We start from the raw sequence: 121,896 nt of genomic DNA, 5'->3' as shown, positions 1-121,896 counted from the left end.
GAAGTGCTACGACGACTGGGTCATATGAATGTTTGCTAAGTTTTGTAAAAATATATATGAGTGAAAAGTGAAAACAGTCAGAAGGTAGGCTAGTAGTCTTGGACTTACAGCATGATGTTTGGTGATAGGTTAGCAACATTCTAAAAGGATTTGGACAGAAACATTAAATTTATCTTGCTCTCGTTCAAAGAGGAGAAAAAGGAGGTGCAGTGAAATTTAGCCCGTCCAATGATGAGAGGAATTGCTGAACAACCTGGCAATACTGGCTTAGGTTGCAAGGCCCACAGCTACCAATTAGAATCATGCTGTAACTGAACCAACTGAATAACTTAGTCAGGAGTACTCTTATTGTCGATACTCTGGCAAAGACCAAGTTATGTTGAATATTTGTGCGTGCAGCCCTTTTTATTCTTTTAAGGCTGCCGGATAAGTAGTTAAAAATACCTGCCTCCGCTTGACCAACTCTCAATCTTATTGACGATTGGTCAGTTTTGCAAAATTTCATTGGCCAACTATTCTGGTACATTTAAAAATATGGAAAATCATGTAATTCTAACACTAATTTTAAAACAACAGTACTTACCACTTCCTCTGCCGATTAAACAATCTTTCAACTCAATTTTGATGCTTAACTTGGCTTTTTGACACCTAAAAGTGTTCAGCAATCGTAACTCTAAAGCGCTAAAATTTGCATATCACCCACCGTATCTCTTTATTGACATTCCAGAATCTGATTGTTGCATAACTGCTTCTCATACTTTTCAATTTTTCATTAAAAAAAAACTTGACTAACTTTTTTGTTCTGGAAAAGGCCTGTAATGGTTCTGCAAGATCCTTTCTCGGACAGTGTAGTTCAACTTCTCATGAAGACTACAGCAGAAACGGTGATCAAAACCTTTGGTCTAGCAATTCTTCCTTTTATACTATTGTGTTAACCTACAACTGCTCACAGAACTTCACCCGCTTTTGTGCTTCTGACAAGAACAGTCATATTCTTGTATGCTTCATTTACCCGGTGCATGTTTGATGAGAACTACCACTCTAGAGTCTAGACGCACATCTCGCTGCCCCCTGAGTGGCGTGGCAGCCCAATATTCTCCTCACGTATTGAAAGCATAATTTCCGACTCCCGTGAAGTTTTGCTAATCCACTAGGGTTTTCTCTGGTTACTTGGCCCACACTGCTCTTTTGTAAAAAAAAGTGGAAAAGGCTCATTGAGTCCCCTCCTCAGCTTCTTTTTAGAGCCACTCTCTGATGACAAGAGCGTTTTATGTTTAGTTTAATAGTGATAGTTATGACTGTGAAAATTTGGTTTCTGTGTAGACCTGCGAGTTGTTTATTACTATTCTCTTGGATGTAGCAAAGGTTATAATCCTCCTTTGATGTCTCTAAGCTCCGTTGTAGCAGTTTTATCCCCACTTAAATCTGTTAGATTGCTTTTTATGATGCCATATAAATCGGAGTCCTACCACTGCTTAATTGTACTAATTATTAAAGCTACATTTATCAACTTTTGCATTAGTAACAATTTTGCTAGTGTTTATCGGGCTTCTATTAAACTAGATCAATACCAAAGGTGGAATCGTTACCGTGGTTTCTATTCGCAGTATGCCTCTCTGTTTGGCATTTACCCATATGAGCTAGGTAGAATTAAATTAGCTTCAAACAGTTTCTTTTCCATATCTGGCTTTTATGAGACATAAAAATTATTAATCTGCATTTACTCAACCCATTCTCTTTAGCTTTCCTGCATTTTTCAAACCATTAGTTCTGAGTTGTACACATGTCTCTAATGAATATCGTGTTTTTTGGATACAATTTCTTAAAATGTAACATCACTGAATATACATTGTTTTTGAAGCATCTATTAATACTAGGCATGAAACAAAATTACTAGTTTTTGACATAATTGTGAGCTTCATATAAAGGAAAAGTTTTTCAATTATAGCATGGATATGATTGAGCTGCCTTCTTGATTATTCAACGTAGAATAAGCTATCGAAGCCCTAGTACATAAGTTCACTACATTTCTAATACTCATTGCGTTACCGATGATATGCCATTCATGTGAATGTTACTGTTAACAAAAATGCCTACAAGTTCAGCAATGAAACTGAAAATTGTATTAAATTTTGATAGCAAATTATTGGCTAGAAAACGAGGTGCATATTTATTGCAGGCATGATGCTGGTCAGACGTGCCAGTGCGTTATGTGGCCATCAAATGGGTAGTTACCCGAGGGCACTTTGTACAAAAACAGCTATCACAGAACAATCTGAAAAAGAATCAGTAGATTTCAAGATATTGCAAGAATCTGGTGAGTATTCACCATGTATATACAAACTATTAACTAGGTATATACATCTATTAACTAGGTATATACAACTATTAACCAGGTATATGCAACTATTAACTAGGTAGATACAACTATTAACTATGTATATGCAAATATTAACTAGGTATATACAACTATTAACCAGATATATACAGCTATTAACCAGGTGTATGCATATATTAACTACCGATAGGTATATGCATGCAACTATTAACTAGGTACATGTATATACAACTATTAACTAGGTATATACAACTATATATATATATATATATATATATATATATATATATATATATATATATATACATGTAAATACCGGTATATTTAATGATCAAAGTTCTTGTTGGGCCATGGTGAGATGAAACAATCTGTTAACACTATGTTGTTCAGCAGTTCTTTAGGTAGAATCACTAAATTTCAGATCATTTTTAGCATCAGCATTTGTCTAACTGGCTAAAAATAACTATGTTCTTGACCATCCATTTGATGATGTATAAAAATTGCACGCATTGTTCAGAATGTGCTAGGGTGAGTTCCTAAACGCCTCAACCGGTCGTGATCTAGTTTTCTTGTAACGATCATTTGCTAGCAGTAGGCTACCTATATGCAGATTATTTCAGTGGTGCGTTCATGTAGGCACTGATGATGTTCTGTGAAACTAGAGCTAGATTCAACCTTAAATGACAAACTCTGCCCACACATCGCTAGGTTGTGTGGCTAGAGTTTGTGGGTTACAAACACATTGAAAGAGGGATATTATTCAAAATGATCAGAGGAGATAACTTCAACGATGGTTCAGCTTTGTTCAGTTTTATTATTGAGAAATTCAACTAGTTTTTGAACCACCATTTTACATGTTGTGTTTGAACGTTGTTAATTCATTGGTCAGCTCCCCTAAACAATAGCGCACAATTCTTTTTAAATTTCATAACATGACTGTTAGAAAACGTCGTTTTTCAGCCATGACCAAATATACATGTACATTTGAGCCAATTATAAAAAAACTTATGCTTTGAATGAACTGAAATTTGGTGAGACTCCCTTTAATACATTGTGTTAATAGATTGTTTTACCTGAACATGGCCCAACAGGACAATTATTCAACTAAGATGTATGTCCAATATTCAAGAGAACAGATTGTTGATGGAACATGTTTTCTTTTGTTGCTGTACTCTTTCCTTTTTGGTAGCCTGTTTATTACTCGTAATATAATATTGTCTGCAATCAGCTATTAGTTGGTGGACTCAGCTGTTATAAACAATTGTTTAAACTTTCAAATCTTTCATGGGAGTTGTTCACCTTTGCATTGACAATGCAACTAACCACTGTAGCCAGTGAAATGTTTTCACCTTTGATAACATGCGTTGCAATTGTTTCTCATTATTTAGTTTTTTGTGTAAGGTAAAACTGTCAAGATGTGTCTTGTTTATTCACACGTATATTTTGTTTTAATGTGAATTTCACAGAACTCCTGATTTAGTACAGTTAGTTTCTGGGTTGCATATGTCAAGGTGCTCATTTGTATCATACTTGCATGGATGAATGATCAGTCAAAGAGACAGTTGCGAAAAACCCAGACATAAAAGCTGCGATGGACCAGTCTAAAGCCGATGAAGTCAGTGTAAAAGCTGCTGCTGCTACAGAGAAGAATGTGACCGTGAACGACGGTGCCGTTAAGGCAATGGGTGCAGACGCCGGGGCCGTTGGCACTGCTGCAGGTGGTAACCCTTTTCTACGTTTAGGAAAGGTGACTCATTTATCTGAGCTGGATAAACTACAGCTGTCTAAGGATAACATGATAGTTGACACTTACTCTCTTATCAGAGTCTTCATTGACAAAGGTAGATGAATAGCGTCTTAATCTTTCTAGTTTTCTTGTGTGGCTTTACCTTAGCATAGTCAGTTGCAGTTTAGGGATGTTGAAATCAACAAGTGAATTATTCTTTCAGGTTTTACATTGGAACAAGCAGAAACTATAACCTATACGTATGTTCAGTTGACAAATGATGCCTTGAAGGCACAGCGAGCCCAGTGCGCTGACAAGGCTGCTCTGGTAGGTGCAATCACCAGTGCGCTGACAAGGCTGCTCTGGTAGGTGCAATCACCAGTGCGCTGACAAGGCTGCTCTGGTAGGTGCATTCACCAGTGCGCTGACAAGGCTGCTCTGGTAGGTGCATTCACCAGTGCGCTGACAAGGCTGCTCTGGTAGGTGCAACCACCAGTGCGCTGACAAGGCTGCTCTGGTAGGTGCATTCACCAGTGCGCTGACAAGGCTGTTCTGGTAGGTGCAATCTCCAGTGCGCTGACAAGGCTGTTCTGGTAGGTGCAATCACCAGTGTGCTGACAAGGCTGCTCTGGTAGGTGCAATCACCAGTGCGCTGACAAGGCTGCTCTGGTAGGTGCATTCACCAGTGCGCTGACAAGGCTGCTCTGGTAGGTGCAATCACCAGTGCGCTGACAAGGCTGCTCTGGTAGGTGCAATCACCAGTGCGCTGACAAGGCTGCTCTGGTAGGTGCATTCACCAGTGTGCTGACAAGGCTGCTCTGGTAGGTGCAATCACCAGTGCGCTGACAAGGCTGCTCTGGTAGGTGCATTCACCAGTGTGCTGACAAGGCTGCTCTGGTAGGTGCAATCACCAGTGCGCTGACAAGGCTGCTCTGGTAGGTGCAATCGTATTCTGAAAGATGAACTTACACAAAATTTATTATATTTTATAAGTATCGATATTTTTTTATCATTGCGTCTGATGTTTGACGTGATCTGACTGCGAGGGTGTTTTAAGATTAAAATCGACGAAACCTGATTGTAAATTGACAAAACACTCAGATTCAAGTGAGAGTGTAATTATGATGTTTATAGTTACACTTCAGCAAAGAGGCTGACAGCATCGAGACACATAATGCTGCAAATTGATATTAATAATCAAAGAGCCAGACAGCCGCTCAACTATTGTCATCACTTCGGCACCTATTTTTCTTATGAGCTTTTTAACCACCATCAAGTTTTGATGATTTTAGTCTTCAGACTTCCTGGCAGTCAGATCATCTCAAACATCAAAAACAATCGCAAATGATAGAAAAATATTAATGCTTTCTGATAGAATCTTGTTCTAGTTCATCTTTAACATTGCTTTCAATTTTTTAGCGTTTCGGTCGGGTCGGCTCATCAGCCAATCTGATCACAGCTTGCAAATGTTGACACTCTAAATCTCCCAAATCAGTCTCTAGATGAGAGGGTTAACGGCTAAGCTTACCTCAATATAATATTCTCATGTTTTGAAATAGTATATATTTTACCTCGAGTGTGTTTATTATTTTGCTTTAGTATCAGGTACCTGGCGTGATAGGCTAGAGTAAGGCATTCATACAAGTGTACAACTGCTCACAGCACTAGTGTAATTAACTTAATTACCGACAGGAACTTATGAGAGAACAAACCATGACACAGATTCAGGCTCTCCGTAAAGACATGACGATATTAGAAAAAAGTGAACTCGCAGCTGTTAGAAATGACAATGAAAAGCTTAAGCTAGAATTTGCTCTTCATCAGTCAACGGTAAGGTCCGAGCTAAATGTTAGCTATCCCATTTGTCACACTTCTCAAGCATTGTCTGTTAAACCAGCATCGGGTGGTTGACCTTGTGATGAGCAATCAGCGAACAAGCCTTATATTTATGTCTAGAATCCTTTGGGGAAAAATTTTAACCTGAGATCATTGGCTCCCTTTTCAGCCTGTTATTTAATGGTAAATGCTTTAGCAACAACTTATCAGATTATTGAAATTGCAGTATTTATAGTATATTGACATAGAGACTTTGTAGCACCTGTTCTGAATGCATGTAATTGTTCATTGATGTGATTCTTGGCTGTTTACGTAGCCTTCGTAAAGACCTTCATACTAATTCACGATGAGATGGCTACTGCCACCTGTCACACATGTTGTTTGTTGTCCTGTCTATTGTATAGCATGTTGGCATACACTGAATATATATTGCAATTATGACTTACCAGGTCAACCTAGCCTGTCTTAACAAACTGTTGTTTTTGCGGAGCTGTCCCCTGTTGAGCGGGGCGAGCAAAACATATAGCTTGTCACAAGACGCACTGCACCTGATGCATCAGCTGCACTGAAAGGGAGTTGTTCTCTTCCGTCTATATGGCTTGGCTGCGATGTTATGGCGGTCGCTCCATTGGTAATCGACGTAGAAAAAGATAAGATAAAAACGTTTATTCAGAGACCAATCTCTGCGGTAAACTTTAGTAGAACTTAAGAATAAAATAAATTAAAAATAAAATCAATAAGAACAAATAAAACTGATTGATACAAAAATAGAAATAAAACTGACTGAGTGCACAAATAACAACATGTTTAGTTGCTGTTGTTGCCTGAGTTCTTAAGTTCTACTAAAGTTTACCGCAGAGACTGGTCTCTGGTTAAACGTGTATGTCTTATTTTTTTCTACATTAATTTTTGCGCGAAATCCGTTGATTACCAATGGAGCGACCGACATATCATCGCAGCCAAGCCGCATAGATTGAAAAGAACAACTCCCTTTCAGTGCAGCTGATGCATCCGGTGCAGTGGGTCTTGTGACAAGCTGTTGTTTTGCTCGCCCCGCTCAACAGGGGACAACTCCGCAAAAACAACAGTTTGTCAAGACAGGCTAAGGTCAAACTAACGAGCCATTATAAACTAAACTAGTATGACTGGTTGTCTTTATGTTAAGTTTACTGCCTAATCATTCCTGTTGGTCAATCATAGTCTCTGTTAGGTTAGACAACAGCGATTTGTTCCGTGTGCACCCAAACCATTTGTGATGAGTGGCTGCTACATATAGTTACCATCATTTTCATGGTTTATTTGTTACGTTGGTGTAATGTTACTAAACAATTGTTGCAATTGTTGACTAAACTCAATATCATCTGCAGATCACGGAAGCTCTCACTAAAGTAAAAAACAACCTGACACTAGACATAAACTGTGAGAGAAGTCAAGCCAAAGATGATAACACGCAGGTAGAAAAAAGCATTGCCAACCTCACCACAAAGATGACTGCCGAGCTAGGCAACCTGCAAACAACATTTGAACGTTATAAGAATGACATCTATAAAACTATAGCTGGAACAACATTCACTATAGCTATAACAGCTGTTGGTATCTTATATAGGTACTACAGGTAGGCTCCGCATTTATGAGGGCAATTGTTCCCTCAGTGGATTAGCAACTAATATCTATATAGTAGATAATTTATATAAAGTTCAACGTATTTCAGGTGCAAACCTGTTATGGTAAATCTATACAGTAATTTATTTCATTTGAAAAACTGTAAATCTACAAATGGAGGCACCATTTTATAAGTGATATAAGAATGATATAAATATTGTGATACTATGCTAGTCAATGATACAAACTGCTTTTGTTCATTTTTATGGAGATAAGAATGCTTGTATAGACCTGATGTGAGACTGGTTATAGTATAAAACAGCCACAAAAGTGAAAAAGTACTAAACATTCAAGATGATGAGGCTAAATGAAGTCATTTACATCTACTAATGTCTAAAACTTGCATATTAAAATATATATGTGTGCTAGAGCTTCTCGCTACTGGTATGTAGGCTGTCGTGAGTAATAGTTGCTATTAGCCTGTGAATCATAGGGATTGTTGTATGGGGGTCTGACAGGGGCACCCTGCCCACTATACATAGTCCTCGGGTTAGAATATGCATTACTACCTCTAACCATACCCTGTGGGCCATAATCTACTGTTTTATAGTTGCTTGGGGCTGTGCTAGGACCACCATATGCGCTTGGATAGTTCGGTGCAGGAGCTCTGGCACGGCCAGCAAAGCTGTTCTGTCCAATAGGTGGCTGCCTTTCTGCAGGCTGGGCAGGCTTGTTTGAGTCATAGTAGTTATACATTTGTTGGTTGGTTTGACGATTCATAGCTCCTGCATTGTAACTACCAGCGGGCGCTGGCCGATGGCCTGCATTGCTATTATTTGGATAAGATGCTGTACTGGGTTGGTATGTGACAGGTTTACTGTTGCTATATTGATTAGAGCTGGCAGGTGGTTGCTGATAGGAGGAAGAGGAACTAGTGGGTTCGTTGTACGGGGCAGGTTTACTTGAAACAGTGCTATTGTACGGACGCGTATGAGAAGTCTGTTGTGTAGAGTTTGCATAAGTATTAGCTTGTAGTGGGTAGGAATTTTGTTGTGATGGTGTATAGGGATTGGATGGTGGCCTCACCGGCTGAGTTCTATTGGTTGACTGTGTATTGTCTCTACCGACAGGGTAACCTCTCGATTGCGGTGTGGTCTCTGCGTAGCGATTAGAAACTGAAGTAGGAGGATTGTACCTCTCATCTTGATAACTAGGTCGAGACTCAGGCCCCTTAGTCAGGCCTGTGCCTCGACCCATACCACTCCTGTTACTGTCAGCTCTGTTGAGCTCAGGCCTCCCATAGCTAGCGCTATACTTGGTATCCATTTGAGCATCCGGTCGGCTGGCTACTCCATACCTACATGTCATACAAGGACTAGTTGTAGCAACAAAGTCACAAACCCATGCGCCATGATGATAAGAGGTTTTAGGAATTCAGCACTTACTGTCAGGAAGACCAAAGAGGTTAGAGCTTGGTGTAGGCTCAAGCAAATGCAAGGTGGTTATATAGGCCTGTGACAGTTATAGCCTTTAAAAGTCTGGGATCAGCAGGCAACATGTCAACCGAAGGAGTATTTGGAAAAGGAATGAAGGAGTTTATGCTGTAATACGAACCTCTCTTTGCTGTAGTTTTGATTTGGTTCATAGCCAGCGGGTTGAGCGGCTGTGGGAGGGGCTGCAGGTCCTGCATTCCTTATTGCAGGGCTACTTAATCCAGAACCTTGAGGACTTGGAATTCCTTGCTCTACAGACATGCAATGTGTAGACGTGCAATGTTTGGGGGTGCTTGCGGTGCAATGATCAGCTATTGAGCGTGAAATGCTATGAGAAAAGTTTTCAACAGATAACATGATAAATGACACAACATTAACATTGGTACATACCAGACACTATGTTAGGGAGTTGTCCTGTCCTTCTAATCAAAAGCTTGACCTTTGACCCTCCACTCTGTATTAAATTTATAGCATCAGCATGACTCATGCCATTCGTTTGCTGATCGTTTATCTCCAATATCTCGTCTCCCACCTTCAAAAGGACAGGTAAATGTTTAAATATACCATGGCAAACATTATGCTACTGCCACCTCACTAGGGGTGTGTGGGGGAAACGGGAGCATAAACCCAAACAGAAGGGTGAAAGAAGGGGTAATAAGGGAACAAGAGAAAAGAGATCAAGGTGAGCCTCATCACCGGTATGAGGCTTTGTCAGTGCGAAGAGAATGATCAGTAGAATAATCATTGGAACGGTGAGGAGCGAGAGGAAAATATGAGACCTATGTGCAAGGTCTTTTTGTTTGCCTTACTGTTTGCCGGAAGGCAAACAAAAACGCGGCAAAATACCACTGATAAGATGAAAGGTGCAAAAAAGGAGGGAGAAAAAAATAGAGAAGGAACAGGGTGGCGGGATGAAAGTGAGAAAGAGAAAACATCACATGACTAATGACTCATCATAAATAATTCTTACTAGAAGACGCTGGTCCATGTACGCAGCTCCCTCCTCAGCTATGCGCAATACATAAAGAGGCATGTTGTTGAACTCTTTGCCTCCTCTTATAGAAAATCCAAAACCTCTCGAGCTTCTGAAGAGCTCGATGCTGAGTATAGACCCAGGAGCTGGTTGCGTAGCCTGTGAATCAGTGCAAACACACTTATTAAAATTCTGAGCCAAATATGGGTAACGCAAAGAGGAACTTGTAGTTAGGTCTTGCCGATCACATGGAGATTTATTCTATTGACCGAGGCTAATATTGACTAACACAGCTGGTATAATGACTACCAATGAGTTCTCACCTGATAGTCTGTTTTTTGAGTTTACAGTTAGAATATTCACAGACCTGCGAGTTTGAGGCTGAAGAGCTCAATGAGTTGTTGTTCGGCAGCCTGGCAGGAGTAGGGAGTGGAGTGCGCACTCCAAGTTTTGATGGATCATAGCCTGGTTTGGGTGGCTCGTAGGTTGATACTGGAGTTTCATAATTTTGACGAGGTGAGATGTCATAGTTTGGCCTCTGCTGCTGACCTCTCCATGATGGCTGCTGGCTGGATCCTGGTGCGTAGGTAGAGTGGGTGTACTCATCATACGAAGGAGGTGGTATGATGGAGTTTGAGAGTTGTCTGCTCTCCGAACTTGATCCAAATGGCTAAAGTGATGGTAATACAAAGTGGTAATACAATTGGCAATGTAACCATTATCAAAATAGCTTGTCATACATTATCAGCAAGTTCAGTTAGAGAACTATATGTCGTGTATATATGATGGGTCACAATAAGGGGTGGGCCATCAAATAGTTATAGCTAATAGTAGATCTCAACAGAGAGGCCAAGCAAATTATCAAGTATTAATTATTGAAAATTGAATTAATTTGGTATTCCTATGTCAAAGAATGCTAAAAAAGACGACAAACATGCAAAAGCTAGAGAATTAGCAGATTAAAAGCCACAATGTGTATTACACAAGATTTGTACGGCTATGAATTGACTTACGAAATACCTATTGTTAGATGCTACTCAATGAGACAAGGTCTGGCAATGGCATACTTTTCTGGATCACCAACTAGCTAGCCACTTTTCTCCACAAGCTTAGCTTACACATAACAACGAATGTCGATGAAGCATAACACGGGTTGGCCTCAAAATGATAATCCAAATGTTTCTATTACAATCCATTTGTAAGCCGCGATGGATAGTGATTTAACTGTACAAAATGTACTAGGTATCATATGGTCCTAGCAAAACAGGCGGCAAATGTTGCTGTTATATCTCTACAAAATGATCATCTCCTAGCAACTGAGCCCTCATTTTGTAGCTGAGGATGTCAAGATTGCTAAGGCTAAAAAAGCTTTCATTGATGAGACTCTTTCCGTGCTGTATACCCAAATCTGTTAATTGTGCAATAGTTGCCACTGCACTGTTGCAATGACCCTATCATGTGCATAACTTACTACCGCTATTATGGCTGTGTAACTGTTCACTAATCCATTTTATAATGGTACCGAATACATGAATTAGAAAATAGACTGCTTACCTGTCTACAAAATGGGACGATACACCGTTTACCAGTTTTGAAAATAAGAAAAGGGAATATGTTAGTTTTAGTTATAATCGTTTTATAAAGACGAAAAGCAGTTAAAAGATTATATACACGCATTTGTTTAAGGTAAATCACAGTGAATCTATCTTCTATTTATGCGCTTCCTTAGCCAGCAACTGCTATCTTCGCAACAAACAATAGCATTAGATCTATACTTTGCATATTCAAATCAACTGTTTGGGACCTGTAACGTTGTGAAAACATCTCCACTCACAGTTCCACCGGGCTGAACCAGCTTCTAAATTGTTTATTATAGACTTTTATTGAGCTTTGATTAAATTATAGTTGATAAATCTTCAGTTGACATTTACATTTTTAGCTAGGAATGTTCCTTTTCAAAGGTACAGCAATTTTCAGATGATTGCCAACATAAGTTGCATAATAACATAGCTTAATACATAATGACACTTCAATAAAAAGATTAAGTATAGGGGTGTGAAAGGCCAACTCTCAAGTTTGATGTTGCAAAAAGCTTTTGAGCCCTACCACTATTGCATAGATGCAGAATTGAGAGTTAATAGGGGTCGTCCTACCTGTGTGAGGTTTCCAGTTGACCTGCTGCTTTGTATAGGAGGCCCTCCGTTGTACCGGTCAGCGGTACTAAGCGCTGTATGCGAGTTCATGTTGCGTACAAGAGTTTCATTATCAGCCATCATTGGCAGAGCAGCTGGCTGTGCTGTTGCACTTGTCATCGACCCCTGCAATACCATACAAAAGTATCAATGAAGAAGCTACATTACAATTAATATAAACTCACCGCTTGTGTCATCTGTAGAGATTTGTTTGATCAGAACAGTTGCAACTTAAGCCAACCAATGCAACCGCAGAGATATCCAATAAACTAAACCCAAAACTTTGTGTTTGGACACCCGATATTATTGAGTCAAAAAATGACAGATTTACAAAAGAGGTGCAGAAGAAACAACTGGTGCCAAAGTGCCCAATAGGAGATGACCATATTTGACAGGCGGTTGTTGAATGTGCTTTATTAAAGACAGCCAGATAGCAGCCTCAGGGCCATTAGCCATCTATAGTTTATCAACCTTTCCATTTATTGTGTGAGTTCTGGTTGGTGTGCAGACAGCTGAGGTCAACCGCGGTGGCTGAGAGCTGAGCTATGTTGAACATGCAGCAGACAGCATGCGGTGCATCCACCCAAATGTCTATGGTAAAACATTCACACAAGAAGCCAGACAGCGCAGACGTTACATCATAAAGTAGTTTCTTATCCAGAGAATTTTTGATAATTGTATCGACGGAGAAAATAAATTGTCTATTAAGCTGGTAGAGAAACTACTTGACAGCAATAATGGGCATAGATCATATATCGACGAAATCTCAAGCGTTTGGTATTTCCATAGAGCGTGGTATTTCCATAGAGCGGAGCAGCAGTCAATAGTGAGCAATCAGAACCAATCAACTGCAGAATAACATCATACTGTGGGGAGCATGACAAGGCCTCCAATTTGAGCTAGAGGATCTGCAGCAGCATGAAATTGGTTGCTTCACACATAAATGAGACGAGCAAAGAAAGTCTACCACGGACACTGAACGACACAAGGGTACAAATGACCATACTTAGGAGAGAGCCAGTGTACCAATTGACATAAACAGAAGACAAATACTTCATACGAATGAAAAGAAAAGATCGAATCATTGAATACTTACACGGAGTGGATCATTACGATTGAATAGCGATGAACAGTGAAGCAACTCCTAGGAAGGAACAGAGGAATATGCAATTAACTCCATGAGATAAAAACTTTATGCAATTAACTCCATGAGATAAGAACTTACAACTACTACTAACCTACTACTGTTCAGTGGTAACAGCTAGTAGACTAGAATCATTGAGTGCTAGCAGGTTGAGGATTATAAGATTCATTCTTATCAGCTAAGAGTATAGAGCTGAGCGATTTGAGAAAGAGAGAGAGGACACAACGCTACCTGTCGGTGTTAGCTAGTCTGAAAAACGTGTTACGTCTAACGCTCAACGGGTAACTGTACAAAGCTTACAAGTAGCTAAATAAACAGCAGCCATCTGTAAGAAAAAAACTATTTTATGCATGGGGTGAATTCAGACTGTCGTATACCTTACAGTTCTCAGGTTACACATAAACAAATACAGTAGATAGAGCAGACGATTACTTACATTTGGTCTCTGATCCACTGAAGGGCTTGGTGGCGCCACCACCAACTTTACAGAATAGCCTGAATCTTTTATGAGATTGACAATGTCTTCATGCAGCATTCTTGAGATGTCCACATCATTTACAGCCACTATTCTATCACCAACCCGCAGCATTCCACACTTTTCTGCTGGACTTCCCTCTATGATCCTTCCTGTACACCAGACAACAAGTATGTGTTACACAACCTCTCAAGAACACACATAAACAAAACATATATACCAATTACCCAACTTCTGGAGCACAACTATGAGAATATACCAGTTACTCAACCTCTGGAGCACAACCATGAGAATATACCAGTTGAACAACTTCTCCAGCGTACTCATTTTCATACAATGGTGTATACTAGTTACTCAAACTTTATAGGTGTTGATGGGATAATAGCCCTGCAGATACATAGCATGTCCTTACACAAAACATACTTTTTTTACAAAAATGCCTAAATTGTTTTCAGGGAAAAGCAGCTTACAGTAAACATTTGTGAAGGTTGCATTTTGCGTAAGGAGTTTAGCCAAAACTGCAGCATATCTATTATCAAGAGACATGCCGCAAAGCAAGGTTTTAGTTGATACCATGCTTATTCAGCTAATAAATTTGGTGAAAATTTGATGAAAACCTAGCGGTAAATTTTAAAGCCAACCAAGCATCCAGCTCTACGGCTGTGGTTGTAGTGTAATTAAGAATTTCGGGTTTGCCACAAGAGCAGACAATTGGATACCTTCCAAACACGAGCCATCACCAAGGATGGAGGTCAAGACTTTAAGAAACCAATAGTCTCAGTACATTGTGATAAATAGACAAAAAATCTATCAGCAAAGAAACGTTCAGAGCATAATCAGCTGAACACGTGCACACACACGCGCGCGTGCGCACACACACAGTTGCTACAAAGACCTTACCAACTAAATCAACTAAGAAACTATTTTGAAATAATGCAGCTAACATTGCAAATGAATTGAGGGCAAATAGGGAAGAGTCTCTAGAAGAAGAGAATAGCTCAGGAGACGAGAAAGAATAGTCAAGGTCTATTTACTAGCAAACAGTATCAAACCTGAAGCTTGAACTGAGGCTACAAGCGATACTCACAGTAGCATCTAGCTAGAGGCGGTGCCAAAGAAGGCAAAAGTGTTGTAAGCTCAATTCTGTGTGGTTAGTTCAACGCAAAAAGCTTCACACTCATTGGTTGATACGTACCGATGCAGAACTCACCTACAACGGCTCCCACTCGATTTAATGAAGAAACGATAATGAAACCGAAGCCTTCGCTTTCTCTTCTGGTTACAATGACATCATATGGTTGCTGTTGTTCTGTCTGGTTATATGCGGATGGTACCTTTTTTGGGCTCGTGTCTACAGTGCACAGCAGACAGCCTACACTAAGACATACATGAAATAGACCATTTTTAGATGTCATGTCAGATTGTTTGTTGCTGTACAAATTCAACAACCAGAAACCGACAATCAAATAAACAAACACAAACCAGCTAACATGATACAAACATGAAACCAGCTATCACTTCTCATGATAAGCAACTGGTCCTTAGACTGCTTTAAATATTATTCTCTAGGATATATTAGCAAACACTCCACAACCAAGTGCTTTTTAAGACAAGTGTTCTTAGCACGAGAGTAATAAATACCATACAAAATATGATGCAATGTAAAAATATTCAACAGAAAACTCTTGAATGACATTTCTTGCTGCATTATTTGAACAAACAAATTGCTTGATATGATGGGTGCTGAGCATCTATTTAATTCAACTTTTTTGACTTTTACTAATTAATGATATAATTTAAATAAAGAGTTTCTGAGTCATTGCGTTTAAAGGTAAAACTTGCTAAGTAGTAATAATTTGTTAAACCTAATTAGTAATCAGGCTATAATTGGTTAAGCACCCAATTATAGCCTGACATAGAGTTAAAGCATTCAATAACTCCAATTATAAACCCTAGTACACTTGTTAGTTCTGTACACTTGTTAGTTCTGTACACTTGTTAGTTCTGTACACTTGTTAGTTCTGTACACTTGTTAGTTCTGTACACTTGCTAGTTCTGTACACTTGCTAGTTCTGTACACTTGCTAGTTCTGTACACTTGCTAGTTCTGTACACTTGTTAGTTCTGTACACTTGTTAGTTCTGTACACTTGCTAGTTCTGTACACTTGCTAGTTCTGTACACTTGCTAGTTCTGTACACTTGCTAGTTCTGTACACTTGCTAGTTCTGTACACTTGCTAGTTCTGTACACTTGCTAGTTCTGTACACTTGCTAGTTCTGTACACTTGCTAGTTCTGTACACTTGCTAGTTCTGTACACTTGCTAGTTCTGTACACTTGCTAGTTCTGTACACTTGTTAGTTCTGTACACTTGCTAGTTCTGTACACTTGTTAGTTCTGTACACTTGCTAGTTCTGTACACTTGTTAGTTCTGTACACTTGCTAGTTCTGTACACATGCTAGTTCTGTACACTTGTTAGTTCTGTACACTTGTTAGTTCTGTACACTTGCTAGTTCTATACAATGTGAGAGATCGTCATGAGTAATCAGCACGCCCATAATATTCCCATGATGTGGTAAGGCAATGAGTGGTAGCACACTTGCTTTTGAATCTGATGCCCTAATTTTGATTCCCGTGTGAAGTTGTCTTCTTTCCTAATGCTTTTAGCATGGCTTCAGACAGACGGACACTGTTCTTATTATAATTGAAACTTATTGCATAAATCAAACCACAAGATTACATTAAATAGTAGACTCAAATGAGCAGACTAGATAAATCCATAAAGTCACCACTCTTCATTTTAACAAATGTGGATTGTTGCCAGAAATATGAGAAAGTCCAAGATGGTTGCATGTAACGAACAAGGAATCGGTACTGAGTCCTGGCTCGCGTTGGAATAGATATTCCTGGTTTATGTTGGAATAGATATTCCTGGTTTATGCTGGAATAGATATTCCTGGTTTATGTTGGAATAGATATTCCTGGCTCATGTTGAAATAGCCCTTCCAGTTATTGTGACTTGCGAATAAATGAAGCAAATTGCAAACAAATCACAAGTTTGACTCTTGAACATTTAGACATGTTCTGACAATTCTGGAAGGACAGGGGTAGACATGAACCCTCCTCTGTCTGCTCTGGTTCACTAGCGCAGCTACTAATTATAATTCTGTTATTAATTGCTTTGATATTAATATGGCCGCTAATGCAATGAACCCTAAGAAAAAGGAAATTATGAATAATAGGAGAACATGTTGGGAGTTTTACATTTACAGAGTGAATCATGCTAATAATATGAGAGCAACAAGAATTTATGGGTGCATTCCACATATTTCTCTTCTCTACCCTACATTCCTATGCATCAAAATGAAAGCTTAGCTACACAACATCGTCTGTCTGTTAATACCTTAGTCTACAGTCATATGTTAGCAGCACCAACCGTTAGGTAATACCTGATTCAAGATACTAATATAGAATACTATATGTGACTAAACTAGGTTGTTGTCAACGAACATAACCTAACTGATACTAAGCATCTGAGAGTTTGCCTGGGATATCAACTCAGACCATTATTAGGCCAGAGCAATTGAAGCTTTATTTTTTTTTAGGTGTCACGTAGTAACGTAACAAACACTTGTGAATGCAAAGTAATTACTACTAATTCTTTACCCGTAACAATGTATTAATAAATTATACTACGTTAACCACAAACACCTAAGGACTAGAGTAGAGCGGTGGACACAAAGTAATTGCCTACTATTTCACACTGTTTCATACGGTGATACAGCTCAATCCTCCTATGACTACTGCCGAACCATAACATCTCACTACCATAGTTGACCGCTGATCAGCATACAACTTCAAAGGAGACTACTTACCCTGTACAAGCACCCGCCGCCTGATGCCAAGGTTCACATGACCAGCGCTAGAGGCCTGACCCATCAGTGCCACCACGTTGTGATGTAGTTCGCCAAACGTCGACCTACCATCCACTCTTATAATCTCATCACCAGTTTTAAGCCTTCGATCCTGATCAGCCACACCCCCGGGTACGATGTAGCCAATAGCAACCTGCGACCAACAGAAACCTGACATGACCAAAGAGCTTGGTGTGAGAGCGAGCCGTGAGCTGTTGCATACTTTAAAATGATAACTTATCTTAATACAATTGTAAGCAAATCAAAGTACATTAAATAAAAACGTAAGCAAATATATTTCATACAATACAAATGACACCATTTAATTTTCTACAAGTCACCCTACTTCTTGAGAGAACCTAAAAGGTCCGCCTAAAAGTCTAGAAACGGTCTAATTAGATTTGGCCTCATTGCCCGCTGGCTAAATGAGCCTTTGAAGACAAACTATTCCATCTTTCAGGTCTTTGTGTGAATAAATATGCCATGAAATAATATCCAAGTTGTGGAGAAACAATGATAAATGTAGCTTCTCCATTTGATAAAGGTATCTGTCATTGACCGACTCAATCTAAAGCCATTGATGCAAGAATGTCAAACGGATTAGATAACATAGTATTCAGAGTTAGTAATAAGTCTGCGAGTCACCCGTGTGCAGTAATAAGCAGATGAAGACCCCTTTGCCATCCACATCACTGTAACTAACGTATACTAAATTGACTTACTTGCAGGTAAGATATCCAACAGGTGTAATGAATCTAATGATACAGATTGTTTACAATAGCTGGTAGCAATTGTTGGTAGAATGTTGGTAACTAACGGTGTGTTTAGAACAAGACAAAAAGAAACCGTTTGCCAACGTGAGGTTGGTAAGTCATGCACTGCTGGTTTTGGCTGTGCTAATGTCTTACCAAAGAACTTAGCCAAAATGTCTAAAGTTAAACGCTGCGGGTGGGGGGTGGCTACTCCCCAACCCATATTACCACTCCGTGTCTAACTTAATCGTTGCCGTAACAACACGAGAATGATGGTATTGGTATGAATCATCGGTAGGCAAAGTGTGCCTTGAACCACACAGTACATTTTCAAATCGCAATGTCAGCGCAGGATATTGAGCTAGCGAGGTGAATAATTTAATCTCTATTAATAAGTAGGTGCAGAGATTCCTCATGGCTTCCGCATCATAACCTCTCATCGCAAAGAGAGGAGATCACGAGGAAATTATAAAAAGAGTGCAATAGAGGAAAATACTTCATGCTCAGAGGAATAAAACATTACAGGTGTTGTAAGGGCATATCAGAGGGCAAACGTGACAAAATATCGAGAAGTTATTTAACATGGAAATTCGGGTAGGCGATAGGTATTCGTTTAGACCTATGTGTGTCCATAAGCTTCGAGTTAGCATTTACACACCGCTTTCAAGGGTATGGGACTGACATGAGGCAATCAATCACTCTATTGATGACCCAGAAACAAATCAGATAAACCATTTTTTGGCGAACCACTGCTAGCCCTCGATTACCATAGCCTACAAACATTAAACTATTTATAATTTCTTTCAATACTGGAATTTGAATGTTTCATAGAACCCCTAAATAAAAAGCTTTAGGAAAAAATTAAAAATAGCCCATTTTTTATCAATTGCAAACATAGCTACCTGGGTGTCTTCTTCAGGCCCCCCTACGATACGAAATCCAAAGCCCTGCTCTCCCCGCCGCAAGAATACATCCAGTGTCTGCCACTGCTCCTTCCAACCGGGAGGTGTTGCTGGATACTGGCTGCCAGGTATGGGGGTGGAATTCTCAAATGAAGTCACGCCTGGAGGAATGGAAGGCGGATGGTTGAGGTTGTTTTGTGAAGGCCTTCCACTGCGTGATCTGTGATCACCTGGGTTGGGAGTCTTTGAACGAAATCTACAATAACAAGCCACATGCTGATGTGTGGATGCATCAGCATTTATGCCCCTTCTCGCTCATCATAGCCCAGTGTTTCTAAGGGCCAGACTACTTGGACTGCAGTTGAAACACTGCTTTTTCCGTAGGAGCTGTAAACAACTATAATAGTGACCAACATCAGATGCATATAAAAAGCTAATATTCAACTGTACACCCTTTCCACCCTGTCTATGATAGATTATACTCAAGGACTAAAGGTATTAGTGACACCAGACTGAAGCAGAAAGACAACATTAACAGTTGACTGGCAGAGAGAAATCTGCTACAATGCCTCTAATAAAACTATCTGTTGTTTGAAAAATCACACATAATTATGAACTTGTTTAAAATGCTTATACCTGATAAAGTGTATAGACTTTAGTTCAAAAGTGTGGAATCACTATGTAACTAACAATAGTACAGTCTCAATGACATTCACAGGTAGGAATACACTCATCATTACTACTAGTCACAGCAACTAGTATAAAAATAAACCACCAGGTTAATTCTTTACCTACAACTAATTAAAATGTAAAACTATTTTAACCATATTTACAGCATCCATATGAAAGAAATTAGAAACACCTTGTTTTTTGTTAGGCCTGCTGTTCAGAGCAATAAGAAATGTACAACAATAATCACGAGGCAGTAGCTAAGGCATACACTATCTGCAATAGACTCCAAACTGACTATCAAAGCTTTAGTACGTTCTTTTTACTGGTAGCGCTTTAGACTTTCAGTGACCTCAAGTCCTGTTTTACACTTGATCACTCGATTGTAAAGAATCTACAACTATTTTCTGCTTATAAATGTAGAGTAAGATTGTTACATTTCACAATCTGGTCTCCAGATAATATACAATGTTAATAAATGATTAGAGCTGATGCTTGGATGTTATCCCTTAAAAACAATATGGTAAATTTAATACTCAAAAGGGTAAGTGGTAGTTTAGTGAAATAATTATGGAACATTGCCATAAACTATTCCAGTCCTTATTAATCTGCTGTAATGTAACGTATGATTATAAAGATATCTTTAAGGACTTGAGAACTCCAGCAATGATTTGAGCCAATCAACAAACAAGGAAAGTGAATAATAACACACAAAAAGTAGTCTATCACAAGTGGTGTAAGTAATACAGGGACCTTTGAACTAGTCTTGTTCTTACAAAGACCGCCAAATTGGGGCCGCACTAGGAGTGCGCCATCCGATACGAGTTTGTTTCAGAAGCGGTTCACGAGCGAGCTACTAGCTGGATCCCCTCGAGCAGGGGCTCCTTGAGTGGGCTGACTCATGGGAGAAAAGAAGAATGGAACATCTTGCTCTCTTTAGTTTATAAGAAAGTTTTCACCAACGGTGGAAATGAGAATGACATTTAATTGCCTATAGAAATCGGTATGAAGTGTAATAACCAGCAACATGCTTGTGATGTAAATAGTTTTATTACTAAATGGATGGACATCTCTTGTCATTCACGCCGGGTGTCATATGTAAGATTTGACTAATTTGCGAATCACCTGAGATTTATTGTTTGGGACGAACACAAGTGCTTCTTATAACAATGATAGATATACATGTCCATGTACTTAGCATCAGTACAGTCCAAGAACTGCTGGCTCTATAGCAGCAAGTAGGATATGAATAACTGGTAGCAATCGCTGCTGTATCCACACTTTGATGCAAAGGATGCTCCTGATTGGCACCGACCAATGAGAAGTTTTGCGATGGGCACTTTAACACTTGACTTTGGTGATATTCATGGACTACTACCAACGGTACCAAAGGACTTTTACTACCAACTACTGCTACCAAAACTACTACCAATACTACTAACAATACTGCTACCAACTACTACTACCAATACAACTACCAATACTACTACCAATACTACTACCAATACTACTACCAATAATGCTACCAATCGTATCCAGCTTGCATTCAAAACCACAACATGGTGATTTCTACAGTGGCAAGTCACATAAACTTAATGTCATTTTCTAATTTGGAGTTGAAAATACAAACAACGGTCTACTGCAAAACAGTTTTGTATAATCAACCCTTTGGCTGGGTTAAAGCCCCGCAAAAACACCCGCGAATCGTGTAATTTATTTTTGAAAATTCAATAAAATCGGTATTTTATGAACATGCATAGCTCAAACTGAAATCTGTTTCTATTAAAAATTCTTTTGTACATAAACATTCATTTACATATGTACTACTAAAAAAAAGCTACAACTATGTACAGTTGGCCCTGTATGAAATGCTTGAAAGCATTCCTTTCGATAGAGTCCAACATTACATCGTAGCCCTGCGAGCTACCATAACAATCACTTCTCTCTGTATACTCAAAAGTCCTAAGAGTTTACATCACTTCTATCATCTAAATTATTGTTTATACTGATCAGACGAAAAATCACTAGCAATCGCAGGATCAAGTAAATTTTTATTTTACCGTTTTACATGTCGAGCCGATATTGACTGGTTTTTCCAATCTCTACTTTTTTCCAAGGAAGTGCGCTTTCTTTAGCTTTTAGCCCATGGCAACGCCGCTCAGATAATCGTTTCATATTGTAATTTATCGACTAATATCTTGTTGATGATATTTACATTTTACTAGTGTTCATATCCTTTGTTTAATGCTCCTAGATGACAGCTTTATAAACATCTACTGAAAGCGACATAAAATTCATTTCCCCACGCAACTGATAAACGACATTTTTGTCGTTTCCCCAGCCAAAGGGTTAACATACATTGTACACCTAAATTGCTTCCATAAAATCCGGTCAAATCTGTCGTTACAATTAACTGAATCGCCCAATATGCTCTTGACAATTATTTGTTTTCAGTACAGCAATTGTATAAAAGTAAAAAAATTTAGGCTATATATGATCTTCTCTAACTACGCAAAAATAGGACCGCAAGTATTTTTTTAAACAAATAACAACCCTCGTCGGATGAATGAGAGTGAGCAGCGGCCGATGAGAGGCTCACCTGTCATCAGTCGAACGATCGGGCGGAGACCGCATGTGCTCGGGTCCAGGAGTCCTTGACCTTCTCTCGTGAGGATGAGAACTTGTGCTGTGTGATCTGCTGTTGTGTTCAACCCTCTGTGACACTGCCATCATATCAAACCTTTGCTCGGGTGTCAGGTTACTGTCCATCCTGCCAAAAAGGCACCGTGTAGAAGCAGGTGGATATGACAGCAGTTCCATATCTAAATATCTCTAACTAAACATCTCAGAGTTTCTCTAAGTCAACATAAAGTGATATTTTCACTTGACCTAATAACCCTTTTCACTTGACCTAACAACCCTTTTCACTTGACCTAATAACCTATGTATAATGAATTCATGCATTAATAAAAATGATATGCAGGTTTCTTGCAAAACTTAGGTTAAATAAAATATTTACCATGCTCAAAAATCACTTTTATGAAGGGGTGCATTTACCCACAGACTTGAAATAATGTGTTAAAAGAGATGCTCTGCGTTACAATAAACCAGCATTAGCTGATCATAAAGAAGGGGCATTCTGGAATTCAATGAAGACAGTACCTGTATTTGCTAGGAATATCATAAAAACTCTCCTTCTGAGGCTGATAATATGGGTTATATTGATTCATGACTGGATGCTGTCCCATCAACTGTTTGTTGGGCAGCATGGCTGGACTAGATGTGGTCGTGGTTCCGACTGGCCCATTACTGGTAGGAGATTTAACTTTTGGCTCAGACTGATATAAAAGACAACGGTGCATTACAAGCGTACAACTTACTATAGCCTAAGTATCTAGGTACAATGATTCATTGCAAGGAATATCACACTAGTCAAGATGCAATATAGGAAGCAATGCAGTGACCCCAGAAGCCTTCTACTTCAAGTGCTATGACTCACCCTCGAGGGAGCTAACAATGGAAGTTAATATTGATACTTCTCACTGATCAAGAATGTTCCACTGAACAGCTGGTGGGTCCATAACTAACTCGCTGTTTTTCATAACTAACTCGCTGTCTTCCATAACTAACTTGCTGTCTTCCATAACTAACTCGCTGTCTTCCATAACTAACTCGCTGTCTTCCATAACTAACTCGCTGTCTTCCAATTTCATATGCAGTTTGATGTGAGACAACAGGGTCTGCCCTGGCAGTCTGAGACAGTTGCTTCAAGCTGATGCTCGGCCCAGAATCGATTTGTGGTAAAGGATAGCTTACCTGATTGTTATTGATGACATTGTTGAATTTTCTCATCTGGCTGGGCAGAGTAATGCCGCTTGAAGTTTCAGTCAGCGATACACGGGAGGCTTCGCGTGATGTTTCAGAGCTATCTTTTACACTGGCATCAGAATTTAGTCTCATCTTACTAGGTAAGGGTGGAGGAGTGTGTTGTCCCTCACTGTCATCATCTTCTCGGTTGGCTGAAGCAATAAAATAACCATGGATAAGATCGTAACCCGGACAACAGAAAGGCGTATTTAAACCATTTCTCTAAATACAAAAGAATTTAAAGCTGCCCTACAAATGCCATGCTGTCGTGGAGGCAAAGCAATAATCGCTATGACGATGAAATCAGGAGTAAATTCGCTAGAAGCTCACCGAGAGAGGAGCTAGAGTGGAGATTGGAACGAGATAGCTGTGCAGCAGAACCATTTACACTCCACTTGATCATTCCTGCAATGAGATAAGGAAAAATAAAGAGTTGGTTATATAGCTTCTCAACATGGTCAGACGCACACACAGCACACTGCTAGAGAAAGCAAGATGGCTTTCACTGTACAGGATAAAATGGTAGTTTTGCCAATTAATCATAATACATGCTTTAAAGCGCAATCAGACAAAAGTTACTGCTATCCATTACCAAATGTGTATAGCATTTACAAAAAGAACTGTCCTATCAAAGACTCGTGAACTATCAGACTGTAACCATCTACCCATAACACAAAAGCTAAGCAAGCGAAATATACTATACCCATCCTCTGTCAAAGCCAAAGCTCACCCGAATGATATCACCTATAATACTCTAGAGACAGGAAACTATCTGGTTGGGTTTACCACCAATCGACTCGACTCTATTCAGCCATAATTAGGGTCAATTCAGATATTGTTTGGCTCGGCTTTGTTGAGGGCAGCAGGCTAAACGTTAATAATAGGATATAGCAATTATCCCCGCGTCTTATCACATCCTCTTGACACCAGAGTGCACCCTTTGGCTTGCCGACACAACACAAGTATTACGTCTGCTCTCACAATTAGTATGGAACTATTAACATAATAAAGATATTTCTTATGTATATAAAAAGTTTTAGAAACACCATTTTACTCAAAGAGTAGTTATGCGAGATTACAGCAAAGTCACTTGCAGGAAACAAGACTATACGCTTATATAATACAGGCTGTGGATGACAATGTCACCCCTGCATGTCTGCGTTTCCAGTACTATTGCATACAAATACACTTTATATGTAATCTGGATAAAACAATTTTCATACAGCACTTGTCAAAATAGAATATCATAACAACTGATTGTCAGAAGAATTATCCACAGGAATTATCGACCGCAGGAACATGGTGCATGGTTGTGCATGTGAGGGCATGCTTGGGTCTAGCTACTGATTGATATCACCTCTGAATGTCAATGCTGAGACAGATGGAAAGCAACCCAGGCATGAGAATGAAGCCAAGCTAAGAAACACTGTCTTATAGATTTCTTAACTGGCTTTAATTGCATCATAAGATTAGCTTATCCCCAAATATTTTGTTCAGATGCTTTAGGAAAATGAAATGACCTTCCTTGCTATTTGGCATGTTAGAATACCAAGAGCTTTAAGCTAAGCATCCATGAATCATGCGTTGAATATGGGTATGGAGCTTATCAAACACCTGAGCTTAATGACAGCAAGATGCTGACGTTCTGTAATACTCCGTAATACCGAAGAGCTCAAGATAGCGCGAGGTTGCCGTGTCTTTGTTTGATCAACATGGATTTCTACATGAAGTTCAATAACTGTCACATATAGCGAGTGACTAGGTGGTGGAAAAGAGGTGGCATGGGCCGTTTTACCTGGACACTTGCCATAGTTGAAAAACTGCAAATTTACAATGCTTGTTTCAGTGTAATCGTTTTAACATGAATGATTAAAACATTAAATCTACACAGCCACCTATGCATTACCAGACATAAAGCTTACGAGTCTACTAGTGGTGTTTACAAAGAGAATTAGCAAAAGATACTGTAAACAAACCGCGCAACTCTGACTCCCTTTACCCATAGAGAGACCAGTGAAATTCTACCAGCAGTGGGCAGTACCTGCGAGCACAGAAGCCGGCTAGTATTGAAGCAAGACCACCAGGATGCATGCAATGTCTGGCAAAGAAAGCGATGAAGGTAAAACATGGACTGGGGAGAAGGCAAGATATGCAGGAATAAAATAGCATGCGCAGACAGCCGAGCACATAGAACAAGGCAGCAAATAATCCAAGTGACAAGTAATCATCCGAAGACAAGCAAACATGCCAGACAATGATGAACAGGAGCAGGTGCCCAACCACCATAAGGGTGGGTGTCACCCAGCGTACTCTGTCTGCTACCTGGCTTGCTGCTAGTCGCTGTTGGACGAACAATAACATGAGACAGCTCGCGATTGTCGGAACTGACAGCGGCATCGCTATCAGCGCCTGCAATAAACTTCATGCGACGCTGCTCATTCTCAAACTCTGGGGTACTGAATGGACTGGGGCCTGTAACACAATGAGGCACATTCTCAGAGACTGTAAACTTGATACCATCAAAAAGTAAACTACCAACAAGACACGAAGTGACATATCAAATACAAGACAGCTAATCCAAGCATGAAACACATTGAGAAGGTAATAAGGAACTCTGTGCTTGCTAGAAGTAGTATGCTCATTACTTATACTCCGAGGTGAATAATGTACCAACCAGACTTCAACACAACTCACTCTTACGATTAATTATACATAGAAGAGTGCAAGACAATCCAAAAAACAAAGCGAATAGTGAAAACAAACAGCTTGACAGCTAAAGCTATAACAGGACAGTTTGAACTATATGACAGCTAGAGCTATAACATGACAGCTAGAACTATATGACAGCTAGAACTATACGACAGCTAGAACTATATGACAGCTAGAGCTACAAGGCAGCTAGAGTTAAAACATGACAGCCAGAGCTACTGCACTGGAACATTTTGCAGACCAGTTAATTCTCAATAGCGTGGCTAGCTTCCATTTAATTTCTGAGTATTGTGGTGTTGTCTTATATTGCACTCAATGACGCATGCCACTTGAGCGACAAGAATGAATTCCTTAAGACCTGCCCCAACAAGGATTAACTTCAGGACACCTCAACGCATGCAATAACAAACCATCTAGTCAAGTCTACTCAATAGATACCGAATGAGACAAGCAACTTTAAGTGTGCCAAGTTGAAATGACCAGAAAATGTTAAGTTTTAGAAATTATTCAATTGATCAGCCGACAGTCCTGAACTAGCCTCTGAGTTCTGGTAAAATCCTTAATGAGAGGCTCAAAGCAACAGCGATACAATCAACAACTATTACTTCAACTACACACAACTATTCAACTCGTAATACCAGTTCTCCGTTCAACACCTGACAATCAACACCTAGGACGTGAGTAGAAGCTCTCTAGTTACAAACCTCAATTCTTTGGCTGCGTCTTTTTGTCACCCTACTCATGCTGCGTGTTCCAGTAGCCAAGCACGAAAATGGCGTAAAGCACGCTCATACTAACAAATGAGACATGACTGATATGAGGGTAGTAGTGTTTGTTATCTGTTATCTCAAGGCATGCAATAGGCAACCACAATACTTAGAATAAGCACCACACTTTTACAAACAAGCCGCATGATAATGAGAAAAAGTGGGTAGAACTGCGGGAGCAGAATCTAATGAAAATATACTTACCATTGCTTCCCTCATTGATCCGTGACTACAAAACAACAAAATATAGCTACACAACAAAATAACACCAAACACGAACAAAAAGTGAACCTCCTAAAGTATGTATTGCAGGCATGAGGTGAAGCTAACAGCATACTGCTACAACTTAAGAGCCAGACATGTGACCAAAACAATAAAAGGCTATAGAATTATCTGAGATCAACTGAGCTGCAAGATTAAATCAGGGTAATAAAATGAGTCTAGAGAAGGAAAGATGCGCATGTAAATGACATATGTACCTGACTAGGCGGTCTTGGAACTTTCTTGGCACCTAAAAGTGAAAAAGAAGCATGCAGAACTGATAAAGAAATAATAGAGACATGCTGACAAAGTCTTGTATGGCAAGCTAATAACGGAAACACATACATTAACCTAAACGCTATTTGTCAATGAGAGTGCCACAGGAGAGCTGAGGTACTGGGCAACAACATTGCATCACAGAGATCAACCTCAGCTCTCCACATTACCACCGAATATTGTTATAATAACGTAGCCACGACATAACCTTGCCTACAAGAGCCACCACTTTGAAAAGCCACAAACTACAAAGCCACAACATACAAGAGCCACAACTTTAGTTTTAATACCATTAGCATACAGTCCATATTATAAACTATCAGAGGTGACTGTATTCAGGTCAACAGTGAGTGAAAGTAACTTGAAAATGATTGCGTACGCTGCAATGTAAAGCCTTTAGTGTGTCTACTGTGATTGCAATGTAAAGCCTTTAGTGTGTCTACTGTAATTGCAATGTAAAGCCTTTAGTGTGCATACTGTAATTGCAATGTAAAGCCTGTAGTGTGTCTACTGTAATTGCAACGTAAAGCCTTTAATGTGTCTACTTTAATCGCAATGTAAAGCCTTTAGTGTGTCTACTTTAATCGCAATGTAAAGCTTTTAGTGTGTCTACTGTAATTGCAATGTAAAGCCTTTAGTATATCTACTGTAATTGCAATGTATAGCCTTTAGAATGTCTACTGTAATTGCAACGTAAAGCCTTGAGTGTGTCTACTGTAATAGCAATGTTAAGCCTTTAGTATGTCCACTGTAATTGCAACGTAAAGCCTTTAGTGTGTCTACTGTAACTGCAATGTAAAGCCTTTACTATGTCTAATGTAATCAGGTGTCAGAGAATGAGCAGGAGCAATAAAAAATTATAATCAGACAGAAACTTTAACAGGAATGAACTTGACTCAAAATATAATTTTTACTGAGTATAAAAACTGTGGCCCATTGAGTATGGCTAATAAAAGGAGGTAACACAAGCTAAACTGGTGAGCTTACACAGGCAAAGCGATACAAGAAACTTTCCTCTAATAAATGAAATGTGCGCACAGCAGCAGGACAAGACTGTAAATCACATAGGAATATCGAGATGGGCATTTCAAAATTAAACCGAAATAAATTATGATGCCAAAATATGAATTTGAGAAAGCGAGACCATATGCTACTTTCGCTATGCACTCTAACGCAAACATATCATGCCAAGCTGAGACAACTCTATGTGCGCAGCCGAGTCAGCCTCCGTTAGACACACGGAGACTTACTAACCTCCTCTCTGTACGACTATCTCAGTCGGTTTTCCCTGCGGACAGCTTTTGAGTACATCTACTACGTCGAGGTGCTCGAGCTCCCTGACCTCCGTGCCTGCTATTTTCACGAGGATGTCACCCTCTTGAAGGGTCTTACATCTCCCCGGATCAAGTATGTGTTTCACCTGTGTAGATAAAGGAGCAGCCGTTGCGGATGATGCGCTGGTCCTAGTACAAAGTATTCAAACTAGTTGCTTACTCCCTAAACATGTCATCTGAAATCTCATGTGAATATAAAGCTAGGCAAAGGAATGGGAAATAAAGACAGCAAGTATAAAGAATATAGTGAATGTTTTAATCATTTCGAATTAAAACAGTAATCAATGACTAACGTCTTACCTTCTGTCCATACTGGCTGTCTGCGATGGTGAACCCGAAGCCGCTCTGTCCTCGCACTATTTCTATAGAGAACATTTGGCCAAACGCTCCTTGGTCTGAGCTACCGGGCAAACGGGACCCCTCCCCAGAAGTTATATCACGTAACAAGGAGTCGGCGAACTCGTCGAGACTAGAATTATCTCCTTCGTCCTGAAGTGAATCCAGTGTAACAAGTCTAATCTTTGTGACATTTAATCCGTAACTGCAGACTGCACAAGTTCCAAGTATTTCTTACAGCTATCACAAGATCACCTCAGACACCGATAGTGGAATGCCATGCGTGACGCAATGATAGCTATTCTATGATTTCAGTTATCATTAAAGAATGATGTGTTTGCCAGAGGCAATTAGATTTAGATAGCATATAGTAGCGCATGAATAGGATAAATACCCGCATTGTTTCATAGCTGCATTTTAGCAGCACAGTAACAGCAAACATATTAACTTAGGCACACACATTATAATTACAACACAATGTTAAAAACTACCAAAACAGAACATATAGCACAAAGCCTGACTACTGTAAACAAACCTAATGCAGAAGTTAAAGGTTTTGGAAAGGTGAATACAAACTCTCTTGCCTCAGAAACTTCTATACATTATCCTACCAAGTTAATCTAAAATTTCGCAACTGATTTATTGTTAATTAAGGAATGAAATCTTTGTTTTTTAAATGCATACAAGGCTTTGATTTCGGGTAATTGTGGGTACAAGCAGCAAAAATAAACAGAATAAAAAGGAAATATGGAGTCATCAACATGTAAAAGGTATGTCCATTATAAAAACTTCAATATCTTATAAGCGCCAGCTGCAAGCACCCACTACAAGAGAAGACAATTCTGAATTTAGAAGTGGTAACGTTATAATCAGAGAAGCTTATTACATTTTCAAAGGCACAGAATCTCGGGCGTACTAACTGCTTATTAAATAAGTGAAACTAGTATAGAGTCGCGGAAAAACTTATAAACTGCACAAAAACCAGTGATATCCCATTCTAGTCTTTTATTCCCATATTTCTACTTCAATTAAACTGAGACTAGAAGTACCTTAGCTGCTCGTTCGGCTTCTCGACGTTTAGCCTGCGCAGGTGTGGGCTCGGGTAGAGAAACTGCAATTGTTGTCACTATCTGCGTGTTAGGGTCGTTTGGATCAAAGGCTAATGCATAGCCTCTGCAAACATCTAGGGTTACTTTCTCACCAGGTCTGATAGCTTGGAACATGGAGACTACATCAGAATGAGTGTATCCTAGCACCAGCTTATCGTTCACTTTTACGAGAACGTCACCTGTAGGATAGCAAACAGTGTTTACCTCAAGTGTGGCTGTCCTGGCTGAGCCAGCTCTTGCTGAACTCGCTTGGAGAATGGATTACCACAAATTTCCCTTTTGAACACATTTGGTCTAAGAAGCCATGGAGTCTTACAAATTACGCAAAAATGCATGAGTAAGGCGAAAACTGTTATCACAAAAAAGAGAGGACAACTTCTCACTACATTGCAAAAATTTTGATACGATTTAAACCTCCGAGGTTAGCGATAATACCTTTTTTACAGTATAGACATATGCGTAGATAATATGAGAAGATAATCGCCCTCAGAGACATAGCAATAGCAATGAGTATCTGTACATCCTGTACTGTATACAAAACAGTACATACCAAAAACTTGTAAACAACATGCTTTATACAAGTCTACTAGCTACTAGTGAGCCATCAGTGATGTGGGCTAGGATGCCCAGACTTACTGTTGTGATCAAATGTAACACACTAACTGGCATAGACTTGAGTCATGATCACAAGCAACACACTCAGGAGAATAGATTCTAAGGCGCTAGAATAAACTTTGACAATCCTTTAAAAGGCCAAAGAGTGGAGAACTTAGAATGATTATGTATGTCATAGAGGTATGATGAAAGACATGCACAGACCCAAGACAGACCCAAGACAGACTCGCATTAGCTTCAACATGGTAGTCAACAGAGCTTGAAAGAAAGAGATAGCTGAAGTGTAAGACGATGACAATACCTGTCCTCAACACGCCATCTTGATCAGCTGGTCCGTTTGGCACAACATTTTTGATTTGAAGAAACTCCTCGTCTCGTTCCTCTCCACCGACAATGGTGAAGCCAAAGCCGCGCAGAGACTTTGTGAGAAGAGTGCTGAGTCGCTCTCCTGAGAGCTCGTCTGGGTTTTTGGTAAAGAACGCCTTGGTGTGCTGCTGACTTACTAAAAGCGAGAAAGGCTAGCAATGGAGTCAGCGGAATTACCCGGTAGATAAGGTGAATGATCATTATAAGTTTTACTGACACTAACTCAACAAAAATTACTATAGTAAGAAAGTTATGGTGTCTACTGTAGACTTCCTGCCTAGATGGCAACTCAGATAATGCATTGATAACAGTGAAGAATGACTGAATAAATGGTATGGTCATAGCATATGAGAACAGGGGATATAAAGCAAGCACATCTGCAGAAAGCACATCTGCAGAAAGCCGGCTGATGCAGTCACGAGACAAAATAAAGAACTAGCATTGTATCAAACTGAGTATTACAGACAATAGACACAAGATGAGCAATCAGCTAAAAGCCTTATAGGCATTACGTGGCACAACAAAACACCCCCTATAATAGGCCGATTACAATCAACGACTATAATAGGACGACTACAATTGACGGACTATAATAGATTCACTATATTAGACTGATTATAATAGACCCACTATTCATTGACAAACAGCTATTGCTGTTTTTAGTAATTGATTACATGAGCTGATTACCGCCTCAAGTCAGCCATGTGGATACTACTCTAACATTCTATAGCTGGATGGAAAGACGAAACAATAATTGCACTTTGTACAACCAGCTGTAAATATTTATTCAACACTAATTCTATGGAAATGGCAACATTGTCTCTACCAGTACCATATATCCTCCAAAAGTAAAAAAAATCAATTCAGTATAAAACGCTATTCCCAACAAATATAGCCTATCTAGCAAAGATCGACTGAACGCTATTATGTAATAGAACTATATACATTTTTGTATATAATAGCCCGGAGATCTACACAAACATACGATATGATTGAGGATGGAGTGTAGAATAGTTGTTTTATCCAAGAGTGATAACAAGAGAATCGCCAGCCCAGATTTTATTTTACCGAAATGCGCTTGGTTTGAAAAAACAATATCGGCATCGCAAACCCAGCTATTATCCTACCGAAGCGCTCTTGGTTTGTAAGAAGATTATCATCATCACAAAATGACTATACCAATATGCTTGCAGGCGTGCCGAAACAGACGCAGCATGCTCGGACCTAGTTCAAAATAGATCTTAGCTAACTACAACACTGCACCCTGTGCTGACTGCAGGGCAGTCAAAGTAGCAGTGGATAATACCAATTCACAAGCCACAAATATTACTTGTCAATAAGGAAAAAAGTGTGGAAGGCAGTACTGGAATCCTAAATACCTTATTGCGGATGAGAAGCACGATGCAACTGGTTGGAGAAGATGAAATTGACACACAACATAAGTAAAGCAAATAAGTGAGGCAGGTAAGAAAAAGAACTGCGATAACAGATGTACAATACCTAACACATAGTCGCCAAAGTCCTTCACCTGGCCTGCATAAAATGCAGAAGCAAATTGAATATCTATGTAATCCATGTGCTTAGACGGCTGCTGCAGCCACTAGCTGCTGCTGCCCAACCCCAGGCTAATCACGATTGTAACCGCGCACATGTGCTAACGCTAACAAAACAAAAATGTGAATGCATGAAATAATGGAGATGTGCAGCCACTCAGGCTATGACTAGGCAAACATTACACGCTATCAATATGTTTAGAAATGGCCTGGAATCAATTAATAATGCTGTTACAAGCTCAAGCTAATTATGGCTTGTTAGCAAGCACCATTATGGTGCACAATAGCCGCAAATCATCATATCATATATATACACAGTTATATGACCATGTAAACTAACTGCACACTGAGAGTTGCCTGCCCCACATAGCTCTGACAGTCTCGGGCATAGACAATTGAGGCGTCAACTTCACAATGAGTCATGACAACAAGAGAAAACGTAGGAAACAATTACTAACTGCTATATAATGGCAATTTCAGAATGTGTAACAGTGCATGCACGTGTACTGCATACGTTTGTTGCTTGTTTGTATTATCATCATTATACCAAACTCCACAGAGTTGGTAAACATAGAAGTTGAACTTCACTAAAGAGAGACTACATAACAACATTAATTCCAACCAAGTACGGACGGATGGCTAACAGTGGCTATAACTAATTTAAAATGTGCACTTCCAGCGATACAGATGCTTGAACAACAAACAATAATAAACAAACAATTACCAAGAAAAAAACTCCAGAATCCATGTTATCACCAAAAGGTTCGAAGGGAAATAGGGTGAAATATCTGTGACTATATCTCAAGTGATAATATATGAAAACATGTCTACAAAATGTGTTGCGCAAATTGAAAGTTTTTAGTGTAGATGAGCTTGTAAACCTTGTGACACTTTTATTACACCTGCTTCAGGTTTCTATCTTTTCAAAGCAGAGCAGCTCATTCGATAGTTGATCATAAGAATGTGCACTCTTAATATAACGCTTCGAAATTTTTTAAATAAAAAAGCTATTTTTGAAAATAGTTAATTTTTCAACCTACCAAAATTTTTTTTAATTTTTTCAAGGCGAATTATTAGTCAAAGATGAGAAACGAGTGATAAAAATGTGTCTTCAAAAGATAGAAATGAGTCACAAGCAAAAAGGTTTTCACCAAATGGGAAGATAACTCTTTTCATCATCATAGACTCACCAGGAGAATTAATACTCATGTGACTTTATACTGCCTTTTCTAGGTACTTAATTAAATACTAGATGTATGTCCGTATAATAAAAGTCTTTGAACAGAAAATTTATTTTTATTTAGCATATAACAACAGTTACCATTCTAACTTTCAAACTTCATATCATAAGAAAAGTGTTTTGTGCGGTTTAAATAAATTAAGAGAAAAAAATAAAACAACTGGAAAGGTTTTCAAACTTAGTCAAACAACTTTTAAACTTCATATCATGAGGAAAATGTTTTGTGCAGGTCAAATAAATTAAGAAACAAAATAAAACAACTATAAAAGTATTTAAATGTAAATGTGAAATAATTAGCAAGTAATTGATAAATTAAGTCTGCTTTGCTACGATTACAATAGAAGATGATTCTGTAGATACAATTAATACGAACTGAGAAGACAAAATAAAAATCCTGAATACGTTGAATTGGTGTGCATAGAAGCATGTGTGTATAAAAAAGGTTACTGTTCCAGCAGAAGCTATCCATCAAAACTTTGAATACGAAGATACTGGGACCTCTCGATACTGGTACAAATGTACAAATGAGATATCGGACTGTGTTGTCTGGTACTTTGTCTGACCGAAAGAAGAGAAAATGTAGAAGCTATTCCTACTCGAGATAATACAATTGTCTGCGTAAAAATTATTACTGTAGCCTTCACTGATTTAACAATCGGACCTTACGAAAAACCGAAAATACAAGTGCAACGGCACATTCAAAAATGAAACGGTACATTTCAAAATTACAAATTACAAAAATAGGTATTGGTAGCAAAAAATTAATTTTTAAACAATTTCAAAAAATAGCAAATGCAAAAGGTCATATTAGTTAATATTCAAAAGTGCACATTCAGTGTATGCATACGATATATGATAAGAGCCATAGATAGCTAAGGACTGTATAGCTCTGTGGTTAAATGAGTGGTTTGAAACCTGCGGTTGCAATCTTCCTAAGTTCAAATCTGGTGCGCATCGCGTTTTTAATTCCAAGATTTTAATAGCTATAACTGGACAGGCAGACATCTGAACAGATGGTGACAAACTTTGAGATTTATATATAGATATCTATTTTCATCGACAATAATAAACATTTGCGTTGCATGCTTCCTTTTGAATACCTGCAGCTCAGCGCAAACCAACAATCACTTCTAAATATTGTGTATGTGTAAACAATATATATATATATATATTGTATAGTTGTAATGGCCATGAGTTTACGGGGAGACTCACTTAGGCTTGTCAGACTATGATAGGAGTCAAGAGTGCATCTAGGTATTCTAGTATATCAAAGAAGAGCCTACTCAATACCGGAGACCACTAGCTAAACTAGAAAGACAAGGACAAAAAATGTAATGCAAAAGCTGAATGTTTTAATACATCGCACCACAACTATGTAATTGTTTACTCAAAGTTCCGAGTTGTCAAGTCATGGAAGGTTATGTGTAGGTTCTAGAGATAAGCTTAGGGAAAGAGAGTTAGCCAGTTGGCTGTGTCAAACTAATTCATATTAATTTTATTCCTAGCGCCTGACGAGCCTCATGATGCTAGTCATGTAGTTACGTATATAATTAAAATAGGATGACATGCCATCAAAATAATAACAGATTACTTGTAAGTCACATCCTGTATATCGATTTCTCTAAATGTACAACTTATTCATACATCACTCGACCAGATTCAATCAATACTTAATAGCTTGAATTGCCGTCCTCCATTTTTATATCATTTTTATTGACCAAATCACTTTTTAAAACCAATGCTCTAATAACTTTCATTCTAATTAGATAAACTGAAAACTTCAACTCTCGACAATATAAACTAGGTGCTATATATTCAGCAACTATCCTAAAGCACACAAATATCCAATAGTTTGTACAATTTGCTGCCATTGCGGTATTTAGCAGTTGTGCGCAGCTTCAACTGAAAAGAAGGCGATGGCACACTGTAGAGTGTAGACCTTTGCTAATAAAGTGCTAACAATACGAGTATCTCAGCGAGTATCTCAGTGGTACCTGAATCTGGGTCCTTGTAGCTTGGTGCACTTTTTATAGACTTAGCTGATGGGGATGGACTGATTAAACCTGTAACACAGAAAAAACATCATAGCTTTAATTATATAGGACATTATAGCCTTTGCTACCTATGACCTTATAGCCTTAGTTACCTATGACATTATAGCCGTAGTTACTTATGACCTTATAGCCTTAGTTACCTATGACATTATAGCCGTAGTTACATATGACATTATAGCCTTAGTTACATATGACATTATAGCCTTAGTTACATATGACATTATAGCCTTAGTTACATATGACATTATAGCCTTAGTTACCTATGACATTATAGCCTTAGTTACCTATGACATTATAGCCTTAGTTACCTATGACATTATAACTTTAGTTACATATGACACTATAGCCTTAGATACATATGACATTATAGCCTTAGTTACATATGACATTATAGCTTTAGTTACATATGACACTATAGCCTTAGATACATATGACATTATAGCTTTAGTTACATATGACACTATAGCTTTAGTTACATATGACACTATAGCCTTAGATACATATGACATAATCTAACCACAACTACCCATAAAACTGAATATAGATTAAATGAGACAAGCAACAAGAGAAATATCACAGGAGTCAATTACACAAAGCAATCTTTTATCAAGTAATATACAAGGATAAATCACAAAAGATGCATACATATACATAGTTAATTGTATGACTCACCCTTGTCGTCTGCGCCTTTAGGTTTATTAGGAGCCTCGTACTGAGTCTTCTCATTAATATGACTGTAATGTAAAATGTTTGACTAAGGAAGAAATCAATACTTTTCTACACTAGTCAACTACCTGCTGCAGAGTCTACACTAGTCAACTACCTGCTGCAGAGTCTACACTAGTCAACTACCTGCTGCAGAGTATGAACGAGATAAGATGCACGTATGTAAATATTCAGAGCACAGACAGAAACAGAGAAATCATCCCATCTAGGGAGCAGATCATTGAAAATGCCCCTGAAACGTATCACTCTTGCTACACATATAAGACTTTCTGTAAAAAAAATCTTTTGTACAATACTAACTAAAGAAAGTTTGTGGTACTTTACGAAACATCTTAAAAGAATATTTACATGTATTCTTTTATAGGTAGCATTTACCTTCTAGAAATGCACTACTTTGTAACTTACTAGAGTGAGTAGTTTCAGCTCCTCCGCAATCAAGTAACCCAATGAACATACAAAGAGGCTGCAGTACTCTACTAACACACAAGTATTGATTTAGAAAAATGCTGTTTATGTATGAAATTTAATCCATTCCATAGCCTGAGAGCTGTTGTTTTGTTTACGTGTAGCTTGTGTGTATGAGCATTGTGCAACCAAAAATAACTTTTGTGTTGTACAGTGACAAACATTCAAGAGTTGCCCACTCTTGTTTGGCTGTTACAGTAATTTATAATGTACAGCAATTAGCATTGACTCAATGCTCAGAGAATGATTTTTGCAAGAGCAACACTAACATTCAATGGCTATTCTCAATCTTGCTGAAGCCTCAATTACAAACACTTGAAGTCTTTACGACAGAAATAGACTATAGGCCTACCAACATTATAACTAACTCCATGAAGAGGCTGTGATGTCATTCTTCATCGGAGAAAGTTTTTAACTCTTCGTGTTCATGTGTATTGATACATGTATTAGGAAACTCATTGTGTGCACTAGCAGATCTATTAAGAAACTAATTGGTTGTATTGATACATGTATTAGAAAATCCATGCTAACTACTATTTTGGATCACAAGCCAGACTACTCCGTGTGCAGAGTGTATTGTGAGCATCCAATTCTAGCACGCCAGAGCTATAAAACGCTGCCTCTTATTTGCACTTCACGCTTGTTTAATTTGTCTCTAGACAAAAGCATCACAACAATAAATATACGAGTGACATTTTTAAAAAGATTTCAAAAAAGATTCGCAGAATATCACGTCATAGCAATCAGCATTTGGCATGCGATGACAAGTGTCTGACAATTACTTCAAAAGCTTATATTGGAAACAACGGTTGAGATAGACATGACTATAACATGACTGAAAATGTCAATAGCTACAGATAAGAATGCACCCTAGAACATGCGATGACAGAACTTCCAGACTGTCTCTCTCATGACTCATCAAGGTTCTACCCAGGAATTGAGATCTAAGGGAGACTAGTTCTGGGCTCAGGCAGAATTAGGGGTTGTTCACTCACGCTCTCAAGACCGATGCCAAAATATTTAGGATTAGGTAGATCGCATTGAAACCCTTTAAACGGTTTACAGGTTTTTTTTATAGCTAGCAATTCTCAGTTTGGATTAACATGATATAGCCTGTGCTACTATTATGAAGCTATTATTTATGCTTAGCAAGCGTGTGTAAGCAGTGTTCGTTTGTAACAGCTCATTTTTCTTTCTGTGAAAGGTGGCCAGAACACATTCGAGCTCCACAATTTTTTTATTTTTATGCCGATGTGGACCAGTTTATCAACGGAAAAGATTTTAGGTTAGAAAACAATGAGGATGAAATTGGAAACCAGAAGAAGATGAAGTGAGTGAAAGCATTAGTGAGACTGAAACTGGTAGCGGCAGCGCAGAAGCTAACGGAACTAAATGAACTTATTCAAATTATTTTAGTTTCTGCATTTACAAACATTTATTATATATATCACTTGCTTTTTATATATATCTTTAACAATTGATAGATTATTGTTATTTATTTTACAAATTAGAAGACTTGTAGCATACCGTTTGATAATCCTAAGGTCATTATCTAAGCTAGGCTTGCAATAATGGAGGATCACAACTCAATTTTTATTGTACATAAAAAGCCAGTTTTTGCTATAAAATGCAAATTGGAGCAAACATGAATCAGTACAATGAACTTGAATATAATACTGTTAAACATATAGCTATAACCTACTGTTAAACATATAGCTATAACCTACTGTTAAACATATAATACTGTTAAACATATAGCTATAACCTACTGTTAAACATATAGCTATAACCTACTGTTAAACATATAATACTGTTAAACATATAGCTATAACCTACTGTTAAACATATAATACTGTTAAACATATAGCTATAACCTACTGTTAAACATATAGCTATAACATACTGTTAAACATATAGCTATAACCTACTGTTAAACATATAATACTGTTAAACATATAGCTATAACCTACTGTTAAACATATAGCTATAACCTACTGTTAAACATATAATACTGTTAAACATATAGCTATAACCTACTGTTAAACATATAATACTGTTAAACATATAGCTATAACCTACTGTTAAACATATAGCTATAACATACTGTTAAACATATAGCTATAACCTAAAAAGTGAATTCAAATTTAACAAATTGAAAGGAATTTCTCATAGCTCCAAATAATTGCAGCTCGGATTATATGATCTATATATGCTAGCCGCTAGCAAAATATATCAGCTCATAGAAAATATTCTTGGCATTTCAATGTGCATTCATTTACTCTACGCCTTTTACACATACATCGTCTTTAAGGCACATTCGGAGCCATGGGCACTCAGTCACAAAAGGGTTAGCTATGGCCAGACAATCATGGGGGGGGCTTCCTCCACACCAGCTGAGAAAAACCTTGCTAATTAACCACGATGTAAAAAAACCCTTTTGTGCCCTTAGTACAGTTGCTTAACTCACATGTGCATGCAGTGATTTTAATGTCTTAAAACATTGTTTTTCTTGATATTTAATAAAACATCCATTGTTAGTTCAACTGCTGTCCACCCCTAAGAGACAATTGTAAACTGAGATATGCAAAAGAGCCCTAAAGCCAGAACATAAACAGGACTTCCTCACCGAGGAACATGCAAGAACTTGAATCTTCACATTAGAAGATACATTTGAAAATGCTACAAGTAAAGTAGTATGTGATGGTGTTGAACAGCTTCCCTTCAAAGATATCCACACATCTATTGATACAGTTATATGTAAGCATCTCCAACTAGAGATTATTTCAGGGGGTCCAAAGACCTGCACAGGCTGATGTTTGATACAACGGGATACACTTCAGGTGGCAACAGTAACAGGTCCAGAATGTCAGTTTCTGTATAGAATGTTTCTATCATCGCTTATATCTAATTGGCCTATTATATTAATGATAAGTTTACTTTTGGTGTTTTCACAAGTTACCAGAACTGACAGACCCCTATGACTACTCATAATTATCTTTGAAAGCACATTTTCATTTGGCTATAACAACTAGTGCAAGTGATAGAGACAAGGAGTTCGTATGATGTACTGGTCAGAGAACACAGCTCAGAGCAGTCACCAACAACTTGACCCGATGCCCCTTTGCTGAACATTACCGGCGCAATATATTAGTTTTTATAGTAGCTACCCGCCCCCTAATAGACTGACAGACAAACTTACTCGATATAGTAAACTCCGTACTGAGGGTCATCTACCTTCTCCCAGCCTTCTGGCAGCTCTACAAAAGAGTCAAGGCAGATGAAAAGGTTGCTAGCGAAGAGTGGGCTGTAAGTGTGTATATATACAAGCAGTACGAACAATTGATGACTATTACCGACCCTATCAATACTCGAATCACAATCAACATTCTAACTAGAGATGAGCTGAGAACTAGATTTCTGATAGTAATGCATGTAGAGGGGTGCTGACTGTGTACTCTGGCAGTGTAATGTCACTAATGTGATTTCTGATAGTAATGCATGTAGAGGGGTGCTGACTGTGTACTCTGGCAGTGTAATGTCACTAATGTGATTTCTGATAGTAATGCATGTAGAGGGGCGCTGACTGTGTACTCTGGCAGTGTAATGTCACTAATGTGGTTTCTGATAGTAATGCATGTAGAGGGGTGCTGACTGTGTACTCTGGCAGTGTAATGTCACTAATGTGATTTCTGATAGTAATGCATGTAGAGGGGCGCTGACTGTGTACTCTGGCAGTGTAATGTCACTAATGTGATTTCTGATAGTAATGCATGTAGAGGGGCGCTGACTGTGTACTCTGGCAGTGTAATGTCACTAATGTGATTTCTGATAGTAATGCATGTAGAGGGGTGCTGACTGTGTACTCTGGCAGTGTAATGTCACTAATGTGATTTCTGATAGTAATGCATGTAGAGGGGTGCTGACTGTGTACTCTGGCAGTGTAATGTCACTAATGTGATTTCTGATAGTAATGCATGTAGAGGGGTGCTGACTGTGTACTCTGGCAGTGTAATGTCACTAATGTGATTTCTGATAGTAATGCATGTAGAGGGGCGCTGACTGTGTACTCTGGCAGTGTAATGTCACTAATGTGATTTCTGATAATAATGTAGAAAATAGATAATAATGCGTTGGTTTAGCGTTACGCTTTGTGAACTTCAGATGCATTTTATTAAAACAATGACAAATAACCTGAGCTGGCAGCTGATTATTAAACTAGAAACACATTATGCCAAAGCTATGAAATAGTCACATATATGTGTTTTCTTTCTTTGAATTCTACTCCGCTATTATATGTCTTATTAGAATTTATAACCTTGTAGCACTTATATCTGTGAAACAACAAATGCCCCAAAAGTAGCTTTAACTACGCAGCTAAGCAACACAAACGAAGAGAAAACTACAGCAACTAACAACTATCAGGGAATGGTGTCGAACATGGCTTGCTGAAACAAGCATAACAATAGCTGAATTGAAATCAGCCCTCAAGCACTTTTGTGGAAGACGTGATACCTTTTGCAAGGGAGAGTATGCAGTGGAGACATTTTATGATGACATATGAGACGCCAGACAGCACAACAAAACTATGTTTGTTTCGGTGTCCTAGGCTCTAATGAGTTGAGTAGTAGCTTACACCTAGATTAGACTCAGGAGCTGACCAACTCCTGGTAGATGTACATTTTATGCATGGCCATCTTCAGATGACTGATGCACTAACAAACAGAATGGGTTAGTACTATATCTGGCCGTTTGAAGGGCTTGTCAAATTGGCTCTAATACAACCCTTGTCAAGAGAGACAATGTTCATCTTCCTAAAGTACATTAGGTTAATCCAATAATCTAGGCTAAAGAGTGGATAACTCAGTTTTTTTTATTATTTGAAGTAAACAAACTATCACTAACGGAGCTACCTACAGTACAAAAAGTTAACTTTTAAAATAGCTCCTTGTACAGAGTATATTCGTGGAAGAACAGGTCCCATCAAGCATCATTCGATGAATGCAATCAATAAACTACAACTATTTTACTATTGTGTCCATCTAAGACAACTTCATAAAATATAGTTTCATGTTGAACGTATTTAAGTCTAAAATAGCAAAATCTGACTACTATTAAATGACTCAATGTAACCAACTTGACAAAATGAATTGCAACCAATGTGAATTCGTAACCCAAAGAAATGGTAAGATGTTAACTCGAGTGTAAGATGTCAACATCAATTAAAGAGGCTAACATCAGTATAAGATGTTAACACCGGTGTGGGATGCTAATACCAGTGTAACCAATTAATGTTAGCATACAAAGCTAATAATAGTCTAAAAATGGAAAGAAATGACACCAGTGGAAGGTGAAACCAGCAACTATTTATGCAGTAGACTCAACGTATCTTTGGTGCCGCAATACATCTCTATGTTATAAAAATTTAGGTTACATATGATTTTTTTCGGAGCATAAAATGAGTACAGTAGTTGATTGAACGACTAACAGCTAGTATGAAAAATATCACCAAAAGATAGAAACGCTATTGTCCCGCTATTGTCCCGAGAGTTTAGACAAAGCACTAATCAAGTGCAGCTGAGCCAACGAGTGAAGAAGCTGTAGAAAACAGGGAACGACGACTGACCAAAGAAAGGAGACGCTCAACGCTGGAGCGGTACTGTGCAATTACTGGCTAACAAACACTTGACAGCGTGCACTGCACGCACCCTTGATGGCGAATGATAGACAGAGGCAGGTGCAAACGCAAGGGAGGCTTGACAATAGGAGGATACAAGGAAATGCTAATGTATTTGGCACAAGGCCGCTGCCGATGGATCAATGGTGGCAGCCTGTTGGAATAAGACCTGTCACTCCCAGGCACACAGTAGCTAAGCTCACTGATGGAAAAATGTGAAACATTAATAGATGGTTTGCAAAAAACAAGTTGTTTATTAATCATGCTCCAAAGACCAAAGAAGAATTAATTGAAAAGCAGGTTTTATTCAGATAACAGTGGTAGTTCTAATTCAACTACAGTCATATCTTGACATATGAGTCCAACATACGCGAAAATCGAATTAAGAGCTAAATTGCGAGCGAGTTTCTTCCTTGAAAAATGAGTAATCTTTGATATACGGGCATACGAGCCGGTTCTCGATGGCCAATATATGATCAAGCATGCGAGAAGCCCCTTTCGAGGACAGCATCGCTCTGTCTTTTTCACCGATTCAGTTTGAAAACAGTTTTTAAAAGGCAGGCTAAAAGTTATAGAGTTTGCGAGGCAAAAAGCGCCATACCAAAACAATGAAAAATTAAGACGATAAAACTGATAAATAAGTTTAGTAAAGAATAAAAACTTAGCTTTAACTGTGTGTTTGGTAAGATAAGTTTATTTAAACTAAATTCATAGTTTATGGTATTTTACGTAGCATTACAAAAGTTTAGTGAACCGAACGCATTGCTATCAAGTCTCTCTCAGACCACCGTTAACCACTACGTCGGTCTTGAAGGTAAAACATACGGTAATCTACGTAGTAATGTTACGATTTATTGCAGATTTGGACTACTAATATTTGCTCCTTTGTTACCGTAGAGACTGAATTACAACAATTAAAAATACATTATTTCCAATGTAATATCCTGTTTTTTATAGTATAGCAACAGATTAATTTGTATTTTGTTACTTTATATAGAAAGTAGTGTTTTGAGACACGAGTAAATTGACACATAAGCTCAGTCAAAGGAACGCAGTATGTTCATATGTCGAGGTATGACTGTATTTATTTATTTATCAGCATAACCTCAAAAGAATATGCAATAGTCACATGAAAGCGAAAAAACAAAGTAATAAAATTAATCTAGAACAAGATCAGTAACATCTAAGTAAAGCGGACAGTAAGCAGCAAGGCCATATATTTAATCCATTTGACCAACTAATTTGATGAACTCACTAGGTCATTTCTGCGCAGTCTTTAAACAGTGTGCCCAGATGTTAAATTTAAAAAAAAATGCTAACCATGTCAATATCAAAAATACATTATCTTGATAAAACTATTCCAATAATAACGGTTGTACACGGACATGTTTGAGCGGACATGTTTGAGCGAAATAACTCCAGATTCTCACAAGATGAAGACTGAGCCCTTTAGACAATGGCTGACCACAATGTATAGCACTATCTATATTGGTGAAGACAAAAACCACCAAACCAACAAATGTACTAGAAGCCTCACAATGGACATGTATATGATAATACATACACATGCATATGATGATACAGTCATACACATGTATATGATGATACAGCCATACACATGTATATGATGATATATACACATGTATATGATGATACAGTCATACACATGTATATGACGCAAGTAGCATCAGACAGCGCTGTCAAATAAAGAATGCTGAGAATTATGCGTGTCCAGAAGCATCCCGTACTTGCCTAACCGGTGTAGGAAGCTGGCATAATTGATTGGTAAGGCTAGTTCAAGCATAGACCTATTAACTAGACTATGTATAGTTAATAGGTCTACGAGGTCTATGAGTTCAAGTCACAGAGCACTGAATCTCAATTACAAATTCTAAGAAAATACATTCGTAGAACTGTTACTGACCAGGATCACGTGGGAGGGCTTTGAGTATGTCTTCGTGGCTGATATTGAGAACGGACAGCATGTTACATGTCTTGCCGCTATTGCTAAAATCACCCTCAATCACAGCCTTCATAACGTCACTGAGCACGCAACACCTCAGCACGACACGAATGTCTGGATGGTTTAGTCTCTCTGTTTAAATCTCTGCATCAAACACTTTTGCTGGTTTCATAACAGCATCCACATACCACAAAATTTGCAGCCGAGATTCGTGTTCATCGGCATAGACACCGAGACAAGCTAAATTTTAATAACCAAACATGTATCGATGCAGTCAGAGATTTCAGGCTCCTCCAGAAAGGTCTACACCAAGAAACAGCCAGATCCAGTGACCAACTATCCAGCTAGGAGTCAGCAGGAGTCAGATAAGGTGGTAAGTAGAGACTGCAGAATGTCTGGCAACGACATGAGAGTCGTCTCTCATCTCCAGAATAAACTCGAGATTCTTCTGAGTGATACGCTAATAAACTTGTCAAGAGGAAGTTAATCACCGACCAATCAAACAATAGTTTCAACCACATCCAGCCCAGCCCCTCTTCATAATCAGAATCAATGCTATGCATGTCTTGATTAGCTCTCCGGAGGGCATGACTAACGATACACACAAAACAAACACTGTCCCAACGAATGAGATTAGGAACTGGCCAGCCAGACAGCACTTGTTTGTGTGCATAGAAACGAATAGCTTGAAAGCCATTGATGAATGAATAGCCCCTTTTAATCTTAATCATTGTCAATTTTAGTTTACTTTTAACAGCAAACACCGCGTAATTGCCATTCCCCAGCGGAACATTCCAGATCAATTTGTTCATACTACAAGATAACAACAGATCATGCAGCCTCGACAGCGTTGACATTAGCTACCGACTACAACTCAAACCAAATGGAGCAGTTTGTGCAGAGACTTGTCTATAAAGTTGACAATGCGTGTTAAGATTACGAAGGTACTATATCATAGCTTAGCTAACATGATCCATAAGTACATTTTTGTAACTCTAGCTAGCAAAGTTGATAACATCGTTATATACCTCCATTCGATTTAAATTCCAAAGCCCATCATAAATTGCCATGCATATTGCTTATATACTTTAGCCTCTCCTTCACTCGGACAGTATCCCTAGCTGGTTAGGCTATAGTGACTGCATTTAGAAATTCATGTCACTGCTTGTTACAAGTGCTGTTTGTATGCATACGCAGTGGATGACCCAAAAGCAGACCTGATTAATTACAAATTAAACATGCAATAAAGTGTGAATGATAAAATGGGCCTGTTGTAATTACCGCTGGGCTGCACAGGATAGCATGCACTGTGAATGACAGGCATAGCGAGTGACAGACACAGTGGGTGGCAGGTGCAGCGGGTGGTTGGCAGTGGGTGGTAGGCAGAGTAGATGACAAAGACACCTGGTGGGTACAGCAAGAATATCTGTTGACAAAAAGCAAGTAGGAGCTAATAGGACACCCACCTTCACTTGGACTGCTTAGAGGAGTTGACTGTTGTGATGGAACTTTAGCTTGCCTGGGATGAGTCCAATGAGTTGTTTCTGTGTTGTGGCTACAGTTAAATATAATAAAGAATAACTATTACATAGAGTTGTCCTCTCTCTAATAAAATAAGAAAATAGGTAGACAATTCTTTAGCTCAATAATATATCAAACAAATACAGCCAGTAATGCTGATGCACATATTTTCAGAAGAATGTTAACACATCCAAGCTCACATATTAGCATTGTGTTATGATATATAAATTGAAGTAGCTCGATAACGTCCATCCAAAGAGCATCTCAGTGCAAAAGATGGAATATTTGTTGTATTTTACAAATTATTTGCAGCAAAGGCAGGTGTCAAACTGAGCAATTAGCAAAAACTGCACTCTTCTAAATGTTCATTATGTTTGAAGTTGCCCATAAATCATTCTTAGCAGTTTTACGGGACAGTTGAGAATGTAACTTTTAATGTAAATAAATAACTGCGTCAAGTGAATTAATTGGTTAAATTGACAAGGTTGTCTCAACATCTATTTAAAAGCAATCTACGAATACTAGTTTTGTGGCATCAAAAAGCATGTCAAGAACAAAAAACTGTTGAAAATAAGTTCAAAAAACAAAGCGCTAGACTAGCCCGATAATTGCAGGATATTGTTTATAGCAGAGAATCTGGTGTAATCAACGATTTGAAGGTTGCGAGGAAGCGAACAAGAACAATCACTGGATGCTGTGTGAGACTATAAGAGTAAATAGCAATGATTAATGAGTGAATCAGGTGACTAATACACTTGTGAATTCACATTGCTCATTAAAGATGACATCATGTTTAATAAGATAAGCATGTGATGGTCCAATGGCATGCACACATTGCACTTTAAGTGACGCATCAAAGAACTCTATCTGCAGAAGCCACAACACACGATAAAAACACCAAATGAAGTGAAAAAGATATATTTTGTAAGTCTTCACATTGTGAATGCAGAAGTGGGAACTGAGTATTTGACATGTGTAGAAGAGCATGAGCAAACATGTCCTTACAAGAGTTGTGAAGAGGCAGTTGAACCGCCCTTACAGGTTACTGAAGTTGATTTAAGACTTGAGGTAGTCACTGGCACAACAGCTCTATCAGATAGACTGAAAAGTAGATATTGAATACTCTGCAGGACAGGCAACCAAATCATTAATCGGACAAATACAGTTATAACAATCAACGATCAAGTTTTATTCATGCATCTTTAAATGACCTCTTCAAGCAACCTAAAATTTTACTACTAAGGTAATGCCAAGTTGCTCAGAGATAAATCATATCCACTGAGCATGACAGACAGAGAACTCACTTTCATCCAATAAAACCTGGCACAATGTCACAACAGACAAGTAGCTTTACAACAGGGGAGAAGATTAAAAGGCCGAGCACACAAGAAGGCTGAGTAATATGTGAAAAACATGAAACGTTGCTAGACAATTAAGTGAAGCGACAACGATTAGCTGAGTTCATAGCGACTTAATGTTTGTTATTCTTGTTTTGGGCAGTGAAAGATCTGAAGGAATAGCATACAGAGTTGGCTACAGACCCTAAAGTCTGTTCACGATCAAGCAAAAACATGTGAGGTTCTTAAAAGAAAGTAACATATCAAACTTACTCAATATAGTACATGTGTCCATCCGGGGTAAAGGCCATTTCCCAGTTCGGAGGAAGTTCATCAACCCTGCCATCACCGACAGACTGAAAAGATGGTCTGTTTTCTAAACTTGGAGGCCCTAATTCGGCTTTACGATTGAGTTGTGGAGAGATCACTCTGTCTGGGGCTGGCCGATCCGTTGGACCCCGACTAGGACCTCGACTCGGGCTAGACATAACTATGTCCGTACCGGGAATGTGTGCTGAATGGACCGTGTTGTCGATAGGGTGGTTTCTGTAGAAAGACGAGACTAATACACCAGCCTTACAGACCACAAGCAATGCTTTTGTGAATGGTATCTCGCTTTTCATGTATCCCCGAAATAATCTTAGTAAAACTTTCATCAAATACTCCACAACAACGTAAGAAACACAAAACAAAGAAAACCTAAATTCATGACTGCACACACTGCCAAAATGAATAGACAATACACAGCATAGGCATTGTGGTGACTGCAGACATTGATGCCATGAAATAATGCGTGACGTTGACAAATGTTTTGAAAATTGTCCTCAGTCAGGCGAAAGCCATGATCTTTGTTGTCTAAAAATAGTTGTTAAAGAATTATCAGCATGTTAATTACTAGCGATGGATTATATATAGATAATAATACTGATGAATAATATTGATAACAGTGATTGCGCATCTATTTGAAAAAAGAAAAACGCGACACGTTAACGATGACAATCAGCTACGCAACTACAAAAGGAATTTGGATTCATTAAATGGACCAAACAAGAAAATCAACCTCCAGTTTTCCATAAATTAACTCAGCAACCGAATTATCCTGAAACGTTCTATGAACAATTTTGACTAACACCAGAGGCCTTGACATATCTCTTGCAAATAAGAATATCTTTGCTCATGTATAAATAGATGTTGGTATGAAGTTTTAGGATCATCTCCTGAAAGCAGCCCTCACATAAAATCAGCTTGCGCTCAAAATGAATAAAATGGAATTGACATTACATATTTTTCTGCAAATAACAGATGCATCTGTTTCTCCTCTATCAACATAGACTGACATGCTCACATTTATGCGATGTGCTGCACAGCTGTCAGTCGCACCTTGCCAGCAATCTGACTCACAATTGATACATTTCGTCGGTGTAAGTAGCCCGGTTTTACTAAAGGCGAGTTTGACAAGGTTTCTTTGGAGTACCATACCAACAACTAGAGTCAAGTGTAAAGGCATGTCTGCAACTCACTACTTATAAACAAACATGTCACAATGTCCCGACTAGTCCACCGTGCTCTCGAGGCAGCCGCTACCAAGGCAGCATCTCCATTCAGTGATTTTATCATCTCAAACTGCCTGTATGGCAATCTTCAATCGAGCACAACAAACGGTTCGTGTAAACTAAAGAATTGCCTTGCAACTAATAATTAATCTAATTTTGTTAAAATAATTGTCACATCACCAAGCTATGTAGTACAAAACTATATAGTTATATATATATACATACATTATATACTTATATAAGATAAATATATATAGCTATAACACATAGTTACATTATACATATATATTTATGTATCAAATATATATACATATACTAGCCAAATGCCTGGCATTGCACAGGTATTAAAAAACAGCTTATAAACAGGGGCAGGTAATCAACAACATGTAGTTGCCTGCCACTTGCCATTAGCCTGGCACATTGCCAAAGACTAATTTGAGTACGCTACTATTCGCATTATTAAACTTACATACTAAGATAAGTCGTGAGAGCAAGGTTTAAAGTACGGCCACACGTAACGATTTTTTCGTTGGTTCTGACCGAAATCACTAAATGAATGAAAAACACAGAATTATTCGGTCGAAATTCACAGAATTGTCAGAGCTGTGTGTGCTCACCAAAATCGTCGACGAAATGCTTTTAATTGGCTAGACAAATTATTAGCGAGCACGATTCTAGCAGCTTTCGCAATTGGTATAATCCAAGAAACGTATTACGACACACAATAAAAGTACCCGTGCAATTCAACATAGTACATACGTTGCAACTGCTTAGATTGCACTATTGTTGGATTATTATCGTTCAGACACTATGGCTACGACTCGTTTCATTTTTAATAATAACAATTTTTATTTAGCAACAAAATTTTCATTGTAGAAAGATTTGCCTTATTTAGCGCAATCAAGTCAATTGCATCGTATTTACTATGGCAAAGTGCGTTAGTATTTTTCCTGCATGTCGCGTTATGTGCCTTGGACTATATAGATTGCTAATCGTGCTCGCTAATAATTTGTTTAGCCAATCAAAAGCATTCCGTCGATGATTTCAGTGTGCATGCATAGCTCTGACAATTATGTGAATTTCGGCTGAATAATTCTGTTTTTCGTTCATTTCATGACTTCGGTCAGAACCAATGAAAAAATCGTTACGTGTGGCCGTACCTTTAGTCCGTTGCGTAACCCAAAATGCTAGGTCTATCTTAACCGACATAACGGTTCATATCGCCTCAGAATTCAATGCATCTCGCGTAGCTTAATTGGTAAGATATTTTCCGGGTCACCGAGAGGTTCCGAGATCAAATTCAGCATGAAGCGGATTTGATCTCACCATTCCAACATTTGAATAACTACAGCTAGACGCACCGAAGTACAGAATCACAGAAAACACACAAACACTGAAATATATATATGCAATGCAAAAGCACTTACCAATGAATAATTTTGTTAGTTTGCAGCCACAGAGGAGGGAAGGAAAGAAAGGGTCGGTTGCAATAAGGGGAATAGAGGGAAGGGTGAGAGAGGGAAAGAGGTGAAAACAAAGGGTGGGTGTAAGCCCGTAATTAGGTACTGCATATTTTGCACACAATGAAATAGAGCTTAAAATAATGTTTTTCAGTAATTTCCAACCTTGGCTATATTTTCTGCAAACGTTGAAGTTTGTGCAAATGTAGGTCAAAATGGAAAGGTATCGCTTTTGTTTGATCGTCATGCATAATAAATAATACTTACTTATTCGACGTTGCCTCGATGGTGGACCTGTTGCGCTGGCGTTTACCCTTAGACGAAGGGTGTGCACCGGGCTTTAAGTCCTTTGAACTTGCTTCCTGACTCTTGGCTGATGGTATAACCGGGGGTTTAGGCATACCGTAGTAGTTACCTGTAAAGTTTAACAGAACTGTATAAGCAAGAGGAATTCTGACAGAGCCTCTCACCATATGCAACTTTGAGAACCTAACAAATACCATAAGAGCCTTCTCTTAGAGTTGATCATGATAAATGCACCGAAATACCGAGATACGACGGTGGTGATACACAAATTTTGTGAGATATAGCCGGTGGTTTGAGCGAAATCTCATTGACGAATAGGAGTATAAACTAACGTTACATTAATAGAGTAGGAATAAATATTATCATATCAGCGAGTGTCAATACTACTTATACACCTGGAGTACAAATATTGAAATAGCTATAGGGTTAAAACGTCAAATGAATAACTTGTCAAACACTGTCAATAACGCATATGCACTCAGCAGTGAATGTGCTACAAGTTTGCAGCGTCTAAGAATGCAATGCTCTCACGTTAACAACTTTTATTTCTATTGCAACTTCAATTGCAATATCAATAACAATATCACTAATAACAGTATCACTAATAACAGTATTACTAATAGCAACATCACAAATAACAATATCACTAATAACAACATCACTAATAGCAACATCACAAATAACAATATCACTTATAGCAACATCACTAATAACAATATCACTAATAACAATATCACTAATAACAATATCACTAATAACAACATCACTAATAATAATATCACTAATAACAACATCACTAATAATAATATCACTAATAGCAACATCACTAATAACAATATCACTAATAATAATATCACTAATAACAATATCACTAATAATAATATCACTAATAACAATATCACTAATAACAATATCACTAATAATAATATCACTAATAATAATATCACTAATAACAATATCACTAATAACAACATCACTAATAGCAACATCACAAATAACAATATCACTTATAGCAACATCACTAATAACAATATCACTAATAACAATATCACTAATAACAATATCACTAATAACAATATCACTAATAACAATATCACTAATAACAACATCACTAATAATAATATCACTAATAACAATATCACTAATAACAATATCACTTATAGCAACATCACTAATAACAATATCACTAATAACAATATCACTAATAATAATATCACTAATAACAATATCACTAATAATAATGTCACTAATAACAATATCACTAATAATAATATCACTAATAACAATATCACTAATAATAATATCACTAATAACAATATCACTAATAACAATATCACTAATAATAATATCACTAATAATAATATCACTAATAACAATATCACTAATAACAACATCACTAATAGCAACATCACAAATAACAATATCACTTATAGCAACATCACTAATAACAATATCACTAATAACAATATCACTAATAACAATATCACTAATAACAATATCACTAATAACAATATCACTTATAGCAACATCACTAATAACAATATCACTAATAACAATATCACTAATAACAATATCACTAATAACAATATCACTAATAACAGTATCACTAATAACAGTATCACTAATAACAGTATCACTAATAACAATATCACTAATAACAATATTACTAATAATAATATCACTAATAACAATATCACTTATAGCAACATCACTAATAACAATATCACTAATAACAATATCACTAATAACAATATATCACTAATAATAATGCGCTACTTATCAAAACATGACAGCAAAAATGTTAAAGACATCTATTCCAACATACTATAACCAACATGCTGAGTAGGATAGAAGTTTCTTCTCTAGATGACATAAAAAGCTTTCTGTTGCAATGATTTGTGAATAATTTTATTAAAATTTATACTAAACTAGCGGAATGCCCGGCCTTGCATGAGTATTAAAAATCAGCTGATAAACAGTGACAGGTAATGTAGTTGCCTGCCACTTGCCATTAACCTGGCACATTGCCAACGGCCAATTTGACTTATTTGAGTAAGCAAGTAACATGCTAATAAGATCCATGAGAGCAAGCTTAAAATGATGTTGCGTCGCAAGCACAGTGGTATGAGTATTTTCATCCACACAGCGACATATATCGCCCTATGAATCTATCAATCTCATGTAGCTCAATGGTTCAGCGTATAGTCTGGGGAACAGGTGGTTCCGAGATCAAATCTTCTGCAATACGGATTCTTCAATCCAAGATTTTAACAGCTATAGTCAGACCAATCGAGCCACACATGAGCTTTGAAATTTATAGATGAAGAGATAGAGCTGTTTAGTGATTGTAACAAAAAACTGATGGATGGACAACTTCAACTCTTGAGTATAGATGTTTGTTTAATGCTACTTCAATTCGAGGTTTTCAAACTTCGATATATGCAAGCAGATATAGAGAAATGTAAATCATACGCAGTATGATTTTACTATCTTGAATATCCTGTAAGAGCTAGAAATCACTAGGTAATCACTAACCTGATGCGCAAATGGCAACTCAGGAGTCATACTGACTCCAATGTGATAAATGTTAGCATTTATCTAAGCAGTCAAATAGCCAAGTGCAGCAGCACTCCTAACAGTTTTTTAAAGATTGTATATTTCTCATTTAGTATTACTATTGCATGAATTCATCAGTTTTATCAAAAAAGGGTACCGATATACCAGTAAATATTCAGTTGTCACCATCGTCTGCTATCAAATGGCTTTTAGTAGGCAATCGCCAGAAATCACTAATCGCATATTGTGAATGAAAAAAGTTACAATATCAATAAGCATCCAATTAGAATAAATTAGATCCAATTACAAGAGCACCACCAGCCCTACAAATGACACTTACATAATAATGTACACAAAAAAGTTGGAAGAAAGAGGAATAATATTTCTTACTTCACAAGAGTTTCACAAAGATAAATTGGAGAACGGTGTGCTCAGACATATGGAGAGACCGGAAAAAAATCTTGTAAGGCATTATTCAACACGATCATGACTCTTGAGAAAGCTGCACAACAACTGATTTGTGACAGCCATGCCCAGACTCAACATAACCAACTGACACTTGTGCGTGAAGTTGACAAGGTGAGAAATCTAAGAGAAGATTCTGCTAACTGGAAGGTTACAATACAGATATAGCGTGACATCTATCACAGTATGGACAGGTGGAGCATGAAGCTCTCTAACTGGGACCCTAGGCAAAATAAGTCGATGCTGAGGAGAGACTCATAGATAAAGTATCATCTCTGCTGGCCTGTAGAATTGCGTTAGTAATTGACCTTATAATAACCATCATTTGCCATATCTAGAGACGAAAGAATTAAGATAAGAGAGACGAAGATGTTGATACATTCTTTGGAGTGATGATTATGACAGAATGACAGCTCTAAGCATCAGTGTATAGATATGTGCGGGAGGTAAATTGCTGCCAGGCAGGCAATAGCCAGACATTGTGGCAGTAATGGCTGCAATAAAAACCACCAGGCATTTTCAAACTGCTCATGATAGATATAGCAAAGAGTAGAAAGCAGTGACAGGTCATGCTGCCAAGTTGTTGTGCTGTCAATAGTAAGAGCTTTTAAGAATTATAATTGCTTTGCTTAGAGGGGAATGACAGCTGTATATGTAGATGTCATTAGATGTCACATCGACACCAGTCATATGTGTAGATGACAGCGGTGCATGTAGATGCCAGTCATATGTGTAGATGACAGCTTTGCATGTAGACGCCAGTCATATGTGTAGATGACAGCTTTGCATGTAGACGCCAGTCATATGTGTAGATGACAGCGGTGCGTGTAGATGCCAGTCATATGTGTAGATGACAGCGGTGCATGTAGTTGCCAGTCATATGTGTAGATGACAGCGGTGCGCGTAGATGCCAGTCATATGTGTAGATGACAGCGGTGCGTGTAGATGCCAGTCATATGTGTAGATGATAGCTGTGCATGTAGATGCCAGTCATATGTGTAGATGACAGCGGTGCGTGTAGATGCCGATCATATGTGTAGATGACAGCGGTGCATGTAGATGCCAGTCATATGTGTAGATGACAGCTTTGCATGTAGACGCCAGTCATATGTGTAGATGACAGCGGTGCGTGTAGATGCCAGTCATATGTGTAGATGACAGCGGTGCATGTAGTTGCCAGTCATATGTGTAGATGACAGCGGTGCGCGTAGATGCCAGTCATATGTGTAGATGACAGCGGTGCGTGTAGATGCCAGTCATATGTGTAGATGATAGCGGTGCATGTAGACGCCAGTCATATGTGTAGAAGACAGCTGTACATGTAAACGCCAGTCATGTGTAGATGACAGCAGTGCGTGTAGATGCCAGTCATATGTGTAGATGATAGCTGTGCATGTAGATGCCAGTCATATGTGTAGATGACAGCGGTGCATGTAGATTCCAGTCATATGTGTAGATGGCAGCGGTGCATGTAGACGCCAGTCATATGTGTAGAAGACAGCTGTACATGTAGACGCCAGTCATGTGTAGATGACAGCAGTGCGTGTAGATGCCAGTCATATGTGTAGATGAGCGCTGTGCATGTAGATGCCAGTCATATGTGTAGATGACAGCAGTGCGTGTAGATGCCAGTCATATGTGTAGATGAGCGCTGTGCATGTAGATGCCAGTCATAGGTGTAGATGAGCGCTGTGCATGTAGTTGCCAGTCATATAAAGCTCTCAGGATTGCTATGAGGATTATCTATATTAAATTCCTTCTCCATAACAAACTATTTATGGCCAACCAGAATAAGAAATGGATTACAAGACCTACCATCAAAGCATCCACTTTCCAATAAATTTCCACTTTTCTCCAATGCCTTGAACTCTTCCAGTGAGACAAATGTGTAGTCCACGCCATTGACCTCTCCATCGCGTGGTAGCCTGGTTGTACCTGCGCAACAATCCAGGTTCTGAATGTTGGCACAGTTATTTAACCTTCATGTTTTCAACTATTACAATCCTATTGCATTAAACAACTTTAATGTTCTTTGAAAAAACAGCAGCTAGTAATGAAACTGAAACTAATAAGACAATTTACCTGTTACGATGCCTTACGATACATTACTACCGGTGTGAGACAATTTACGTGTTGCGATGTCTTATGATACATTAATACCGGTGTGAGACAATTTACGTGTTACGATGTCTTATGATACATTACTACCGGTGTGAGACAATTTACGTGTTACGATGTCTTATGATACATTACTACCGATGTGAGACAATTTACGTGTTACGATGTCTTATGATACATTACTACCGGTGTGAGACAATTTACGTGTTACGATGTCTTACGATACATTACTACCGGTGTGAGACAATTTACATGTTACGATGTCTTATGATACATTGCTACTGGTGTGAGACAATTTACGTGTTACGATGTCTTACGATACATTGCTACTGGTGTGAGACAATTTACGTGTTGCGATGTCTTACGATACATTACTACCGGTGTGAGACAATTTACGTGTTACGATGTCTTATGATACATTACTACCGATGTGAGACAATTTACGTGTTACGATGTCTTATGATACATTACTACCGGTGTGAGACAATTTACGTGTTACGATGTCTTACGATACATTACTACCGGTGTGAGACAATTTACATGTTACGATGTCTTATGATACATTGCTACTGGTGTGAGACAATTTACGTGTTACGATGTCTTACGATACATTGCTACTGGTGTGAGACAATTTACGTGTTACGATGTCTTACGATACATTGCTACTGGTGTGAGACAATTTACGTGTTGCGATGTCTTACGATACATTACTACCGGTGTGAGACAATTTACGTGTTACGATGTCTTACGATACATTACTACCGGTGTGAGACAATTTACGTGTTACGATGTCTTACGATACATTACTACCGGTGTGAGACAATTTACGTGTTGCGATGTCTTACGATACATTACTACCGGTGTGAGACAATTTACATGTTACGATGTCTTATGATACATTGCTACTGGTGTGAGACAATTTACGTGTTACGATGTCTTACGATACATTACTACCGGTGTGAGACAATTTACGTGTTACGATGTCTTACGATACATTACTACCGGTGTGAGACAATTTACGTGTTACGATGTCTTACGATACATTACTACTGGTGTGAGACAATTTACGTGTTACGATGTCTTACGATACATTACTACCGGTGTGAGACAATTTACGTGTTACGATGTCTTACGATACATTACTACCGGTGTGAGACAATTTACGTGTTACGATGTCTTACGATACATTACTACCGGTGTGAGACAATTTATTAAAGAATAAATGCAAAATAGAAGTTATATTTTGACAACTAGTAGTAACGATGATATCAACTCTGTGGATATCCATGCAAATGGATCTAGCAGCTAAAACTTGAATTTTATTTAATTGGAAGTAATACAAATTGATGCAGTAATCCAGACAGAAATCCAGCTAATAAAACATGTAAAACTATCTATTAACCATCCAGATTGTTCACAATAAGTTCAGACAATGAAGCTGCTGGAGAGCCATCTGCAATGTGCAGTAACAATAATGGATTATGTCAGTTATCAGACGGACGCAGGGCCTTATTCTGACCCCACCCATGAGTTAGCAAGGAAGGAAGTGAGTGGAGTGACACAGAGCTGTACTGCAAAACCCCAGAAGTAACTGGTGACATTCCATAAGCCATTTTTCTAGCTCATTAATTGACACCTAGTAGTACTTGCCCAACAATGACATGGTAAGCCATTTGCATAACTTTGTCAACAAACAAACACTGGAGTACAACTTGACACAATCGAAGAAAGAGATAAAAGTCAGTCAATCCATTGACTTCCGCTAATTCAAAAGATAGGTTGTGAATTTAAACAAAGGAAACAGTTGAGTGAAGGAACGGGCCCAGATGAAACTAATGTGCGTAGCCAGTGCTCCAAAGCTTATATACAGTTGGTAATAGAGCGGTCAGGAGACATCTGGCTCAAACGACAAGTACGTCTAGGGAATCTAGTAGTTTTCCACGCAACTGAGAGGCTACAAGGAGTGTGAAATCAGATGATGTTACTTACATGGCACTGTGCGTTGAAAGAGATTCTCTCTTATAGTCATTTGGGTATCATGGTCTACGGAGCCTTTGACAAACCCCGAGTTGAGATACGGCCTGAGTTCTTTATTTAATGTGCCTGTGTGTATAAAAGGTAGAATGCACCGATAGTGGTGAAGCTGTGTAAAATGTACGAGGAAATGGATAAGGTTGTATTATAAGAAGTTGAGTGCAATTAGGAGCATGCACTGCAAACGCACCTATGAGCAAATATTGACAAACGAATACTTAAACTAAAAACTATTATAAATATCTTAGAAATTCAATAAACTACAAACACTACAGCCTTGTACCGGATGAATCCGGCAGCAGACAAGAGATTACAATCATAGCGAAATTACTAGCTGATGCTGTTACCAGTGGTTGAGCCAGAATATCACACATACAAGTGCTATGTACCATGAGAATGTCGGTAATGGCATTATTTCATGACTTGAGAATCCACAACAAATTCCTTAAAAGTACTTCCTCAACCACAGGTACACTGACCCAATTTTCCACAGTAAGAAAGAATCAACGCTATCTTTGCAAGGCAGCAGCTGAATTATCCAACTGTAACTCATTCACCACTGACCTGATTTGGCAGTTTTTATAAGGAACGGATTAGAGTTTTGTGACGCTGATAGTAGCCACTCTTTGAGATCGCTAGAGGTGTAACCGGCTACCCTCTGTCCCTGCACCTCAAGAATGATATCATCAGAGTGTAGCTTGGGCCCTAAGTGATATATCAACTTGTTGTGCTTGACATGCTCTCCAACAAGACAGAAGAGTCCATACTCTGAGCCACCCGCGATCGGAAGCGGATAGCTAGCCGGTGAGCAATCGGGAGAGAAAGCGAGTGTCGTCTCAGAGACAAGATGACTCCAGTGCTGCTCTTTGCCTCCAGTCATACTCTCCCTTTATGTCATGCTCAGTGGGTTCTGCAAACGCCTGTGGGACACACAGATATGAGACACACCAAAATCAACGACTTACAATATGCCCCATTTTCATCTTTACCATAATGATATACGCCATTACATCTCCGGCTACTCTGGCTATCATGCTCAGTGTTCCAGGTAAGTTGGCCAGTCATTCGATAGGGATTATTAACCAAGTTGTTCACAAGGAGAAGATTGTAAAGACACGTTGAAATCGTGCCAAGGCAGAAGAACCTTCAACTGCATCTCATCAGAGAGCAAACCTCATCCATTTATCATAAAACGACAATCCATCATAGGGTAAATCCTGAATGGTTAGTTTCCAACATCTATCACACCCACAGAACCTTTCACATAAGTCAATGCCGTGATATATAATTAATTGCAACCTACAAATCACCACATTTGCCATTTTTATACTAGATAGGTAAAGTATATCTCTCTTCTACTCGCTGTTGACACACTGCTGCACCTTAACCGCAACTGCAGGTGGTTTTCATTGCTGACAATAATTTCTGGCAATGATGATGAGACTGTGTCTAGCCGCTGGCCTCTACCACACTCCTGCAGCTGGGCAATTACAATAACTCATAAATTCTGTCAAATAGGTCAAACTGTTCATTCTACTTGTGATTTCTTATCTATGCCTTGCAAATGCTTAAGGCTTGCCTCCTCATTTATTAGGCTGCTTTAAATTATTGGCAGAAAATCAAATAGATCATAGCCTGGTGATGATGACTAAGCTGATATAATTGATAGCAAACAAAACAATTAGCAACAGAGTTACCCTTCACCTTTGTCTATTATACAATGTATGTTATCATGGCTTCATATTACAACGCATAAAAGTTAGAGTATATTTTTACCTATCAAGCCGACTAACAGTTTTCCTATGCTTTTAAACACTTTTGCAGCAAACAGCGTAAAAATGAATTATACTCAGAACCAATAAAAACATATGCAGCCAATTGGTAAATAAGTACGCACATGTTCTTCAAGTTCTTCACCCAATGAACAGATTGTCGCACTATTTGTGTTACTTACTATAGCTACAAATACATGAGCAGATCACATAGTCTATTCAGATACACTCAACATAATCAGATTACACTCAGAAAAATGTACAATGGTAGACGTACACCACATCCTTACCATGCATGAAACAGCGCATTTCAGCGAAAACTTGCATGAGCATTAGCGACAACACAAGCATTAATGTCTTTACTTTTTAGCCAAGCACTGGCAGCAACAATGCATGTTAAAATATAGTTCAATATTTTATCCTCTCGATGTGATGCAGCAGAAATCCATAAACATGTCAACGCAGTTTTGACACTCCTTAGCAGTTAAATTAGAAATCAGGGTGAAACCAGAACAGCTTAAAAAGGGTTCAAACCAGTTCAAACTAACTTTGATAGCCATATGAGCATTTTGCTCAAGCCTGAATAATGCAGCCACTGTTAGAAAGGACTAAAGGAAGCTCGACTTAACTACAAAACCACTGCTAGTTCTGGCTGGTGCTAGCCCAAAATGTTAATGACCTACATAAGCAAACACAAATCATGACTATAAGCCATATGTTACACAATGCCTACATCAAAAGTAAAGCAATTACCTAGTAACATTATGGTGAAGTATTTTATACGCATAAAGGTAGCTGCAGGAAATCGAAGAGCTAGCAAGGCGAGGTATAACTCATGGATGAACTTATGTTCATATACTACTTTAGTCACAAATTGAGCACAATTCCATTATTCACCACACAATATGAAATAATATAGCTAATCAGAAATTGCTATAGTTTTTCAACATAAAGATTTGGCTACGATACGAAACACAAGCTAGGAAGCAATGAGTGAATTGGTGAACTTACCAGGTAAATACGGATTATCACAGAGAGAGCATAAATCCTTGAAGTACGCTAAAAACAGATATCTAACATTAATTTAATTAAAAAAACAACCGTTTTCTGATCATTACATTCTCTGTCTAACGTACCTATGTTAAAAAGCCTCTTTTCCTATATGGAAACGCTCGAAACTGAAACACTAGTGAGTCATTCAGAGTGGCTACGAGAACCGTATCACACAAAATTTTGAAAAATGTTTAGTATATAATTAAAATTAAAAACAACATTTTTATATAACTTACAAAAGTACATTTTGCTCATTTTTACCAACGTAACAACATTCGCAACTACGCTAAATCAATCATTTTACAAACTTTTGATTGGCTGCGTCGATTCCACTCGAAGAAGAAATGGCGACTTCCAAAGGCGCTAATACGTATAATAGGCAAGGATGGGAAGAAGCGGTATGTGGAACTCGTTATTTTAACACTAGCATTGTTGATCGAAGAGTTTCTGTTGAATATTTTTGTAGTTTGTACTAAAACTAGGTAGCTCGCTCTATATTGGAACATGGCAAGCCATTTCCCATCAGTGTTGAGGAGTTGTGTTGCACAATCTTGTTGTGCCATAACCAGCAGGCAACGTTCTAACCCAACATAATTGGTGTAAAAACGAAAAAGGGAAATTGTTATTAAATGCATGTTAAAGCATTACATAGGCTGGCTGTTCATTGTTTAGACTTGACGATGACTTGTTATTAAATAGAACTGTTTACATGAAAGCCTGCTTACCATTTAAAACCTATTTTGTTCTGAGATCAATTTTAGGCTTGTTGATTGCTTGCAGGTCTATTACAGTTGTTTGAAAACATGTATTAAACTTTGACAGTGTCAACGTAACCACGATGTGTGCTGGGTTAAGTGCTACAGCGCTCACTATTTGTGACCGTCCAGTATCGCACAAGCCTTATAAATACACCAGCCTTGTCGTATTAGATGTATTGGCTCAATGGCTGGATTAAAAATAGTGTTAGAATTGGTAGTTATAACTTTGGTAGTGCCTAACCTGTGAACATTAGGTTAAAGCAAAATTCCCAGAAAATGCCACTGGTGACAAGAAAACCACATAACCCCAAATTTCTCTTTCTTCCAAATCAACACATGCAGCTTAGTTTACACGCTGACAGGCAATTGCTTAGCTAGAGTTTAGTAAAAAACACTAGCTATATACACCAAATTTAACTTCACCTGAAGATGATTTGATTCACTTAATGAAATTTTATAAAAGATAATATTTAATAATTTCTTTGAAGAAGCAACAGCATTTTGACTGTCTATGCAAGTAAAAAAAATTTTGTTTTTAATCAAGACCATTATAGTGTTTCATTTTCTCTTTCTCGTTTCTCGTTTTATTGAATGCGTGAAGTATATTTGTGAAATATTTTGACGAATAAGGTTGCATGAAAGTGTAAACAGAAACCATCTAACACAGCTACGTCACATTTGAGCCGTTTTGGAAAGAGAATCCAAACTACGGCGATCTCGTGTGGCTGCGATTAACTGTTCGTTTTTGAGCTTCTAAGAGCTTGTAATCACATTCCCACATATTTGGCCCCTACAACACAACAGAGTGAGACATGGTGAATCTTTTGATATCAAATAACTGTAATGTGAATTTTGTTGCAAGTCAACCTTTAAAAAAACATTTGTATATATATATGAATTATCTGGAGAAGTCCCAAATACCGTAAAATCTCTATTTGAATAACATGCCCTGTATTTTATTTTTCAACCTTTCTCCTATAAGCCCTAGTGTCGTTTTATTAGAGATGACGTTTAAATAGACGGTGGCGCTGTATTTTTCGACCAGCTCGTCAGAATTTTGAGAAGATAAATTTAATCCTTTTATGGGCGAAGCGATGCTAATGTCACCTATATTTTGCACTCTCATTCGGGCTGAGCGACATTGATGCTGTCAGCCTCAACATTTTTGTTAAACTGTTTTTCATATACATCAAAGTGTCAGACCGAGATAAACAAGCAAATACTTGCAGTGAAACATTAGTTAGATACAGTTATTAATTATTTCGATGGTGACACTTTTAAGTTTTTAAGAGAAAACCGTTGAGCTTTGTAGTTAGAAAACAAACTTTGTTGTGCCATTACAATGGCAGTTATAACGTCGGATGATGTTTCTGAAGAGTATTCTCATCGTTCATCAAAAGGCTTTAAAGTTTTAAGTCTTCAGGGAAGATTGTAAACCACATTTTGGACGAATCTGAAAACAATGGATCAGATTTAAACCATAGTGACTTTGAATCCTAGTGTAGTTCTGATGATTGTGATGATTGATTTTTTCAGGTATTTCGTTACTAAAACCACAGAAACCACTACAGCAACAACGAAAGAATTAATGGTTGTTATTGATGTAACTGAGTCGCTATTAGTATAATTTTGTGGACACTTATACTGATCACCTTCAAATATCGATTGTGTGATCGGTGAATGTTTTTCAACCTTTCCATAATGGCATTCTATCAGATATGGCACTCAAATGAGGGTGATGTTCAAGTCGAGGTTTTACAGTATGAGTATGCATGTATGTGTATGTGTGTCTCATCTTGTAAAGTGCTTTTGAGTTTAAAGCATCTCAGATTCTGCCTAATATAATTAAATGGTCTCTATTTGTCAACAAACCTGCAAGTTGAGTATGGCATGAATGAACTGATGAGCACTATGATATTATCACCTGCCAATGTATACTTATAATCTCCCGTTGCAAACAACTGGGTTTTTTCTCTCACACTTCCTGTTGTTTATATTGCAAAAAAGATGATCTATTTTTAAATGCACTTAGTGTCTTGTTTCTAGGATTTTCCCATTCTATGTCAGACCTGCCTGGGAGATAACCCGTATGTACGAATGGTATGTATTACTAGGTTATGGATATGTACTTGGATTTTTTGATCATTTTTATCTGTATTATATCTTTGTATAATTTAAAATCATTGTATTATGTATGTATTCCTGCTTTTAGACAAAAGAGAAGTTCGGAAAGGAATGTAAGATATGTGCCAGACCCTTCACGGTTTTCCGATGGTGTCCTGGCGCAAGAATGAGGTTTAAAAAGACAGAAGTATGTCAGACATGTGCAAAGTTGAAAAACGTTTGTCAAACGTGTCTGCTGGATCTTGAATATGGTATATTTTATGCCTTACCCTAGACTACCCAGCCCGAGAGAGTCGTCCCAGATAGTTTATTCAGGCTGCTTTTGATGGGCGTATTAATGGTTGTTGCTTTCACATGTTGTTAATATTTTAAGGATTACCTGTTCAAGTCAGAGATCACGCTTTAAAAATTAAAGATGAAATGCCCAAGTCTGATGTCAACAAGGAGTACTACATAGCCAATCAGGAAAAGCAGGTATGTACTTGGCTTTACCAGAGTATCATAAAATGAGAAAATATATTTTTATCGTGTGCTCGGTGAGATATGACAGTCACCGGTTTCACACTGTTCTCTAGTTGGCAGAGGATGGGCCATCAGGGAGTCTCGGGAAAGCACAGGCGCCAAGTGATATTTTACTCAAATTGGCCAGAAATACGCCATATTATAAGAGAAATCGACCCCACATCTGTTCATTTTGGGTGAAGGGCGAGTGCAAAAGAGGGGAGGAATGCCCGTATCGGTGAGTAGGCTGTCCATGTTTGGTTCAGGTTTGGCCTTGGTTATAATCAGCAGTTTCTGTGATGATTTATGTGTGTATTGCGGGTGTTATATTATATCTGTAATCATAACCTTTAAAGGTTGACTTGCAAGAAAATTCATGTTACAGTTATTTGGTATCAAAAGATTCACGATGTCTTACTCTGCTGTGTTGTAGGTGCAAAATATGTGGAAATGTGATTACAAGCTCTCAAAAGCTCAAAAACGAACAGTTAATCGCCGCCATCACGAAACCGCCGTAGATTGGAATCAGTTTATTTCTCTGACGTAATCATTACATTTGGTTATTGTTTTGTCACGTGATGTTCTCATGTAAACTTAAAGGCCAATAAAAGGCTCAATATAAAACTTCTCGTAGTACTAGTTTATGACAAACACTTAGGGTTTTACCGAAGACCCCGTATCAAATATAGACGCTCGCTACTTTACAGTTTTGTTTCGGCTTGGTGTAATCATCTAGTCGTAATCTGATTATGTGACCCATACTTCCTGCCAAACAGCGCGAATAGTTTCTGCAGAACTTTTCGACTATCACAGGTGACCAACAGGCTCGTCATGTTTATCAGAGGATGATATGCACTCCTTCGAGCTAAGATTAAAAAATTAAACAATTTTTACAATAGGTTTTGAGATATCCGTGCTCAAAGTAACAGCATTACAATGATGATGAAATAGACGCGTAAGAACAATAGACATGGTTTTATCGAATGCATGAAATATATTTGTGAAAATATTTCGACGAATGAGGTTGCGTGAAAGTGTAAACAGAAGCCATCTTGTACAACTACGTCCCATTTGAGCCGTTTTGGAAAGAGATTCTAATCTACGGCTGTCTCGTGATGGCTGCGAATTACTGTTCGTTTTTGAGCTTTTAAGAGTTTGTAATCACATTTCCACATACTTTGCACCTGCAACACAGCAGAGTATGACATGGTGAATCGTTTGATACCAAATAACTGTGATGTGTATTTTGTTGCAAGTCAACCTTTAATGTTATTACTTGTAACTCAGTTCAGTGAGGTATTTGTCATCTTACAAAATTTATCAAGTTTTCAATTTTGACAAACTATACTTTTAATGATAGCAAATAGATGTATTTGTGGTATTAGTTTTGTCCACTATTTGTGTAAGCAATGAATTATTAACTCATCTGTAAGGCTTTGCTAGTTTTAGACATTAGCGATATGGTTAGGGTGTAGAACAAATAATTATCATGCATGAGCTTCAGTTAGGAATCTAGTTTGGGTAAAGATTTAGCCAAAATGAAAAGAACTCAATTTGTCTGCTGTTGACCTTGTTAATTTTGTTCTTATCATGAACCTTTACTGTAGACTATCTCATTGCCCACAGGGATTAAATTGTTTAGATTATGCCACGGAAGTTATGCCATTCACCTCTTCACGAGTAGGCTTTAAAAACATTGCTAACTGTAGTTTCCTTGTGGCTTATACTATGTACGTACAACGTAAATAATCCATTCCAGAAACATTTACATTCATTATAACATAACATTAAGTTTTAGTTAAGTATTAACATATAGCATGTTAAGTTATATGTAACATAAGTAACATATAACTTGTAACATTATAACAAATTCATTATACTTACATTCGAACAACAAATTATATGTTTATAACTATACAGTTGTACGAACATATAAATTGTCTAATCCGTTCCAAGATCTTCCTAAGCTCACCCCTTTGGCCATGCAAAAAGGAAAAACTTAACTTTACTTTTTAATTTGTGAGCTACCTGCAGGATTATTGGTTTGCATCAAGAATTATTTTCCTGATTAATTTCACCACTTTTATAGACCATAATTGCGGTAATTTTACAACAAGTTGGTTGGGAGTTCACATCTTCCCCGTCCATTTACAATGATTTGTTTATTTTTTCAGACAGCAACATCTATTCTGAAAGGAAAGCTAATAACAAATATTTTATATGTCTACGATAAAGCAAACAAAATATATTTTTGCTATAGAAAGAGCCATGTCTACCTGTATGTCATTTATCTGTATCCAGGGGTCAAGGTTGGGATAAAAGATAGCTTTCGACGATACTCTTAACTCGTGACACTCAGATTGGTAAACTTACGCTGTAACACCTACACCAATTGATCGACTTTGTATTTATGAACAATTGCACAGCAACTGCTCTCTGTTTTGTTGACACATTTGATGGAACTAGAATGTCATGAAAGTTGTCTATGTAATATACAATAAGCGCTCCTCCAACGTAAATAATTCGTTCCAGCTACGTTTAAGTTAGATGGAATTTATGTTATAAGAACAGTAAAGATTGTAGATTGTCTAATTCGTTCCAAGATTTTTCCAAATTCACCCCTTTCGGCATGCAAAAAGGAAAAACTTGACTTAACTTTTTTAATTTGTGGGCTGTACCATAACTGCAGCAATATTAGTTTGCATCGACAACTTCTCCCCTTTTTATGATCAATCTCACTGGTATTATAGACCATGATTGAGATAATTTTACAATAAGTTGAGCGCACACCATCGAGAACATATCAAGAACGGTAGCAAGTAATAGCAGCATGTAACAGTAGCAAGTAATGATAGCAATTTTAATTTTGTAAAGTGGACAATTTGTTCATGATACAGAGTAAGCTTGTCGTACTCACCTAATATACTATATTAGTATATTTAGTATCTAGTATATTAGGGTAAAGAAGAATATTTTATGTTACTTATAAACGACGTTAGTTTGTGATGTCTTCTGCGAGAAAGTGCTGTGCCATGGGATGTAGGAGCATTAATTTTAGTAGTTGAAATAGTTCATAGCCTACAGTTTATTAGATCTGACCGTCTCATCACTTTTTTACTATGGTGGTTCAGTTTTCCTTCCATACACCCTTTTACGATCATTGCCTCGTTTACATGATAGCTAGCTGATGCTGAAACACCTTTAATGGTATATACCATTTTCCTCTTTATAAATTATGCAGCTAAATGTGCCTCACTATCAACTTGACGCTAATATGTTGTCTAGAGTTGTGTCTGTGGCTTCACTAGCTGCATATATGGATATCTAGCTTATTAGCAAAATTTGCTTCAAGTTTTTTTGTCCATGTCAATGTGAGAATTGTTGGTTTTGTGAAACTGTCAGGAGTCACCAATTGGTTAGCCATGCAAAGGCTATTTGGAGAAAGTTGTGAGGTTGCGTGTATTTAAGCAGGTGTTGCTGCGCCAGCTTTCTAACTCTCTGAACTCTGCGCTAACTAGTTTTCAACTCACTGCAATAACACTGCTGTCTTTAAGGTTCATGTCTTTTTAAGGAGTTTGAAATTCTCATCCCATTTAAACTGAGCCTGTTAGAATTCTCTCAGTTCTAAAACTGACCAGTCTTCTTGATAACCTTCATATTAGAACTGTCAAGTCAATAGGTTGTGTATAGTTTGCGGAATATTGATAGTTTTTACTGCATCATAAACAGTTTTTGGTGTTTGCTTGTGCTAAGATCGAAGAGTTTTTTTTTGGAAAAGTAGAATGTTCTGAGGTTCGTCCAAAACCCATCAGTTGCACGATTGAGTATTCGCGTGTACACTTGAGTATAGTACACCGGAGCACATCCTCAAAGTATAACGTATCATCTTCTATGGGCAGGCATGACCGCCCGACAGACCCTGACGACCCCCTGGCTGATCAGAACATCAAAGACAGGTTCTATGGGCAGAATGACCCTGTCGCTCACAAGCTCCTTGACCGATACAGTCAAATGCCGTCAATCTCTCCACCAGATGACAAGTCCATAACCACATTGTATGTTGGCAATGTCACTGACGACATGACGGAAAATGATATCAGGTCTGGACTCATACAATGCTCTTTCTCGTTTAACTCAATGGTATAAACAGGTTCTGTCTTGCTAACTGGCAGACAGCCTATTAATGTGGTTTCACTTTTACATAGGGTTGGCATGAAAAAATTGAATCCTTCAAATCATGGTTTTTTAGAAAAAAACATGATTTTTTTTGTTTTTGTAGTTTTGCAAAAATCAGTGTTTCTGAAAAAACATCTTGTTTTGATGTGTGTGTAACAAATCAGTAAACACTCCTCTGTCAGAAATTACCAAGTGTGATGGAGACATCGATTGCATGCTAAAACTTTGTAAACCTCAAAACAGGATTAATTGTTAGGGAAAACTGTAACCGATACAGTTTTTCCTAACTGCTCTGTTTAATAAATGACATTATGATATCACCCTCTTTACTGCCGTCAGCTCAAATGTCAGCGTTGTAAAGTATTCTTCACCTTTAGCTTCGTTCATTCAAAAATATGAAACCGGCTAGGAACTGAACAAACTGGCATTTATATTTCGCAGGATCAACTGCATTTATCACACCAAGGAAGAACATACACAACTATTTTATACTACCTTTTTATGTCATTGGCTTTTATTCATAGTTAGTGTGGAACGGCTAGTAGCTCTACTCCACTAGCTTACATGTAGTTTCCAATCATGTTATACGGCTGTTGAATGCAAGAAATACAGGAATTTGTGATATTAACGCGTCTGAGTCGCTAATACTGAAAAGTGGGTTTGCCAGTGTTATAATGTGCAATGCAATACTCAGACTATTTGCTTTATCAAAAATGAACAAAAATCATAAACATCGGGAAAAATCCGATTTGTCCCAACCTTTCACATGACAAATATTGTTACAATATTTTTTTATGTGATGTACACTATGATGTACACTTGCAGCAAGCACTTGGCATACCACATTTGTCTGTACAACCGACTTCAGTATGCAAATATTCAGTTGATTTCCTCTATAAATAACATAAGAAAGCATGACAAATTTAAACCTGATGGTTTCCTCATCAAATATGTTAACCAGTTCCGAGTTGGCTCTTGGCTGGATCAATGTGTCAGCAGATGAGCATAGCTTATTCGCTGTTGAGGGCTGCATCAGCAAAGTCTCCCCTTTCAACATGATGTTAACGAAGGCAGACATGTAGTATTCTGACCCTAACTAAAGTGTGAAATTATGAACACCAAGTGAACTCTAGCTTTCAGTTTCTTTATCCGGTCATTCGTCAACACATCAGATATTTTTACCAAGTCACCCGTTTATTTATTCAGAAATAGTTTTTATCACTACGGTGAGCTACGATCGGTGAATATTGTCAAAGGCTCGCAATGTGCCTTTGTGCAATTCACCCAGAGGAGTGCCGCTGAGACAGCCGCTGAAAAGACATTCAACAAGCTGATATTACACGGCAAAAGGCTTAACATAAAGTGGGGCAAGAACCAGGCTCAACAGGGTGCGAAGGAATCTTCTACTCCTGCAGCTGATGTTACTAAAGTTGCTCCAGTTCCCGGACTGCCAGCAGGTTAGTAACACCTTTCTAGCTTACTCTGTTCTTATTATCTGTGCAAATGTTCTGTTTACTTCTGTGCAAGACAGAAAGTTTCTTCTGATAAGGCTATTGCATGCATACATGCAACTTGTAAGAAAAGTATTATAGGCTATGTGTACCACCCATGTATTGCAGCCGTTCCAATGCCCCCAGAAGAGCTTTCAAACAACTTCTTCAATTTGCCGCCACCAGTTAATCAGATGCCACTGAGAATGAGCCCGGCACAGAGTTACGGAATACCTCCTATGTCCATGTTGCCGCGTCCACCTATAGCTATGATTGGTTAGTACTCGGTTTGATTTTTGTTGGGTAATTTATCTATCCCATCGCTTAGTTTTCTATATTTCACTCACTGCTAATTCAATTGTTGCAGAAATGTGGCATTTTTTTATTTTGTTTATAATTCCAGTATCTAGACCAATCATGCTAACCGATCAATGCAGGTATGTGATTTTTGCAACTACAAAGTTGGTACAAAGACATAGCGACTAAGTGACCATTTGACAGCTGGTGTTGACAAACACGTACATGTACAGTGCACCTTCGGGATACGATGTCGATCCGTTCCAAGGTTGGCATCGTATGGTGAAAAAATCGTATGTAGGGGTATAGAAACCATTGTAATTATACAATACAAAATGAAAATGGTAAAAATCGTTCAAAATTTTATAAAATGATGTACATATTGAAAATTAGTAACAAAATAGTATGTTAACTTTAGTAAATATAGTTACCTACAGTAGCTGCATTGTATTAAGTGCACCTAGTGATTATGATCTGCAATACTGTAAAATGCAACATCATAATGTGTGTACCAAGTGCAGTGCGTACGGTAAAATGTTCTTACCTTTAAGACGTACATATAATGAACTTTCAGTTCACTTCAAATAAGTTTAGCTTACTAAACTCACACTTGAAACTAAGTTATAGTATGTTTTTGAACTATTTTACTGAATTTCAACTTTATATCATGAAAATTTTATTCTTCATCAGTTGCTGTCTTTACTTTCACATTTAGCTTGTCTGGTTAAAACCTTTTTCAACCTAATTCAAACAAACAGGGCAAACGATGCAGTTATCGAAAGTGGCCTCTCGCCCACTTGACCATTTAATGGCCGTCAAAAAAAAAAGTTTTTTATTCCCTATGGAGGCCATGCATACCTTTGGAGTAACGTGACTTGAACTGGTACATGTAGCGAGTAGAGCAGAGGAGGCAAAGACGTATCAATGCTTATTATGTTACTGTACACTTGAAAAATAAATTTAATATGTAACGAAATGAAATTTTTTAGCAGTTTAAAAGAAGTTGTCTAATCCTGTCCAATTTTTTTGACTGGTCTTGAAAGAAAAAGTTTAACACTTTAGGGTCATGAAAAGCAGAAATGTCCAGGAAGATGCAGCTTTCCTGCTGGTGCAGAGAGTGCTCTAAGAAAACAAGTTAATTTGGTGCAATGTAGAAGATAGCTTACTTGATCACTTATTGAGGATTATGCTTGCCGGTGCAGTGTAAATGCTGGTGCAATGCAGAAAATTGCTAGCGGGCTAACGCTTGTAAAAGGATCCAGAGAAGGTTGTACAGTAGTTTGTCTTGTTTGAAATGTGCACAAGAATCAATGTAACCATACACGCAAAATTTTGTACGTATTTATACCATTATTATTGTTATTCATAGATATAGTAAACCCATTCATAGATATAGTATAGGGTTTACTATATCTATGTTGTTATTATTATTTTTACCATACCTTATTTATATAAGTAATGTGGATGCGTCAACTATCTTGAGTAGCTAATTAGTTATATATGAGTTATTGATGTAGTAGAAAACAGGCCCGCCTGCAGAGACATGACTAAACAAGAAAATAAAACGTAAAATAAATAAAACATGAAGTGAATAAAACATGAAAAAAATGCCACGCAAAGAAGATAAATTAATGATATACATTATACATACATTTGTACAGTATCATTTTTATGTACCAGTCCACACCAGTGAATTAAACACTTGAAATTTTTTTGCCGATGTAGGTTTTTCTCTCTCTTCTACTCACTACTAAATGGTGGCTCCACTTGAATGCTGATCTCGTGCATGGCTTCAAAATCCTTCAAGTTGTCAGTCCTAAGCTCCTCCTTGTGTTTGCTTTAAAGGTTGACTTGCAACAAAATTCACATTACAGCTATTTGGGATCAAAAGATTCACCATGTCTTACTCTGCTGTGTTGTAAGTGCAAAATATGTGGAAATGTGATGACAAGCTCTTAAAAGCTCAAAAACGAAAAGCCGCCGTAGATTGGAATCTGTTTATTTCTCTGACGTAGTCATTACATTTGGTTATTGTTTTGTCGCGTGATGTTCTCATGTAAATTGAAAGGCCAATTAAAGGCTCAATATAAAACTTCTCGTAGCACTATGACAAACACTTCAGGTTTTACCGAAGACCGCGTATCAAATATAGACGCTCACTACTTTACAGTTTTGTTTTGGCTTGGTCTAATCGTCTAGTCGTAATCTGATCATGTGACCCATACTTCCTGCCAAACGATAATTTCTGCAGCATTTTTCGACCATCACAGGTGACCAACAGGCTCATCATGTTTATCAGAGGATGATATGCACTCCTTCGAGCTAAGGTTAAAAAATTAAACGACTTTTTACGGTAGGTTTTGAGATATCAGTGCTCAAAATGACAGATTTACAATGACGATGAAATAGACACATAAGAACAATAGACATGGTTTTTTCGAATGCGTTAAGTAAATTTGTAAAAATATTTCGATGAATAAGGTTGCGTGAAAGTGTAAACAGATGCCATCTTGTGCAACTACGTCCCATTTGAGCCGTTTTGGAAAGAGATTCTAATCTACGACGGTCTCGTGATGGCAGCGATTAACTGTTCGTTTTTGAGCTTTTAAGAGCTTGTAATCACATTCCCACACATTTTGCACCTACAACACCGCAGAGTAAGACATAGTGAATCTTTTAATGCCAAATAACTGTAATGTGAATTTTGTTGCAAGTCAACCTTTAACAAATTTCTTGTTTTTAATAACAATCATCGCAATTGTTAATTGATTGCGACCATATTCTTTACCAATATTAACAATATGAGCGCCTTCTTCCTATTTATTTATGACCTCCAACTTTGTTGTCATAGAAATAATTTTTCCTTCGTTTTGTCACGTTAGTATTGGTCTCAGATTCTATAACTAATGAATTAAACATAGATACTTGTAATTATATATGTATGTTGTATACGAATATTTGCTCTTACGCACTTTTCACAATATTCCCCACGTAGAATGCCGACCTGAAAAAAGTCGTTCATCGTGTCTCTTCTGAACGTTGTGAAAATGTTTTCGGTGAACCGTATTTCGGCGTCTTTGTTATTCCGACGTACATAATAAGCACCACTGACTGCCAAATTTGAACTCCGGCGAAAATGTTTTTGAATTCATATGGTGAAATAAAATTTGTATGGTAAAATAAAGTTCGTATGGTGAGGTGAAAATCTCACCATGTTCAACTTCGTAAGGTGAAAAAATGTATATCAGGGTAATCGTATTCTGAGGGTGCACTGTTAGAGTTAGTTTATGTTACAAAACCTTCTCAATATTCGTTGGATGTGTTTTATGCAGGTAATGAATTTTTACATGACTGATCTACGATGTAGGTTTTATTTGATGTCAACTAGTTGTTGTGGCTTAGTAAAAGTGGACCATCACCCTTCGTTCTAGAGATTTTGTTTTCTATAAAATCAGGTGATTTGGAGTTGTCATTCTTAGTCATTTGCAAAGCCTATTTTCATATTTAACCATTTAAAAAGAAGAATATTTTGCAAATTAAGAAGTGAATTTTTTTTGATGCCACTGAGCAAGTTATAATGTATCTAGAAAGCTTTTAAAGTGTACAACATGACTAGTTCAAATTCTATACACTTGTAAACCATGATGTAAAAACTGATCATGTCTGCCGAGATAACATCAGAAACAAGCCAATTATGGCAACCTCTAAGTCAGTACTCGGAAGTTAATAACAGTGATGACAAGATAACTCACCTTTCTTTCATAAATTGTTTATGGCAAATTAGGCTAAGATACTATACTGCCTTGTAAATTACTAAAGTGTGGATGTCTGGTTTCATATCAGATTGTTTGAAGCTATCATATTTTAGTTTTAATAAAAGTAGCAAATAGTATGTAACAGTGGATTATTTGTAATTGGTAGGTTTCAGCAGGCACAAATTTTCATAAAAATTTCATTTTAATAAGTGCGTTTTCAAATTCAATATTGCCTGCTATTACTTCTTTTCAATAAATTACCTGGGATGAATTAAACTTACTTTTCTGTGATGAGTAGATAGGTGAATTAGGATGGCTAAAAATATTTCAAATAAATTTTAGTCTCCGTAGAAATGAAGCATTCATATATTATGCTTTGAATTCTGCCGAAGAAATTTTCTTTTGCATATGGCCGACTCTCAATACCAAGTTGCAGTGCGATGCTCTGAGTGCTTGAAAATATGCTGGAATGTACTTGCTAAACATGCATTTCCATACAAACACCGCTAATCAATATTGAATATTAAAATGGCGCTGCTAAGGTAATAGTATTAAGTTTATAGCAAGGCTGCGAATGTTTGCTCATGATACAACCAGCTTAACATTCACAAACATGCATAACGTAATTCTATGTGATAGTTTCCTATTTTATGTCGATAGCGTCCCCAGTGATGAGACCCGGGTACAGGGCTCCTCCACCCGTGCCCCCTGGAGCAAGACCCATGATGCCTCCGCGACCACCAATGATGCACCACTACCCATCGCAAGACCCCACCCGCATGGGCGCCCTTCAAACTGGAGATTCTGACAAATAAAAATATATCAAAAACAAGGAGATGGTTTATGATGACAGCTTTTATATCTTTGTACATAGTCTGTCTTTAGATAAGCAATATAAATAGTACAGTAACAAATCTGCTCACAAGTATTTCACATATTTCAGTATTACGAGGTGTTGCAGTCAATAGATGTTAACCAGTATGGGTGCTACAATAAGGGGGAAATATTCATTTCAAGGTAATTCTGAGCTATTTAGTCGTCCTGTGTTTGACCAAGAAACAGGTTAGAGGGGCCTGGCTTCGGTCCATCATCGTCTCTGCTGTATGATGCCACTTTACCGACATAGTCAGGAGTAACAGTGATGATCTGCTCACACTCGGACAGTTTGCTGTTCAACAGCATGCACTGCCTCTCCTACAAACATGTTTTATTGAACTTTAAATGTATCAGTCTGCTGACCAGCTACTAATGTTAAACATCAACCATACATAATGGGCTCATATTTAATGAAAATATACACGCTAGTGTAATAGACTTCATGCAGATTATATGCGAATGTCACCATGTAAATTACCTGTTGCTGTAGAAATGCCAGCATGGCTGGGTTGTTGTATTTTTCGGGGTAATCATGGAATTCCACCATTCCATCCTTTTGGTTCATTGTTGCATATATTTCTTCATCCTCAATCTGGACCAGACAGTCAACAAATCAACATCTCATCTAGTTTATGTTATGGCTAGGTTATTCACTCCATATTACAGACGGTTGTACAATGTTCACCAAACACATGGTATTTTGTGTCTAAATTATTGCTAATGTTATTATGGTTATTATATGCTAAATTATTGTCCAGAATGACTGTTGAGCGATGAGCAAGAATAACCTGCATGCAATAGGACAACACATACCATCTCCAGTAAGTATCTTTCAGCCTCTGAGCTACTGGCTAAATGAACTCTGTTGGCCACGTCATTGAACGATAATGTTAGAAATGTCTGCAAGAAAGATATATTATATACAAGCTTATGAATGATATTCGAAGATTTATTCATGAAATGAAAAAATTTAGTTGCTGCATTGCTATGCGAAATACTTCACTGAGAATGTATCACAGAAGTTATGTAAATCTGCTTGAGAAACTAAAGCGACAAATAGCCTATTAAACCACTGAAACCTAAAAGCATGTGTGAGCTGAGGCACTAGATATGATTCTATTCAATGCTATGGGTAGACATGCCTCGATGGACAAATTCATCTCTAATCTGTCCAGATGTTAGCTTTTTATGTTGGAAGAAATTCGAATAAATATTAATTTGTTCAATTTTTGAAAGCTCAACTGATAAATTTCAAGCCATTACAGCTAGCATTGCAATGTAGGAATTATATAAAACTCAATAAAAAGAAATTATAAATGAAGGAAAAATTAAATGAGAAACCTATATCGATGAAGTAATAATCATTAAAAAAAACTAATACAATTTTGTTAGTGTCAGCAAGGGATTGCTTTTTACAAATTGTACTGGCAGCATGCTAATTACAAGACAGATTGCATGCTCTGTTCTACCACACAGTAAGACTGATTTGAGGTCACCACATACAGTATATATGGCAGCCATAAGAACTAAGCGCCTAATACGAACTATCCATGAGGTTAATATGGTACACTTACCCTAGTCAGCTTTTGTATATTTTTCTTGTATAAGGATCTAATGCACTGTTTTACTAGGCCATAGTTACCATCCTGCAACAAATGAAGCTTCACATTATATCAGTACAACTGCTGCAATGATTGTGCTTGTATCTAAGCAGCGCTCTGTAAACATCTACTAGAGAGAGTGCATAGAATGTGGTCACAAAAACTACCAGTTATTCTAGAAATCATTTGATGATCAAAAGATAACAAGTCTATCTACACAAGCGACTGCTGCAGGAGTATAATATACTCCTGCTATATATTATATAGTTTGCTGGAAAAAAGGGGTGACTAAAACATGAAAATTCAGGTAAGTGATGTATTTTATACTAGACGATAACAAAGCGAATTTTTGTAGATCTACTGCTCTATACTTGAGCTGACAGGCATTTATCTATGTAGTCTTTAATTATCTGTTACAGAGATCAGACTAGTGCTTCAGTCCTCATGACTTAAAACTGAAACCATGAAGTGAGCATCTCCACTTCTAACCCTTCAAGCTCATGATTGCTGTGAGCATAAGCCAAAGTTGACAGTAAACAAATTTCATGAAAACAATCAAGTTTCACTCTTTTCCTGACTATTATTCAAACCTGCAAAACTAAATAAATATCAGAGAACTTTACAATTCCTTACCTGTTCATACCTATCCTTGTGCTTATCAACTACGGCCTGCAGGTTGGATTGTATAGAGGAAGCGTACGCTGAGGCCAACTCATCGTAGATCATCCCTGTGTTCTACAATATTTGGTGACTAATCAGTAGCGGATTATCATAATAGTGCGAGTGTCTTTTGACCCATCCTTTTTCTATATGAATAAATACTAAAGAAGCTATGAAAAACATGGCAAAATCACCAACGACTAGACACGCATAAATAAGGCTGACTGGCTGAGGTACACAATGACAATTCGTTGCTGAACTAAAACCAGATTCTGTAAGAACGCTAAGCTTAGTGATCTAAACTTTGATACTGTATTTCATTTTTGGCAGTTATTTTGGAACACCCATATTTCTATTACTCGCCCGATTGCAACCATGTAGATAAATAATCATTGTCATTACAACTGGAATTGCGAAAAGAAAGTAGCGTGACATCAAGCTACTTATTATATTTATTATTGTGCACTTTGTAAATAGAGCAGCAATTTTCTTCATTTGAATAAACAAGCAATATTGAATTATGTGTATAATACAAAATGCCTCTAATCTCTTGAAATATAGTTTAAATAAAAGTAAAACAGCTTTTGTACCACATTTTGAACAACCATACTTATACCAGCATAAGACTCGTATCATTACACACAACTATATTATATTATTATATTATACAATTAATAAATAATTGATGGGTTTGCTTTTACTGAAAATAACTTTTCATTATAATGAGGCTGCACAGCCAAAATTAAAGAGACACAAGTTTATGGAAAAACTAGCCTAGGAAAGTGTGTGATTTGACTGTCATTTACATCCCACTCCAGTCTTACACCCCTACCTTACGTTTTATTCTGCATCTCTGTAGATCTTAGAGAACCCGCTCTAAAACCTGCCACTGCTAATAATGTATACTTTAGCTTGATACAGGTTGTTGATGGACATGTCAATCGATATGGTAACCATACTTAGTTGGAGTTATGCTTAGCTTGAGATGTAAACTAATGTGAACAGATAACTCTCAAGTAGATGACAGCAACAGTCCATTATTGCTGGATAATTTACATGTATGTTGTTGACCACACATACATGTACACGTAAGTTCAAATAGGGTGCTTGCTATTAACTCTGTGTTCCTAACATATATTAGTATTCTCAAAATATCCTAAAGGTGAGAAATAACAAAAATTTGAGGAAAAAACCTAAACAGTAGGCTGCATAAATAGACTGGTTTTAAACACATTTTAACTTATGCAGTACGAGAATTACAAAAGAACGAGTATGCAGAGCTAGGATGGATTTAGACATTAAGCAAGTATCTGTAAAACAAAATTCACTTATTCACAAGTAATGCATACAAGAGACAATCAACCACTCTTACCTTGATCTGCCTTGTGAACATGGCTGGAGCAAACTTGAGTGGAGCTGGTTTAATCCTCTTAGCCAAAAGGTGCACAAGGACATACTTCTTATACGACTCGACCATGATAGCGCTGACTGCAGAGCACGGTGTAGAAACTGCCTGTACAAGATTTCACTACCAGCTGTTCAAAGAGGTAATTTTTACAATTCATATAAGGATAGCGCATCTAAGAAAGGTAACGCTGACAACTGGATTAAGACTACTGCAGACAAATTGTTAGAGGAGATGTGGCACAATAATTTTAACAATATCATACAGTAAAAAGAGCAACACTCCGAGGCAGTTCAATTAAAAGTTTTACGAGGTTTTACGGTACATTATGTATCACTCACGCTTTTTGAATGGATACTTATTGAATGTACATACGTATTCTGTGTTTAGGTCAAACGATGAATAGTTTTTTTTAGCTAAGACAACGTATACGTTTAATTACAACCATTTTTAAAACGTTTTAAACATTCCGACGTTGATTCAATACGGAATCAACGTCGGAAAACTATTCGTCACGGGCTAGCCGGGTCACGCACTCAAGGATTTTCGCCACGCACATACAAAACAACATGCTGTTTTTGTTTTGTGTGTGCGTGGCGAAAATCCTTGCGCGCGTGACCCGGCAAGCCCGTGCTATTCATCGTATAGCAGTATAAATCAAATTTGACCAAACCTTTAGAAAAGTCGTTGACAAAAATATTTTGCCGATGGAGGTAATAACAACGCTTATGAATTACGAAAAGATGAGGTTTACCTCTATGGCTTTGAATAAAGTGATTTTCTAAAGCGATAACAACCGTTTTGGTAGCCGTTGGGCAAAAAAACAGTTCGAATTAACAGTGTTGAGTTCGAGTTATCTATAGCAATTTATCATTACGTGGGAACGGACCAAAGAAACCGTTCGAATTAACCATGTGTTCGAGCTATCCGTGGACGAGTTATCCATGTTTGACTGTATAAGCTTGCCTTCAATAGTCAACCATTTCTGTGATTGACTATTACAATTTGAAGACTATGCATTTTAATTGCTGAATCCATGATGACTTACATGCTTTTTTTGCAAAAATTGGGCTACTTTCATATTGTAGTGTGGCTAAAAATGGAAGAATTAGCATGAATTAACATTTTTTTGCATTTAAATAAATTTGATAAAATAAAGCAAGATTTAAACTTAAATTAAGCTTCGCTGACCCTCAAGTGAAACACTGCTGCTTGTACAAATAGACATCAGGCAGCAGTAGACTGCAATTCTTTAGCAATGCATGACAAAAAAAATAAGTTAAAATATTTTCATGATAAAATTTGTTTTTTAAACAAATATTGTTTATCTTAAACGAAGTTCTTCAAAAGCCTCTTGCAAAAATGAGGCCTTTTTAAGACATAAGAAGTTCGCAATATAGCTATACAAATTTCACACTTGCTATTGACCAGCATTACAGCTCGTGTGGAGGCGTGTCGAACACTTATAAATTGTTTCATAAAGAAATTACTTTTGCTTAAAGTGAAATTGTCTGCCACAATCATTTTCGTGAAATGCCTAGACTTTGCCACTATCACACCCTCCTTTAACAAACACTTTTTGCAACAATACCCCAATAAAAATATAGATATAAACATATGGTTTTAGATAAGTGGTGTTAAGTAGAATACTCAATAGTGAATACTAAAGGAACTGTTAGTATTCACTATAATAGTACATTACAATTGTCATACTACAATAATTATTATATTTAAATTATTATTTTATTTAAAAGCAATATATATGAGTAACTGATATAGAAAAAATTCAAGGTGATCATATGTCAAGATTTGATATTGGTAGGTAAAATTCATATGTACATATATATACTAGATAAATGCATGACGTTGTTCGGGCAATAAAAAGTTTTGAGCAGAAAATTTATTTTTATTTAACATATATACAACATTTTAACATTCTAACTTTTAAACTTCATATCACAAGAATAGTGTTTTTGTGCAGTTCAAATGAATTAAGAAAAAAAAACACTTTAAAGGTTTTCAAACTTTTTTAAACAACTATAACTTTTAAATTTCACATCATGAAAGAAGTGTTTTGTTGAAATAAATTAGGAGCAAAAATAAAACTGTAAAGGTGTTTAAATGTAAAATCATTAGTAAGTAATGACTAAATATAGTCTGTTTTACTACGATTACAATGAAAAATGATTTTGTATAAGGTTATATGATTTAAGTTCATTTCAGTGTTGGCATCATAAGACAAAAATATCGTATAGACGTATAGAGTGGTTTAGAAACCCGTAGTAATTATCTAATGCAATCGCTGCCTGGTAAAAATCATCATTATTAAAAAATAATAACCAAACAATATGCTAACCTTAGTAAGTATAGTAACCTATAATAACTTTAGTGCATTTTGTGGTTATGATCTGCAAGAAAATGTAACATTACAATGTACTACATGCAGAGTTCTTTTATTCAAGACATACGTGTAACATAAACACTGAATCTAACTTATATGAATTTAGCTTACTACAAACATACTTGAAGGAAGTTTTAGTATGCATTTTAGTGAACTGTTAACCAAAATTTTTATCACTTATCTGTGTTCAAACTTGTTTTTACCATAACGGATGATGCTGAACTGAGATATAATCACCAACATTGAGTTTCGGAGAGAAATTATTGTTGATATCATTTTTTGGAAAACAAATTAGCCCTAGTATGGCGAGGACGAAAAAGCATTGTGTTTCATAAAAGTTAATAGAGTTTCAATTAATGTGTGAAATCGAGAAAAGGGTGTAAAAAGTTCATAGTAAGAGCTATGAATCGTAATAGAATCGTAATTGTTCAATGGTATAGGCTCGAAAATTGTGACGTCACAATTTTCGAGCCTATACCATTGAACATTTCTGCGGTAGAGCTCTGGGGAAATCCTATAAACACCAACCAATGTCTGTCTCACCATGTCAAACAATGGCTCATTTGAAAGCAGGATATTGAAGAACCTGAATAAGCTGGAACAGTACTTATGCAATTGATGTGCTTTAAATATATATTCTATCTATATATATAAATGTGAAAGTCTGTCTTAGAATAGCTGTAGCTGGACTACGCTGACGCAACGTCATGGCGTACCGTCATTAGAAGCCTAGCGCTTATTAGCAAGCTTACTGAAATTTTCCATTGGCAATATGCCAGGCTAATAACAAGTCGCAGGCAACTCTCATTACTTCTCATTGTTTATACTCTGATTTTTAATACGATTTTTTATAGGCAATGTGCTAGGCTAATAGCAGGTGGTAGGCAACTCTCATCACTTCTCATTGTTTATAAGCTGATTTTAATACCCTGATAATGCCGGAGGCACAGCTAGTACATAATATAAAAAGGTTTATATACGTAGATATACTAAATACACTTTTCTTCTAAGCGTTATCAAGTTTTGTAGATTTTAATCTTAAAACACCCTGACAGTCCAATCACATCAAACACCAAGAACAATCACAAATGATAGAAGAATACCGATACGTTTTGATAAAGTCTACTAAAAGCTGAGCAAGTTCATCTTTACCAAGGTTAAATAGAACAGATAGAACAGGTGGTTGGCTGTTTTCCAACTGTCACTCACGGACTCTAAAGACACTACTAGTAATAATAACACTGAGAGCACTCACTATTTCAAAGAAGAAGGCTGCTCGTTTAAAGTTCTTTAGGGCTGCATATATCATTCCTCCATAGTAGTAGTAGAGCAGAAAATGTTTACTGTCGAATCTTCCGAGATTCTGCGAGAGACATAGCATTGAGTTGAGCAACATCAAGCATAACAAAGATACAAATAACAAATAGACATATCTGATCTCCCATTTATTCCCACTTACCCCCTTCCTCTGTATGTCCGTGATATCTACATCCAGAAAAGGAAGGGCAGGTTTGAATGTCTTTGTGCAGAGGCAGAGCTGGAAAAACACAGCGCATGGTGAACATGAGACAGTAAACATGTAGAACAAATTCTACAAAAGTGTTTCTTAGATGTCTGTGTGAAGACAGAAAGGCATACTATGTTTCCATGCCTTCGTAGACAGACAAATTAAATGAATTCGACTTAATTGCCATGTCGAAGCCATCCGAGTTCACAAACTAATAAAATTTTGGCACATTTTATGCAACTGCCATCCTGTTCTGTCAGATAGCTCATCGCTATCAATTGACAATGCTAGCAACTTCATATTCGAAGCCTTAATAGAAATCAGTTTTAGGGTACAGTCCTTGGTTTTAAACAAAACTATGTTGTAATTGTTTATTACGGCAAACTAGCACGATGAACTAAAGTAGAAAATACAACATACCATCTTAAATACAAATTAGATAAAAATTAGACATCACTCACAATAGTTAAAACCTATGAAAATATCATTTTTATTACCCAAAAGTTCCTTAGTGAAACTTAATCTTCAAAGAATGAACATCAGAGGAGAAGCTTTTTTCAAAGGATTAAATCTTCAGAGATTTCTATATTGTCACATATCTAAGGATCGAAGAAAGGCTAATCTCTCAAGTATGGAGACATATGATTGACAGCAATATCAGGCCTCAAAAGATAACTAATTGCTTTAAAGTTTAAAAGTAAAGAAATACTTACATGGCAGAGGTCAGAATGCAATGCTGTTAGTTGAGATTCACCTTCTCTAATTCTCGTTATAGCCCGAGTGACTATGGGAATAGCCCTAGCTCCTGTTTGCCGTTCTATCAATAACTCGGCGCAATGGTGCACCATTTCATTAACTATGTAAAAACAAAAATAGAGTTACCAATCAGCCGCTGCTTCCAGTAAGAAGATTAGACCTACCTGATAGTAGTACCTATCTATAAGCACTTCTATAAAGCGCTAAGGACAAACGCTGGCCATGTTCATGTTAAATAAATCTTGCAAAGCATTTTAAATTCACGTTTAAATAAACTTGGTCCTCCGCGAGCACCTGATGCAGATTACAGGTTTATACGGTCAACCATGGTTTTAATGCCAATAAAACATGTACCATGTAAATATTGTATTGAATCTAATGAATTTAAGTCAAAATGTAACCAACTTACAAATGTCAAGCACGTAGCGAACATGTTCTATATTGCATGTCTCTACGAATATATCCGTTTGAGTAATAAGCTTGTTCAACTCGGCTTCTTCCATCGACACACATCTCCTTTCTGCAGGGCTACCAGCCATCAGCTGATGGTATTTCACTAAACTAAAAGCAGTGTGTATGTAATACAATGATGAACCAAAGAATAACATCAAATCGCGAGCACATGGTAAACAGAAAGTCTTACAGCCTAAAAAGATGACAGAAAAGATGACAGAAAAAATGACGCACATCTGAAGATGCAGTATGAGTTGGGCGATGTGCAAAATACCTCATAAGGCCTAACAATGGAATGGGGTAAATAATATAGCGGAATGCAAAGCGCTTACAGAATTGTAAGGATTCCCACAGCATGCTGGTCCGGGAGCAATGTCTCCAGAGCATTGTCTAGGTGAGCCAAAGGACACTTGATCAGCACATCGTAACTCTTTGTTATGAAGTTGCTCAAGGCGGCTATGTTTGCTGAAAAGCACGCAACGCAATCAAATGTAAAAGAAAATGAGTCTGATGGTTGAAGAAACTGATCTATGAACAACACTAATAAACCTGCTCTAAAAGAACTCACAAGGTGTGACGGAGAACTCTCTCACACTGTTCACAAATTTCTCAGCGACTCCAGCCATATCCGAAGAAATAGAAAGTCTGTCAACACCAGAAATAAACAGCAAAATAATACAACACAAAAATCTTAAAACCAATCCTCAGTTAAAGTTATTGCCACCAAAATATTCTCAACACCTGCCTTTTACTAATAGAGATATTCTCAACTTTTGTCTTGCAACAATAGATATATTTCTAACACATGTTCTATACCGATAGAGAAATTCCTCACACCTGTATTACACAAACAGCAGTATAAAACACCTTTAAATGTATCTTAAAGCACATACCACACCAACAGAGGCAATCCAAATATGCTTAAATCATCCATACATAAATTTATTCCCAATATCAGTCATGCACTCAAGGCGGTATCTTGCCTAACATTGCAAGGATACTATAATGAAAAATGAGTATTTTGGACTCATAGCTTACTCTCATTTTGACTCCAACTGTTACTTACGATGAACTATATGCATCATGTACATTCATCATGTACATTCATCATGTACATTCATCATGTACATTCACCACTTAAGTCATCTTGTGAAATGAAATATGGTAACAGATACTACGCTGAGTAAAATGTGTGCTAATTAAAGAACTTGTATATAGAAACGAAGCCAAAATGTAATGAACAAGCATATGAATGACCACCTAATGACTAGGAAATAAATTTTATGCAAAAAAAACTATTATCTCGAGAGAAAGATGGACGATAAATATATAATTTTAATCAGATAAAAAGCAAATATGTAACGTGTGTCAAGATACAAGTGTTTACATCTGAATGAAAAATAACCTAATTCACTTTGATATAGTATTTAAAGATAGTAGTGGGCAATTATCTTTCTTCAATGACTGCTTGCGGCAAATTAAACTGGAGAGAATGAACACAACGTAATCCAATATACTATATAGTCAGCAACCAATGAATTTTAGAAAACTTCAATTACAGAGCAATCCAATTCAGATAATACTGTGCTGTTAAAACTTCACTTCATAAAATAAAGCTCATTATGCAATAATCCTATTCAAAACTGGTAGCTAGATGCCACATTAGTATAGTCAGAGCCAGTAGCTGTGCAAAATGTCTTTAATAGTTCGTTGTCATTTGATATACAAATAAAAATGTGTCAAGTAGAAGAACCTGCCAACAAAATAGTGTAACAAAAAGCAATGATACCAACTTTTCTTTTAACAACACAATTATATTTGCACAGCCTAAGAAATTGTTTACATAGTAGATCCACTGTAAGCTGTTACTGGAGTAAGCAAAACTAACTATGATAAAACACTGTCAATGATAAAAGAGAAGACCTCGACTTATTGAAAGACTGACCTAAATAAAATAATACATGAAAAAACTTATTTGTATAAAGACTGAAGTAAAATCTCAAAATTGAGCTAACAATTATTAAAACCGTGTCAAAAATTATTTTTACAAAAAAACTGTAAGAGCTCAGAGTATTGTAGCAAATTTTAATTCATTGATGCTCTACACCCCAGCCCACAACTAATAGAATGTCACCAACTTCCGGGGAAATAATTCCAATGAATAATGTGTTGCTTTTTTTGGGTTACTTTTTGTGGTTATGATGATATTGTTTTAATCTGTAAAATATTTACGCTAACTATAAAACAGAAGATGGTTGTACTATTAGAGGTACCATCAACATGATTTGGTTGAAATTTTTTAACTCAATGTTTTGACTAAGGTTTGTTTTCACTCATTTATGTTTTTGTTTAGATATAGTTTGTGTTTCTAGCCTTTTGCCACAGCCTCACAAGGCTCATTAAATGCCAAGGTTTTTATAGCATGTCTATCAGACAGCAATGTATTGCAATAAGCTACAAGTGTTTAAAGCATTTAGTAGGCCTAATGCCATGCAGACCAAACTCTGTAATGTTGATGTAGCCATGAATCAATGGTAGGTCACTGACTGGCACCAGAGTGTGGAATTGCTGGTGAATGACTATTATTTTCTATTTGGAAAGAGCCCACTTGATAAATTTGTCATGGTTCTTTACTTTATTTTGAGAACATAAAACGTGAAACGGCATATATGAATACACGAGATCGTTGGAAGATAATACGAGAGAAAAGATAATTGACCAATCAGATCATGACATGAAATAAACAATTAGTCGATTAGTGTTCACTGAGGCATAATGCATTGTTTCTCAACACGCCTCCGCAATGTTTATGCCAATGTTCTGTCAGGTGCTGGTGTTGTATCTTCCCCAATGGCTTCGTCAGGATGTCGGCTAAGTTATCGCTACTTGGTATGTACTGATATTCAGCATCGTGACGCTCGCGGATGAAATGATATCGTACATCTATATGCTTTGTGTGGTTCATCTGACCTGAACGTTTTGTTCGGAGTGCTATAGCACCTTGATTGTCACAGTAAATGAGTGTTTTTGGTGGTTGAGCAATAGAATGTCCTAGCAATATGCAGAATTCATGTTGATAAATCATCTCCTTCACAGCTTCAGCAAGAGCAATGTATTCAGCCTCACACGATGATAGTGCGACAGTCGATTGTTTCCTGGTTCTCTTACTAATAGGAGCACTGCCGAGTGTGAACATATATCCAGTGGTCGATCTTCGGGACTCTTCGTCTCCAGCCCACTCTGAGTCACAATAGCCAGTTAAATTTCCATGACTTTGTGTAAATGTCAGTTTGTAGTGTTTGGTTGCTTGGATATATTGAAACAAGCGTTTCAGTGCCTCGAGTTGAGGTTTCCTTGGGTTGTTCAGATATTGGGATAACTTGGAAACTGTCCAACAGATATCTGGTTGAGTGGCCGTCATGAGGTATAAAAGACCGCCTATGGCTTCTCTAGAGTGAAAATTCTTCGTGTCGTCAGTTTCTGTGTTATTGTTAGATAGTAGCTAGATTCCCTTCTCAGCGGGTGTTGCTGCCAGTTTGCAGTTTTCCATTTTAAACTTGCGCAATATCTCGGTTGTGTACCTTTCTTGGCTCATGTGGTAATGTCCCTTCTCATCAAATGAAAAGTCAATGCCGAGGAACCATTTGAGTCTCCCTCGGTCATCCATGTGAAATCTCTTGATCAGAAGCTTCTTTGCATAGTCAATCATTGTTGGTTTGTTGCTCGTGATGATGATGATGCCGTCGACCCAGAACAGGATCAGAATTTGGCTTCTGAGATCAGCTTTTGTATAGATACATGGGTCACTTAAGTTTGGAGCGAATCCATTTGATGTCAGGAGTTCTGTCAGAGTCTGATACCAGTTACGCCCACTTTGTTTCAGGCCGCAGATAGATTTTTTCAGATGACAGCTGAGTTTTGTGCCATCTTGTGTTTTTCCCTCATAGCCTTGTGGTTGCTCAAGATAAATCTCTTTGTCTATGGGTGCATTAAGATATGCCCCCTTAACATCCATTTGATAGAGTTCCAGACTTTCATTAGTAGCCGTTTGCAGTGACGTTCGGATTGATGCGAGTCTTGTGGTAGATGAGAAAGTTTCTTTATAGACTATCCCCTGAGTCTGGGAATAGCCTTTGGCCACATATCTGGTCTTATATTTCACTTGGCCAGGGACTTCACCTTGCTTCAAGGCATAAACCCAACGCCCTTTGGTTTCATTTCTGTTTGTAGGTAAGGGTTTGACTTCCCAGGTTTCGTTTTTTTTCAGAGTGTTTATTTCAATGTCCATTGCTTCCTGCCATTTGTCTCTTTCATTAGATGTTATGGCTTCTTCATAAGTGTGGGGGACATTGTATATCGCCCTGTATGCATAGTCAACATCGACTGTTTTGTGAACATAGTCGGATAAATATTTTGGTTCATTTCTTTGTCTGTTGGGACGCGTTTTGGTATTTGTAAGGTTTTTAGCAAGTTCTTGTGGTATGGCATCACCCCTTGGTGTGTCATTTCTGCTCTTGTTAGTTGGTTTTGTAATAGGTTCTTGTGGTATGACATCACTTCTTGGTGTGTCATTTCTGCTCTTTGTTTTTCCGTCAGCAGGTCCTTGTGGCAAGACATCACCTGTCGGTGTGCCATTTCTGCTGGAATTTGTTTGTTCTTCAGGTTCTTGTGATATGAAATCAATTAGTGTGTCATTTCCGCTGATATTTGTTGGTTCTTTAATTAAATTGCCATCCAAATCCGAGGCTCCAGTTTTATGGACCTGAAGATTTCTTGAGGTTATGATTGTGTTTCTCTGTCAACACTATGTAACTCTGACTTCTTGTGTGTATACCTAAGTAGGTACCAGGTTGGCCTCGGTCCTGTAACTTCATTTTTGCGACCCTCTGAGTAATAGGTGCATGATGAGCCAAATAGATGAAGCTTTCTCATGTCTGGTTTGATACCTGTCATCAGTTGAAAAGCAGTTGACCCGGTTCGTCTCTGATAACTTCTGTTGTGGATGCATTGGGCATGATGAAGTGCGTAGGGCCACAAATTCTTAGGAAGGTTTGCATCTTTAATCATCACTCTTGAGCTTTCCATAAGTGTTCGCCAGGATCTTTCAACTTTACCATTCTGGTAACATGAGTGTGGGGCTGTGGTAGTGTGTTTGATTCTATGTTCTCTTAATACAGCTGTGAAAGATGCACCAATGTATTCTCCTCTATTTGAATGGAGCTCTTGAATTTGTCCCAATGTTGCAACATCTTTGATGAACTGCTTCAGGGCTGTTGTGGCAGCATCTTTGTGACGAAGTGAGTATGTGTGTATCGTGCTTGAGAATTCATCCATGAAGTTGATAGCAAATCTGTGGCCTTCCTTAGATGTCGGAGATATCGGTCCACAGAGATCTGAATGTACTCTTTGGAGAGGCTTTGTAGCATAGATCTGTTGTTCATCTTGTTTGTGTGGTTCTTTGGTTATCTTTGTTTCTAGGCAGGTGATGCAGGTCTTACGATCTTTTGTGTGATCAGCAATTCTCATGCCCTCGATCACCTCCTGTAGTTTGATTATGTCTTCACGATTGGGATGTCCCAAAGTTTTATGCCATACATCAAGTGACTTCGTTATATAGGCAGAACTCAAGTTTTTCACTGTTGTTTGTTTGTAGGAAGAAGTCTACCTTTGCTTATGATAGGGAACTCTGTGTTTCTTGCAATAGGATCTTTCTTTCTGGTGAGAATGAGATTTTGGCTCCGCGTGCAGTGGCTGCACGTACTGACAATGAGCCCTGAAGAAAGCTTGGGGCGTAGAGTGCATATTTGAAAAACATGGTTGTCTCCTGATTCTGCTTGTCTATGAATGAGTATTTGGCGGTCCCACGAGCCTTGATGATCTCATTTGATGTGTGGCCATCGATCATCTCAATAAGATGCTTTATTGGCTGGAAAGAGTGGTCAAAGTCAATGAAAACTTCTTTGGTGTTTATTACATGGTTTGTCGCGCCACAGTCTACCATGAGTTTGAATGATTCGGAATTCTGAGATGAAGGATTTGTGGTGTTGAATGCATCTATTTTGAATGCAAATGAGTCGTCGTCATCATGTGTTGCGTTGGCAGTATTTGACATGAACTGTTGTTTTCTTTTCTTTCTACGGCAAACTATCTCCACATTTCCTCTCAGGTGACAGTACCCACATTTCAGTTTATCTCTGGAGTAGCATTGAGATGCGTTATGATTTTTTCGTCCAGATGCTTGACAAACTTGGCTTGAAATATTGTGGAATTTTGTTGGTTTCTGGTTAGAGAATGTTCTGGAAGGATTTTGGTTCTTTGTCGGCCTTTGTGTGCTAACAGCCATAGCAGTTGCTGGTTGGCTTCTTTGCTGTCGATCAAAATTTGTGAGTTTGGCTTTGAATTCAGCGAAAGTTTCAGTTTTATCAAGTTGCGTACGTACAACAATGAATGATTGATAAAAAGGGAGGCCTTTCAAAATCATGGCTTTTATCAGATTGTCACTGATTGTTTCATTAGCTGATTTCAAGCCAGTTACATAATTTTCAGCACGAATTAGATATCCTGTGATGTCTTCAGCTTCATTCATCTCGATAGTAGTGAGTTGTTCATACAGTGTTAATACTCTTGGTTTTTCAGTGGATATGCAGTGATTACGAAGGATTTGTAATGCCTTATGTTCGTCATTACTAGCATCTCGCATGATAAATTGTAAAGAGCGTTCGTCTATGTATTGAACTAACTCAGCGTAGGCTCGTTTATTGTGCTTATCGAAATCTGTATAATTATCTACTTCTTTTGGCAAAATTGTCTGATGAACAAGTTCATTTTGAGTGTACAAGTGAGCAAGGAATCTGGTTTCCCAAATGTTGTAGCAATTCATGTCACCATTGAAATACAACCTCTGAAGTAGTTCATTTTTACTGGCCCTGGGCCAATAACCCGTTGATGTAGCCATGAATCAATGGTAGGTCACTGACTGGCAGCAGAGTGTGGAATTGCTGGTGAATGACTAATATTGTCTATTTGGAAAGAGCCCACCTAATAAATTCATCATGGTTCTTGACTTTATTTTGAGAACATAAAACGTGAAACAGAATATATGAATACACGAGATCGTTGGGAGATAATACGAGAGAAAAGGTAATTGACCAATCAGATCATAACATGAAATAAACAATTAGTCGATTAGTGTTCACTGAGGCATAATGCATTGTTTCTTAACATGTAATACAAGTCCATTTGTATCATTAAAAACTATTCAACTTTTAGAATGATTGTAGCCTATAGCTTCCATCGACCTTGTTACCTTAGGTATCAAGTAGTATTATTTCTCAATCTCAATTAACGAATATGCATAAGTTATATTTGGCATATATAAATGCGATTTTCTAACCATGTATCTATAAAATTTGTAGAAATATAATGCGCAATGTCATCAGCAACTACATGTTTGAAAACCCCACATGATCACCAGGCAAAAACTGATGCAAATATTAATGGATAGTCGACACAAAATGTGGAAGCCCAAAATAAAAATTTTCGCATACAAAGCAATTTATGTTAATCTCAATTTATTTACAAGCACATGGATCTATTTGCTGAAATTATAAAGGTAGTCCTTCTTTGATGCGTAAAACTGGTTAAATAATTTAGAGCTGAAAAAACCAACTCTACTAAAAAGAATTTGAGTTGTTTCAAGTTGGCTGTTTTTCTCTTTGTAGGGAGCGCTATGTTGCCAATATTTGGCAATCATATTAAGTTCTCCATCTTTTACCAATAATGCAGTTGTTTCCTGCTTATGTTTTCTAACCCTGCTTCATATTCTGATTACATTAATACTGTAAACGTGCAAATAAGCACTTAACAATCGCTTGGTGAGAAGACTATCATTTATTAGCTCAGCTATGCTAATAACATTCAACTATTTCACCCATTTATCATTAGCTTAGAGCATAATTGAAGGAATGGAAAAGTTCATATTTAGCTTGTAGGATATGTTGATAATATTTGTTTGTAATGATGTTATGTTGTACACCAAAAATGTTGAAATAAACCAATTTCGAATCAATCACAAATAGGCAAAATGTAGTTTTTTATAGTTACTAGAAAGCCTCCTGGTATATAGGCCTACGCGTTGGTGTATCACGAATAACGATTGGATCGAAAACAGTTTCGGCTAAAACTTCGGTCAATTTCATATAGAGAAATATGATGGAAAACAAAACTACGCTGAAATATGAAAACATTGATTATTGAAGTACTAAATGTATAACATTCAGGTCTATATCGAGAGAAAAAAAGAATGTGCATGTATATTTTTAGTGTGCGCACGGCGATACCACTATTTAAAGCGTCCAACATTTCTGAATATGCATACGACGCTGTCTCTATCGTACTTTTCTTCAACTGGCCAATAACACTCGTTTTCTCTAACCAAGGCAGCGAGTCGTCAGATACTTATAAACTTCGACGCTATCTTTTTTATATTTTAATCTTATCTTTTTATGTTTTATGCACGTGTATCACATACATGCAACTAATTTAAAGTGAACTGTTGATGAATGGTGGCTAAAAAATCATATTATGTCACTACAGTGTACTGTATTTTGAAGTTATCAACAATTACCAGATTTTTGCCAGTATGGCGACTGTTTTGCCGACAAGTAATTCTTGTTGAGTTGCCCAAGTTATTGTCGCCAATATATATTGGAGCGTCTTATCTGCATTATTTTGTTTCATAGCGGTTTCGGCAATTTTAATCGTACATTATACCGCTTTTGTCGCTACCTCGTCAAACGCTGGCCCTTAGTAGCACGGGCTCTACGCTAGTTTCGATAGGCCAATTATCGCAATGCGCCTAGTACCCGTGCTAGCAAGCTTTCTTGTATCCATTTTCTACAATTAGACATTTGTTTTTCCTTTTCAGTACAACGGCTCCAACATTTTAACTTTCCAACCAGTTTGTACAAAAACTTGTAAAAAATTTAAACAAACGGTATATTATATATTAACTAAACAAGACAATTAACAGTTTTTGCTCGGAAGTTTTTTGTTTTGGCAAACAATGACAAATTACTCGACGTATTTCACTCATAGTTCATAGCAGTCGTCACAGCACTGATGACTGCTGCGAATTCGTATTTCTAGTGCAAATTTATTCTATAAAATTACCCATACAAACAGTAAAATTCGAATTGTTTTAAAATAGATAAATATGCTGCAATATGCCAAATTTGAACAGCACTAATTGTGTGTACTGCATGCAATTTAAAGTTTTAACAGGCCAGCATCACTTTTTTTAAGAACTTGAACGTCCCTTCACTCTTATTTCACGTTGGCTTTTGTGAAATATTTAAAAATCTGATACGTTTGTGGAACAAGATCTGTTTCAGCTAAACATAAAAAAATTATGTAAATATATGAATATTAGTAAATATATAAACTCACAGTAAGTTACAGTTTAAAACACTTTAGGGCAAGTTGATACCGTTGTTAGGCATCAACGGCAAAAGCTAAACATGATAAAATCCTTGATAAAAACATGAAATTCTAAATTAAGCATGATAAAATCCTTTCAAACATATATCACAGGGCAGCATACCAATTACTCGCGCGAAGGTTTGGCAATGAGTACAGGTTCTCTCATTTTGGGTTTCCTAAAGACTTCTCATAGAATTCCCATGTCATCATTGATAGCCGCATTCGTTGAACTAGAACAGATGTAGTATCCCAAGCAATGAATTGTCAGATGTGTTCCAACAATATTTATACAATCTTCAGAGTACTTAGTTGGAATGTGCAAGGCTCAATTAAAGCTTCCAAAGAGTAAAAATGATAATTGTGTAAGCTTCCTACCTAACCACAAAAGTATCAGCACATCCGATATCAAATGCTAATTATTTCTGCCTCATTTTATGCTTATCAATTAAATCAACTTGAATTGAGCTGTCAGTAAGCTTTAATGAACTACAAACCACCATTTAAAAATATTGCTTACGTTAAGCAGACAGCAACCACCACCAAAAAACATTAATCCGTAGCATGTCAACTCAGCAGTGAAAATACCAATTTCATTTTATTAAATTTATTTATTACCAATAAAATATAAACAAAATAAAAACATTGTTCAAAATAAGAGGTGTTGAGTGAGGCCATTGACAGTGTCAAAAACCAAGGTTAAATCATATTATAGGCCTACATGATGGTACACTTTTACCTTTAACATTTTATTTTCAATCTCTTATAAGAATAGCCAATTAAAGTGTAATTTTAATCAAAAAAGATGCCCTCACATATCTTTTAGATTTTAAAGTATCAAATTATGCCTAACCGTGTAAGGTTAGTTCCCACACTGAACTAGAGGTTGATTACATAATTGGAGATTGTGGAAAGTTTAAGCAATGATTTTTAGTTGGAAGTCGACCAGGAAACATGTAAACATTTTTGTATAATGAATCCCATAGATAAATGCACACATGTATGTTGCTTGTACTTTTTGTCAAAGAAAATAAATATTTGTACCTATTCTATAACACATTGTGTAATAGGTGAACACGCATTGAATAGTACATAATTATAATGCATTTGTCATGACAAACTTACACAGCAAGTAGTAAATTAACTGGGATTTACGTCGACTAGTCAATTAACAATATACAGTGAAACCTCTACCTACAAAAACTTTACATACAAAGTTTTTGAAGTTATGAACCGTCTTGATAAAAATTTTGCTTCAACTTACAAAATATGTTTCTAAATACGAAAGGCCTTTTGTATTTTGGCTAGCTAGTTTGTTTCGTATCTTGGCCCGTGTGCTTCCTATGGGTATGACGGGCAACGCGATTCAATCAGTTTTATTTGCTGATGAAAGTTAGTAAACGACAAGTGTTTTGTTTTCATTCCTTGTTTAATTTGGCATTATCACAAAAAAAGTAAAACAACTTTTGTTTTTAGCAAATGAAGTTCTGCATTTTCTGTATGATGACAGATTTTTAGCTCATGCCAATCTAAATAAATCTTTCTACTTACGCTCATACAAAAAATATTCTTAGCAAATCAAAACCAAGACAACAATACAACACCTACATTTTTGACTGCCGTCTTCCCATTCTTCTCGGTCTTCGCTTAGCCTTGTTAATGGTAAACGGCTAACGACTGTTTGCCTAGTTGCGAGCCTAAGCGAATTGTCCTTTGCATTTGACCGAATGCCTGTCTGTCACATTTGACGGCCAGCGCCAAAGGTAAACAAACCAGCATACTGTTCGTAGTGTTTTATTTTCTCTGTTCATTTTTCCATGTGTCTTTTTTTATCAATTTAATTAGGTAGTAATATAATTCTAGCATGTGTTTGTCACAGGTCTTAGCCATTACATGTATTTATAATTTACACGAATGATATGCCCGAGTTTTGTTGTGGCTTGGGACGGAGTAGGCCATTTATTAGGTGAAATCGGTTTCTACTTACAAAATTTTCTACATACGAAATGGCTTCTTGAATGAATTAATTTTGTATGTGGAGGCTCCACTGTATATGCACTGATTGCAAGTTTTCCGACATATCACAAAAGGACAACATTACTTTGCATACTTTGCACATTTTGCTTATTCAATTCTTGAGCAGCCATAATAGTCGAGTTGACTCCTATGCACCAGGCATAAAACATTAGTTCTGTGGCCTTACCTTTTAGCTCCGATAGGTTTTAATAGAGTTAGTTTTTACTAGAAAGACCTATTAATTACAGAATGCACAAACATGCACTATTTGAAAATTGAAATATTCATATTATATTAATATATTTATATTGTAATGTTTGAATGAGTGCAGTATTCAGTACTACTTACCAAACTATAATAATTATCCAATTATGTATTGTTTCACCCAATAGTAATTGCTACTGTTCTAGTACCAGTGTTGTAATTAAATTTTCTCAATATTTTTTATTACTGATGTAAAAGTAGCTGTTATAACAAAAGCTTCTGCAAGCTTTTTTGTCCAAGATTATGCTTTCACATGTTTTTGTAGTACAGTATCTGTTTCATCTTTAAAATTATAGATAGGAAAGGATCGTGTGCATTACAAGACCAGCGCTTTCCATGTTGTGGTTTTGGTTTCTGCACCTTTTTGCAATACAGTTGCAAATTTATGCTATTGACTTGGGTTCAGATGGCAGCACCGTCAAGGTAGAACATTGTGAGAAGGACAATGGCTGTGCTGATTCTGATAAACAACAAAGGTACTCAATATATCACACACCTACTATCTCTTTAGCAAGCTTGCTTCTGAACCTTGTTCTTGTGGGTTTACAAATCACCTGTAACATTAACCAATGCAGTAAGTTACTACAAGTAAAGTAAGTACAAACTTTAGACTTTTTGCTGTTTGTAGAGAGTTATTGCACCCTGACTGGGTGCATGTTGGTGTGGTTGCATGCGGAGATAGACAGCCAGAAACAGTAGTCGCTGTTAAAGCAATAATGGTGACATCATCTCCTAATGTCTTTATACATGTATTCACTGAAGATGAACTTATGGCTAGCTTTCACAGTGATGTAAGCATTTGTCAAGTATTTTGTCAAGTATTTGTCGAGTATTTGATGTAAGCATTTCAATTTTAATTATTAGTTACCCAGCTAATGATAATCTAGAATATGCATTTTCATATGCGTAGTACGGCAACACTAACTACTGAAGAAATATATAATATAACTAATTTACTGAATGTTACATAGGCTATTCGTTGACCTAATATTCTGTCATCCTTTTCAGTTTGCCAGCTGGCCCAATGAAATTAGATCCAAATTTAAGTACAGACTTTATCGTATCACCTATCCGCCTGATCGGTTTCAAGAGTGGAAAAAGCTTTTCAAAACGTGCGCTACGCAACGACTGTTTATACCGGTAAGCTTCACCATGCCTTAGCTAATCAAACATTTTTAGTGATTACATTCCGTATGCTTAGAGCTATAAATCTTTATGGAAGTACTTAGCTCATAGTATCATGTGGGCGGGTGTTATAGACACTACTGGCCGAGGTCGACTCCATATTATATATAGATACGGACATACTTCTGATGAGACCCGTGCAAGATGTCTGGGATCACTTTAAGCATTTCAACTCAAGTCAGCTAGCTGCTGTAGCGCCTGAACATGAATCCGCCAGTGCTGGCTGGTATAACAGATTTGCGAGGCACCCCTACTATGGACGGCTTGGTAAGTCTTACCAATACTGAGAGTTATCTATTCATTTTTTTTAGTGGATGAACAACTTGTATAGGCGGTTGTCAGGTCGCAGCAGCTGACAAATGGGTTACAACAGCAGTTGATAACGGCGTCACGGCTGCTGACTATGGGGTCACAGCAACTAATAATCGGGTCACGGCAGTTGGCGACAGGGTCACAGCAGTTCACAACAGGGTCACAGCGGCTCACAACAGGGTCACAGCGGCTCACAACAGGGTCACAACAGCTCACAACAGGGTCACAGCGACTCACAACAGGGTCACAACAGCTGACATAGTTCAATCCAATGATTATAGAATTTTGATTCACATTACCTGCTGAGGCTACTGAATACTATTTGAATGCTAAATATGTTATGCTTGTGATTAGAGATGTGGTTGGATGAGTGAGTAGCACTTACACTGGTAAATTTGCGTTTGTGATTGTTGAAGGCATAAATTCTGGAGTCATGCTAATGAATATGACAAGAATCAGGGCATTCACTTGGTTGGAGCATATGAATGACTACTTGACAAGATACAAGTACAACATTACATGGGGTGACCAAGATCTCCTCAACATCTTGTTCCATCACTATCCAGGTGCGTCCTGCGCTAACTTCGATTCTGTCTTTCAGAATAGTTGATAGTCCTTCCTTCTTAAGAAGGCATTTGTTATTTGATATGTATCATCCGTTCTATGCAATGGCTAGCAGAATATAAGAAGGGCTAATTATGTAATATTGAAATGCAAACCTCCAATATTTTAATAACAAGGGAAGTTTTGCCCAACAAGTGGCTGTTATATTATTCTAAATATTTAGTTTTAGTTAATTGCCATGGTTACTGTACACCTGCAAATGTAACGATAATTACCCACCCAATATTGGATGTACATGAGTGTATTTGATTTTCAGAGTTTGTGTACATCTATGAGTGCAACTGGAATTACCGACCTGACCATTGCATGTACATGAGTGTATGCAAAGTGGCTGAGCAGGACGGCATCAGTGTGCTCCACGGCAACCGAGGAGTCCTTCATAACGACAAGCACCCGCAGTTCAAAGCGATATATGATGCTTTTGAGGAGGTACGTTATATCTGTTGCAACTAATTTTTGCTGTTCTGTGTTTTCTGGCATATAATAATTTCAGCAATGTTATTTTACCATGTATATTTATTCGGAATGTTAAATCAAGCCATACTAAGACACCATTTCTGAAAGTGTATAAGAGAGAAGTTCTAAGTTCTTAGTCTTTATGATTTTACTTGACAAATTCTACCGTTGATAGAATAGTATTGCTTCCTTTTAGTACAAGTTTGATGGACTTGATATGCTACTGCGGTCTATGGAGGCAAAGCTGGATGCTTTAGATGGAACAGAAGGGAGGTGTCAAGCTGTTAAAGATCTCTTTTGTAAACGCTTTCGCCTTTTTGCGCACTAGACTCCATTTGTTTATGCTAGTTTGAGCTGTTGTTTTGTTGGAACTATAAGTTTTGAGATGTTTCTGTAATTTGCTTTACTGTGTATAGTTGACATACAATTTATAGAGGTTTGCTCATTTCCTTACGGTTGCATCATTCGTTAAAAAGTGTTCTCATCTTTATTATTTTCCAAGATGTTCAGCGTGATTTATGTTGTTGTTATATATTTTTTTCCTTGTTGTAGTCTTCAATGATCTCATAATTTTATTTTAGTTACACTTTTTTTACAGAATACAAATAATGCTCATGTCTTTCTTCAAAACCTTACACTAATTCGCACCAGTGGCATTAATTTGAGCAGCAATCGGGACAAAAGGGCTGACAAGTAACTCTTGCCTCATTCCTCTTAGAACCATCATTTTCTAAGCAGTTTTAACCAAAAATTTTTCATTTTGGCGAATGTAAGCCAACCTAGGCTTACCACCTGGCTATGTTGGATACATATTGCACGCATACCAAAATTTCATTCCCAAATTAGAATCTTTATCCATAGTACGTATAAGCTAATTCCAACCTTTTGAGATAATTTGAAAAGCATATAAATCTATAAATCTACCATTGTTAGACTTACAAAACCACACAATCTAGTTCAGCCAGGTTGTTTAAATATATTTTTGTTCATTGTTTGATGTATCTCCACATATCGCATGTAAAACATGCTGCAGCCCCCATGTGTCTAATGCTATATAACAAGATGAATAATCTCCAGACGCAAAACATTTACCCTTACTCTTTAGATGAAGTGTAAAAAGTAAAACGGCATCGTTAAATTTTTTTCTGGAACAATTGATAAAACGAAACCAATTAATCAATGGAATTACTAAATTTAATAAACGATTGATCTTTAGGCTAGTAACAATGATTACTCTCAACGTTCTTGTAAAGGAATTGTCTTCTGCTGTCATTATGAAAATCGTTGCACAACGGGTTTTAGCGAATCCACTTATCAGTATTGTAAGTGTTTCTGTAAGGAAAAACCCAACGCTGCTTAGTTTCACCTGATATCGAATGGCCTGCTTGAGAGAGAATATTGCCCGTAAACACGCGTATGGTTGTAGAGCTAAAATATTCTTAATTTTTGTACCAACGATTTAGTATTACAATGCTTTAATAGTTGAAAGTTTACATTTGCTATATATTCGAATGGGTTGTACCAAATCTTCATAAAGCAAGAATATGGTGTATATAAACATAGTTTATTGTGTCAAAATGGCATAAATTACATACTCATATCATTTTTTAGATATATGACCGTTAATTAAAAATTTGCTTATTATCATCTTTGTTTTAGAATTTGCCTAAGCCTAACGTTCGTGACCTAAAGCATGAGTTCTCGTCAACAAGCGATTTGTAAAATGTAAGTCCCCTGAATTACCTCTGATGAAGTAGAATATTTTTGTTTTTTGTTGGTGTAGTGAGAGTGCTTCATATGTTTAGCAGTGTGTTATGATGTATTTGGTTCGGGGTTCAGCAATACCAATGATCATGATTGGCTGTCAGTTGGGCTGCCTTTCTGTTCATGTATGGCCCTTGGTAGAAAGCCCGTGGTAGCACCTGGAGTTCACATAAATTGATGCTGGCTTTCTATGAGCTGCTGATTTTTTAGTCATTTTCATCATTGTACGATCATCTACTCTCTCTTCATAGGTTACTGAGAGTGAACTGTGAGTGTCCTCTGCTTGCAGGATACGAGTTAGCAAATTCAACCTGTGATCTTTCCATCATTTTTGAAGCGTTTTGCAGGACTAGTTCATTTTGTGCATAACTTACACTTTCCCTTTTTTATGTTTTGTTCAGAATCATATAGCACTTCTGTGCTATTTCAACATCATGAATGGTACTCTTTAAAGACAGATCCCATGCCGTGTCTGCATATTTTAGAACTGGTTTGCATAGGTTGGTGTATGCTGCTAGACGCTTTTGTTTAGGGCATCATATAGTATATATTTCAGCATGCCAAGGATCTTTCGGGCTTTTTGGGTTTTGTTTTTCAAATCTGAGGTCAGTCTGTAGGGTGACACCCAGATATTTCGTTTCCTTCTTCCATTCCAAGAGTGTATCTTCAAGTCTTTTGGTTGGAAGCATGCTCCTGTTGCCGAAAACAATTGCATGGCATTTTGAGTTGTTGACGGGCATTTCTTACTTAGAGACTCAGTTATATACAGCATTTGTGTTTGACTGGAAGTTAGTAGCATCATTAACAGAGTTTACTCTTTTATCTCACTAATGTGTCGTCAGCGGAAGGACTAACACAACAGTTAACAGCACTGAGTAAGTAGTTTATGTATATAAGGAGAAATGTTGGTCTAAGCACTCGAGGTACTCCCGATGTTACTGGCAGTTCTGTGAAGTACTCACCGCTGACTAAGAAATTTGGTCTGCTATTAGTGATAAAGTCGTGGATCCAGTTTGCAATCCGGGTGTTCACATCCAGAATCTGTCGCAGTTTTGTACTCTGTAGTTTGTAGAATCTGTACGTAAAAGCTGGTGTAGCTGCAAACCATTTTTGCAGATGCAATCGGCAGAAGGCCTCCTACACGTGTCCAAAATGCCAGATACCCTACTGCAGTTTAAAATGTTATCAACACACATCACATGAAAAATGCTCAGAGAAATTTTATGAGTCAAATGTGTTACAGCAACTTCAACAGACCAACGCTAGGTAATTTTGGTTTTGTATTGCTGAATGTCTTTTCATCATTTTATTCTAGGTTAACATTTCCTAAGATGCTATAGTTTTTCTCTCAGGCTTCAATTATTCATTACGATCTTTTTATTTAATCGTCAAACAAGGATTTACTTGTTTTGCTGTCAACTACATTCAAAACTCATACATAGTGCATCTAACGCTCAATATTCATTTCATACATTATAAAAATCATTGTTTCAACTTTAAATATAACATATATATAGTATATATATATATTCAAGCTTTTTTTAGTCTTTGTCTACTGCTGTTGCGTTTGTTTTATTGAGCTTTATCCATGTTGATCAGTGAAGCAGAGAAGCAGGCAATGTTAGCTATGCTGCAGCAGTTTGAAGAAGACTGCATAGAAGATGATGAACATATGCGACACGAGCAAGAGACAGCGAATCTGGCCTCACGCCTCTCAGGCATTGATCTAGGTATGCAGGATGTAGTTTTCTTGGACGCTAGTGAAGCAGTCTAAGCAAGCATAAGTACACTACAAGTATAATTCTATGATGATCGACTTATCGACTTTTTTCAATTGCTTTCAAAGTATTTTGTGCCTGATGAATACATCCATAGATAATAATTCAATATGTTAAATTTTGCTAGGCTGGCTCAATTCGAAGAAATACTTTACTCCACATGTAATTTACAAGGCGAATTAAACATTACATAGCATATAGTTTAGCAGTAGCTATATTTTTCATCAATCAAGTTCAACTTATCGCTGTCAACAACCCTGTGCTTAAGCATAACCTCGCACTGCGCATTTTCCCTTGAAGTTTTGTTGTATATTTCATGTCTCTTTCATATGAATCCCTTATACATTGTATTTCTCCATAAAGAGAGTGATCCTCAAAGAATATGGGAACAGTTATCAGACAAAGAGCGACAAGAGTTTACGAATCTTGTGAAAGAACAGAACTTTAGTGACATTGTGGTAGAATGGCTGCCATGGTGGACATATAAGGTAAATATTACTAGTAACTCATTCTGCCTACAAGATTTAGAGACTCTGTTTCACATGTACAACCAGGTATATGTTTGGTTTCATTATTGACTGTTTATAGTGTAATTGTATTGTATTCTGAAGAGTCTATACTAACATGAGTACAAATAAATGCGATCCATTTTATAACTATGAGCTAAAATTATGATTAAGAGATCTTCTACGCCTGCAGGCTAGCTATCTAGAACCAAAAACCTAACGCTTGCCGATTCTTTGGATATTTTATTGGAAACTCAGCAGAAGGTCATAACTTTTGAATCAGGCATCATAAATGACTTTGTGTGTACAGCTGTAATACTAAACCTCTGCATCACGTGTACAGCTGTAATATTAAACCTCTGCATCACATGTACAGCTGTAATACTAAACCTCTGCATCACGTGTACAGCTGTAATACTAAACCTCTGCATCACATGTACAGCTGTAATACTAAACCTCTGCATCATGTGTACAGCTGTAATACTAAAACCTCTGCATCATGTGAACAGGTCAGGCTACACATAGAGTTAGTAGTTATCAAGCAGTTATTTGTTGATTGGCACACCGATTGTTGCTGGTATTATGTTTATAGAAAGAAAAAAAGCCATTGGTAACAGAGCTCAAGCGATGTCCTGAAAAGGAGGAATCTCAAGATTTGTCGAAATATAACTTTCCTAAGATATCTACTAAAATACAACCATTCTCCAATTTTTGTGTAAGGGCTTGGAGGTCGTATGTAAAATAGTCTTGTTTTACTTTCCATAACTGTTGCATTAGTTAAAGGTTTTGGTTTGAATAAATTTTCAATTTTAATTTTTTTTTCATATCTGAGATATTTGACCATGAATTTTATGTTTCTGCACCATTGAGATGATTAATTTTCTAAAGAGTTAGGTCCTAGATTTTTAAGGATGTTGCAGAGGAAAAACGAAACATTATTGTTAGTAAAAGCGATATTTGTTTATAGCTTGTTTGTTGTCATGCCTAGTACGAAACAAAGTTATCACATTGTTGATTTATTTAACTACGAAAGATAATGTTTGTCATCATATAATTTGTTTTGCCTACTTTTAAAGTTGGCTATGGTGGTGGTAACAAAGGATATAATCTTCCATCTGCTTCGTGTTTAACTGCTCTATGCTTTTGATTTGTTTTCTAGATGGATTGTTCACATTCCCAGTTTTTATGTCGCCCTAACAGGATGCTTGAATGCCTCTATCAGTTGTATATTGAGACTGCTTACCACTAATCAAGCACTAGCCATGTGTTCAGCCATTTAATAGTCTGCTATTAGTGTAGAAGACACATTACTACTCTAGTAATATCTTTACTATAGAAGTCGGAGCCTTTGGAGTGTATCAAGTTCAACATGGTGAACATAGCACTCGCCTACACATTCATCGTTATGAGGTACAACGGGGAGCACCAGGATATGAGTGTGCAGTGCACTGAGGACCTAGTCTCTATTTCTGATGTGCTCCTCAAAGCTGACAATTGTGACTCGACAGCTCAAGCCATTCGCAAGCTGTGCACATCAGTGAAAAAGGTAGAGTAGTGTTTAGAATTTGAAAAAGATTTCCGAAGTTGTTTAGATTCTGTTTCACTTGACTGAGGATTTGATAGAACACTCGCTTCATAATCGAATAATTCTTGAAAAATTTTGAATTTTTTACTGAGTGTCTAACTTTTGCAGTTACTTGGTTGCAAGCTTGTGACTCGTACGCTACTCAACATTCGTCCATGTTTGTTTTTACTCATTGTCATGTCTGTGACCCAATTCTTTCATTTTCTGTTGTTTTTGTAAATTACAAAAAAATAGTATATGTTACTGCTTAACAATGAACTTTCACGAAATTTCAGTAAATTTCTTCAGAAAGTATCGGTATTTTTTATCATTTGTGATTGTTTGAGGTGATCAAACAAGGGATGTTTCAAGATTAAAATCAATAAAACTTAATCACGGTTAATGACAATGTCATGACATCTATAGTTCTAATAATATATATAGTTCTATAGTCTTACTTCAACACAGCCGATAGGCGTAATTTCGCATCTAATTTTCTTCTGAGAGTTTTAATCGTGATTAAGTTTTGTGAATTTTAATCTTGAAACATCCTGACAATCAGATCACCTCAAACATCAAAATAATGTTAAATGAGAGCAAAATACCGGCTTTCTGATAAATTCTATTAAGACTTTGTGTAAGTTCATCTTTAAAGGTATAATCGAGCATCTTTAGTTAAAAGTTTAGGATTGCTCAGTTGTCTTCGGTTGTTAGGCGCTGAAAACACATAACATGCCATGCCAACTAGCGCTTCTACTATTTCAACGTCTCCTATGAAGACTCCCTATTATGTTTGCAGCTAGAGGATTTGTTCATATCAATGGAGCACATAGCCGAAGTGTTGGATAATCTTGTGCTCATACTTCAAGGTCCAGAAGAGGCATGCACTAATGACTATATGCTTATGGCCTTTTCAGACCTCAGCCTCCTCGTAGACAACGCTCGCGGTGAACTTAAAAAAGGTTGGTTAGTTCTCATTGTTCATTCATTTGTTTACCATGTTTGCTGACTATCAAGTTTCTGTCAAGGTAGCTCATCTCAACATTCTACAATTACTCATTACTGGATCAAGTATTTATTATGGTTATGTAAATAGTTAGACAAGCGTTTCTAGCACTTTGCTTTCCTGCTTTACCACCCAGCTATTTTAACCATTACTCATATGGTTAAAATCAAGAGAAATATTTTTGTAAATACCATAAAACCTTTAATTGACCGCCACCTTTATTTGAATACCGCTATAGGAGAAGGGTTGAAAAATAGAGTTCTATGGTGTTCGAATAGAGGTTGTGTGGTAAGTGCTTTGAGGTGCTATCAGACCAAGGAGAACCCATTGCCCCACCGTATCAAATGTTTTATTTCTGCTTCAATTCAAATTGTTGATGAGTTTATAGAATTCACGTACAGTAAAACTTATGAAATTAATTCATTCCGGGTCTTCTTCATATGTCAAAACAGTCACACGTTATAGCGAATATTCCCATAAGAACATGTCTTAATTTGCTTAATTCATTCCATATCTGAGTAACCCTTTAATACATGCTGCAAGTAATTACACAGCAAAGCAAATGCGTCATACATGGTTATGTGAAAAACTATTAGAATTCTATTAAATAGTGTAATAAGCCCTGAAAAGGGGGTTTTGCCAAGCTTATACTTCTGATTGCATGTATGTAAGGTAAAGTGACAATTAAAACCTTTATTGTCATTTCACCTCAGCAATATGCATATGTAAGTACATGTACGAGCTGTGCAATATGTAGCTTTAGAGCTAGACCGTAGTTTGTAAAATACTTGGCATGATTTACTCTAACGCAGACTAGTTGAAGTTTAAACTAATTTAGCTTATATTTTTTTACTATTTTTGCATTGTTTGTGTTTAATTTGGGTCAGCCTCTTCACATTCACTTAGAAAACTGGATTGCTTGAAGAAACTTGAAACTTTGCATGTTAAAAACTACTTCAAATGTAGAGTGAGAATAAGTGTGAGAAAGCTTGAGGCAGTCATAGCTAGGGGTTTGACTGTACAGCTAGGGGTTTGACTGTACAGCTAGGGGTTTGACTGTACAGCTAGGGGTTTGACTGTACAGCTAGGGGTTTGACTGTACAGCTAGGGGTTTGACTGTACAGCTAGGGGTTTGACTGTACAGCTAGGGGTTTGACTGTACAGTATGTTGCAAGTGCGTGTCGAAGAAGGATTTCTATATCTGGGATATACTGATATCTGACATATACTGCCAATGCCTAAATATCGGTTTGACATATTTCCTAAATGATTGAACAATTTGTATGAACTATTATTAGTTACAATTCTATATACCAGAACAATCTACAAATAATTTGTATTCTGGTGTGAAAGCTGTTTTTGCTCTGATACTTGCAATGCTAAAGGGTGTTGAACTAGTAATATGTCTCCTAACTATGAGTGTGACAATTAATTTTAAGATGCTGATGGTGCTGATGGAAGAAAGCAGCTGTTACTAATAAAAAAGAAATTGGATTACTACAGCAGTTGGGTATTGACTCACGCGGAGGTCAACACTCCTTCACTTATTGCGGAGATAGTCATGGAGAAGGGTGAGCTACTTGTTCGCGATATTTGAATAGACGAAGTGTCCTTACCACTAGTTTATATCCATGATTATTTAGTTACAGAGCTAGGTAGCCATTTCACATCGGGCAAGTGAAATGGCTACCTGGCGTTACAAATACAGCTTATTTTATTGTCATTTTAGATCGACTACTTTTGGAATTATCCCAACATGAAGTTGTTGCAGAGCAAATCAAAACCAAAAAAGGAAAGAAGGCTGATCATGCAAAGATAGAGATATTAGAATAGCCAAATTATTTCCAAAGTGCAATGACAGTATTGAGTGCAATGCCACATTGAGACTACACTCAATAGATTTATTTTCACTGACATAATCTGTTTCAATAGAATGGACTTTGGTGACAATTTTCATCGACAATTTTCATTGACAATATCACTAAGAATCTATTCTAAGCTCTATACCCTCGCTTGATTAAATTGACAAGGCGTTTGCTTGACAACTTTCTGACATAATTCTCCTTTCAACCCTTTAATATGTATTGCCATTGAATATGTAAAAATATTGAATTGAAAAATTATTATTGGTGTACATATATTTTAATAATTAAGGAGCACATGATTTGACTAAGAATTAGGAAGAACAAAGATTGTAATACGGAGAGAAGCAATAGCATATTGAAAAATCAATAATAGTATACGATAATCGAAAAACTCATTTTGTGATCATAATCAGGAGGGAATCAATAACTTGCTTTAAATATAAAATTATAAATAAATCCGATACTTTTAGTCAACAATGTCTGGATCAACAACACTATTTCTACGTGTTGTATAGACGCCAATGTGTGTAAAGAGTTTAGGCTCAAAAAACCAATTCCGTAAACCCGTGGCACTGGTGAACAGATCCAGGGCAGAATCTTTGGCAAAGTGCTCTTCGCAGGTTACATTGTTAAGGTAGTTGACTATTAGCTTACCGCTAGAAGGTGTGAATATTAGTGCTGGAGTACAACAGTTCGGAGCCCAAACTAGTCTGTACAGATATGGTGATATCGACCTCAACGATAGGACATTTATCCGACCGACTGCGAGTAAGAGTAGAATGAAGTAGACGAGTCTTGGCAACCGTGTAGTCCAAGCGGTGTCTTTGTTTAGCTGAGATACATAAAGAAGGGCAGTGGTAATGTGTTCCAATAAGCCTGCAAGAGCAAACCACTCAAGGATTCTATTAACGTTGGGGGTGATGAAACCGTTCAATCTAGAAGGGTGAAATAATTTGATATAGCCAAAAGGGGCGCGCATCCTTGGCAATCTGTCCATGAAGAGATGATCCAGCTTGTCAAGCAGATCATGGTGAGGTAGCGCATCATCCTCTGCCAACAATATGTAATCAGCCTGACGCCCTAAAGAATAATTTAGGCAATTGCCATAATCACGCTTTTCCAATTCAAACTTATTCAAATGTTCGCCATGCAAAACTGGAATGTGTAAAACCTCAACGATTGAAGCTAGTGAAGCTGCCTCTGTGTGTTTGTTGGCATCAACATCACACAAAACAATGGCAATATCTGTAGCTTGGCCCGTAGACCGATTCTTCTTTATCTTGGCATATCGAGATACAACCTGTGTAAGGTAGTATGGTTTGTACGCTTGATGATATCCACTACCATGTAGCATACGAGAAGTAGTAACAATTGCTACTAATAATTTGATGCGCGTATTATTTTCCCAACTGATAAGGTTGAGTCTTCTATCTGTAAGATTCTTCAAATACAACTGTTCGACACGATATCTTACATCATTTTCATCTCTGTATAACTTTAGTTTTCTTGAGGAATTGAGATTGTTAGCTAGCCATCTCGAGTATAGAGAGTGTCGGTTTTCTCTTAGCAGCAAAGGCAACACCACACCAAATGTCACAATAATTATAAGAAAGAATATAAAATGCTTTCTTGCAAACAATGTGATCCCTCGAACTAGCTGCAATGACATCGTCGTGATCCTGCAATAGAATAATCATGAGTTATTTATGCCTTTTTATACAAAATGAGATCAACTTGCTGACATGTACAACTAAATGTCAATGCATATGGCGATGAATGTGATAAATATAGCTGGTTGGTGGTCAGCATTGATTCATGCATGATCCACTTAGCACTGCTGAGCTTACAAGACCTTTTTAGTAATGCTTGTCTAAGCTGAGCTAGTCAGGAGCATCGAAGAGACAAAGCCCAAGCAAAGCATAAAGCATTTTCGATAGAGGTAAAACATAACAAGTGCAGTCTGTGTGTGGTACCATTCTCAGTCAGCCAGCATATTGCTTCAAAGTCTGTTTAAATGGAAACTGTTAGGCAGGTAGGAATGTTTATGTGAAGCAATAATTATACATAGCATTAAATATATAACATATAGTGTGATATGTAATACTCTTTACCATATTGACGGCTTGCCTGCATATAGTATTGAAACATGATTATAGCAGTTGGACGACATGGAAAGCAGAACTGCAGTAATACCTAATGGAAATTATATGCTATTATACGAAACTAAATGTGGCAATAAGTTCCATAGGTTTTTAAGCCTTTGCTCACCTGGTAAGCTGCAACACAAACAATTATAGATTAATAAAGTTGTCGGGCTACGACTGTATGCAAAAGTGGGACTGCAGAAGTTAGACACTTGCATCAGCATTATGTATTAGTACATTATCTGTTGTAGCTTTAATATCATGACCCAAATTGAGCAAAAGCAAGGTAACATGCTAGTTGTGAGTGTGGGTAGCTCCATGTAGAGAAGGAAGAACATGTTAGTTGTGAGTGTGGGTAGCTCCATGTAGAGAAAGAAGAACATGTTAGTTGTGAGTGTGGATAGCTCCATGTAGAGAAGGAAGAACATGCTAGTTGTGAGTGTGGGTAGCTCCATGTAAAGAAAGAATAATATGCTAGTTGTGAGTGTGGGTAGCTCCATGTAGAGAAGGAAGAACATGCTAGTTGTGAGTGTGGGTAGCTCCATGTAGAGAAGGAAGAACATGCTAGTTGTGAGTGTGGGTAGCTCCATGTAAAGAAAGAATAATATGCTAGTTGTGAGTGTGGGTAGCTCCATGTAGAGAAGGAAGAACATGTTAGTTGTGAGTGTGGGTAGCTCCATGTAGAAAAAGAATAATATGCTAGTTGTGAGTGTGGGTAGCTCCATGTAGAAAAAGAATAATATGCTAGTTGTGAGTGTGGGTAGCTCCATGTAGAGAAGGAAGAACATGCTAGTTGTGAGTGTGGGTAGCTCCATGTAGAAAAAGAATAATATGCTAGTTGTGAGTGTGGGTAGCTCCATGTAGAAAAAGAATAATATGCTAGTTGTGAGTGTGGGTAGCTCCATGTAGAGAAGGAAGAACATGTTAGTTGTGAGTGTGGGTAGCTCCATGTAGAAAAAGAATAATATGCTAGTTGTGAGTGTGGGTAGCTCCATGTAGAGAAGGAAGAACATGCTAGTTGTGAGTGTGGGTAGCTCCATGTAGAGAAGGAAGAACATGCTAGTTGTGAGTGTGGGTAGCTCCATGTAGAGAAGGAAGAACATGTTAGTTGTGAGTGTGGGTAGCTCCATGTAGAAAAAGAATAATATGCTAGTTGTGAGTGTGGGTAGCTCCATGTAGAAAAAGAATAATATGCTAGTTGTGAGTGTGGGTAGCTCCATGTAGAAAAAGAATAATATGCTAGTTGTGAGTGTGGGTAGCTCCATGTAGAGAAGGAAGAACATGTTAGTTGTGAGTGTGGGTAGCTCCATGTAGAAAAAGAATAATATGCTAGTTGTGAGTGTGGGTAGCTCCATGTAGAGAAGGAAGAACATGCTAGTTGTGAGTGTGGGTAGCTCCATGTAAAGAAAGAATAATATGCTAGTTGTGAGTGTGGGTAGCTCCGTGTAGAGAAAGAAGAACATGCTAGTTTTGAGTGTGGGTAGCTCCATGTAGAGAAGGAAGAACATGCTAGTTTTGAGTGTGGGTAGCTCCATGTAGAGAAAGAATAATATGCTAGTTGTGAGTGTGGGTAGCTCCATGTAGAGAAAGAATAACATGTTAGTTGTGAGTGTGGGTAGCTCCATGTAGAGAAGGAAGAACATGCTAGTTGTGAGTGTGGGTAGCTCCATGTAGAGAAAGAAGAACATGTTAGTTTTGAGTGTGGGTAGCTCCATGTAGAGAAGGAAGAACATGCTAGTTTTGAGTGTGGGTAGCTCCATGTAGAGAAGGAAGAACATGCTAGTTTTGAGTGTGGGTAGCTCCATGTAGAGAAGGAAGAACATGCTAGTTTTGAGTGTGGGTAGCTCCATGTAGAGAAAGAAGAACATGCTAGTTGTGAGTGTGGGTAGCTCCATGTAGAGAAAGAATAACATGTTAGTTGTGAGTGTGGGTAGCTCCATGTAAAGAAAGAACATGTTAGTTGTGAGTGTGGGTAGCTCCATGTAGAAAAAGAAGAACATGTTAGTTGTGAGTGTGGGTAGCTCCATGTAAAGAAAGAATAACATGTTAGTTGTGAGTGTGGGTAGCTCCATGTAAAGAAAGAAGAACATGTTAGTTGTGAGTGTGGGTAGCTCCGTGTAGAGAAAGAAGGTTCAGAGCATACATAAAACACTGATTACCAGTTAAGTCGGTATATGTTGATATGATGATTCTGTAGCGGTGTATGACCAGGGAGGTCTATAGGCATCCTCAGAAGTCAGCTCAACGCGGAGGATCACCAATTTTTAAATCTAAGTCTATGGATTTTTGAAGAAACAATGTCTGACGTCCCTATTCTATGGTATCTAACATTCTTGTTGTGTGGTCAGAGAGGTAAAATATCTATTTGCAACTGGATGAAAAAATAACGTTGCTTATGAAAACAATTTACAGTTTTCTGTCACAATATACCATGTTCATCATATTTAAAACCCGAGCCTACTTTGTCATTAGAGGTTGTTAGGTAATGTACAAAAGTTTGCTGATAGAATGTTAAAAATATCACCCCAATTCTGAGGGTGGCCAACAGCAAAGTGTGGGACCACCAGATGAACATGCAACCAATAGAACTATCACTTACTTGAAAGCAAATAATAAAATTTATAATTTTTTGAATAAAGCTAAAAATGCAAAAACCGCTTGTTTTTACACTATATTACAAATGTATAAACTTGTATAAGCAACGGCCCGAGAAAGCTCAAAAATGACTTGCAAGCATTGCTTGAACATACCTTGAAACATGAAGCAGTCTGGAAAAGGCAAATATTAATTGAGTCATAGAAGATTACCATTTAGTTATTTTTACAAATTCCAAATATTTCTCGTGCAGCTCCTATGAAGATGCACTATTAATAAATAGCGATTCTGTTGAAAGTGTTTTTCTAACAGTTGAAGAAAACATTGACCAAAGAATGAGCTTTAGAAATTTACGTAATCACAGAAGACATGTCAAACAAAAAGGAGGTAAACTATGTAAATGCGTGTTTCTATTTAAAATTGGGTGATGCAGATGAATCCATAGTTAATTAACAAATGGTTGTTAGTATGTTACAAGTGCTACCAAGAATGTGATAGAAAACAGTGCATAAAAACAGCATAAAACAGAATTTTTACGATATGCTTCTGTTGGAGGGTTTGGTTATGCATTGACGAATTGACTTGTCATGACACAATGAGAACCTGTAAAGACCAAGCCTTTCTGAGTTGGCATTTTCTAAAACGAATGGGAGTTACAGAGAATCAGTTCTAGACCACTGTACCACCAGAGTAAATATAACAAATAATGAAAAATATTTAATTTGTTATGGGTGTCACTAACTTGATCATTTCAAAATACAATGTTTTGAAACCAAGTGATGTAAGAGACACTACACAAGTCCATATTTCGTAGAAATGCAGATTAAAGTTCTAAGAACTCGAGTTGTTTCCAGTACCACCAGGAAGTGTACCAAAATTAGCACAAGTTGAAACATATTACTAGTAAAATATGAGTTTTATGTAGGTATTATGAATAGCCTTGTACAAGTAGATCATCAACTCCTTTATTTTTCATAGGTTTGTCAAAATGATGACTCCAGGGTTAACCAGTATATGTTGAAACAATCGTTAAAGGTCATGTAGTCTGGTACTTCTGCCTATACGGCTGGTTGCAGAAAATAAAAGGCAATGGATGGATTGACCTTTAATAAGCGCGGCTGAGGTCAGATTGCCTGTTGGTGAATTTAAGGACAGCTGTAGCCTAAAGGATTTCTGACGAAGGTGACAAACAGTGAAACAACCTTAGAACAAAAAGTAAAGGATTAAAAAGGGGGACTCAACAAATGTCCTACGCATACACGTGCACAGTGCACACGCACTAAACTACTAAATTATTCACTTCGAAGTAAAATATGTAAGTTATGAACTCGTCACACGGCGATTGCACACAACTGAAATTATTAAACACAAGTTAAAGATAAGGATTTTTTTAACTTCAGCACATGCTACCCACCTAATCTGACAGTCAATATTATTTCTTATAGTTTTTTATGAGTATCTCTTGATTATAAGGAATAGTATTTTTACTATGCTCGTATTATCTTAGTCAACTGTACCGTTTTTTCCTGTTACTTGCTCATGCTAGAAACATATCAAAACATCTGAATTGCATCCAGGTGGTGTGATTAATACATTTTTGGTCTTTCCCACATTCTAAAGTTGAGCGTTTTGGTAGTTTTGGCAAACACCTACAAGCACAAGCATAAAAGTTTGAAGCTGGTGAGATAAAAAATATCCTGACAGGATGTAAGTGATCGTTCAGCATCAATGATGCCAATAAAAAGAAATTGTACATGCCATTGTTCTCGTGAGAAGTCTGTTGATGCAGTGGCTCATTACAGAGCTGACAAAGCACCTTTCATTCCTGCTTTTTATAACTTCAAATACAAACTCCACGCATCTAAAACTCAAAATATAGCTTATAACAAGCTTTGCAGCAAATTTGGTCGAACATCCCTTTAGAAAGCCTATACAGTAGACGCTTCTAGAACATATATGTACTTCTTATAACATAAATACCACACTACGCAAAGAATTTATGTGAACTTTTCACTTCCTACTATGTAAAATGTTCCATAAAAACCTAAAGTGGCAGAGGCATAGTGTCGAAGCTGAATGTCACGAGTTGTAGTCTCGTCAAAGGTTATCGTTTATTCTAACCTCAAAGACTGATGATTGGAGAGATGGACAGACGTCTATCTATCCAATCACTTATGATAGCAAAAACATATTTTTGTTTCGCTTCATTTTGCACATATAAAATGATTTTATTATTTTCTTTTTGAAGAATAGACATTACTGTTTAGAAAAAAACAACCAGTGTAAAGTAATATGGTGATAAAGTGATATTTTTCATTTAATACAAAAATTGTTTTACAGATATGAGATTTTTAAAACATTAACATGCTATCAACAGACCTTAACACTTAAGCCTAATCTTATGCATCCATCCAAGCAGGTTCATACGGTCCAGTAATAATAATAGTATAATTAATATTAATATAAGACAGTATTAATAACTTTCCATCAAACTTGAAGCACTTATGGCCCAGTTACTTTTGAACTGAATATCATATTGAAGCTCCGAGCTTGCAAAACTCAGTAAGAAAAATTAATCAAATATAGTGAATAGTTTTTTCACTCTTTTAAAAAAGTGGTGTTTTCAAGATAATTGACAATACATGATTGCAGTACATCGAGTCTGATAGTGTGTATATTTGTAACGAATGTAAAACTAACAGCTTTAGTGTTGAGCTCTTTTGGCTGAGGAAAGGTTTTCTAGCTTTGTCCATTTTTTATCCTTCGTTACAAACAATTTCGTCGAGTGTGTTATTAGAAACCAATGCTCTGTCAGAAGCTGTTTCCTGTTTTCCAATTGTTAAGATGTGTCCTCAGTATTTTGCCTAGATCTCTAAAACTAATTAACCAATCAACTAGAAACTTCAGAATTAGGCTCCAAACATGCTACGCACAATGTATGAAAAAAAACAAAGCGAAATTACGCAGCACAGAACATTTATGACATTTGCCGGGGCATAAGATCAGGTAGAAAAACAACTTTCCGAATTATGTCAGGCCCAGGCTTCAAAGTGTTAAAGAATCACTTAGGCTATGATGAGAAAAGGGTAAAGCCGGACTAGAAGATGGGCATGAATGATACAATATTTAAAACTAATCGACCAACAGAATGGGGGAACAGCATGGTGGTAGTTGAGAAAATGGTGGGATCAAGATTTGTTTAGATCTAAGTAAGAGAACTAAATATCTTGGCTTCTCATTAAATAGCCCTGTAAAAAAGTTGGAACTACCGGGAGGAGTCAGGCATAACAAAGTAAAGTATTGAATTGCTTTAAATAAAAAGCATATATTAGAGTAATAAGCTATAATCATCATTTCTTTAGTATGAGCAATAATTACTATCTTAATTGTGGAAATTCATGATCATTCTTATGGCTGATGTTATTGTTCTGTCAATCACTACGACTGACAAGCACAAAAAAGGGGCGTGGCCTAAACGCTCCTTGTTGGCACCGGAAACGCTCTTGTTGTTAAAGGCGCAGTTATCACTCTAGGGGAAGATAACTCTATGGGCTTATGTAATTAATTACGCTTCAACAATACTGTTCACATTTTAATAATGCTGCTCAAATGCTAAAAACAAAGACTGCACTCAGTGTGACAACCAATCAATTCTAATGCCATTTCAGTTGTTCTTTTGATATTGGTTTACACTTCACAGTTAGTGTGGCCGTTCACTAGGCTGTCATATTTAATGCCTCATATCGGTAGTTGTATTGGAAAAAATGTAGTAGGTACCTTCCATCTTTTTAATTGCAAAACCATTTGCGATTCTGGCAGAATGACTGTCTGAGACGCATCAATTAGGGTCTCAGGAACTTTAGCAAATTGATGACACACTCACTTACTTACTATTGGCAAATAAACTTAAAGAGGTTGATGTTAACTTGCAGAGTAGATTGCACGAAGGTGCTAAAGGGCAAATAAAGGAACTTAGCCAAAATGTATGCAGAATTTTAGATGGAACAGTAAAGTACTGACTATACAAAACACATTAACAGCTCATCGTATTGCTCTTCTTTGACAGTTTGAATCATGGCATCAGAAAACCAATGTTACTCAGCAGTCATAATTCTAGATCTCAAAACCAAAGTAATGTTGTAGCAACTAAGCATGAAGATTAGAGTTAGATTAGAGTAACGACTAGAGCAATGACAAAGAGGTAAGTAGATCAGACTCAACATCCTGTTTATGCGTATGCATCTTGTCATTGTCTTAGATAACATTAGCTAGCAAATGCTCAGCCTCATACGTCAAGAATTATGCAACATAAACCTTGGTTGTCCCCAAACCAATCAAGTACCTTTGCAAAAATAATACAGTTGAAACTAAATGGGCTGAGCAAAATGCTACATGAAAACTTTGATTTTTCTGGCTTCAATTTCATGCGTCTCGTATTCAAGGACTATTATAATATATGTCATTTTATTTTTTTTGTAAGTTTGCTTGTATTATTTGATTAACATGTGATAACATTTAAAGCGTACTGTTTGCACTTTATTTGCTCATCATTTACAGATGAAGATGAGCATTCAGTCTTCAATAAACCCAGCCTCATCTCTAAGCACATTTTATAGCATTCGAATACCTTTAGCTCTATAATCAGAATTTGGGTTAATGTCGTTGTATGAAAATACTGCGAAAACAATATACCAATAGAGAATGCAGCCAGACCACAGGATAAACATATAATGCGTACAAGCGGCATGACGCTATAAAGATGCCAACAGATCCAATAATTGAAAACGTGAAAAGAAAATTAAAAACTTCCAAATTGGAAGAAATCAGTCATGGAAACTGCATCAGCACCGCCTGTGGAAACCATTAAAGAGAAGTGGAAGCAATTAAACCTACCAATCACCATCACCAGAAAACCACCAGAAAAACATTAGAGACGAATCAAATGAGTACACACATATAGATCTGCCACCCCTGTCAAACATGTCCTAGATACCACGAGTAAGTCACGAGCTCCACCCTACATGCCGACATCACGTGCACCGGCTGAAAACTTACGCAAACAATATATCTTCATACGCCTGACAGAAAGCATTGAACCTTAACACTCAACCTACACCCACAGGCTAACCATCCCACATGGCAGAGTCCAGACATCTATAAAAGAGACCAATCTCCAATGACTCAGCATCTCTATACCCATCTCTATCTCCATCCTTCACTCTTCCCGAAGGCCTCCTTGGACCCTCTCTCCTCTGCCTGCTGAGGAGCCTCTCTTTCATCCCTGCCTATGGAGCCTCATTCTTTGTCATCTGAGCCTCTTCTACACCCCTATCCCTACTACCTATCTCTCTACATGTAAGGACTGCCATGACTCTCATCTGACTATCGAAACTCGCAGCCGCATGAACGAGCCAAGCAAATCCGGACGACCGTTCGAGTAAGGATGTAACTTTCATTAGCTATTTTAATCTTTTGTCATTAGTATTATTGTTTAGAATTTTGTTAGTAGTGTATTTTAATTGTTTGACTTATAGAATAAAGAAGTAAGTTTTACTGGTAAATATCAGTATTGCTTACAATAGCTTAACACCTTCACTTGTACCTGAACCAGTAATAATCAAATTAGTTCCCACAAGCTAAGCAAAAGTGCACAAACTAAACGTAGTCAAAATAGAATAATATGACAAGCAAATTCAACACTGATGTTGTGTGTGGATTCGGATCAGTTATGCATAACATGATTTTTCCACAACCACACATAACAATGTGAATTGGCAATCGTTCTTAGGCCTACCGGTCTTGTACAGTAAGCAACGAAACCTGAATAAGTATCAAATGTACTAGTTAGAAATCCTTTTTGAGCCTTACATTCTAATAAGTATTGGCAAACTTATGTTGCAGAACTTTGTCTGCAGGAGTATTTCTAAAAATATACAACAAATGCTATAGCAACATTATGCTGAAGAAAAACAGCCCGTGAAAAAGTCTGAAGATGTTCTATGTAGTTTAGCGCGATGTTCTACGACAGAAACACTATTAGTAAGACTTCACAACGCACAACATTGTCAATTAGGAGTTGATGTGTAATCGGTAACTGGACTTTTGGGCGACAGTCACTAGGGCGACAGCCACTTAGGCGACACTTTCGGTTCGAAAGGCGATAACTTCAGACGGAAAGGCGACACGGCAGACAAACCGGCGACAATTCTAGACTAAAAGGCGACAAATTAGTTTGCCGTTTGGTTGAAGGCAAGGTAATGGTACTGACAAACTATGAGATGCTGTCGTTGTGTGCTATACTTACGTATATTTTTGAAACGTAGCCTTGAAAGTGTTATTGTTATTACAGACTTTTTTATAAATCGAAATTGCAACATGTATTTTTAAACGCCATTGGTGCGATTGGGATTTCTCTGATTATGCTAGCCCAGACAATTAACAAAATATGAAGGTTTTTTTTCTAAAAATGCATCTAGCTTATTCAATTAAAACACCAAAACTTGTTTTTGTACCAGCATGTTCGAAAAGTCACGTTCTCGGCTGAATTGTCGACAATCTTGTCTCTGGTTATTGAAACTTTAGATTTATTCCTTCTCCGATTGTTAAAACTTTAGAGTTATCTTACCTCGAGAAGAAATAGTTTTATGGTTTCGATCGTCAAAATTCACAGTAGCTGGAAGAAGAGTTTGCTCTTTGTGTGAGATGAAAAGACAATTCCCTATTATTGTAATTTCTCATTTACTTGTGGAAATAATGATTTCCTTATCCTTGTTTCTTTACAATTATGATAATAATTCAATGTCATTATAATGCAGACTCAATAGGCTAAATTGCGGTTCACACTGATCTATGTTTGTTGAGATTTTATTTGAGTATGAAGAGTGAAGGCTTTTTCTGACATAGGTGTCTAAGATATATCCATATTTTACTAACTTCTGCAGCTTGTTGCAAGAAGACTAAGCAGCATCACAGAAAGCTTATGGAGAAATGATTCATTCCAAAGCATAGAAATCAACTGGTCCTGATGCCATGTTACCCTAGAGTCACTTGAGATATTTGACCGAATTACTCTTGTCACAGATCCCGATGGCACACACAACCTGTAGTTTGAGACAATGAGGAGTGATCAACACCTCAAAGACCTTTGTGATATATACTCAGTTGCAGGTTAATGCTGCCATGTACCACATCATATACTATATTTTGCATTTTAACACGCACTATGAATCTTTTTTATATGCGACTATTTTAACAAAGGACAGACTTCAAAAAAGATGGGAAGATATTACATAGACAGCCATTGGCTTGAGCTTTAATAACAACTTTATTAAATAGTGGTGTAGGGAATTTCCTGCAATTATTTTTGTGTATGATTGGAAGTGCAAGTGCATTCGAGCACCTGCGAGTCACTGTGTACAATTATACTCCTGTAATTCAAATTATCTTTTCATGTAAGTTTTAGAATTAGTAGAAAGTAATATTCAGTTGCCAATTTATAACCGTGAACCTGATCTCGTCATTCTAGATAGGAAAGAGAAGTTCTATCGCTAGATGGGTTTATCTACATATTATCAATCAGTATAAAGTCATTGTAAAAAAAATTAATGCTGCAAACTATTGATATACGTATTTTTGAAAGTTATATATGATAAAAATCAGCTTTACTATTTGTATAAATATACCAAAAAGCAAATTTATTAAAATGTATAAAGCTAAACTCATATGTATGTATTTATTTTTATCCTGCAATCAGAACAAGAATATACACTAATTTGAGATCTACTACTGAGGGTCCTAATACATGATACATGAGCCAAAGGTAGTATAATGACTCATCAACAGCGGTATGCCAGTGACTCAAGAATGCATCGCTTCAAAGGGGTTGAAAAAGTTGGTACCTCTATGATGTCATAAATTAGGCGGTAAGGAATCTCAGACTCTTGCCACACTGATAAGCAACTTGCCAGTTTTTCCAAGCATTCAAGGAAGGAAGTGAAAAAGAAAATAGTGACTGGCTAAATGACTTCTGAGCGTGTTGACAGACTCTAAAGTTAAATTTGTGGAAAAGGATGAACAGAAGAATAGTTGGGCGATTAAAGACAGATTAATCTCAGCAGTTTTTTTAAATAACAACTATCTCAATTAAATAAATATTTGGTAAATTCATTAATACAATATGAAATTCTACTGTGTATAAAAGAATAATGTAATCAGATTAATGGCATTAATGAGGATATAAGCAGGTAATAGATGCCAAGGAAATAAGGTGGAGCAATGCATAAAAAGTATGCTAATGCAAGATTTCCGATCTGGGCATCAATAAAGTTGGTGTCTTGTTAGTGTTCACTACTAATTCACAACAACATAACAGGCCATAGCAGGACTTAATATTTTGAATTAATCCTGCCCTCAGAATTGTCGCCTCAATGTCCAGAATTGTCGCCTGTTTGTCCGCTGTGTCGCTCTTCCGTCTGAAGTTGTCGCCTTTCGAACCGAAAGTGTCGCCTAAGTGTCTGTCGCCCTATTGACTGTCGCCCAACCGTCCATAATTCGTGTAATCGTGTTTCGAGATCTTATGAAGCGTAACGATATCTATGATAATGATGAAACGCTACTAGGGGTCAAGGTCAATTATGCTATAGTATAGGTAGACTCAAGCTACCACGGCTTTATTGGCTTTTCCCGGACTATTGCGTATCATCTTTTAACGCATTACGGCAACATTACATATAGCCTGTCTTGACAAACTGTTGTCCCTCCGTCGAGCGGGCGAACAACACAACAGTGTTGTGTTGCTCGCCTGCTCGATGGGGGAACAACTCCGCAAAAACAACAGTTTGTCAAGACAGGCTTCATTACATAGGAAGTTATGTAAAAGTTTGAATGTTCATACGACATTTAGTTGTAAAGACCACTAACCGAACTCCTTCCACAAACTGTCAGAAAACTCAAGTTAAAGATTGTGCAATAACTGCATAAAAGTCTGCATATATAACATTTCTAACACAACATCTGCTAACAACACTTCTAACACAACACTTCCAACATTACACTTCCAACCCTACATTTCTAACACAACACTTCTAACACAACACTTCTAACACAGCACTTTTAACACAGCACTTTTAACACAACACTTTCAACACAACATTTTTAACACAGCACTTTTAACACAACACCTTTAACACAGCACTTTTAACACAGCACTTCTAACACAGCACTTCTAACATGCTGCTACCAAGCCTAATCGCCATGCGACACATTATTAAACGCTGGCTAATAACTTTAATGTAAGAGGCGCATCACTCGTTCATGCTTAAGTGTGTCCAAAAGGAGAAGAGGTAAGGAGTCATAGTAACAATTAGCTACATCAAAAATATGTTCTCTCCGTAAATATAATTTACTCTTACAATAAAACTGGAGTTGTTTGTAAGGTTAACTCCGTAAAAATTCAAGGACTTGAATTTTGTGAATTCAAGTCCTTGAAATTCAAAGAACATGCTCGATTTACTGAATGGCGGTATAAAACTCTGTCGACAAACTTATACTGATTCCCAAAGTTTTGACCAGGCAATATATCCTGCATCCTACCCTGATCTGGTAGCGCTATTCGAGTTATTACTGTATTCTCTCCAAACGCTATCCGATCATACGATCGATATACGAAGCTGATGCCACCCTAACTTTTCTAGTCGGGAGTTAAGCCCGTGGTTGGGTGTACATGTATAGTCAAACAGAGGCTGTAGTAGGAAGTTCATAGAGACTTTAAATGATTACGTCACGTTGCCATGGCTCTGAAAAACTCAGTTCTAAACAAACTCGCATTTTGATCGAAATGGCTACGCTATCTATGGCATTGCTGCTTTCTTTCTTCTTAGACGAGAAGAAGTCGATTAAAAAAAGAAAAAATCACTTTTACACTGATCATGTAGAAGCATTTAATTATCAGCAAGGAGTTTTATGAAGAGAATTCCACGCAAGTATGAAAAAGGTTTATAAAGTCTGGGTGAGTTAACATTACGATTCATCAATTAAAGAAGCATACTTGGTTGTTTTGATCCAAAAATGTCATTGT

At 37.3% G+C, this 121,896-nt stretch overlaps 9 protein-coding genes across 11 annotated transcripts; 4 read left to right on the top strand and 5 right to left on the bottom strand.

Moving 5' to 3' along the window:
• Positions 1-2,179: 2,179 nt before the first annotated feature.
• On the top strand, positions 2,180-7,519 carry LOC137385597 (coiled-coil domain-containing protein 90B, mitochondrial-like). The gene is made up of 5 exons (XM_068072092.1): positions 2,180-2,317; positions 3,889-4,179; positions 4,288-4,391; positions 5,757-5,894; positions 7,268-7,519. The coding sequence occupies exons 1-5, from the start codon at positions 2,182-2,184 to the stop codon at positions 7,517-7,519; spliced, it is 921 nt and encodes a 306-aa protein (XP_067928193.1). The 5' UTR covers positions 2,180-2,181.
• Positions 7,520-7,628: 109 nt separating this feature from the next.
• Positions 7,629-61,571, bottom strand: LOC137385596 (membrane-associated guanylate kinase, WW and PDZ domain-containing protein 2-like). Of its 2 annotated transcripts, none has more exons than XM_068072090.1 (31): positions 61,464-61,571; positions 59,245-59,600; positions 58,636-58,749; positions 56,344-56,463; positions 51,469-51,616; positions 48,462-48,734; positions 46,797-46,885; positions 40,893-40,950; positions 37,175-37,236; positions 36,443-36,511; positions 31,591-31,791; positions 30,615-30,853; positions 29,530-29,718; positions 29,150-29,315; positions 27,838-27,869; positions 27,563-27,587; positions 26,205-26,354; positions 24,213-24,287; positions 23,832-24,034; positions 23,178-23,353; positions 22,615-22,785; positions 19,347-19,602; positions 17,654-17,846; positions 14,975-15,130; positions 13,741-13,931; positions 12,122-12,286; positions 10,336-10,638; positions 9,966-10,127; positions 9,386-9,527; positions 9,117-9,246; positions 7,629-8,859 (listed from the first exon to the last, which is right to left on the bottom strand). In XM_068072090.1, exons 2-31 carry the CDS (start codon positions 59,558-59,560, stop codon positions 7,941-7,943), a joined length of 5,493 nt encoding a protein of 1,830 aa, XP_067928191.1. In that variant the 5' UTR covers positions 59,561-59,600; positions 61,464-61,571; the 3' UTR covers positions 7,629-7,940. The 2 variants fall into 2 exon arrangements, with proteins under 2 accessions (XP_067928191.1, XP_067928192.1); XM_068072091.1 differs by having other exon boundaries at positions 14,990-15,130.
• Positions 61,572-61,833: 262 nt separating this feature from the next.
• On the top strand, positions 61,834-75,520 carry LOC137386036 (pre-mRNA-splicing factor RBM22-like). Its single transcript, XM_068072687.1, has 9 exons — positions 61,834-61,903; positions 64,310-64,363; positions 64,476-64,638; positions 64,761-64,861; positions 64,963-65,126; positions 68,788-68,988; positions 70,271-70,521; positions 70,684-70,830; positions 75,267-75,520. The coding sequence occupies exons 1-9, from the start codon at positions 61,850-61,852 to the stop codon at positions 75,419-75,421; spliced, it is 1,290 nt and encodes a 429-aa protein (XP_067928788.1). The 5' UTR covers positions 61,834-61,849; the 3' UTR covers positions 75,422-75,520.
• A 118-nt stretch (positions 75,521-75,638) lies between these two features.
• LOC137386034 (COP9 signalosome complex subunit 3-like) lies at positions 75,639-84,959 on the bottom strand. Its single transcript, XM_068072686.1, has 12 exons — positions 84,834-84,959; positions 84,598-84,730; positions 84,222-84,373; positions 83,770-83,912; positions 83,009-83,086; positions 82,805-82,912; positions 79,116-79,256; positions 77,717-77,818; positions 77,057-77,128; positions 76,296-76,382; positions 75,961-76,074; positions 75,639-75,800 (listed from the first exon to the last, which is right to left on the bottom strand). The coding sequence occupies exons 1-12, from the start codon at positions 84,889-84,891 to the stop codon at positions 75,639-75,641; spliced, it is 1,350 nt and encodes a 449-aa protein (XP_067928787.1). The 5' UTR covers positions 84,892-84,959.
• A 2,061-nt stretch (positions 84,960-87,020) lies between these two features.
• LOC137391261 (uncharacterized) lies at positions 87,021-87,686 on the bottom strand. Its single transcript, XM_068077680.1, has one exon. The coding sequence runs from the start codon at positions 87,684-87,686 to the stop codon at positions 87,021-87,023; it is 666 nt and encodes a 221-aa protein (XP_067933781.1).
• Positions 87,687-96,308: 8,622 nt separating this feature from the next.
• Positions 96,309-99,221, top strand: LOC137403866 (glucoside xylosyltransferase 2-like). Its single transcript, XM_068089963.1, has 7 exons — positions 96,309-96,498; positions 96,651-96,813; positions 97,031-97,162; positions 97,282-97,474; positions 97,936-98,085; positions 98,400-98,572; positions 98,796-99,221. The coding sequence occupies exons 1-7, from the start codon at positions 96,359-96,361 to the stop codon at positions 98,925-98,927; spliced, it is 1,083 nt and encodes a 360-aa protein (XP_067946064.1). The 5' UTR covers positions 96,309-96,358; the 3' UTR covers positions 98,928-99,221.
• Positions 99,222-99,970: 749 nt separating this feature from the next.
• Positions 99,971-107,078, top strand: LOC137396264 (zinc finger HIT domain-containing protein 2-like). Of its 2 annotated transcripts, XM_068082462.1 has the most exons (10): positions 99,971-100,013; positions 100,259-100,324; positions 101,480-101,629; positions 101,963-102,093; positions 102,505-102,629; positions 103,240-103,362; positions 103,984-104,193; positions 105,011-105,173; positions 106,657-106,788; positions 106,947-107,078. In XM_068082462.1, exons 2-10 carry the CDS (start codon positions 100,293-100,295, stop codon positions 107,048-107,050), a joined length of 1,170 nt encoding a protein of 389 aa, XP_067938563.1. In that variant the 5' UTR covers positions 99,971-100,013; positions 100,259-100,292; the 3' UTR covers positions 107,051-107,078. The 2 variants fall into 2 exon arrangements, with proteins under 2 accessions (XP_067938563.1, XP_067938568.1); XM_068082467.1 differs by lacking the exon at positions 99,971-100,013 and having other exon boundaries at positions 100,109-100,324.
• Positions 107,079-107,544: 466 nt separating this feature from the next.
• LOC137396258 (post-GPI attachment to proteins factor 4-like) lies at positions 107,545-109,559 on the bottom strand. The gene has a single exon (XM_068082448.1). It carries the CDS (start codon positions 108,749-108,751, stop codon positions 107,549-107,551), a length of 1,203 nt encoding a protein of 400 aa, XP_067938549.1. The 5' UTR covers positions 108,752-109,559; the 3' UTR covers positions 107,545-107,548.
• LOC137391241 (uncharacterized) lies at positions 109,457-111,316 on the bottom strand. The gene has a single exon (XM_068077658.1). It carries the CDS (start codon positions 111,314-111,316, stop codon positions 109,457-109,459), a length of 1,860 nt encoding a protein of 619 aa, XP_067933759.1.
• Between the last annotated feature and the right edge of the window lie 10,580 nt (positions 111,317-121,896).

Source organism: Watersipora subatra, chromosome 1 (genome assembly GCF_963576615.1).
Source record: "Watersipora subatra chromosome 1, tzWatSuba1.1, whole genome shotgun sequence".
Classification (NCBI taxonomy): Eukaryota; Metazoa; Bryozoa; class Gymnolaemata; order Cheilostomatida; family Watersiporidae; genus Watersipora; species Watersipora subatra.
Note: the sequence above shows the minus strand (reverse complement) of the source record. Positions and strands in the feature narration are given on the sequence as shown.

Bases quoted from the DNA above. Each gene is read 5' to 3' on its own strand.
- LOC137403866 (XM_068089963.1), top strand. From the start codon at position 96,359: ATGTTGTGGTTTTGGTTTCTGCACCTTTTTGCAATACAGTTGCAAATT. The intron at 97,475-97,935 runs GTAAGTCTTACC...TGATTGTTGAAG, and splicing joins CCCCTACTATGGACGGCTTG to GCATAAATTCTGGAGTCATG. The intron at 98,086-98,399 runs GTGCGTCCTGCG...TTTGATTTTCAG, and splicing joins CTTGTTCCATCACTATCCAG to AGTTTGTGTACATCTATGAG.
- LOC137391261 (XM_068077680.1), bottom strand. From the start codon at position 87,686: ATGACGGCCACTCAACCAGATATCTGTTGGACAGTTTCCAAGTTATCC.
- LOC137386034 (XM_068072686.1), bottom strand. From the start codon at position 84,891: ATGGCTGGAGTCGCTGAGAAATTTGTGAACAGTGTGAGAGAGTTCTCC. The intron at 79,257-82,804 runs GTGAGTGCTCTC...AATCTTGTACAG, and splicing joins CAGCCTTCTTCTTTGAAATA to GCAGTTTCTACACCGTGCTC. The intron at 76,383-77,056 runs GTAAGTGTACCA...TCTTTCTTGCAG, and splicing joins ATATACAAAAGCTGACTAGG to ACATTTCTAACATTATCGTT.
- LOC137386036 (XM_068072687.1), top strand. From the start codon at position 61,850: ATGGCGACTTCCAAAGGCGCTAATACGTATAATAGGCAAGGATGGGAA. The intron at 64,364-64,475 runs GTATGTATTACT...TCCTGCTTTTAG, and splicing joins ATAACCCGTATGTACGAATG to ACAAAAGAGAAGTTCGGAAA. The intron at 68,989-70,270 runs GTCTGGACTCAT...TTATTTATTCAG, and splicing joins ATGACGGAAAATGATATCAG to AAATAGTTTTTATCACTACG.
- LOC137396258 (XM_068082448.1), bottom strand. From the start codon at position 108,751: ATGTCATTGCAGCTAGTTCGAGGGATCACATTGTTTGCAAGAAAGCAT.
- LOC137396264 (XM_068082462.1), top strand. From the start codon at position 100,293: ATGAGTTCTCGTCAACAAGCGATTTGTAAAAT. The intron at 101,630-101,962 runs GTAATTTTGGTT...CATGTTGATCAG, and splicing joins CTTCAACAGACCAACGCTAG to TGAAGCAGAGAAGCAGGCAA. The intron at 102,094-102,504 runs GTATGCAGGATG...TTCTCCATAAAG, and splicing joins CCTCTCAGGCATTGATCTAG to AGAGTGATCCTCAAAGAATA.
- LOC137391241 (XM_068077658.1), bottom strand. From the start codon at position 111,316: ATGTTCTTCTTTCTTTACATGGAGCTACCCACACTCACAACTAACATG.
- LOC137385596 (XM_068072090.1), bottom strand. From the start codon at position 59,560: ATGACTGGAGGCAAAGAGCAGCACTGGAGTCATCTTGTCTCTGAGACG. The intron at 51,617-56,343 runs GTAGGTCTTGTA...TAAACTTTACAG, and splicing joins GGAAAGTGGATGCTTTGATG to GTAACTACTACGGTATGCCT. The intron at 15,131-17,653 runs GTAAGTAGTCTC...TGTGCACTGTAG, and splicing joins GCGGCGGGTGCTTGTACAGG to ACACGAGCCCAAAAAAGGTA.
- LOC137385597 (XM_068072092.1), top strand. From the start codon at position 2,182: ATGATGCTGGTCAGACGTGCCAGTGCGTTATGTGGCCATCAAATGGGT. The intron at 4,392-5,756 runs GTAGGTGCAATC...AATTACCGACAG, and splicing joins GCGCTGACAAGGCTGCTCTG to GAACTTATGAGAGAACAAAC. The intron at 5,895-7,267 runs GTAAGGTCCGAG...TATCATCTGCAG, and splicing joins TTGCTCTTCATCAGTCAACG to ATCACGGAAGCTCTCACTAA.